This window comes from Phodopus roborovskii, unplaced genomic scaffold, assembly GCF_943737965.1.
Source record: "Phodopus roborovskii unplaced genomic scaffold, PHOROB, whole genome shotgun sequence".
NCBI classification, from domain to species: Eukaryota; Metazoa; Chordata; class Mammalia; order Rodentia; family Cricetidae; genus Phodopus; species Phodopus roborovskii.
Window position 1 is genome coordinate 20,798,363 of NW_026126514.1, and position 144,179 is coordinate 20,942,541.

The window sequence follows — 144,179 nt, forward strand, 5'->3', positions numbered from 1 at the left end:
CCAAGCATTTACAATTAATTCAAGCCTCTGTGTGGTTATTTGGGAGTGGCTATCGGAACTGGAAAACTCTGCCTCCAATAAGAGAACTGGGCAGGGGAAATGTTTACAGGGCTTGCCCAGTCATCCTAGAGAGTCTCTAATGCTATCCCTAAGGCTACTTGAGCCTGAGCGACATTTAATTTAGTCGAATGTGAGGTGTACACCAGAAACACGGTAGGAGCAGGAAGATTTGTGTAGTCTTGGAGTTCCAGTATTTCATCCTTCCTGATGATTTCTATGGAAATCTAGCTGGGCTCTTTATCCCTAACCCCTGCAGAGCTGGCATGGTGATCATCTCATACCTATGAAAGGCTCACATGAGGATCCACACTATTGTGTAGACAGGGTGACCCTATTCTCAGACATAATTGCTTGTGGATTGTGGAAAGTCAGAGTGAACAGCCAGGGATGCTTCAGGCTACAGCAGAAGCCATTTCCCAGGTTAATCTGGTTCTTCAACCTTGGAAGCATGGCTGGGAAAGTTACCTGTGAACTAACATTTGGGGAAGGGAACTCTCTACCTTTGGAGGTACAGAAGCCAGTGCTGTTATGTCCAGGGCCAGGGTCACTCTCTCTACAGGTCAGGACTACTGACTTGCCAGCATGGGGATATGGATTGTGTTACTTACACTGAATTTGGCCTAAACGTTAACCAGTTGATTGTGATTAGTCATTTTAAACCGTGAATAGAGAGGAGCACAGCTGTCACAGAAATCAGGAGATCTTGTGGGCTCAATGTTATACTCTCCATCCCAGCTAATGCGTCTGGCCCTCCTAATGAGACCAGGACATAGGCACTGGCCAGGAAGACAGGGACTCCAAAGCAGCAGTTCAAGAATGTCGTTACCAGCAGCCAGAGATGTCAGGAGAAAGCTGTGGTTCCTGCATCTTTGTTTCCTAAAGAGCCCCTCTGCCTGGCCTGTATGCAACTACATGCTTGAAACTGAGAGATGGCGCCTGGACAGCTGACTGGGCCAACTGGACTCGCAGCTCACTCCTCCTCAATCTCATCCAGGTTTCTGCCATAAGTCCTTTCAAAGTAGGCTCCAGGCTATCAGTTCAATGGTCCCCTAATTCCTGGATCCCCTTCCACTATACAGGAAGTACACACACACACACACACACACACACACACACACACACACACACACATTTAAGCTCCCACCTATGCATCTATGTATGGGGGAGGGGGAACCAAGATAAAACTCTGAAACTCAGCCTTCGTGCCCATGAATTACATTCTTGGAATTTGCAAGGTCAAACCCTGAAGAGCACTGGCTCTGGTAGCTACTGTGGTAGTGCTAAGTACAGAGTCCTAACTCCTTGGGAAAGGCACCGTCTCAAAGACCCCCCCAATAATCCTTACCACGGTCCTCCTGGGCCCTTTCCCTCCCAGGCACCACACATCACTGCTCCACTTTATTCCCAGTCCCTGTCTTCTCAGAAAGAGGAGGGCAGTGGGGAACCTGCATCTCCTCAGAGGCAGCGAGGCCACCGAAGGGCAGTGAGACAGGGCCACGTCCTACCCAAGTGGCTCTTAGAAAAGGCATTGGTCTGGAGAGGACCCTCCCTTGCCACGATGCCTTGGATCTTGTTCCAGCCCCAGTGGGATCTGGCACTCATTAGCCCACCCCCGAGACAACAGAGGAGATGCCCAGCACTTACAGCTTAGAGTCACCCGGGTTTGAGTCACAATTCATTTGTCCATCCCTCTGTCGCCTGAGATGAAGGCTAGTTACTAATTATTTCCCTGTCTATTTCAGTTCAGAGGGCATAGACTTTCCTTCCTGACCATTCACAGTCCATGCCTCCAGACAGTAACGGAGAAAAAAGGGATTCTCAGGCTAAAGCCTCCAGAAGCCGGGGACACAGAAAAGGCTCAAGATACCGGATACCATATACAGGTTGTTTGTTCCCTGGCCTCAGCCTGGTAACATAGGGCCAGGCAAAGCAATCGGACAGATACCACCACAAGGCTGGCACTCATAGTCTATCTACTCTAACATGGTCAGGTACTAACAGAGTCCTGACATTAAAATCTTCCAGACAACACCAGGACACAAAGGTGACAATTGCCATGACTGGCCTGGATATATGGCAAAGCATCAGAGTGCTTATCTAGCATGCATGAGACTCCAGGTATGATCTCCAGCGTGGCCAAGAAAAAGGAGGAAGAGCCTGGCAGGTTGGGAGTGGAGAAGAAAGAGACGAGAGAAGGGGGAGGGGCAGAGGGATTCGTCACCATTATGTAAATGAAAACGGTTAGAGAAGGCGTGTGAACAGTTGGATTTGAACCTATGAAGTATGCCTCTAAACCATCTTAATCGTTCCGGGGTACCCTGCTGTGTGGCTGCTTTACTCTAATTTGGCATTGGAATAGCGCACTTAGGCACTTAGGGCACGACAGCACCCGGTGCCCACGCTTCTGCCCGTTCCTTTCCAGGTCTGGGCAGCCACTGTCCGCACAGAGGCAGCAGTCAATCCTCCTCTATCCAGGGCTAAAGAAAAGCGAGCTACAGACTCCTTTGTTCCCGGAGTAAATTCTATTTCCTCTTCTATTGTCTCAGGCTTCGGAGTGATGTAACAAGACACCCAGCGTATCCTGCTTTTGAAAGGAAACTTCGATGGTGGTTGGCAAATTACCATTCACAGCTCTGACTGATGGAGTCACCGGAGAGGAGAGAGCCGCCGCACCTGGTGTCTGTAATTACAGGCTTTCACCGGAGGAAAGAAGGGATGAAACAGCCAAATACAGCTGAGCGCAGAGAAGGGGAGGGATTGCTCAGGGCTGGGCAGGAAGAGCCAGCAGCTGAGGATGCTGCTCCGCCCCGCCCCAACTCTGCACCCTCCTCTCCTTACTTGGGGCTTGTCTGTTTCCTTTTCTGTCTGCTTTCCCTCATCTCAGAACTCTTTGTCCGGCTTTTCACAGCAGCGCCAGGCGGGTCATAAGGATGAAATCAAAGCTCTTGAGGCATCCACGTCTTCATGGCAAGCAACCTGTGTTTTGCTTCAGAGGCGCCTTCTCTGATGTTATGTCTGAGAACTCGCCAGAACACTCAAGAATTCATTTCAGAGACAATGCTGAGGGGGCTTAACAAAAACAGGCCACGATGTTCACTGTTCCTTAAGCCAGGCCTTTAGTTACCCCCATTTAATTGTGATGCGGTATGAGAACATTTTGTACCTGGAAAGCAATCTAGAGTCTTGCACCGGAATTGTAGCTGGTTGGCCTCTCCTATTCCCCTCCCTTTCCCTTCCCTCCCCTTCCCCCCTTCCCCTTCCTCTTCTCTTCTTTTCTGTGCTGGATCAGAACCTAGGGCCTCATGCAAACTGTCTACCACTGAGCTACATTCTAACCCTGGGGTTTAACTTAGGAATTAAAAGACATCAGATGTATCCTTGTGAAATGGCAATTATACTTTGTATGTGTGTGTGTGGTGGTGGTGGGGGGGGTTCAGCTTAATATAAGTGATCATGACCTGAGGGAAGATTCCAGTTACCTTGCAATGACAGGTCCCACGATGGAAAAGATTACATGACCTTTTGTAGTTGCAGAACAAAACCATCAAAAAGTCAGATCAAGATATTAACCAATTACATTGGTGGGAGCTTCAGGGTTACAGAAAAGCTGAGTGTCTACCTTAGGTTTCAGATGTGACATTTTTAGCTGGAGCCCAGAGGGGGGTCTTCTATGGTCCTGGGCTTCCATATATCTTATCCAGAATAAGAATGTTAGTTAGGTCAAATACAAAAGTTGAGGTAAATGGCTATTAAAGGAATTAAATAGTTCAAGGTGATTTTGACTCACAATCTATACCATTTTGCCTCCCCAAACTCACAATGCATGCCAGAGGCAAGCAGCCTGCAAGATCTCTAAAAAAGTTCCGTATATATTAAAAAAGAAAGTGAGGATTCAGGTTGTATGAACAATCCTTCAAGGGCTAAATAGTTATGGCCTGTGTGTAGCTGGTGGCTGGGCAGCGCAGAGGCAGAGTGTTTATACCACAGCAGCAAAGCCTCTGGCACTGGGGTCCTAGTCCTAATGCTGATGACTCTTTGCTAGGCAGAATTTCCAAGACTAAGCTCGAAGACTGAACTTGCTGTCAGATAGCTGTCGCCCTCCCAGCAGCCCACTTAACACTTTTTAGGAACCATATAGCCAAAGATCCGTCTTCTGTTTCGCCTAAGTTCCGAAATAGGGGCTCCAAAAATTACCCTGGCATTGAGGGTGGGGCATCTGAGCCGCATGACACCCTTTGTCTTTGTTGGCATTCAGATACTGTTTCTATTCCTACTGGTTGCATAACAGCCACTTAAGAACTGCCTTTACTGGAAACCACTGACTCCTCACTTTTGCCCTCAGGTAACTAAAAGCAGGGAAGGTGCCATCTCTGTCTTTATTTGATGTGTGTGTCTTTACTTTGGGTCATGCCCCTGCTTAACTCCACATAGACATGCCAGTCACCCAAGGGGCATCTGGCAATACCTAATCTGCTTCACTTCCCATCAAGACTGAGGGACACAGAGTGCTGAGGCGTTTGCTGTCTTCTACAGCATCCTGGTCCAGACTCCAAAAAGGCAACAGTCATCGTCCTAAGCTTCATTTCCATCCCCTCAATCCATGAGGACACTGGGCTGGGGAGGTGGCTCCATTGGTAAAGTGCCTGTCACGCAAGCTTGAGGACCTGAGTTCAGATCCCCAGCACCCATGTGAAATAGCTTAGCGTAGTGGTCATGGATTCATCTGTAATGCTGGAGTAGAAGTCAGGGGAAGGGGGAGAACATGGTGAAGGAGGGCTTGCTACCAGCCAGTCAGCCACTGGTGAGCACCAGCTTTAAAAAGACAAGGTTGAGACCATCGAGATCAAGGAAAACAGCAGAGATACATACGTATGATGAGTGCCCTGTATACACCCATCCCTTCCTTTCTTCTCTTCCCTCCTTTCTAGGACCAGCAGCATGACGATGTATGTGTGTGCCCGAGAACACACACACACAGTATCACCTTGAAGGACCAGAAGTAAAGTAATGATCTGCCATACCTTGAGATCCCTGATTTCTGTCCCAACTCCCTCTTTGGGCTTAGCTTAGAATAGGCTCTGCCTGTTCTCCAAGACCCAGAAAACTTGAAGTTCTAGTCATAGGTCCTTAAATTCCAACACCACTACGCTTTTTTTCTACAGACCAAGCTTACCTCCTTTTGTGGGAAGAAAACATTCTCTCTCTTTTTCTCTCTCTCTTCTTTCATTTCTTACACTCTTCCTCTTCTCTAGAACTTAGGCAAGAATCAAAAAACAAACAAACAAACAAACAAAAAAAAAAACAAAAAAAACAAAAACCTCTTGAAAGAGCCCAGCAAATATTTTAGGCTTTGTAGATTAGTCAGCTCTGATTGTTCTAAGTGCAAAACAGTCACAGACACACAGAACCACATGGGCATGGCTGTGTTTCAATAAAACTTTATTTCATGAAACTTTACCCCTACTGGTTGAAGTTTGTTGGGGCCCCTCACTTATAAGAGAACTTGGCCTCTAAGGTTCTCTTTTTCTTTTGCTCTTAACTTTTTAAAGATTTATTTATATGTTGGGTAGTGGTGGCATATGCCTTTAATCCCAGCCCTCGGGAGGCAGAGGTAATCCGATCTCCAGGAGTTCAAAGCCAGCCTGGTTTACAGAGTAAGTTTCAGGACAGCCATAGCTACACAGAGGATCCTGGTTGGCTCTACTTGGGTACATTATCCTCTCAGTTAGTGGGAGGAAGCTGGAGGTGGGTTGCAGATGTTCCCACAGCAGCCAGCTGGCTGAGGGGGTAGGGCAGTAGGCTCAGACTTCACCCTGAAGGATCTTTATGCAGTATTTTTTCAGGGTGGCCCAGTCCACCCCGTCTTTATCCAAGGAGACAGTAGCAACCTTGTGTGCCTGTCTTGTATCATGTGTTTCTGTGTTGACTTGCAGCTGACAGTTTTGTGCTCTCAGGCAAACTGTGCAGCTGATTCGGATCTCTGAGAGGTTTTTCCTAGGGAAGCTTCCAGGAGTGTAGACAGGCTTGGGAGGGTCCCTGGAGCCCACCCTTGCTGGTCCCTAAACTGCTCCTGTCACACCAGCCTAATACTGCCAGCCTGGGGTTCCCTGGGGCTGAGGCTCTTATGTCCCTGGGACATGATTCCATTCACATTGAAGATGGGTATTAAGTCTTTTTACTCCTGCTCTTGTCAAGCAAAACAAGTGTGCCTGCTATCAAAGGCATGGAAAGTGCCCCTTCCCAGAACAGCAGTGTCTGCGTTCAGCGGTTCGGAAGAGACTCTGGGTCCCTCAAGCCTGCAAGGCAGCTCGGTCAAGGTCAATTCTGCCGATCTTTTTTCAGTGATAACCCCAAAAAGGATCAAGTTAACATCTGACCTTTAAAGAGTTTATCTCTGGGGAACCAAGCTAATTTTAAAATTAAACGGTTGCATTTTAAAAATATTTAGAGCAAAGCCTAAGGAAAGCACGAACACGCTGCTATGGCAGCAGAAATAGCTCCAGAAATTCCAGCCCGTGAGCCAGATCTGTTAGCACACGCCTGTGCTTTGAGTGGGGATTCTGGGATTAAATGAGGCAGAGTGGATTCCTGGCTCTGCCCCTTTCTACTGGGCAGACCATGGTCGAGTTTCTTCCTTCTCTAGACTCTGGACTCTTCTTTATAAATTAGGGATTCTAGTAATCATTTTGTTAGATGGCCGAGAAGACTACATGAAAGAAATAGCACTTGTTAAGCCCTGTCACTTAGGTTCGTTATGTGTGTGTGTGTTTCCCTTCCTTCAGTTTTGGGGATGAAATACAGGGTTTCGTACATGCTAGACACATTTTACCACTGAGTACAGCTGGTCCCTACTGTGGAGTTTTTCTTTCTTTCTTTGACAGGGTTTCGTGTATCCCAAGTTAGCTTTATACTCACTGTGTGGCACAAGGTGCCTTTGAACTTCTGATCCTCCCACCTCCACCTCCCTAGTGCTGAGATTGTAGATGTGCACAACCACACCTAATTTATGCACTGCTGGAGATCAAATCCCGTGGCTTCGAGCAAGCAAGGCAAGCAAGCACTTTGCCAGCTGCTACTGTGGAAGCCTCAAGATTTGCTTGACATTTACATAACAAAGTTTGCTGTTTTGCACCCCTCTCCCAACTCCCCTCCTCTTCTGCTAGAGCCTTTCTCCTCAAGCCTCCCTCTTACTGTGTGTGCCGCTTTGAATTAGAGTTTCCTCCCCAGGGGGTGGATGGGTGTTTACTGGAACAGAGGTAACTATTAGCCTCATGGGCCCCTCCCCCATTCCTGATAGGCCCCATTTTTTTGAGCCAGGGTTTCTCTGTAGAGCTCTGGTTGTCCTGGAACTCACTCTGTAGACCAGGCTGGCCTCGAACTCACAGAGATCTGCCTGCCTCTGCCTCCCAAGTGCTGGGATTAAAGGCTTGCACCGGCCACTACCCAGCAGATGGGCCCAGTCTTGTGCAGATGACCACAGTGCTTGAAGTTTATTGATGCAGCCCTTATGTCATGCTCTGTGGACAAGCGTCCACAGTTTAATTTTGCTTGTTTTGTGGTATCTATATACTCCATCATGTTGACAGTTAAATAGAATCTCTTGATGAAGAAGTTTTTTTCTCCCTATGTCTACAATCCAGAGACACTGTAATGGGAGGCAATAGATTTGTGTTTGGTGAGTGCGGCTCCCCACAGCAGACAGAAGATAAAATGTGGAAGGATTTATTACTTGCAACAGGCCAGAGTAGCTCCAGGACCAGGAAACATGCTTGTTTTATTTTTGAAGCACATATAAACACACACGTATGTTCCAGCATGAACATGATCACGTGTTTGAACAACCTGATGGTGCTGTCTTAGGAGGTCCACGGAGCCTCTGGGGAGTGGGGCCTCACTGAGTTTCTGGACATGGGTGGGCCTTGAAGAGCATGTCAGCCTCTTGTTCCAACTAGAGCTGTCAGCTTCTTGATCCTCCAAGATGTGAACAGGCAGAAAGCTCCAACTACCTTGGGCCGAGCCTTCTCACCACATGGACCCCCGCACTGATGGGCTGGTACCCCCTGAAGCTGGGCTGCAGAATGAATCCTGCCTTCTTTAGGTCACTTGTGTCTGGTATTCTGTAACAGCCACAAGAAAACTAAGGCATACAGTATTTACCCAGGAGCCCACTTCCGGAGTGGACACATTCCCAAGCATAGTTCAAGAAGGAAAAGTGGCAGATACATTTCTAGGCATGTTCCACTCAGGGTCCTAGAGCCCAATATCAAAGGTTAAGATGCCTAAAAGATCTGTCAGTGGCCTGGGAACCTTTACCAGTTCTTTGAAAATTTCTTCAACAAGTTTCTTAGCTGACACAGGAAAAACTGATTTCTCCTGCAGCCACCTGCCACTCTTCGTGGCTACCAAAGCCTCTAGGTTCTGAGACGGCTCAGCTTTGGACCAGGTGTTACTAGCATTGTTATATATTCAGCAGCGCCAGCATGCCAGCCCTCCCAGTTCAAGCCCATCTGCTCCAAGTTTGCATTATGACAACTCTGTTGCTGCTAAAACCGTCTCAAAAAGCGGTGACTTGAGAACAGGGATGACAGCAAGCCCTGGGGAGTTTCTACCTTTAGATTCTCCCCCAGTGACTTTGGTTCTCAGTCTTTCCTTCTTTGCAGTGTGGGCATGGAACTTAGGTACTCTCCCCAAGCTAGGCAAGTGCTAGGTTTCTAAGCCACCCCGTGCCTGGTGTTTGAGATAGTCGAACTTAGGCCTTTTGTACATTGGCAAATGGCACAAAGCCGTATGGAGGTGAGGTGGCCTGAAAATCCGATCATAGACTCTCTCTGAAACACAGTTGTGCTTGACTCCAAGCCCCACCTCCCCTCCTGCACCAGAGCTTTCAAATCGCACGGGACTTTCTCAGAACGGCCCCAGACTGCTGACTCAGAATCCGTATTTTATCACCCCACTCCCAGTGATGCTGATGCCATTAAAATTGGGGTGACCTACTAGGAAGTGCACATTGGAGTCACCTGGGTAGCCTGGCAATGTCCCTAACTGGGTAGGTGTTAGGATGTTTAACATCTCCCCAGGTGGCTGAAATGTCCATGCAGGCAGGGTGAGAGCTACAGTTTCCCCACTGCATCCCTGGTGGATGTGTATCCCAGGCTGATCGTGATCGGTTTATGTAGCTGAGGATGACCTTGAGCTTCTGGTGCTTCGCTTCCACTCTTTAAGCTCCCAGGTCTTGGTTTATGCAAAGCCGAGGGTCGAGCCTGGAGCCTCCAAAAGCTAGGCGAGCACTGCATTAACTGTGCTACACCTCCTTTTACAAAGAATTTTCTCAAGCGATAGTTGAGGGCTCATTGTTTGTTCAGTGACAGGTGGTCAATTTCTGGATGATGCTCCCCAATTCGAAGAGTCAGTTTTGAGTTTTCAAAAGAACTGTTATGAGTCTCTTCAGAACTCTGTCAAGCCCCCCCCCACTGTGATTGACAAGCCAGAACCAGACACTGTCCTCTAGTGTAACCCTCAACAGTGCTCAACATCTGCATAAAGGCTTTTTGTGTCCTTCTGAATGAAAGGTACTGTTTCAATAAAGTCAGGCCATTCGCACGGCTTTGATGGCCAGCAAGAGGTTTTCTCGTGCCTGTAATCTGAGGGTGAATGTGCCTGTTACATAAAGAAGGAACCCTCCTCTGGGCTGAGCCTTCCTAACTGGAGCAGTGCACGTGCTGTTATGCAACCAGACACTGTGATTAATAAGCTTTCTTGCATCTGTAGCTTGTGGATGACTAAACAGATAAACCTGTCCTATACGTTGAGACAGTCCAATGGAGTCAATAGACCCGGGTGATGTCATGAGCATAAAAATCACCTGAGCCTCACTTTAGGCACTAGTGACCCCCAAACTGGACCATCCCACTTACAAGAATTACCCCGACTACTTACTAAACATTCACAGAGGTCTAGCCTGGGTATCTGGGGCTTTGAAACCTAGACAAAGTCCTCCCAAACTTTAAAGCTGAATGTCTCAGCCAGGTGTGGTGGCTCATACATGCTACTCCCCTGCTTCGAAGGCTGAGGTAGAAGAACACCTTGGATTCAGGGCTAGCCTGATCTACCTACTGAGTTCCAGGAGACCAGCCGGTGTTATAGAATGAGACCTTTTCTCTAACCCCAAAAGGGTTAAAAAACAATAAAGAGGGTGGGGTTGTACAAGATTCTCTTGCATTTACCAAGTCAGGCCTGTATGGGTCTGGGAGCCTACATTGCCTAAGGTCTCGGAATTGTTGTGTATGCAGTCTCTTCACAGGTCATACTGAATGCCAAGGTCCTGGTAATATCAGTCATCAAGCTGCCTGAAGTAGGGGGAACACATTTAACTTTCCCAGTTAATGTGTGGATGAGCCCTGAAGGGAGAGAAACGGCACACATACTAATTAAAAACAAAACAAACCTTCAGTTGGCAAATTCAGTTTTAAACGGTGGAAGGAACCTGGTTTCAAGTATTTAGTTGTGTTCCTGCTCTGCTCTGCTCTATTCTGTTCTCTCTCTCTCTCTCTCTCTCTCTCTCTCTCTCTCTCTCTCTCTCTCTCTCTCTCTCTCTCTCTCTCTCCCCCCCCCTCTCCCCCTCTAGTGATCTGCCCTTCGCATTTGCCAGCAAGCACAAAGGCAGGAGGAAGCGATGCTTTAAATTCACATTATTTTAGCTGATGTATCTGGAGCACGGTGATAAATTAATCGTGACGGCCGGTCTGATTCACCATCGTATTGGAGCCCAATTTACACTTCACATTTGCAGAACTGAAATGCGATGCATTAAAATGGTGCACACATCACAGAAGCTACGGAGGGAAGAGGGGAGCTGCGCCTGTTCTTGAAAGCACCTGCCTGTGGGCCGGGGTGCAGCCCGGCACTGGGAGCACCCAGGAGGCTGAGAGAGAAAGGACGCTGCGGGAAGCCTGCTTGCAGCAGAGCGTCCTTTAAATCTGTCTTCTTGGCGTAACGACCGAGGCCGGCTTGTTCACAGAGGAGGGGGCGCGGGGTGGTGTTACTAAACATAACAGATGGCAGCTGTCTGCAGCTATATAGGGCGCGCTGACAAATCCTCCTGGACGGCGGCGCGGCGCGGGGCTGGGGCTGCCGGCGTGGGTGCCGCCTGCGGGGCTCAGGGCAGCGGTGGCTCGGGAGACTGCAGAGGCCAAATACGGAAGGGCGCGGCCTCTCCAAGGTCACCGCCTTACCACACCTGCTCCCCGACCCGGCCATGGGCTCCTGGGGACAGGTGATATCCCCAGACAAGTCGGTACCCACTATAGGAGGGCGTGGTTGGTTAAGTGCCCAACACACATCCACTCCCAGAGGACGCCTAACCTGGCCTGCATCCTGGTTCTGTGTGAAGTGGATTTCCCACCATTTCTGGGATTTTCCAAGCCCCAGATCAAGACTCCTTATCTGTCCGACCACTTGTTTTTCCATGATTCTGAGATTCTTTCAGATGGGGAAATCTTACAAAGTGTAACGGGTGTCACTTTTGGTGGTACACATTTTTAAATATTCCTATTGAAATTTACACAAGCAAATAATATTGGGCAGTCAAGTTTGACTTGGTAGGTGAGGCAATTTGAAAGATTTGAGTGGGATCTAACAATAAGCTGCTGTCATGTCAAGCTGCAAAGAGCATCGGAGACTTAAGGGCAGGCATCAAGGCTGCCACGCCACCGTTATCTACAAATGATGGGAGCTGCCTGCCCAACAGGAGAGAACAGACACTGTTAACATCTGTGTGCCCACAAAGGTTCCAGGGGTCTTGAATACACTCATCAATGAGCGCTCCCTGCTGACAGCATGAGTCTCCTGATCTCTTCGTCCTTGAAGGTCAGACACCTAGGGTCTTATTTTGTCCTTAGTCACTTTATGACTTTTCATGAATGGTGGGAAAGGCCCAGGGTTCTTTCATTCGTTCGTTCATTCATCCATCCATCCATCCATCCATCCATCCATCCATCCATCATTCGACCAAGATCAAGAGTGAGCAAAACAGGTAAGAATCCTTGGTCACATGAAGTTTCCAAAAGTCAAACTGAATTAATGGAATCTATGGGTGGGGTAGACTTGACAATAGGCTGGTGTTGCTTTCCAGCAAATAAAACACTTCCTTCTGAGTTACAGGGAATACTGACACCTCGATCTCTATCTATGTAAAGCAATGGTTGTGATTACTCGGTCAGTTTAAGGAAAAGGGCAGGGCATGTGGAGGAACACATATTGGTAGAAAATAAAAAGTTTTAACCCATTTCTGGTGAAGGAGGCTTCAACCACATGCGAACCTTTTTCCAGTACTGTGAGTCTATGGGTAGGGTAGGAGTTCCTCTATGAGTCACTGAGGACTGAGAACTTCCTGTCTCAATTCCCAGGAACCATGAGAGGGGTTGAAGAATGACTGGGACCACAGTCTATGCATCCTGCCATCTTGTAATATCCCTTCCCCTTCTAAGTTCTTCCCACCTTCTTACCATCTTCCACTCTCAATGAAGTATTGAAATCCTTTCCTTGCCTCTGCCACAGGATCTGAGACCTGTGCCCGGTGATTCTCATAGTATAAACATGTCTGGACATCATAGTTCTTGTTTGGGGCTTGACAGTAACCCATTGAGGTGCACTGGCTGTTTTTATCAGGTACTTGCTTTATTATTATTATTATTTGTTTTTTGAGATGGGGTTTCTCTGTAAATATAGAGCCTGTCCTGGAACTCACTCTGTAGACCAGGCTGGCCTCAAACTCACAGAGATCCACCTGCCTCTGCCTCCTGAGTGCTGGGATTAAAGTTGTGCACCACCATTGCCCAGCCTACCAGATACTTGCTAAAGAGTGTTGGGGAGAGATAGGCACAATGATTAACAGATGAAGTTGTCCTTTCCCAGTCACACTCTCATTTGTTTGTCTGCTTTTGAGACCAGGTCTTACTATGTGCCTGTGGCTGTACTGAAATTCACCATGTAGAGTTAAGGCTAGCCTTAAACTCAGAGAGATTTGCTTGCCTCTGCCTCCCAAGTACTGAGATTAAAGGCCTTTGATACAAACCATACTTCAGTCACCTCTGACATGAATTTGTAGACATCTACTTTAGGAACAAATCCTTGTTATCTATAAAGAATACTGACTTTCAAAACTCCTTTATATTATTGTTAAAGTTATGGTTACACTAACTCAGGATAACACCGGCGAACTTCAAATGTTTCATAATTATGTACTTTAAATGTATGCAAAATATAGTTTATCAAACTGATGTTGATATAAATAACAGGATACAAACAAGCTTTACATTTTTATTTATATATTTAATTATTTTTATTTTTTGAGACAGTGTCGCATGTGTCCCAGGCTGGCCTTGAACTGAGAGTGTAGCTGAGAATGGCCTTGAACTCCTGATCCTCCTGCCTTATCTCCCAAATTTTGGGACTCAAGCTTTGAAAAAGTGAATTATTGAAAAATGCCAAGTTAATGTAACAGCATTCAGACAGAGCAAAAATAACATAGGTGGTAAAGAATAAAGTGGGAGATGCCCATGGGATGCAGGTAGACCAGAAAAGGCAACTACTGGAAATCCTACAGAAAACTCATTCACAAAGCCCGACAAGTGTTTCACTAGCACTCATTAGCAGACAAATGAAACCAGGCGCATGGGTGAAAGACACACACACACACACACACACACACACACACACACACACACACCCCTACAAACCTTTCTAGGACTCAGGAAATCCTACAGTGCTATCTTAGCAACAGAACACCTTGTAAGTCACCAGACATCTCCATTTAATGCAACCATGGCTTTGACCCTCTGAATTCATGGGCTTGTCAGACACCCTCCAGTTATAACTTCTGTAGAATTACCCAGAATGGAAAGCTTGGTGTGAAACACTCCATACACATCATTAGGAAGCTTGTCTCTCCCCTGCAACAACCTTAACAGTCTATTCCAAGAAGTTTACTGAACAGAATGTCAAAAAAAAAATTTTTTTTTTTAATTATTTGATGTGGGATGTCTTTCTGTATGCTGTGAATGCTGTATGTTGCTTTTATTGTTTGGTGAATAGAGCTGAATTAGCCAAGCAGAACGTAGCTAGGTGGGAAATCCTAACAGAGATAGTGAGAGAGAGACAGCTTAGTCAGGGAGATGCCATGTAGCCACCGGGAAAGTGAGGTAACAAGCCACCAACTTCCTGGTAAAATATAAAATAATAGAATTTGTGAGAGCCTCCTAGTAATATGCCTGAGCCATTGGCCAAACAATTCTAATTAATATTAAGCCTTAGAGTGGTTATTTAGGAACTGGCAGGCAGGATGAGGAAGCTGCTGAGGAGACCAGCAGAAGAAAGACTGGGCGAGACAGAGAAATGTATCCAACTACAATTATTAGAGAGAGTATGTGTGTGTGTTCTTCTTACCATTGAGTTCATGTGGCGATCAGAACAACTTTGTGGAGGCATTGTACTTCTTCAACTTTTATATGGGTCCCAGGGATCCAATTCAGGCCGCCAGGATTGGTACAGCAAGCTGAGCCATACTTCTGACCGCAGACCTCCCAATTTTACAGTGGATTTATTCATATACTTTTGAAAAGGAAATGAAGTGATTATCTAGTGTTTCTTGGCAGGGTGTCCAAGCCTTTGGCAGACTGGGCAGTGTTGCTTGGTCCTGGCTGAGCAGCGCCAGGTTCCCCCTCCTCTAGTCTTGTTCACATCCCTCTTCCCTGGTGCTGTCTGGCCTCTGTAGTATACTCCCTCATTAAGGACCCACGACTATCTCGCCTAAGACCCACAGCAGGCTGACCCAGGAAGTACAAAGGCAGTGGTACTCACCTAAGACCCACAGCAGGCTGACCCAGGAAGTAGAAAGGCAGTGGTACTCACCTAAGACCCACAGCAGGCTGACCCAGGAAGTAAAAAGGCAGTGGTACTCACCTAAGACCCACAGCAGGCTGACCCAGGAAGTAGAAAGGTCGTGAGTACTCACCTAAGACCCACAGCAGGCTGACACTGTTTTCAGCATTAGAACTTTGGGTTTCTCCAGGTACACAGATGCTTGTTGACATTTCTAAAAGATGGGCATAACTAAAAGGCCAGCTTAGGTCTGCCCAGGTGTGGGGAGCAGAGGAAGCCCTGAGTGAATGTGTATCACTGATATGAGCATGGCCATATCATGGGCCCCAATGTCTCGGGCCCATGGGAATGGCAAAGCCTTCCCTAGGCTGGACTCAGAGGGATGGCAAAGCCTTCCCTTGGCCCAAGTATGAGTGCTGAACTGAACAATTGACCTTTGGCTGAGACCTATGTATAGAACATGTAGACCACAGCTTCCTCTTTCTGGACCTTGGACTGAGACTGCTCCTCTGCAGGGACCTCCCATGCTTCCTCCTTGTGCAGGACACAGTGAACATAGTAGGTTGCCTAGTAGGTGCCCTTCTCAGAGTGACCAAAACCCAGCTCTTCGGTCTTCCTGTGTCACCCCAGTCAGATTTCCAAGGAGCAAGCCACATGGGATGTGGCGCCCAATAGGCCTCCTGGGGGAGCAGAACACTTCCTCCGCCCGCATAGTCTCAGGGCTGTAGTCACCATGTCAAACAGTCCAGGGCCCCACTGTCTCTGGGGCCCAGGCTATCTTCTGGCCTCATTACTGTCGGCTTTGTTTCCTTCAGTGCCCTTCCCTTGTCAGCCCTGTTCACGCGGCCTTTGACGATCTGATATTCACACGCACACACTGCGGCTGTTAAATATACCCCTTCTGCAACAGGGTCTGTCAGGCACAGGGCTTTGGATGAGGGCCAATAGCTTGTTTCCCCAGCAGGGGGCAGCATAGCTCAATGGCATCGTGCGTGTCCACTGCCTCAGTGCCAGCCTTGAGGTCAAAGGATAGGCCTTTGTGTAACTTCAGCTGTTTGAAAATCATTCTAAGTCTATATTAGTAATACAGACTTAAAGAGATGTACGTGCATCGGTAAGAAAGGGCATCAAACGAGAAGGCATTTTAAAGTACTTAGCATCGAGCCCCGAGGTGGCTCAAGTGGACTGAGATCCTTGCTGCCAGGCCTGATGCTCTGAGTTTGATCTCTGGACCATATGGAGAAAGGACAGAACTGATTTCTGAAAGTTGTCCTCTGACTTTCATATATGTGCTGTGCTACAAGTGTCTTCCTCCTACAAAAAAAGGGAACGTTTTTTGTTTGTTTGTTTTGTTTTGTTTTCCCTCTTGCAGACAGGGTTTCTCTTTGTAACAGTCCTGGCTGTCCTAGAACTCACTCTGAAGAGTAGGCTGGCCTTGAATTCACAGAAATCCATCTTCCTCCGCCTCCAGAGTGCTGGGATTAACGACATGTGCCATGACCACCCAGCCTAGGGAATATCACTTTAAAGAATTTAACCTTTTGTAACCCTTTGATGAACACTGCCCATTGCTTTTATTGCTATTATTACTAGAAAGTAGGAAATGGTTGTTTGGTTACCATTAACAAGCTAGAACTTTCCCTCAGTATCTATACTTGCCTGTTTCAGACTTTCCCACTCACAGCTGAAGGCCACGGGGACATAGACCCAGGAGAGCAGGGAGAAGGGACAGAGGTTCTCAGCATCCTGGCATGACCTAGAAGCATCTGTGAAATCAATTATATTATATTCAGTTTCACATACTACCAACACATTGAATAGTTTAGACAGCTTTTAAATATGAAATGCTGTAACATAGTCTCCTTAGTTCTTAAACAAATATTTTAAATCATGTGACAATTAAAATGTTTAGTTTTGGCCCAAAAATATGTAAGAGAATTTTCTATGCCAACAAGATGCTCTGTGTTTCTCTCCCAGCACATACCCTCAACAAAACAGACCCTGTCCTACGGTGTCCATGGATGCACCATGCTTTCACACCTCAGCCTTTACCATGTAATTCCCACTGCCCTTTTTCAGGCCATTCACCCTGATTGAGTCCTTTTGGTTTTATTTGTGTGAGGTGTCAGGAATTGAACCCAGGGCCTTGAATGTGCTAGGCAAGTGCCATACTGCTGAGCCACAAGCTCAAGCCCTCTCTGAAGACATCCCATTCTTCCTTCAGGACTCCTGTCTTTCCTCTGAGGAAACTTCCGGGACCCACGTGAGAGCGTCTTCTCTAATAAACTCCCTAACTTTCCCTGTTATACTTTACAGCACTTCCTGGATTAGTGGGCTGCCCCTTTTGGAAGACTTAATCCCGTAAGGGTGGGAACTATATGAAAACAAAACAAATAAACACAAACAAATTTGCTGATATCTGCTGGAGTCCATTGCCTTTTGCTGAGTGGATGCAACAAGGAAGAGTAAGTGCAGCTTAATTCTACTGCATCAGAGAGAGAAGGAAGAAATAGCCACACATGCAGGCTATTTCCTGTTGCTCTAAGTCCTTTCTGATGAGTAGAACGGTGTCACACTGTGATACAGCACTGAGCTGCCTTGCACCCACCAATGTCATTAACAAAGCAACTGATTGATAAATTCTGTCTTTCTCCCAAACAGAGAGAATGCCAACTTCTAAGTCAAGTGTGATAATGCAGCCTCCGATTCCACTGCTAATCTTTGGGTGCTGCATTTAGGAAGGCCTTGGATTGCAACTTGACTTAAGAGAGTGAAGGCTCCGGTCTCCCCAGATGGAAAGTGGTTATAGCGTCACTGAGGAAGAAGTTGACAGCTTTATAAAAGTCAAGTGCAGAGCAAAGGATAATGGAGCAGATGTCCCCACCATCCCTAGGAAGAAGCGGCATGGCAGGAGCCAAGCTGCTCTGTCTCCACTCAAATCCATCACCTCCGAGGGTGCTGAGGGTGCATGGCGAGCCAGCATTTGACAGCACAGGTCACTTCCATGTGGAGCAGCTCTGTAGTTCAGAGTGGAGGTTTGATGTCCTAACTGAATTTCTCACTCACGTGTGACCTTCCTCTGTGTCTGGCTTGAGACCCTCACTCTGCTTTTCTTCTTCCCAATGTCCTTAGTCTGGTTCTCCAGCCTAACCTTGTCCTGCCCAGCTATTGGCCAGTCAGTCCCTTTATTAAACCATATATTCACCCAGTATGAAGGAATATTCCACAACAAACCTCCATTTTTTTTAATCTGTAAGATTGAGGTGAGGCCAGTAGCTCCTTCATTGAGTTGCCATAATTAGATGGATTAAAAGTTTTACGTGTGAAACACCCAGTATATTCCAGACGCACAGTATATTCTCAATAAACATTTGCTGTTGTAAATGAATGGCTGCTCACAAATCATAACTGGTTTTCTCAGAATGTGTGCTGGCTTTTTAAACTGGAGCAACAAACAGTAACAAAGCCATTCTCACAGTGCAGCCTGTTTCTGTCCTCAAATTGTCTAGCAGGTGTGTCCAGACTTTTGACATTGTGGCACAATGTGGCCATCTATAACATAGCTCCTATATTCTTGCTCAAGAGCTCTGCCATTCATTAAGAGACAATTACCTCCTGCTGCTTTGTGTAAGTTTAGGATTTTGTGCTGGGAGCATTCCTAATTATCTTAGGATGCATACTACGGCATCAATGGCTCTGTCAAGCTGCTCAGACACACATGACAGACACCATCCATGTTGGGAGTCCCACTCACGAGGATTTGCTAGCAGTTCCCATGATTTCCATTTCAAGAGAGAATTTATACAAGCTGGGACCCTGCACAGTGGTTGGAACTATCTCATAAGCAGTGGCATTTATCCTAAAATGGAAATATTTATAAACTACTTATTTGAAAGAAAGAAAGCCACGACAGTTGCTTATTTATTAACGTACACCTTAGAATCAGAATGTCTTACATAAATCACAACATTTTCAAATTCATTTTTCTTTGTGAGTGAAGTTGTGTACTCCATCCCCTTGCAGGCTTCCTGCCATGTACACTATTTCCTGATGGACCACAAATACTCTTACACATATTCTCTGAATAGCACTAAGGAAATGAAAACAAACAAAAGCCATACTCAGAAAAATTTAGTTCTTCAGGTTTAATGTGTGGTTAGATACATTAAACAGCTTTTATCTGATTTTGTTTTGCTTACAATTATCCAGAGAGGTACAGGATATGTTATGATTATTTATACAGGGGTTGTACCACAGCGAATAATTCAGTGCACTTTCTATGTTTAGTGACTTGTAAATTAAACGAAGGAAACTGTCATGTTAAGAACTGCCGGGTGGGAAACAGAGGAGTCACTTTAGTCGGGAAAGAAATGTAAACAGAGTATACACATACATATCTTTTCGCGTAGCCAGTTTTTAGCTTTGCCATTCTTGCGTCTACTCCACTGTTTTATGCTTTTATCTGTATTACTTTCCTTTTTCTTGTTGTCTTACAATGCCTTAGAGTTATTTATGTGGAGTTCAGAGGGCTGTGAGCTGCCATGTGGGTGCTGCGAAGTGAACCCAGGTCTTCGGCAAGAACAAGTATTCTTAATCACCAAGCCACCTCTCCAGCTCACATAAGTTCTTTTACTTGTATGTACATGTATTGTGTGTGCCGACTTGTCTGATTGCACACCACATGCTTACAGTGCTCACATGAGATCAGAGGAGGGCATCGCATCCCTCTGGACCTGGAGTTCCAGGTGTCTGAGCCAGTCAAAATGGGTGCTGGGAACAAATCCAGGTCTCAACTGCTGGGCCACCTCTGTGTCCGCCTTTTAGATATTCACACTCCCGCTGGGCATGGTGGCACACACCATAAACCCAGCACGAGGACAGCCTGGTCTACAGAGTGAGTTCCAGAACATCCAGAGCTTAGTGAGACCCTGCCTCAAAACAATAAAATAGAATAAAGGAAAAGAACGAGAAAGGACCAGTTTCTATTATAAGTATTAAAATCTATGAATCGTGAAACTAAAAATTAAGAAAAGATCATAGACTCTATATTTGGTAAATTAATAAAAATTTTAAAATAGGTTTTAACAGAGGTACCGGATGGATGTATAAAGCTACTCCACGAAGCCATAAGGTTAAATGAAAGTTAATGCTTTTCATTAAATGAAAACCCCAGTGCCAGGGGTGAGCTACCTCCCTATGAGTTGTTGGTAAGAGAGACATCCGATGCCCCTAAAACAATGTAGGCAATTGCTATCACAGCTGACTGCACCCCAGCACTAGATGGGAAAACTCGTGCCGAAGCCACCATGTGCTCTGGTTGCAGGACGCAGACAAATCAAGTAGGAACCCAGATGGAAGCCTCCTTCCTGCTCTGTCCCTTTCACAGTCCTGTGCTGTGTGGCTGGGGAAGAGCTATTATTCACAGTGGTACTCAACTGTGAACTCTGCCTGCTGTACCACTTCCCTGCTCTGGTGAGCCAGGCTCCCCAGTGTAGGAGTAGGGAGGGGTCGTGTTGATGGTACCTAACTGATGGGGTATGAGGCTCTCTACAGGAAAGAATGCCCCTCTGGTGCTGTGAATCTGACTATGGGGATCATAAACCCTAGTGGGGGAAACTATTGCTGCTGTTTTGCTAAATGGACATGATTCCCCTGTTCAAATGACTTCTGAATATCACAGATTAGGGCTGGTAACAGTTTGGGTCAGAAAATAAAACCAAAAAAAAAAAAAAAAATCTTTTTGCAGGTCAAAGGGCTGAGACCACGTTATTTATTGTTGAACGCTTGGTTGGCTTTAAGATGACTGTCCATATCATCTCTTCTAAGGCATAGGGATGGCATTGAAGAGGGGTAGAAAGAATATGAGAGCGGGGGCGGGGAAGGGGGTGCTGTGGAGAGTGCACCCTTGAACTCAGGTCAGGTCCAAACACATCCTGTCCTGGGCTGGGGAGAGGTTAGCAAGCCCCATGCCTCCCCCAGGATCAGAAGATAGGAAAGAGACAGCCAGTTCCTTCAGTGGTATAGCCACTGCTAAGGTGTGGTGCAAGTTACCAAGGCAACCTGTAGAAGGGAGAGACTATCTGGGTTCATGGTTCCAGGGAGATAAGAGTCTGTCACCATTTCCACAGAAAATATGGCAGCAGGAAGGCATGGTGGCTGAAGCAGAAAGCAGAGAAAGTGGAGAGATCACATCTCAAACCCCCACCCCACCTCACGTGATCACCTCCCTCTATTGAGGCCACACCTCCCAACAAACGGACGGAAGGATCGCCAATGGAGCTGGCGGCGACCAAGTTTTCGAAAGCTCAAGACTATGGGGGCACATTTCTCATTCTAACCACCATAGGCACCCACGCCCTCACCCCGAGCTCTGTAAATAAATCCTTTGGGTCACCAGAGGGCAGAGAAATAGGGAGGGAGAGGGCGGATTAGCTAGGAAGAGGGAAAGGATCAAAGGGAAGGGGAAAAAAAGGGTATATACGACCAAAATACATAAAACACTTTGAAAATATCATAGTGAAATCTGGTATTTCATGTAACTAATACGTACTAGTAAGAAACTTTTATCAAAACTATCAGTTTAATTTCATCCCACAACTTTTTTAAAAAAAGTATTTGTGTGTGTGTGTAATGCATATGTGTGTGTAAGTGTATATGTGTATGTGTGTGCATATGTATGCATGTGTATGTCAAGTGTATTTGTGCATGTGTGTGCATGCATATGTATGTGTGTATATGTAAGTGTATATGTATGTTATGTGTATGTGTGTTTTCTCCTTCCTCCTTTATGTAAGTTCTGTAAACTCGGGTCATAGGTTTGTGGAGAGTGTCTTTACCCATAAATTCTGAGATGTAGAATTTTGTTGACCTCACATATTTAAGTTTTTTCATTTTCATTATAATTTTTTGAGGTGAGTTTCTTTTATTGCGATTTTATAGTCTTCATAACAAGATCAGCTTAGAACTGGATCACTTGGCCCTTTCTTCTTGTCTCCTCCCAGTTCAAAAGGCTTGCACCTCTTAATGGCTCCACACACTCAAGCCTCAGCACAATCTTTGTAGTTTTAGCCTTTTTACGGAAAATAGGCTTAGTCTGCCCACCATAGTCACTCTGTTTCCTATCAAAATGCTGCCTTCCCTGGGCACACACAGAGTCCTTGTACTGCGTCATCATGTTGGAGGGAGCGATATCGGCACAGAAAGAGGCAAGGCCATCGACGGAAGTTTCTCATTATAATGTTTTATTTTCTACATTTACATGTTTCTTTTTGTCTTGCTTTTATTAATGCTCAATTGACAAAGTCAAATTAATACATTAATACATTTAAACTGATCTAGATTACTACATTTCCTCACATTTTAATACTATCTAGATAATTATTTTACTGCCCTTACACCCCCTAAACTACATCTGATTCTCTAGCGTTTCCAACACCTAGAATAAAATGGGCTGTCTGCATGCATGCAGTACCTCAACCGGCCTGAAGAGGGATTAGACCCCCCCTGGAGCTGGAGTTACAGGCGGCTGGGAGCTGCCCAATGTGGGTGTTGGGAACCAAATTCCAGTCTTCTGCCAGAGCAGCCAGTGCTCATAACTGCTGACCTGCCTCTCCAGCCCTGTGATTTACTAGTTTAAAAACATCACCATTAAAGCCGTACATTTATTTACAAGAAAAATGAAAGCACAGCTGCCTTTTGAAGCCAACGGAGGTGACTGCCACAACAGGCTCCACCGAACAGTAGCTTCAAAAGTGAGGGAGAAAAAAAAAAAAAAAAAACCACTTAAGATTTTATTGGAAAAGTAGACTTCCAGGCCAGTCAGAAGCCTCCTAATGTTAAGAATTTTTAGTTTTAGCAAGTTCCCCAGATAGAATGCCCTCACGCCGAAGCTTGTGAGACACTGCCATCCAATACTGGGCACTGTAATGGTATGGGGGAAAGCAACCTGGTGACAACTCAGGCTGCTGTCAAACTCAAAATCCCGGGGCAGGGCCTCCCAAGCAAGACAAAGCAGGAGCTACTGAAGTGAGTTCTGAGTTCAGACCTCATCTAGAGTCCAGGTAGGGTTTTCTGTTGAAAACCTACCCGTGGCACGTGTTATAAATTCATACAGTAAAACCTGGTGGGCTCTAGGGGATTCTGGACACAATCCCGGGGCTGTCGTGGCTTACCCTATTTTCTGTTCTTTTTAGATGGGGTGGGGCTTGGATCTAGGGGGTCTGTTTCATTATTGCCAACGGTGCCCCAACGGTACACTCCAGTCCCTGCCTTTCACAATTCCAACATGTCTCAACAAGGTGACATTGCGGACATAAAAGAGCTGGCAATAGGTAGCAGCAGGCTAGAGGCAGGCCTCACAGAAGGCTGTGTCTGGAGTCCTCCTGGAAGCAGAGGGTTCCAGGCAGTCTGCAGAAGGGAATCCCTGCTTCCTTACCTCCAGACCTTGAAAATGCGAGGTAAGGAAGGGAAGCGTGGCTGAGACTGAGGCTGCTTTGTCTGAGGATGCTTGGCAGAGTCAGCTAGTCACATTTCCCGTGTCAAGTGAGAGTGTGCTAGCTGTTGCCCAAGGAGAACGCCCTCGTCAGGCACACTTGTGCATCAGCTTCAATTGCTCTCAACAGTGCAGAAGCAGTCACATGACAAGGTCACGAGGAAGAAGCGGTGGTTGCTGGGAGCAAACAGGCACGTCGAATAGTATTTCTATTATAACCTTGCACCTGGCTGACTCCGTTGGGAAAGTTTGGCCAAATATCCTCTATTTTTTCTGGACCTGAGATGGTTTATCCCTTGAGCAGGATTACTTCTGAGATGATCAACTTTCCAAGCCATAATCACAGTCGAGATCGCCTTACTCGAGGCCCCACACCTGGAGTTCTAGCTTCCCTTGAGAATAGCCCTACGCCATGCATTAACAGTGCTGTTCCCCCAGACAGACTCCAGGCAAGAGAGCGGGGCTCCTCCAGCCTTTTTTTTTTTTTTTTTTTTTAAGCACTCAAACTTTCATTTCTGTCTTGCTTTGACGACTCCTCTTAGGAATCAAGAGGAAACACTCCTGGAAAATAGTGAGGAGACTTTACTGACTTCGATGACTGTGCATGCAACCCTACAGGCAGACAGATTTGGGAGTATGCTTACCTTTTTCCTATTGGACTTCCTCCTGCCTCAGCGCCCATACCTGCAGCATCAGGCCAAGAACGGAATTGCTTCTCAACGTTGATCTGAGGGTTAGGAAGTGTTAGGCACGTGGTAAGCACTCAGTTATTAGAAACCATGTTTACAAGTACATGTAGACTGAATGTAGGGGATGACGAGATGGCTCAGTGGGTAAAGCATTTGCCTGGCAAGTGTAGGAACATGAGTTCAAAGCCCCAGAATCTACATGGAGGCCAGAGGTGGAAGCACACATCTGTAATTGCTCCCTGGAGAATGGTGTAGCTGACATGAGAAGTCTGAGGAAGAAGGTGGGCAACAAGGGCCAACAATTGCGGTTGTCCTCTGAGCACCACACATGTGCCATGGCACCTAGCCTGCATCCACACATGTACATGCACACACCATGAACGCACATAGAATTCACAATAAACATTGTTTTGCTCTGCAGGTTTACCTCACTTTAAAGCTGATCTGTCTTGTATGGTACTGAAAACAAGACAGAGTTACCTTTGTGGGTTTAACTGGGGAAATCGGACACATCAGCTCTCTCTACCTGCACTCACTGACCTCGGAAGAACAAACAAATGGCTAATTTCAGTCATTGCCTTTTCTTTTCAAATCTTTGAAAAGAAGCGGGACTAATAATCCAGGCATTCAGCTTCGGACTTGTCAATCACCTTCTCTTCCTAATTAAATTTACCTGGAGTTCGTTTTAAAGAAAATAATTCGTTCGGTCCAAAGTGGTTGCATATTTATACTGTAATTAGTGAAGAACTCCACCAGTGAGGCCCTCCCCCTGAGACTCAGCAAAGCAAGGAAAATGCCACGGAAGCCTCGAGGTTTCAGAGCAATTAAGCCTGGCAGGGCAGGTGTGTGAAACACCTGTTTCTCTCCTGCCCCTGCCGGCCTATCCCGGCCACCCCTCATCAGGTGGCGAAAATAATTAACTTAACCTATTAGCAGAAAAGCCCAGGACTGCTAAGGGCAACAAGTCTGCTTTTCTGTTCTTCCTCAGATTAAGTGAGAAAAATAAAGAGTTCCTGGGTGGTCCACAAATAGGTGGCTGTGTGTGTGTGTGTGTGTGTGTGTGTGTGTGTGTGTGTGTGGAGGGGGGGTGACCTTGTCTCCTGCTAGGGAATGTGGTAGCTAGCTTAGTTTAGAATTCTGTTTGCCTTGTGATAGCAATTGCTCAGGGGAGTGAAAACCCCTATTTTAGAGATATTTATTTTCATAAACAAAGCATTTGGGAGGGATGTGACTTTACTGGACCTATCTTTTGTGAATGCTTGACAATTTACTTTAAATCTCAATAGTAAGGTCCCTTATAAGGGTATGGTGGGGAAAACTTTTAATGAAAATGATCTAGTTCATAGCTGGAAGTCGAGAAATTATTTTTAGAAACATTTCATGTGTCAGTTTGATGAATTTTAGCTTTTCTGTAGCACACTTGTTTCTCCAGGCCCCACTAACACCCCGGGCAGCAAAGGGCTTGAGAGGAGACAGTGTCTTCGTGATTACTGCGCCAACTCTTTCCAATAAGAGCACACATGTAGACATCTTCAAGCTGTTTAACTGGAACACTTGTTTTGAAAGATGTAAGGTTGGCAGAGGCTGGAGACTGCTGAAGTTAGGATATGTGTGTGCTTGTGGTGTGAGTGTGTTTGTGTGTGGGAGAGGGTGTATGTGAGTATGTGTGTATGTATATATGTGTGTGTGTATGTGGGGGTGCATGTTAAGTATGTGTATGTGTATATGTGTGTATGCACATGTGCATGGGGGGTGTGTGAGTGTCCATGTAGGACAGAGGTTCTGCTTTCTCTATTGGCCTCTACCTCATGTTTGAGACAGTCTCCCTGAGGTCGGATCTCACCCTCTGGACTACATTGCTTGCCTCTGCATTTGCTTGACCATACCACCAAGCCCAGTGTTGGGGTAACAGACATGCCACTGGTCCCAGCTTTTTCCTGGGTGCTGGGGACGGGAACTCAAGCCTTCATGTTTCTACAGCAGCTCATGGCCCAGACTCTGTTTTCCTTTATAAAGGTAATTTGAAGTCATTAGTTCAGTTAGACTCTGAACTTGAATGAAAGCTCTGCAACAATGTCCTCTGAATATAGCTTGCATGAGGCCAACTAGCTGACAACTGCATACCATCAATTCGACCTGTAAATCTGACCAATGGTTTCCTTACAGTGCCTGATGCTGTTAAAAGACATTCTTCCATTTGAGGCAGATTTCATAATACCTTCAGAGATATAAGCCCACTAAATTATGCATAGAGGTGGCCACACTGAGGGATCGAGAGCAGTTCTGAGGATACAGGAAGGCTCTGAGGGCATCAGCTTATAAACAAATGGTTAAATTGGGACTCCTCAATCTCTCTGTGTGTGTCTCTGTGTCTCTGTGTCTGTCTCTCTCCCCCCCCCCCCACACACACCCTCCACCTCAGGCTTGCTGATGCCAGGTCTAGAGCTAGGTCCATGACCTGGACCATAGGGTTTGTCTCCAGGAAACCATGGTCACAATCCAGGGCTGAGGGCTGAGGTCTTGCTCTGAAAACATTGAAGAGCGGCATTATATCTAAATGGCCAGCAGATGGCAGAGCAAACCTTGTTCCCAAATCTACTTGCAGGTTTTCAAGTTAACTTCAAAAGTAATTGGGAAAAATTCCAATCAGGCCAAATAAATTTAGCAGTCAATGCTCCATTACAACATCACTAATCATAGTACTTAATATAAACTCAACTCATTTCTGACTATACATTGCTGGCTTTTTTTTTTTCTCCCTTAGCAATCCAATACAGCTGTAAAGTTTTGGGGGTTTGTTTTTGTTTTCAGATTCCATTTCCTTCTTAGTGTGCTAGTTAATTGGAAAGAAATAGTGGCCTTTTCTGTGATTCATTTTGCATTAAGCAGGTCTGTCTCTGAGAGTTGGCTGTGGCGGAATAGGGCCGGGAACATCTATTAGAATGATATGGAGCTGGGTGATGGTAGCACACCTTTAATCCCAGGCAGAGGCAAGTGGATCTTTGTGAGTTTGAGGCCAGCCTGGTCAACAAGCAAGCAGCCTGAGCAGCCAGGGCTACACAGAGAAACCTTGTCTCAAAAAAAAAGAAAGAAAGAAAGAAAGAAAGGAAAAGAGGAAGAAGAGAAGAAAGAGAGGAAGAAAGGAAGGGGAGGAAGGGAGAGAGAGAAGAAGAAAGGAAGGAAAGAAGGAAGTGAGGGAGGAAGGAAGGGAGGGAGGAAGGAAGGAAAGAAGGAAGGAAGGGAGGAAGGAAGGAAGGAAAGAAGGAAGGAAGGAAGGGAAGAAGGAAGGGAGGAAGGGAGGAAGGAAAGGAGGAAGGGAGGGAGGGAGGAAGGAAAGAAGGGAGGAAGGAAGAAAGGAAGGAAGGAAGGGAAGAAGGAACACAGAGGATGAGGATTGTGAAGGGGGATTTCCCTGGCTCCTCCCAGCCTGGTGCTCTGGGGAGCTAACCTATAGGACCTGCTTTAGGGTCTGGCCACCAAGCAGCTGGGAAGGTAAACAGAGAAGGCCCCTTCTCAGAGCCCTCCACTATGCTGGCTTTTTTGTGGTACCTCGGTGGGATGGCTCTTAAACCTCAGTGTTCCCAAGTTCTTTTGTCTGGTGTTTTCTTCATCTGCTTTCACACTTTCTTTGAGTCATGGCAGGCACCACAGGTTATTAAAAGGGCTCCCTAGCCGAGCATTTGTAGAAATATTTATGAGTGCTATCGACATACATTCTCATTTCCATATGTACATGCATACATAGTTTTTGCATATACATCTGTGTAAGGGTCAAACCTTATCACAAAGAATTTTGTTGTATTATTCTACTCTATTATTTTAAAATTCTGCTATCTCAAATATATTGTAACTAAAGAAAGGACCTGGGTTTTAAGAGAAAGACCTAAATGTACTGTCTATTTCCTGTCACTTATGACTTAAGAACTAAGGATACTTTAAAATCTGAAATTATACTTTATGATATATACTTGCCATATGTTCATAGGTATTTGTGAATCCATTCATGAACTGAAAGCACATTAAAAGTGTGTGTTAAAATGTACTTATAGAAAAAAAAAGACTTGCAAGCTACAAGTTACAAATATTTTACAGCGTTACACGCATTTTAAACACATTTATCTCCCAAGGATTACTAAAAAAAAAGGTATTAATAATTGATGCTTCTAGAGTTATATAATATCTCTGGCAAATTGACCAACTAAGCTGACAAAGGTTAGTGAAATAAAATCAGCTATTTGCTTGTGTCTTTTCTCTGGTTCACCTGAGCCTTCAGGTAAACAATGGGGTATGGTTCCTTCCTAGGTGAAGCCAAATCTACCAGTAACCGAACAAGTATGGTAGTTCTAGAGGTCCTTTATAGGGCTGGAGAGCCGGCTCAGTAGTTAAGAGACTTCATGGCTCTTATAGAGGACTGGGGCTCAGTTCCCAGCCCTTACATAGTGGTTCATACTCACCCACAACTCCAATTCCAGAGTTCTAGTGTCTTCCTCCAGACTCTCTGAGCACCAGGCATCCATGCAAAACACTTCTACCATAAATATCAAATCTCTAAAAATTAGGAGTCATTTACCTTCCCTTGAATCTGTCAATTCCATTCTATAACCATGTAAATATTTTTTTGTGCCCATTTCCCCTATGGACAAGTGTGCACGCGCATACACACACACACACACACCACACAATCTGAATAGTTCTTCCCAGTGTTGTTGCTGGGGTCAAGGGTGTGTGTGTAGCTAGGCATAGACAACGGCTAGACCAAAATAAAACTTTCATTTTCTAAAACATGTATTTTCCCAATATTCTGTGATTCTTCATTGTCTGAGATGAGAAGTGGAAGTTTTTCTCTTGTTTCATCTACAAAGTCCAAGGCTCAGTGCCCGGCGCACACTGACAGGTCGGGCGCCTTTCCAGCCATGCTTTTGCTGTTCCTGTTGTGATCTCTGTCATGAACTTGGCATCATTTTCTGGTTCGAGTGACACCTGTGAAACACATTAAGTGCATCTCAGTGGTAGCCCTGGATCTTCCTTTCAATTCTGGGATGTGTGAGTCTGCCCAGAGAAAGGCAGCTGACTGGTAACAAAACGGGGAGAGGGAGATTTGTCTGTGAGTTATTCAGGGGGCAAATGCATTCCTAGTTGCTGATGCATTTCGGGGCACCCGGTGGGACCCTTTAAAAGGCCTGTTGCTCTTTTCCCACCACAGTACCACCTCAACCCTGTTTACCAGGGTGCCAGGCAGACAGGCAATTATGAAGAACTGTCTCCGCGAAAGGGTACGGCATTTCGTTTCACTGTCCTGCACTGGCGGAATTTAAAGGCCGCTAGAGAAGAGCTGGGAAATTAAAATAGGAAAGTAGAGATGTTGCTGGGTTAGTTTCCGAATACTTGCCAATAAAGTAACATTTTTGTCTGTGTTAGCTCAAAGTAGCCATGAGGAGAGGGAGTCAGCAAGATGCACATTCATCACTTTTGAAGTATTTTCTACATTTACATGTGAGATGCTAATTCCGATTTAAAATTTGATGACGCCACTTTAATACAGGAGCCAAAAGACAGTGATTACTGTGAAGAAAACCACTTATTCGGGGGACCTGTGCGCCTTCCCCATTATGCACCCCACTGCCTTGGAAGTGACTTGCTCTTTTGTTCAGGCAGAGACCAGAAAGACTGAGAAATGTGAAGCCCACCGTTTATTTAACCTCAGGCCCCGCTAACTGAGGCTAGGATGATTGGTGCACTCTTATCACAGAGCAATATCACACGGCAGAGGGAGGTTTTACAAATGACATGAATTCTAAGCTATGAAAAAATGAACTCCAACACAACCTTTAAAGGTTTGCATGCATTTACACCAATGTCCTTATGACACCAATGTCACCACACTGTTGAAGGCGCACCAGCAGGTGGGACATAGTTGGCTTTCCACGGCCAAGGGTTCTGCTGCTGCTAGCCAGGGATGGAGCACATCTGAAAATGTTACATCACTTATTTCCTCTTCCTTGTCATTATTTAATTCTCCTTTCTTCTTTCTTCTTTGAAAATCTTATAAAAGTGTATCCACACAATGAGATACTGGAATAATGTGAAAAAGTACAACCATAAAGAAAAATATTGAATAAAATAGTCATAAATTAATTTCTTTAAATATTAAAAGCCATTACTGAATAATCATAAGTTGCTATCAAAAGGAGCACATTTCTTAAATGTGTTGCTTCCATTGTAAGGATTTATTTTTATTTCATATTATTCTTTTCAAGATTTATTTATTATGTGTGCAGTTTTACAGATGGTGTGAGCCACCATATGGCTGCTGGCAATCGAACTCAAGACTTCTGGAACAACAGCCAGTGATCTTAACCTCTGAACTATGCCATCTCCCCTGTCCCTTATTTTATTATTTTGAGACAGGATCTCTTTGGCTGTCCTGGAACTCACTATGTAGACCAGGCTGGCCTCAAACTCACATGTATCTGCCTGCCTCTGCCTCTCAAGTGCTGGAATTAAAGGCCTGTGCCATTATTTTCTATATGTAACAACAACTTACACAGCACTACATTGTACTAGGTATTATAAGGAAGCTAGAGAGATGCATGAGCAATATGCAGATACTATGTACCCATGAGGGAGAAGAGCAAGGATCAATCTCCCACGTGGAGACTGAGTAACAAATGCGCCCATGTGACTTCTAATTTTGAGACAGGCTCCCATTCTGTAGCCCAGGCTAGCCTGGAACTCACTGTGTAGTTTAGGCTGTTCCACATGTATCACCATGTCCAGTTCTTATTTGACATTTTTGGGCTTTAGCATGAACTTATTTTAATGCTAAAACTTAGGTAGGATTAAGTTTGCTTTGAGTTTTTATAAACACAGGAAAGGAGACTATTTGGAAAGATAAGGGAAAGCATTTTTTTTTTTTTTTGAGAATTGCTAATTGATTTTAGTAATGCATTCATTGTAGAAGAAAAAGTGGGTGTTTGGAGGGACTAGTGGCCTGAAATTATACTTTCTTGTTTTGAAAAAGGTTAATTAGGAATTGAGCTCAAAGTTAATTTTTTTGAAGGTCAGCTGCTGTGCTATTGGGTCCTGTGACCCTGTCTCAAGCAATCACAGCACTAACGTGCAAGTTATGGCTTTCCTTTCACTAGATGACATAATCTCTTTAATTGGTGTAGGAAAGCCTGCCTGTGAAAGAGCCCTGGAAAACACCTAGAGACTGTAATTTTACTCTCCCCATTCACAGAGTAAAAAGAAACAAGCCTTACGAATGTAGTGGAGACTCATTACAACCCCTAAGTTGTCAACACAAGTCCTCATGTTTCAACCAAGAGTTTTAGGAACGATCAATTCTGCTTAGTTCTAACTTTGCCTGGTGAACTATTAACCTTTTTGGAAAAACTGGTGAATGCTTCATGTCAGAGTCTCTCGGTGAGAAAGCTAAGAGGGTAGATAATGGGGCTTAAGTGACTGAACATAATTGTGAGAAGGTAATATTTGCAAAATTATTGTATGTTCTCTGGAAGAGTCTCTTCTGCGCCTTACATTTCCACAGTGCTTTATGTAACTTTCATATCTCTCATATGTAACACTCAACATATCCCTGTGGATCATCGGAAGATTTAGCCTTTCCCCACCAGGTTTTTTGTTTTGTTTTGTTTTTAGCAAAAAATGTGAACTCAGTCATCTAATTTAAAATGGCAACTCACAATAGGGAATTGGCATCTCTTCATTTCCCAGAGCTTTTTCTTAGGAAGAGAAGACAGAAGTCATCAATAATTACCTGCTAATGTCATTGCAAACCGAGTCATCCCAGAGTAAGGCCTGTCAGTTTCCACATTCCCTTTAAGGCTAAATCCCCCTCCAAACTTCAACAAGTAATTCCACTGTCTGGGACTGCTGTCTGTCACTTGAAACACCATGACTTTCCCTTTTAAAAATGCAGTGTTCTCTCAGCCAGAAATTTCCCTTTCTCCAGGACAATCGCTAACCACATCTTCTTTGGGCAGGGACTGGGTTGCTGTCTTCTTTCTGCAGATATGTGTACCAACCACATCTCCCACCAAGCTGCCCATAACTCTAGCCAAGCGGTTCTCAACCTTCCTAATGCTGCCAACCTTTAATGCAGTTCCTCGAGATGTGGTGACCCCAACCATAGGATTATCTTCATTGCTACTTCATAACTGTAACGTTGCTACTGTTATGAATCGTGATGTAAATATCTGTTTCCCGATGGCCTTAGGCAATCCTTGTCAAAGGGTCATTCCACCTCCCCAAAGGGGCTGTGACCCATAGGTTCTAGGTGTTGTCTCATGCCAAACTCTATGCCAACCCCTTTGCTCCTGCTCCTGCTCTTCTGCTCCTCTTGGAAGGGTTGACGATAGACCACCCCTGCATCCTTGGCCTCTAGAACGGGACCTGGCAACACTGAGTGTTGAATACAGGCTCCCTTAGAAGAGAGCATTCACTTGTTTTTGAAAGTCACTTTATATGATAAAATCCTTGAAATCTAGAAACCCAAAAATATATATTAATGTCTCCTAATCTAAGCATGGATTCGGCATTACTTAAAAATTAATAAATCTAGTGATAGGGCTGTAAACAAACTGCTGCCAGCCTCCACGAAGACCCTGCCTGACCTCATCCTTTTGATGGGAAATCAACCGGGTGGCTTCGTGGCTTCCAGTTTGAGACCAGTTTACCTTCTCCTTGTCACTCTTGCTTCTTCTCGGCCAGGCGAAAATTTTAACGGGTGTTTAAAGCCACATATTTTTAAATGCTGACTGAGTTTTGCCCAGCAATGCACGATCTCCCCACGGAGGACACAATCAAGACATGGAAATTCCCTGCCGGTTCTGTCCAGTTGTTGTGCAAATCAATGTGCACGCATAGCCGGTCAGCATTCGCAATTGCAACTCTGAATAGAAGTTTTCCTGTTTACCTTCCTAGCACTTGTTTAAGTTCTAAGGAGAGAGACCTGGCTATTTTGTTACAGAATGGGTGTTTTCAATGTAAAGGGGGGAAAATCACAGTTTTGAGTTTTTACAATGTTTGCCCCTTTTCCCAGCAGGGATGTGTTTTGAGTGCCAGGAGACAAAAAGTGTGGCCTCAACAAGCAGAATTTTAAAAAAGAACATCATTTTCATTATGTAGTCAATCTCAATTACAAGCAAATGTTTTCTCTGTGGAGACTCTCCTCCTTTCAGGGCATTATGTGAGCCTCTTTTGTGGATTGAGAGAAAGGATCAGTGGTCAATAGGGAGCAGAGTGCTGTGTTCAGTGGATTTTTGTATCCCTCGGTCTCCTACATAATGCGTTTTGTCAGAAGAACAGCCCGCCATCCTGAGCAGATTTGCTGAATTAAAGAGCGCAGCGGGGATAGGAAACTTGTTGCTAGGTGACTGGCCGCCGCTGCTTGGCGGCTCTGGGCCGAAGGTGACTCCGCTTTTCTTCCACTACTTAATCTTGCCTTTTAATCTGCATCTACAATTAACTCTGTTAATGCCACACATCCATTTGTTTCTTCTTTACTGCACTTCAGGCAACCAATTTATTATTATTTAGTCTTTACACTCAAATAACAAAACTATTTTTTCTCCATTAGCATCACAGGAGGCGAAACATTCTGCCATGCAAAAGAGAGGTATAGTAGGATCAGTAGCTACTGCCTCACTTCCTGCAAGGATTCAGGGATTCTTTAGCTAATCTGGAAAAACAAAACAAAACAAAACAAAACAAAAACCCCCCAGCTCTTCGAGGAAACACTCCTGCCTGCTTTTCATTATCTCTGAAATTTGAGTGTTTTGGATTAATTGAAACATTCTCAGTGATTTTACATTCCTCTTGGTGGCATATATCAACATTTTTAAAATGCCCTTTTTTTTTTTTTAAAGAGGCTTATGCAATTGTTTAGCCTGAAACAAATGCATTGCTTACATTAAATTCTCTGTGATCATAGGCTATGGAGGCTGAACTTGGGTGCAGCTGAGTAAGGACTGTGCAAAAATGATTCTAGTAGCTTCCAGAAGGCCGCTTGGTTTCAGTTCAATGAGAGATCTTCCAGGTCAGGCCTGTGCTCACCTCCAGCACTACTGATTAGGTGACTCCATCCCTGGTTCCCTGACCCTCCCAGGCATCATTGTGTGTGCTAAGACATGGTTTAAGAACCCTTACTGACAGTTCTATATTCATACGGTCAGGATGGTGATTAAAACATTCAATGTGGAGGCAAATTCACAGTGCATGTGTTCAAATCCCACCCAAGCCACCTGTGTGTTGCTGGAGCTGAGGCCTTTACTCTCCCTTTGGCCTCTTCATCATTAAAACAGAGATAATGGTATCTGTCTCCCAGTGAGTTTATGCCTCACACAGGATTAAATGACCTAACATATGCAGAGCAGTTACAATTAGTGTTTATCAGCTGTTCCATTGATGACACAATGGCACACTCATCACTGCACATTAAAACAAAACTGTGTGCCCTCGGGGCTTCTGTCACTGTGTGGTCCCTTGTTCTCTATCCTGGAACTTCTTTAGTTTTGCAAATTCTGGTTACTTTACCAAAGATAGTTTAAAGACACTGGGAGGGGGGTGGGTTGAGAGTGTATATTCTGTGTGTTCGGTAGGGTTATATTAAAGTTTTGTTTTAAAAAGGTGCTCAATCTCATCCTTTTAAATTAAGGCAAAGCATTTATATGGGCTTTTATGCCAGGCATATTTGGAGAGCATTAGGCTATAATTAAACTAACTGGGGCTAGTTGGAGGTTGTGATGGCTTCACTTCAGCAGTGCATAAAAGCTCCGTGCGCACAGAGAATTAGGAAGCCGGAGCAAGGACCATTAGGATGTCATTTACTACATTTTCATTTGATCAATTTATATTCTTTAATGTGATGGCCTGGTTTGCATCCTTTATGCAGGTGTTAATTCTTTGCCTTTGACTCTTTAATACAAGTCTGTGAATATGCTGCGTGTCTGCTCATGTGTGGTGATGGAGGTAAAATCACATGGTTGGGGAAGTTGGCCCTGTCTATTGTTCCTGTCACTGCTGCACACAATGGGGTAGCTAGGAAGCATTCTAACATCGGTCCCAGATGAAGCTAAACTGTGTTAAGCATGAAGAGCAGCACAGTGAGGTTGGCTTTGATTTTATTTGAGGATATTGCTTTACTGTTGATCAGCAAAAAGCAAACACCACATCTAACAGTGCTTGAAGCAAATGGTTTAACCGAGGACTCACGTGTGACCTTACTTACTTGAAAGGTCTTCCTGGATAGTAAAGAATTCTTATGTGTAAGTGAGGCAATGGACACTCAGTGGCTCTTGCTGCCTGAGTGTGTGAGTCCAGGGCAGGAAGACTGCTCCCCTCAGATCCTGCTCCCTGCTGCCCAGTCCTAGTTCCAAAACCCCCAGTAACCATATATTACAGTAACAAGGTCACTGTGCTCAGGCTAAGAGGGCGGCTGAGGGGTCACCTTAACTGAACTTGTGGAATTCTATTACATTTGGACTTTTGCAAAGGAGTTTATCTCTAAATATCAATAACAAAATATTCAGAAGTGTCTTTCGTGGTTCCCAGATAAAGATCTCATGAGGCTGAAGTTCCATGAGCCCAGGGGTTAAACCTTCAGAGTCTACCTGTAGAAGTTAGCATGGTGTCTGGAAGTGCTTATACCAATCTGCTGAACAGTCAATTGGTAAATGAATTAATTATTCAACGTCTTTAAAAGGGGAAGCTGTCACCCATCTTAGTTTCCTAAAATCCATCCATTTCCAGTTGCTTTCATTTATTCTTTCACATATATTATGTATTTCTGACATATCCCATCCGCTAACTCCTCCCACTGCTGACTTTCCCCCAACAAACCCCTCTCCTACATTCATGTCCTGGGTGTATGTGTGTGAGCATGCATGTATGTTCCATTGCATTTAGGATGAAGGGTTATTTTCTTGGGCAAGGGTAATTTGAGAGCGGCTACATTCCAGGGTATTGGTGGGCCCAAACTTGAACAGGTCTTTAGGTAACTATGGATTCTGTAGTTCCTGGGTCAGAAGAGAACATTTCTCAACACCTCCCCCCCAACCCACTCTCACGCTCATTCTGCCTCCTCTTCTACAATGTTCCCATTTTCAGCAGTTTTTAAAAAGTGGTCAAAAGTGGGGGCCTGGAGAGATGGCTCAGTGGTTAAGAGCACTGGCTGCTCTTCCAGAGAACCCCAGGGTCAATCCCAGCACTCACAGGGAAGCTCACAACACCCATGGCAAAACACCAATGTACATGAAATAAAAATAAATTTAAAAGAAGAAGAAAAAAAAAGAGATAAAAGGATTAAAAATAAAAAAGAAGTCAAAGTATTTTTAAAAAAGTGATCAAAAGTTAATCTTAAATTTGAAGGGCTACTAGAAACTACACTTTTAACTTTCTTATATGTTACCAGTGCTTCTAGTGAGTTCGTAGTTTCCCAGGGGACCATGTAGACCGTGGTCATTGGCTTGTCATCATGGAGAGAGATCAGAGCTGCCATCTTTTCAGGTGGACTTCTCTGTATCTGCACCAGGATAGGCAACATTAAGGCAGGGAATGCTAGAGCCCTTGTATCTCCCTCTACTTGAGGAAAAGTAACTCAGAAGTTTTTTATCTTTTTCCTTTTTGAGACACAGTTTCTCTGTGTAGCCCCGGCCTTCTGAAACTTGCTCTATAGGCCAGATTGGCCTCAAATTCAGTGACCTGCCTCTGAGTGCTGGGGTTAAAGTCATGCGCCACCACTGCCTGGCTCAAAAGCTTTAAATATTTTTTAAAAAAATTTTGTTCTCTAATGTTTAGGTGAGTATAATAATTAAAAATAAAGAACTAAAACTTTAAGTTTAAGCTTGGAAGTCCAGCAATTATATTTCTTTTCTAGTCTAATGTATCTTTTTAAGGAAATGTAGCAGTTATATCTATGTTCGAAGAATCTCTACTAACTTAGTTTTGTCATTCTAATATAATTTGAGAAATTAGCATCAAATAAGGCTCGTTAATAAACACTAATAATTGATGGTTGATCATCTTTTACAGCAGGGAGAAAGTGTAATTTTCATTTATTCATAAAAACCTACCTTTTAGTTAGAAAGTACTGCTAATTGACATCCATCTGTATAATGAGAGCTAGGCACGAATAGTATTATATTTATATTCCTTTTGCATTTATTAAAAAACCAACAACATTAATTATTGATCATTTTCCCGTAATAATCCCTTTCAACTTTTTCAGAGATTAGTGGATCTTTATTTGGATAAAAGCTTCCGTTTTGCTAGATGCACAGACCCACAGCCAACATCAGACAGAGCTGCAGGAATCCTGCGGAAGATGGAATGGAAGGGTTGCAGGAGCCAGAGGGGCTAAGGACACCACACAAAAACCCACAGAATCAACTAACCTGGGTTCATAGGAGCTCAAAGAGACTGAACTGACAACCAGGGAGCCTGCAAGGGACTGAACTAGGCGCTCTGCATATATGCGGCAGTTGTGTGGCTTGGTCTTGTGGGACTCACAGTGGGAGCAGGGGCTGTCTCTGACTCCTTTGCCAGCTTCTGGGACCCTACTCCTCCTACTGGGTTGCCTTGCCCAGCCTTAATATTCTCACTGCAACTTGATATGCTTTTTTTTTGTTGACATCCATGGGCGGCCTGCCTTTTTCTGAATAGAAACAGAGGAAGGGTGGATTGGAGCGGGCATGGGGGGAGGATTGGGAGGAGAGGAGGAAGGAGAAACCAGTCAGATGTAAAAAATAATAATAATAAAATCATTTTAAAAAGCTTCTGTTTTGCTATTTTGGTCATATTTATGTCTGTTGCATACTATTACCTTTATTACTTTAAGTATAATTTTATGTACAATAGGTAAAGATTATTTAGATTCAAGAATGCAAATGAGAGGAAGGATATTTTACTATAATAGTCATGTGTGTAAAAAGGAAATATATCCTATAATCTTATCCATCTTGCTTTATGATAACATGAACATTAGTCACTAGGATCCCAGTAAAATGCAACATAATTCTGAACATATTTGGTTTATTACTGAACAAATTAGATGACACAAGTGCTATTCCAATTCAAAAGAATGTTGCCAGCCTTCAGCAGCCTTCTGGGATGACAGGGTTATTTGCTCTACTGCCTTAGCACGTAATGCCAACCTTAGTCAAGTCCAATTTCCTCTGCCAGGTTTCTGCATGTCCAGTACACTTGAGTGCAGGAACCCCTGGAGGTCAGAGCAGTGTTGATCCCGATCCCATGACGCTAGAGTTATAGGCTGTTATGAACGGCCCATCGTGGGTGCTGAGACCTGAACTGAGGCCTGCAGGAGCAGAGTGTGCCCTTAACCACTGAGCCATCTCTCTAACCCTCAAGGAAAGTCATTATTACTGTTCTCTGACACAAGGTCTCACTATGTAGTCCCAGCTGGCCAGGATCATTATGTAGCCCAGGCTGGCCTCGAACTCAGAGAGATCCACCACCTCCTGCTGTTTTCTGAGTACTGGGATTAAAGGTGTGCACCACCACCGTTGCCCACTACCCCCTCACCAACCCTGAAAGAAGCTATTTCTAAGAGACACAACTTTCTTTTTTCTTTCTTGTGTGTGTGTGTGTGAGAGAGAGAGAGAGAGAGAGAGAGAGAGAGAGAGAGAGATGCTGTTCCAGTAACTTTTCAGTATCACTTCTCTTGGAAATGTTTGTATGCTAATCATTAGGCTCTAATACCTGAAGCACACCTTATGACTGGTGTTTACTCTTCAGAGTCTGAGACACGCACTCTGGACAAAGCATAACGTTGATGATGTATCCCTGCATGGTAAAGTAGACTGTGGTCCTCAGCATCCAGACAACTCTCTAATTCTAATGGGGGAGTTAGTTTGGGAGAAGGGTGAGAGAGTAGGGTAGAAAAGGGTCTTGGGATACGGATAATTAAGGGTGTTTAAAAACATATGGGTATCTACTATTTTATAAACTCCCTAAAATATACATGTTAAAAAAATTAGTTGGAGTCACCCTATGTGGAGGAATAATGCACCTTCTAGAAGCAGTACTAGGTGTGAGATACTGCTGTGCAGCTGTTCATAGAGAGGGTCCCAGGGAACCTCCAGATAATACATGATATTGCTGTTGCTCTTGGTTGCCCACTAGACCCACTAGAACTTCATGGTAAGATGCTATTGCTGCACATACCACACTTTGGTCACAGGACACAGAGAAATCAAGCTGTCATTGGCCTGGAAGATTCTTCTCTGATGGCTAGCTCTTACAGTGCCAGAAGATGTTCTGCGGGCTGCTGTGGTAGAAAAGGTATCAGGTGTCTCACCTAGCTGTGAACCCTGAGAACTACAGCCTGGTAAGACAAGCCCAATGGAATATTATGAAGGTTATGGGTGTAACCCACGGCTTTCTTTCATTTTTAATTAAAGCTAATTTTTTTGAGATTATATCATTTTCTCTCTCCAAATCCTTCCATATAACTGTCCTTGCTCTTTTGCAAATTCTTGGCCTCTTTTTTCATTACTTGTTGTTACATACATGAATGTATATTTTTATTTACAGAATACATAAATACAACCTGCTCAGTCTATATGTTAGCTGTATGTCTCTGTTTTCAGAGTTGAGAATTTGGTATAGGGTAACCAATTGGTGTGCTCTTCCCACGGGGAAGGCTGTCTCTCCTGCTCTCAGCATCCCTGCCTCAGTTGCCTGTGGTTCTTTGTGTAGGGTTGAGGCCTTATACATTCACACAGTGCCCACCTCCCCCATGTTAACATGTCTATAGGCGTTACTATCCTCGTTCAGTTCATGTTTAGGCAGTAATGTTGGTAAGACATTATGTAGGAGACACAATCTTACAGCAAACTACCTGTCCCTCTGACTCTTGTCATCTCTCCTCCCCAATGGTCCCTACAGCTTTCTAATTGGGCTTAAGTGGCTATTCCGTAGGAGGGAAATGTCTGGTGCTATAAACCTGGCCAAATACCTGTGGCTATGGAGGCCGTAGGTCTATTACTGTTGACTCGCTAAAGGAAAGTGGTAGTTCATAATAGTTATCCTTATACCCATAGACTCGAGCAACTCTCACCTCTATGCAGCACATTTACAACTTGCCAAAGTACAGAGGAGAAGTACTCTGGAGGACTCATCCAGAAAATGGAGCATGTATGTCACACCCCTGGGCTGGTGGTCCTGGGCGCTATATGAAAGCAGAATGAGGAAACCATGAAGAACAAGGCAGTAAGCAGTACTCTGCATCCCACCCCCCATCAGCTCCTGCCTCCAGGTTCCTGCCCTGGCTTCCCTGGATGATGGGCAACAAGCTGTTAAAATGAAATAAGCCCTTTCCTCCCCAGGTTGATTTTGGGCATGGTGTTTTAGCACAGCAACAGAAAACCTACCTAAGACAGTATATACTCATGAAATTGTCAAAAGATAAAATAATAAAAAAAAAATAAATTTATTTTTTTCATAAGCTTTCTTCCCCAGAATTCCAGATGCAGTGGACTGCAGCGAGTCAAAGCAGTCTTGAAAAAGAACAATGCTAGAAGATTCACACTACCTGATTTCACAAACTGCTATAAAAGTAAAAGGCCACAAGATCCAAGAGGTAGGAAAACCCACCATCAGAGGAATGAATCCACAAAAGGTGATGCACTCACATAGGCGAGTATTATTTGGGCCCTAAATGGGAGGCGATCATGGCAAATGCTACAACTAGGAACCTCGAGGACATTAAGCTAAGTGAAATAACCTTTCTAGTCACAAAATGGCATTCCACTTACAAAGGAACTTAACATGGACAAAATTTACAGAGACAGAAAATGGAATTGCTACTGGCTAGAGGCTTGAGGAAGATGAAATGGAGAGTTGTTTAATGGGGATGCAGTTTCAGTTGTAGTAGAAAGAGAAGGTCACATAGAATTACAAAGGAATTACCTCAAATGGAAATATTCCTGGGAGATAACTTTCCAAGAAGCCCTGAATATATTCCTGAAGCATGGTTTTCTTTGTTTGTTCGTTTTTTCTGTGCACATACAGCAAGATATAACTTTTTTCCCTGTTTGTTGCTTCTTACTTACTTATTATTAATTAGACACATGAAGAGATTAACAGAACAGTAACGAAGTGGAGAATTATAACTATGTATTATAATATTGTGTGGCTGCTAGTCATCTCTCCCTAAGAAAATGAAGGGACAACGACCAAATGCTTAGGATGGATACGGTGGGCAAGGAAGGACTCGTTCTGGTGAGGCAGAACCGGGTGATGTGACATTCCAGCTGCTCAGAACAGGGCTCTGCCACTTAAAGCTTACTAGCTGTTTATGGAATTTACATTTAATATTTTCAGCAATGGTTGACTGCAGTAAACTGAAAAATGAAACTCATTGACAGAAGGGGACTAAAGAGTTAAACAGATGGTAAATCTGGCTTTGGGTACATTTTACCACAATAAAAATTATTGGAAAGAGTTAAAGTTTTCTTTAAGTAGTTATATTTTCTATTAAAAACATTCTTTTATGTAATATAATACAGAAATGTACTATGAATGCAACAACAGTAAAGTTTCATTTATATTTTAAAGTTAAACACAAAAATAAAAAGTAACTCAGTGACAGTGTTTGCCTAGTATGAGTGATTATATATAAATAAATAGATATAAACAGTACCATCATAGAGAGTGATTTATTGTTGCCACTTTTCATTTTGATCTTTGTATTTATGTCTTGACACAGTTGAATGTGAGTTATACACAAGCATGTATGGCTTTTAATTGTTTTAGATAATGGGGTGAGTGGTTCTATGAGAGCATTAAGCAAGCCTTACAAAAAGATGATGTTCTAGAAGGCACTGCTGAGCTGAGGACAATGTGGCTGTGAGTCAGAGGCTATTAGCACAAGGCTCATCCACCAGGAATACAGATTTGATTACATGTGACTCGTGTCAACTTTGGAGAAATCAGGAGCAAAATGTAAAGCGAGGCGACAGAGAGGTTTCTAAATGAGCCGTTGAGCCTCTGAGGCAGGGTCACATGGCGGCAATTGGAATCCAAAGGGAAAGCATCAACAGGCCAGCTTTACTGTCTCTCAGGTATATATCACTGTTCATTCATTCCTTCAAAAGGCCAGGGGGTTTACCGGGAGTGGTGGCACATGCCTGAAAGTCCTGCTTAGGAAGCAGAGGCACACGGATGACATAGTGAGACCGTTTAAAAATAATCAGAGTTGGGAGGACAGAAGACACATTATAAAAAACTGGGAACAGAGTGTTGCAACCAGGCTCAGTGGCCAGTGAGCCTAGGCTTCTTGGGCAGCAAGAGACCCTGTCTAAGAAAGAAGGAAGGAAAGGGGGTGGGGGACGGACCAAGCTGAGGAACAACACCCGAGGTTCTGAGGTTGTCCTCTGGCTTCCATATACACATGCACTCATGTTCACACACACACACACACATAACCACATCCCTAGCACCTGAAATTCTAATACCTCTTCAATGGAAATAAATAAATAAACAAATAAATAATAACCTTATATTTTCCACTCATCAAAAGGATTCACAGTCCTGACTGGGCATGGTAGTGGAGGCTTAGCTTATGGCAATGTAGAGCCTACATATCCCAAGCTACTCTGTCAATAGCGTTTATATCTCATTCCCTGAAGTATACAAGCAGAGCTTATTCCCAAGCTTTAAAGCCATATAATTCACACTGCTTAAAATCTAGGCGGGTACTGAAGAAAACATTCAGTTAAAAGGTGAATTGCCTTAATACCCATACGGAATCAAGTGCTCAACTGCAATCAAGGTCTCTGCATAGTTAGTGACCATGGGGTTTGGGAACGCTAAAGAATGTAAGAGTTTCAACTTCCTGCTTAAGTTTTAATGTCAAAGACAAATATTCTAGAGATAAAGAGTCCAGGAGAATGCAGAAGAAAGAGGCCATAGTGAACACTTGACTTTGCTACTAAGCACAGCTCCAAGCCACTTCAGTGAACTGGTTCCAGGCGAATTTGGCAGCCTCGTGCTTCATCCCAGACTCCAGGGATCTGAGCTACAGACCAATCCCAATACTGGCCAGCCTGGGCTGCCTCAGGTTCCAAGCCCATTCCTTTGGCTCAAGTATGCATGTCCTCCCCAGTCAGGCCAGTGCCCACAATCCCAGGCTGCAGGTCATCCAAGGCTGCTCCAACCTATTACCAAAAGACAAAAGGTAACAAGTGTGAGCAAAGGTGTGGAGAAAAGAGAACTTGTGTTCACGCTGGTGTGAAAGTATGGTGTATGAACATTATGGACAATAGTAAGAAAGTGCTTTGTAAAATTAAAAATAAACTGGGGGTGGTGATGGTGGTGATGGCATCTTTAATCCCACGCCTTTAATCCCAGCACTCGGGAGGCAGAGACAGGGGGATCTCTAAGTACCAGGCCAGCCTGGTCTACAGAGAGAGTTCCAGGACAGACTCCAAAGCTACAGAGAAACTCTGTCTCAAACAAACAGATAAAAAATAAAAAAATAAAAAAACTACACATTAAAAAGATCACATATATGAGTAAGGAAAATAAAATCAGTATTGAAAATATATCGGGAGAAACTTTGATTGCAACACTTCCAACAATAGACAAGACGTGAACTCTATGTGTTCAGTGATTTGAACGGATAAAGTGAGCAAGGCACACACACAGTGGGATGTTTAAAGGAAGAAAATCTTTTCTATTTGTGACAACTGGAGGACAATATACTAAGGAGAATGAACGAGGCACATAGAGGCAAAACACCTGGAGAAAATTCCACTTATTCATAGAAGGTTGAAAAAAAATCAAAGTCATAGTTGAATGGAATGGTGGTTGCCAAGGAGAAGTGGGAGAAACAGAGAGATGCTGGCTAAAGGGTACACAGCTCCAATTAGATGGGAGGAGGTGTAGCACGCATTCTAATAGCTCTTAATAATAAAAACCTGGAGTTAGGTACTGGGGGCGAAGAGAAAGCTGAAAGATTAGAATAGAAAGTGGCCAGCCACGAGAAAGTCCTTACCTGTACCAATGTTCTTACTCATACTGCATCTTCAGACTGTGTCTCTCTCTTGTCTCCTCCAGCCTTATATTCTTCTCTCCTCCTAGCCATATCCCTTCCTGTCTCCAGGCTGGCCTTGAACTCACAGAGATCCATCTGCCTCTGTCTCCCCAGTGCTAGGATTAAAGATGTGTGTCACCACTGCCTGGCCTCTGTGGCTAACTAGTGTGTCTAGCTTTGCACTCTGATCTTCAGGCAAGCTTTATTTGTTAGATCATAAACAAAATATCACCACAAAGAAGCATCTGTTTAGTATAACATGGTTAACTATGGTCAATAATCCTTTGCTACACACTGGAAATTGCTAACAAGACAGATCTTGCCAAACACCTGACCAGCAATTGTCAGAATCAGTTATGACACCGACACTGGGACTGTTAAGAAAATTAAAGACGCAATGATTAGTGTGCTAGGACTATCATTAAAATACAGACAACACACGAGATCGGATGGATCATTTCAGAGGAGAAATGGAAACCTTTGGAAAGACTCCCGGAGCGTGTTAAGAAGGCTAGAATACAGTAACAAAGAAGAAAACTGACAGGCTCAGCAGTGGGCTTTGCACGTCAGTTGGTATAATTTCTGTAGCTGTTAGTTGTTTTCAAGGTTATTGGCCTGTTATTCTGGTGGCTGACTTTATAATAGACTATCCTTTTCTATCCTTCTTTTAAAAATATCTATCTATCTATCTATCTATCTATCTATCTTGGATGGAGAATCCCATTTTGTAGCCCTGGCAGGCCTGGCACTCACTGTGTAGACCAGGCTAGCCTCAAACTCACAGAGATCCTCCCGCCTCAGCTTCTTGAGTGCTAGGATTAAAGGTGTGTGCTACCACACCCTAAGGACTTTCTTCTTAAGTGTGCCTGCTACACAAACACACTCTAGATTCTGGGCCGTAAAACAATCCTTAACAAATACAAAAAGAAAAAAGCCGTATAAGGTATTCTTTGGGTCATAACAAATTTAAACTTGAAACCAGTGACAGAAGGATCCCTGAAGAATCTCCCAATTATATGAAAATAAATAATTAGCATTTAAATAATTCATAGGTGGTCCCAAAGGAAATGTAAGCATACTTCAGCTATTATTTTTATTTATTTTATGTGTATGGGTGCTTTGCCTGCACATATGTGTCCATGAGTGTGCCTGGTGTCTGTGAGACCAGAAAAAGATGTCAGATCCCCTGGAACTGGAGTTACAGATGATGATGAACTGATACATGGGTGCTGGGAATTGAACCTAGATCTTCTGGAAGAGCAGGCAGTGCTCTTAGCTATTGAACCATCCACTCAGCCATCTAAGCTACTATAGACCTTAAACACTTTAATGTGAAAATAAATATCAAATAAAATTTGATAAAGTAGCACTTAAAATATATAGTGATATACAGATAGAGCTAAAGTAGTACCAAGAAGAAAATCTATAGCACAATATAGTAGAGAATACATCAACAATTATTCAGTTATTAGAATTAGAGAACGCTCACACACAATTAACTTCCTATAAGATTTTTAAGACAGGCAGATCTCTATGAGTTTCAGGAAAGGCTGGTGTACATAATGAGTTCTAGGTGAGCCAGGGCTGCCTAGTGAGACCCTCTATCTAAACAAAAATTATAAGAAACAAAGGCAAGAGAAAAAAATTAAAGCTAAAACAAAGAAAGAGAAGATAGGAAATGATGCATATAAATTTATGAAATTAAAAATAGAAAATAGATAAAACAAACTAAACCAGAATCTAAATTTTCATGGGGTAACAATAATAAACTTGTAAAGCCCTCAACATTAAAAAGAAATCAATGTCAGCTGGGCTTGGAAGGCAGAGGCAGGTGAATCTCTGAGAGTACAAGGCCAGCCTCATCCACATAGCAAGTTACTGGACAGCAGAACTATGCAGACAGCCCACATCACTCGAGAGGCAGAGGCAGGAGGATCTCTGTAAGATTTGAGGCCAGCCTGGTCTACCAAGCTAGTTCCAGGACAGCTTCCAAAGCCACAGAGAAACCCTGTCTCAAAAAAGCAAAGCAAAGCAAAACAAACAAACAAAAAGTCAATGTCACTAATGATAAAAGATTTTTTACAAAGGGGTGTGTGTGGGGAGGTTGAGGGATTGGATTGATAAAATAAAATAAAAAAAAAAAAAAAGAAAGAAAATTCTAAGTCATTCAAAATAAAAATTCTCAGCAAACTACATCTTGAAGTCTGTTTGTAACCCAGGCTGGCCTGAAGCGTGTGACCTTGCTGCTTTGGCTTTCAAGCTCTGCATGCATCACCAAATCTAGTCAAACAGCATGGAAAACATTTAAAGCGGGTAATACTAAGTGCTGTCAAGGCTGGAATGCCCACACAGTGCTGGCGGGAACACAAAACGATACGATCACTGTAGAGGACACCCCTGGGCACTTGGATGTGAAAGAAACACTCATTGCTTAGAAGGCTTATATGCCTGTAAATTCCACATACTGACATCTTAATCCCAGAGGTGATGGGAATGAGGGCTCTCATCAGATTAGTCCCTCTGAAGGAGACAGACCTTCTCTACCATGTGATGGTAAAACTAAAATGGATCATACATGACTAGAGGGCCAACAACCTCTACCACACACCAAATCTCCTCCAAAGCTATGAGAAACAAATATCTGTTTATAAGCTTCCTAACTAATGGTAAGCTTCTAGAAACAAGTATCTGTTCATATGTTGCCCAGTTGATGGTCAGTTTCTAGCACATATACACTATGCTATCAACAGAAATCCTAAACAAAAATATTTATAGGAGTTTTATTTATAATCATTGAGAGTTACAAAAGCCATTAAAGTAGCCCCTGATGTTGCAGGTGACCCTGCTGGGACATCCCTGGGGGGAGGGAGTGAGAAGACTCAGTACCAACAACTGGGTCACTGAGAGTCAGTGAGTAGCAGAGAGTGCTGCAGCCCCAGGTATTAAGGAAGTTAAGCCTGCCTTTATACCCCCTCCGGGGGTCCTATTGGCTCAGGCAGCTGACTTTCCTGCGCCAAGCAGTCTCTCTGCACAAAGCCAGGCTGGACTCAGGGAGGAAATGCCTGCCCCACATACTCACCTGGGCAGGGGCGATGCAGCTTGAGTAGGCTGGTGTGCAGTTTCTCCTACACCCTTCTCTCCTATCAACAGGCTGACAGATAAGCTATACTATAAACACATAGTGGACTAGATCTAAGAGTGAAAATGAACTACATATTACTATGCAAAGGTAAAGTGTAAATGCATTTTCCTATATGAAAGGAGCCAGACCCTGACAGATATGGATTCTATATTTTTATTATAGGACATTCTGGAAAAGACAAAACTAAACAGAAAACAGATCTGTGGCTTCCAGGCATCAGAAGGAGAAAGAGGAGTCAACTAAAATGGGACTAGGGTTGTTTGGGGTGATGGAACTATTTTGTGTGGTGCTGTGGGAGTGGATACAGGGTTCTTTGACAAAATCCATGAAACTATAGGCCACAAAAAACATTTACTGTACATAAAATTATAAAAACAGATGGCTCAGTGGGTAAGAGCGGTTGTTGCTCTTTCAGAGGATCAGGTTGGACTCCCAGTACTTCATGGCATCTCCATCTCACAACTGTCTGCAACTGCTGTTCCAGGGGATCCAATGGCATGGCCTCTCTGGGCTTCACAGGCACACATGTGGCACAAATACACACATGTAAGAAAAATATTAATAAGGATAAAATAAAAACAAATCTTAGAACATAGAACTGTAGAGATGGCTCATTTATTAAAGGCTAAGGCTCACTAACAGAAAAACAAAAATATATAAACTTAAAATCAAGCAGGAAATTGGGAAGACAAAGGTGGAATGTAGATGACCAAAATGAATCCATACATACGTAAGTCAATGACGTAATCATGCTTAAAATGTAATGGAGACAAGCAGCCAACTAAAGACAGTGGAAAACATTTATTTTGACAAGACTGAGGATCAGAAGATATTGTGACCTAGGCTGAAAACTGGGTCCCTCCCCAGAGATATACATAACCTATTTCCTGGAATCTGTGAATGTTACTGAAGATGGCAACATCATTAAGTTGAGAATCTTGAACTGGGGTGATATTCTGAATCATCAAACAGATCCTAAAGATACTGCATATATCCTTATAAAAGGGAAGCAAAAGCCAGGCAGTGGTGATTCATGCCTTTAATCCCAGCACATAGGAGGCAGAAGCAGATGGATCTCTGTGAGTTCCAGGCCAGCCTGGTCTACAGAGCAAGTTCCAGGACAGGCTCCAAAGCTACACGGAGAAACCTTGTCTCAAAACAACAACAACAACAACAACAACAACAAAACAAAGGAAAGCAAAGATTTCATATACAGAAAGGGCATGTGTAGGTAGAACAGAGAGAGATCTGGAGATGCCAGCTGTTTTAGGTAATTTTATTAACTGGATATGGTAACCAATGGCCAAATACCTATCTGTTTTTTTTTTTTTCTGTGAAGATTTTTTAAAAAATATATAATTAACTTTTTTTTTTTTTTTTAAAGAGAGGATCTCATTATGTAGCCTACCCAGCCAGGACTATATAAGCCAGGCTGGCCTTGAACTCAAAGAGAAAGCCAAAGAGATATCCTCACCTCTGCCTCTGTAGTGTCCAAAGTACTGGGACTAAAGAGTATGTGACACCACCGTTTAAGAGATCAGGTCCTATTATGTTACCCAGGCTCCTCCTAAACTTAAAGTGATCCTCTAGCCATAGCTTCTGAGACGTTGGAACTGCAAGTGTGATCCACCAAGCTAGTTTTGTGATGAATGTTGAAATCTAAATAGACTTTGCATAAAGTGAATTATCATCCACAATGTGAGTGGGCCTTATCCAATCAATTGACCTTAAAAGCAAAATCCAGGGTTGCCCAAAGGAGAGGGAATGTATCTTCAAAACCTCAACATAAAATACCCTGCTTGAGTTTCCTGCCTGTCCTGTGTAACAAGATAAATAAAAGACACAGAGACAGATATTGGGGTTCAGGCTTCAAGCTGAAGATCAGAAAAGCAAAGCAGCCGGGCACTAGCTCTCACTCTACCTCAGAGTGAAAGGTGATCTTGGCTCCACCAAACCTCAGACTACTGCCACTCCTCAGAGTAGCTGGAGAATCCTGAGACTTCAATGTCTTCCTATCCTTAAAGATAGATGTGGCTGGAGAATGAGTCCCTGATATTGACTACTGAAGACCCTGCTCCTATCGTTTATACCCCTCTAGTGCTGGGATTAAAGGTGTGTGACCTTAGGTGCTGAGATCATCTTTGTGTGAGCTCTTTCTCTTTAGGACTACATGGATCATGTGTAGATCTGGGTGGCCTTGGACTAACAGAGATCCATCTACCTCTTAATTCTGAGTCCTAGGATTAAAGGTGTGTACCACCACCTCCTAGCTCCTGGCTGCTGGTATTAAAGTTGTGTATAAAGGCCTGATCTCTATAGCTTGAAGCTGGCTTTGCTTTCTGAATCCTCAGGCAAGGTTTAAGTAATCATAAACAATATATCACCACAGTTTTAGACTCGACTTCAGTATCAAATTTTACCAGAACGTTTAGCCCGCCAGCTCACTCTGCGGATATTAGCCTTCCTTCTCTGAATCCTGACCTCTAATTCTTTAATGTAAATCTAGATGGATAGGTGGACGTATGCGTGCTACTGTTTCTGTCTCTTTGGAGTGATGCACCACAAGCCACATGTCAGCAGCTATCAGAAGATGAAGGCACACTCTCCTTCAAAGCCTCAAGAGAAAGTAGATCCTGCTGACATCTTGACTCCAGCCTACTAAAACCAACTTTGGTACCACAGAACTCAGAATGTTGTCCATTAAAAAAACTACTGGGCTAATTTACTACAGGAGCCACGGGAAAGTAATATGATCTAGTAGGCAAATCCATTAAAAACATTTTATACATCAAACTACATCACATATTAAGATTGAACAAGATAATATTTATACATGGTAGACAATGACATCCAGGTTTCTGGCTAGCATAAAAAGCAGTTACAAATAAAAGAAAATAATCAGGTTTCTCTTGCCACTGTAACAGCTAACTCAGAAGGAAGAGGTTATTGAGCTCATTTTGGAGGTTCCAAGATCAAGTTCAGACACACATGAGAATTGTTTCATTCCCTGGTGAGGGAGGCAGATGGGCACACTATGCAGGAGTACATATAGATGCAAATGGTCATATCTTGGTTTTTGTTTGTTTGTCTTGGTTTTTCAAGACAGGTTTTCTCTCTAGCTTTGGAGCCTGTCCTGGCACTCACTCTGGAGACCAGACTGGCCTCGAACTCACCTACATTCACCTGCTTCTGCTTCCTGAGTGCTGAGTGCCAGGCTGCAAATGGTCACATTTGATCAAAAGCATGGAGATAGGGTAGCAGGGTCCTACAATCCATTATGCCACAATGACTCAATAACGTCCCACTCATAAAACTTGCATCACCTTCTATAGTGGCTTCCTGGAGACCGAGCCTTCAGTATATTTACCCTCAGGATTTAACATGAGAACAGTGTTCAAACCACACCCAAAAAATGAACCATGTTGCTCAATTACTTGTATAAATGAATGTTTCATCTTTATCAGATAGACACTATCAAACATGTACACTGGTAGAGGTGTGTGTGTGTGTGTGTGTGTGTGTGTGTGTGTGTGTGTGTGTGTTCCTCCAGCAGTGACATCATAGAAGCTTCTGTATGCTTGGTACACATGTGCTTTGAGAATTTCTTTCTTCCTTCCTTCCTTTCTTTCTTTCTTTCTTTCTTTCTTTCTTTCTTTCTTTCTTTCTTTCTTTTCCTTTTTCTTTTTTCGCTTTATTGAGACAGGGTTTCTCTGTGGTTTTAGAGGCTGTCCTGAAACTAGCTCTTGCAGACCAGGCTGGTCTTGAACTCACAGAGATCCGCCTGCCTCTGCCTCCCGAGTGCTGAGATTAAAGGTGCACGCCACCACTGCCCAGCTGAGAATGGGAGTCTTGACTACTTTTGGAGTAGTACTCATAAAATCTTTCCTAGGCAGGAACAAGATTAGTCTAATGTTGTGGTTTGAAAGAAAATGGCCCCCAAAGGGAGTTGCACTATTAAGAGGTGTGGCCTTGCTGGAGTAGGTGTGGTTTTTTTTGGAGGAAGTGTTATTACTGTGTGGGTGGGTGGGCTTTAAGATCTCCTATGCCCAAGCTATGCTCAGTGAGACTGTCTACTTCCTGTTGCCTGAAATATGCAGCACTCTGCTCCAGTACCATGTCTCTGGGCATGCCAACATGCCCTACCATGATGATAATGGACTGAAACTCTAAGTGAATCATCCTAATTAAATCTTTTCCTTTATAAGGGTTGCCAAGGTCGTGGTGTTTCTTCACAGTAACAGAAACCCTAAGTAAGGCACATGATTCTATTAAAATAGTTTTTTCCTTAAACAAAATTAGATAGCTGGGCAGTGGTGATGCATACCTTTAATTGGGAGGCAGAGACAGGCAGATCTCTGAGTTTGAGGCCAGCCTGGTCTACAGAGTGATTTCCAGCCAGAGCTACACAGAGAAACCCTGTCTTGGGAAAAAAAAAAAAGCAGGAAAAGAAAAAAACTTAGATATGCAGTGATTACTTTCTTCCAAATGTATTAGTGGACTCTGGAATTTGCGCCCATGTCTCTGAAATTTTGCTGACTAAAAATGAGGACAGTTACTGGAAGAGGTGGCCTATATTCTCAGTATTTGGGGATTGGAAATAGGGTGGTCAGGAGTTCAAGATCATCCTTGGCTAAATACCAAATTCAAGGCCCAATCTCAAAAAAAAAAAAAAAAAAAAAAAAAAAAAAGAGAAAAAGAAAAAAAAAGGAAGTTTTAATTTGAAGACAACAGCAGATTTATCTCAAAAGGAATACTTCCCTTCCTGAAAGCTATAGCTTCCATAGGTATCTGCACATGCTCCTGCTGTGAATGGCCTGATACTTAAATGGAACACAACCTGCAAAAGGTAGTTCTTTTCTCCTTCTTACCTTATATCAAGATGGCATTTAGTCAAATGTATTTTTTTTTTAAAGGAAGGTAGTTTTCTAATTTTTGGTGTCAGTGGAATTAAAGCACAGGACAACCCAGACAATTGCAACTGCATTCTAAGTGGTTTATATCTAGGTTCTCTCAACACTGACTACGTGGCCAGTTTAACTCCCTTGGTTATTCCATTTTGTGAGTGTGTGTATCCAAATGTGAAGTAAGAGGTCAATTGGATATTGTTCCTCAGATGCCATTCACTTTGGTTTTTGTTGTTATTGTTTTGAGGCGGGATCGATTCCTTCCCTGTAACTTACCCATATGCTATGCTGGCTGGCTAACGAGCCTCAGGGATTCCCATCTCTGTCTACCTGGTGCTGGGATTACAAGCACTAGGGGTTTCATGTGGACTCTGAGGATCAAACTCAGTTCTTCATGCTTGCACAGCAAACACTGATGGGTATTGTCTTCAGCTCTGGGCACTTGCTTTCTGGTACTTAAAATACAAGCTCTTTATTGTCCTCAATTTCAAATCCGTCATGACCTACATGAGTTCTACCATATTTATTAAACTCAATTTCTTGTTTTTCTTTAGTTCAGTAAGACTATTTTCCTTCATACATAGTATTTTTTCTTTTACTGATTGTTTCCCCCTTATATAGATAACGTAGTCTGCTTTTCCAATTTAGTTCAATTTTATTAATATATATTTATTAAAAACCTGCTAAACATTAGCCATGAGAGTTGGCCAACAAAAAAGTTCAATGCCCAAATGCCATCAATTGGAACCTGGATAAGAACATTTGCTATGCAAGCATGGGGATTGATGTAAGCTCAAACTCCCAGTACCCATGTAAAAAGCTGGATGTGGATGCATGTACCTTAACTCTAACATTTCAGGGAGAAGACAAAGAGAATCCTGGGAGCTCCGTATCCATCCATCCAGGCTAGCCAAAACCAAGAGCTCCAGGTTCAGTGAAAGACCCTATCTCAAGACAATTCAGGAGGAGAGGAAGGCTTCTGTACATGCACGGGCATACACACTTGAACACTCACATCTATGTATCACATAATTATCCACTCAACACAACAAATAAGCAAACAAACAAATATATAAATAAACAAATAAATGCCATTAACTCAGAGCTGTAGGTACAGTTTAGTAGTAGAGCCTACTAGTAGTAGAGCCTACATGAGCAAGACTCTGAACCCAATCCCTGAAGAGTTAATGATGTAAAGGCCTCAGATGGACTGAGAAACTCCAGACAGAAAAGTTAACTTGACTGATAACATTGTGCAAGCTTCTAACAAGGAGATCCATATACCAAACCCTACTTCAAGACTGGAGGGGAATTGACCTACTGATGGAATCTTCCATCCTTTGTTCAGTTCTGTAAACCCCCAAATCCCTTGGTACTACATGCACACAGTTTCTACTCTTCTCCTTCAGCTGTTCTGATAAAAGGGCAATTCTGCTCCTGGGGATGCCTGTCTGCTTTCTATTACTTTCAAGTTGCCTCCATCAGCTATGATCTATAAGGAATCCCCAGTCCTCAATTAGTTAGCTAATTAACTAAAATGCTTGCATAGCAGCATCAACTTACTCTTGAAAATTTTATAATTTACATACCTTAGTCCTAATTAAAAGCCTACTTCTTCAATGAATAATTCCTTAGGCTTTCCAGTCCATACCTTAACTCTTTTCTATAACATCAGTACAGTCTATTAAAAAAAAAGATAACTATTTTATTGTAGTATTCTGTTTGTTCTTATGTTTTGTCTTTTCAATTATGCTACATGTTCTTGAATATAAAACTAAACTATATGTTCTCAAGATGACAGGTGTACTTAGATATTTTTAAAACACCATTTTATTTTGCTTTATGTATTGACTTAAAGTAAATTTATACCACTGTACTACATATTATTAAAATTAAAATAAACTATGAAATTTCCACTCAAGGCTAAGACAAGTTTTGAGTCTCTTAAAACATTCCAATTCCAACTTTTTTTCTTTCTGATTTAGTCAGTATCTTTATCATATGTCATATCATAAAAAAGTATCTGATACAAAAACAAAAATGGATTTTTAAAGTATATATGAATTATACAAATGAATTTCATTATGACATTTTCATCTGTGGATATAGTGTGCTTTGATCATAGTCAGTCACACACACACACACACACACACACACACCAATTATCCTGTCTTGAAAAACTCTTAACTTTGTTTCGTTTTGGTTTTTTTGAGCAGGGTTTCTTTGTGTAACAGTCCTGACAGTTCTGGAACTCACTTTGTAGAGCAGGCTGGCCTTGAACTCACTGAAATCCTGCCTCTGCCTCCTGAATGCTGGGATTAAAGGTATGTACCATCATGCCCAGTGAAAAACTCTGATTTCTAAAAGATATTTTTTCAAAAAAATGGATTTCCGTTTGTGACTATTTAATTTCATATTTAGTCAAAGAATGTTATATAACTATAAAACTCTACATTTTAAATTAGAATTCCTTTTCATCTTTTAACCAGTTACTAAAGGTTTAGAGTTTTTAAAAATATATAGTTTGTGTCTGGATAGATAGCACAGAGGTTAAGGGCATGGGCTGCTCTTACAGAGGATGTGGGTTCAATTTCCAGCACCCACATGATGGCTCACAATCATCTCCAGGCCCAGGGAAATTTGATACCTTCTTCTAACTTTTGAGGCACCAGACACAGTGCACATAGAGACACATATACCAGCAAACATTCACACAAGATAAATATTTTAAAATATACAGTCTAAAGTAGTCTTAAATTCTTTCATTAGTTGTATCAGCCTCCTGAAATCTTTGGAAAAGCTTAATTCAATAAACTGTGACATACGATAGATATTCTGAAGAAGCCAGACAAACCTTCACTCATATTTTATTGTGTATGTTGAGAAGGATAATTCCATGCACATACACCAAAATATAGTAAGAAACATTTTTTTTGCTCATATAACAGGGATTTTTTTTGGGGGGGGTGTCCAAAATCGAAACATTGAAAATGGCTTTAGAAAGCATTTGAGTTTTAAATAATGAACTTCTTGTTGGCAGCAAGGAGAAACCAAGTAGGTATTCTCTGAAGTTTGATCATATATATGGAAAAAGATTTAAAAATCTGTCAGCAATTACACATCAAAATACAGAGTAATACTCTTTATTACTTGATAATGCAATTTTAAAAGCACATAAAGATATTGAGCAATGTATATAATTTCATCAAACTTTATACATTTTAATTTAAGCTATACCTAATTGACAAATATGGAATATAAAAAAACATGAAATACAAATATGAAACAAAACATGTTAATATGAAATGTTCCTTGTTGAAGATGGAAAACAGATTTATTTTTATTCTTCAAAAAAGGTTTAACCAGAGACATAGCAATACAATTTTCAGATATTAGTCTTTCTTTCACTTTTCACTTTTTAAAAGACATAGTAACATAACAAAATTAGAATTTTTACTGTTGTTGCATTTAGAAGAAAATAACATAAACCTTTACTGTCATTGACATTAATTTTTTAAGATTACTATCAGAATTCCATTCTGTATCCTACAATAATGAAGCATATATAAAACCCAGTGATTTATTTAAGACTTTTAACTGCTAAATATTAATTTTTCAGTTATCATTAAAAGGTCTTCTGATCATTTGGAGGCATTCTTATTATTATCAAAATAACTAAAATACTACCAGACTAAAACATAAATCCCAGGGATAAATGGACAACATTATAAAAAAAAATTAATGAAAATGTACCAAAGTCTCTAAGATAGAAGGACTGTCTGATAGGGTTTATAAAGTCAAAATCAAAATAAATAATGATTAGTTAATGTTACAAACAAAAATAAAATATTCAGTACTTAAATAACTTCATGTAGTAACCAATTACTACTTTAATGGGCAAAAATATATCTTCAAGTATTCAGTGATAATACAGATTTTTTCTACATTATTATAGAGCATTAATTAGTTCAAAAATAATAATTCAAAAAAACATAAATTGTGTTTTATCTTGTGAGGATGAAAAATCTTTTGAGGAAGAGGAAGATACTGTATTGTGATCCTGTTCAAAAGAAAATGGAAAACTAAAGTCATCCTTTCCAGCTCCAAATGTGTGAGTTGAAGAGTCTGAGGGAAAGGAAAATGTGAAGGTATCTTCTTCTGGTTTCCCAAATAAGTTTCCTGAAGAATATAAATATTAAAATATTGTATTCATGTTATATAAAAGTTAACCTACTAGATTACAGAGTATTACATACAATTGATGAACAATGAATTTAGCAGATAGTTAAATGTATTCTTCATATACATAAGGCATTGCCTTTAGTATATGGAAAGGTACACTCTAACTTAAGCTCTACTTACAAATAATTTGAATTCAAGTGTGTAAATAACTTGTATACACAAAAAACTCATGAAGCTAGTCACCAAAACACCAAATAATCCAATTAAAAAGTGAGGTACAGAACTAAATTCTCAACAGAGGAAACTAAAATGGCTGAAAGACACTTAAGAAAGTGCTCAACATCCTTAGCCATCAAAGAAATACAAATAAAAACAACTCGAGATACCATCTTTCTCTTGTCATAATAGCTAAAATCAAAAACACCAATGACACAGAGGATGTATAGAAAGGGGAACACTCCTCCTTTGCAGGTGGGAGTGCAAACTTGTACAACTACTTTGGAAATCAGTATGGTAGTTCCTCAGGAAAAATGGGTATCAATCTACCTCAAGATCCAGCAATTCCACTCTTAGGCATATTTTCCCAAAGGACACACATTCATACAAGGACATCTTTTCAACTACGTTCATAGCAATATTATTTGTAATAGCCAGAACCTGGAAGCAACCTGGATACCCTCAACTGAAGAATGTATAAAGAAAATGTGGTAAATTTACACAAAAACAATGGAAATCTTGAAATTTGCAGGTAAATGGATAGAACTAGAAGAAACCATCCTGAGTGAGGTAACCCAGTCACAAAAAAAAAAAAAGGAACATGGTATGTCTTCACTCATATATGGATATTAGGCACAGAGCAAGGGATTACCAGCCTACAATCCACACTGCCAGAAAAGCTAGGAAACAAGGAGGACCCTAAGAGAGAGATATACATGGTCCCCTGGAGAAGGGGAGAGGGACAAGATCTCTTGAGCAAAGTGAGAGCATGGGGGAAGGGGAGAGGGAGTTAGGAAAAAGAGAAGGGGAGAAGAGGAGGTAGGAGAACACGAGGGAGCAGGAAGACTGAGTCAGGGAAGAACAGAGAACAAGAAAACAGATAACGTAATAGAGGGAGCCATTATAGGTGTAAAAAGAAATATGGACCTAGGGAAATGTCCAGAGATCTACAAGGATGACCCCAACTAAAACTCTAAGCAATAGTGGAGAGGCTACCTTAAATGTCCTTCCCCTATAATGAGATTGATGACTACCTTATATGCCATCCTAGAGCCTTCATCCAGTAGCTGATGGAAATCAGAAACAGACACCCACAGCTAAACACTGAGCCAAATTCCTGGAATCCAATTACAGAGAGGGAGGAGTGATGAGCAAAGGGGTCAAGACCAGGCTGGGGAAACCCACAGAAACTGCTGAACTTAACAAGGGGGAGCTCATGAACCCCAGACTGATAGCTGGGAAAACAGCATAGGACCGACCCAGGCTCCCTGAACTCTTGGGAAGTCTATGGAGCTTCTGGTAGTGGATCCCTAGTGTACGAATGCATTTCAGAGCCCATTTCACATAGAGGGATACTCTCTCAGCCTAGACACATGGGATGTGACAGACTTTGATGATCCCCCATGGAAGGCCTCACCTCCTTGAGGAACAGAAAGGGGATGGAATGGGGGGGGCATTAGTGAGGGTCAGGGGAGGATGGGAGGGAGAGCAAACTGGGATTGATATGTAAAACAAGATTGTTTCTAATTTAAATTTTAAAAAAGAGGGGGGGAAAAAGAACTTGCATACATAACAGGAAGTAGGAGAAGACATCTCAAAAAAAAAAAAAAAAAAAATAGCACACAGGCCCAGAAACAGGGATGCATAGGAAACAGTAGGGTAAGATAAATCCATTCAACTTAGCAGGATATGAGAAAAATAATAAAGAATTAAATAAGAGAATTAATGAAGACGAGTTTGCAAAGACTACTGAATGCCTCACTGTAGAATGTAGAATTAAATACATAACAGGAAACCATTAAGCATTTTCAAGTACAGATAAAACATAACTTAAACTGCTTTATGAGGTTACTTTGGAAAACATGTACAGAATCGTTGGAAAGGAGCCTCTAGAAGTAGTGATAACTAAAGATGAAAATATATTATCCAGCTATTATTTATTGAGTAATTACATAATATTTTATAGCAATATTCAAAACCTTTGACAAATCTGTGAAGAGTTTTCCACAGTTTTGAAAGAAAATTTATAAATCAACTTCATGTGTAGATTTGCTTTATTTCAATTTTCAATCATTATTCATTATTTAAAACTGAAAGCAAAAATACTTTTCAATATTTTAAAACTCAATTATTACTCAATAATTTAAAATCTCAGCAATACAAAGGCTTATTTGAAACAAGTGGCATAAAGCAACCAGTGTCCAATGTGCTGGTTAGTGGGATGAACTGATGAGCAGATATTTGTGCTGCTCACCCCCCTTTTTTATTTTACTCTTTGCTAACTTTATTTCATAACCATAAGGCTTAAACAGACAATATACAAACTCAGAAGGAAATAAAGCCTTGAATTTCTCTTTGCATAAATGAGTTTTATTTTTCTTTTTAAGAAATTCCTATGAAGTTTTCATAAAATTTCTAAGCATTCTATAAATAAAAGTCTATCACTGTATAAGGCAGTATTTTAGGTGCTCTGAGAAATCCAAAAGGTATATATATATATATGGCCCTTGTCTTCAAAGTTTCACAGGATGTTTTGTATCCATTCATAGATATTTAATGATAAACATTGCCTTAAAAAGAAGAGGTTCAGAAAAGTGAAGGAGAGATTTTGGGGGGAGGATGGAAGGTAGAGGGTGGAAATAAGAGGCATTATGGAAGAGAAGGCAGTCTTTAAAGATAAAGATGGAAGTTGAAGGTTGTAAGAAACAAGCAGGTAAAAATGTCTGGGTATATTTGAGATATGCTCTTCAGTCTGACCAAAGCATGGGTCATTTAAAAATTAAAACTTTAAAACTCTTTTAAAAGAGCTCCAATGTTACATTGCAGTTAAAATTTAGAAAAGTAGGAAGATGATATATAAATGGCAATCAATGAGAGCTTATGTATCTGACTATGGCAGATTGGTAGTCAACATTATGCACAGAAAATGTGAAGCTGTGATCTATAGGTAAACTGAGAAGTAAAGACCAATTAAGATTTTTACTGTTATATCCCATGTGAATGGTTATGAATCAGAAACACAATACTCTCAGAAAAATTTGAAAAAAAGTATTTCCAAAAAAAAAAAGAAGAAGAAGAAGAAGTATACAACTTGACGACTAGCTGTATTTAGTCACAACAACAGAGAAAAGCTAAAATTATCACTGATACTCTGAATCTTGACAAGCAGATACCATTAGGGATATTAGAAGAAGAATGGCTTTTATTTCCGATATATTGAGTTTTTAATGTCAAAAGATATCTTACTTATAAAGAGCTTATCGCTAGCCAGTCAGAAATAAGGGCCCAGAGTTTGAGAAAAAAGTTGTAGCAACCACCAGTTTCCATGAGAATTACTTTAATAATGCTAATTATTTAATACATGCTAATCATCTCCCTGAAAGCATTTATATAGTGTTTTCTCCATATAGCAATCCACATGAATCCTTCAAACAAACAAACAAAAACAACCTGCCAGATCATTTCAGTCATTTGCTCAAAACCCTCCAGTAGCTTCCTATTCCACTTAGAAGAAAATCAAAAGATTTTAATGATCAAAAGGTTGCATATGACTTGTTCCTTCTAACACTTCTGATTTATTTTTCTGCACTATTCTCCTTTCTCTCCATTTTAATCATACAATTTACCTGCTTTTCACTGAACATACCAAGCACGTTATCCTGTCAAGACCTTTTCGCTCTGCCTAGAATACTTTTTTCAGCAGCCACTACTACCTCCACCACCTTCACGTCTGTGTTCAAACGTCTTTCAATGATGTGTTTCTGAATGCCCCTGTGGTACAGCAACCATTTTCCTAAACCAGGAATTTCCTAGTCTTCTTATTCTGGTTTATTTTCCTTCCTAGTATCTGTGATCAATAATAAGGGTTAACTCAAGGCATGGCTGAGTCAGGCACACACAGAAGGACGACTTAAGAGTTTTACTTCTCATAATACTATATGCTTAGAAAATACAGGATCAGGGGCAATGTAGAATGTTGTACCAGCCAACAGTGCTGTCTAAAAATATACCTCATTTAGATAAGCTATGATTTAGCATACAAGTCTTCAGCCTTATGACTACAATGGGATAACTGTCTGATGAGAGAAAATCGTATAGCTTTTGTATGTCAAGGTAAACTGCATGCATGTGTCTTGTTCATGGCAACATGACATGTTCCATGTGGATGAGATAGCAAAAGGAATCTTATTACTTGAGTAGTTGGCGGCCTTTCAATGAGACAAATTGTATGTGCTGTTATCTCTTATTTTGCATCCTTCTACAAAGTAAGTATATTAAAAATTATAATATGAATCTGACTACCACTTCATACAAACTATTGCACTAATATAGAATACTTTGACATTTGTCTGTCTTCTGTTCTTCCCAATAGAACACAAGCCCTATAAGCATCTTGAATTCTTGTTTACTGTTCTTTCACCAAAGCCAAAAGCTGTCCCTTGTAACAAATGGAATATATATACATACAAATGTGACTTATCAAAGAATAAAAGAAGAAAGGCTACCCAATAAAAAAATATGTACCAGAAAGATAGATGATTTTGTTAAAAAAGATGAGAATAGTTAATATTAAATTATTAAAAGGGACTAAATATGATAACAAATGCAAGACATCCATGGTGTCTGATAATTCAGAAGTCAGAAATAAAGGAGGAAACAAGCATTGGCAAGTTGTGAAAGATGTTTAAGTGCTGAAAAAATGAAGAAGGAAGAAGAAAGGGCAGGAGGATGAGAAAGAAGAACAGAACAGTCACTGTTTTCTATGTGATGAGATTACAGCACTATCTCCTTAGTTAATTCTGTCTAGAAATAAGTAGTTTTAAATAAATAAACTGAGTGTTTTAAAAAATCAACTGGAGGTAAACCAAGCACCATGGAGGAGAAGTAACATGTCTTTATAGGTAGCAAATTTCAAATCACTTACCAACTTCTTGTGATGAAGGAGGATTTAGGTTTCCTGAAGAGTAATGTTCATTAAACTGGAAAATAATTTCCATTAACTATTACTTTTGAAATCAAAAGAACAGTATATGTTGCATTTATATTTGACACTAGAGTCTGTATTATAATAGATATGACAGTAACTTTCTATATAGCATAAGACTTTGGGCTCAGGATGTGGCATACATGAGGTTCTTGGTTCAATCTCTAGCACTGGATGGATAAATTGATCATTTAATTATATTAAATGGACTGGTCTGGAGGACATGACTCAGTGGTAGAGTGCTCATCTGCAGCATTCCTGAGGCCTAGGGTTGAATTCCTAGCACTGTAACAAATAAATAAATAAAGCTTAATAACTTGATTTATAGCAATATGTAAAATATTTACACTCAGAGAATTATCCCACTATTTTTCTGAACACTTTATGGTTAATATTTTTAAATATATATATTTGTGCTATATAACATTAGTAAGTGGTACTTTTGAAAATATGTGTATAAAGTCATTCAATATTCATAAACTCTATGGCAGCCACTGTCATTATTTGTATTTTACACTCTATGTGTCCATGTCCAAATATTGAATAGGATTCCATGTCTAATTTTAACTACTATATTTAATTATATATTCCTACTAAAGTTTGAGTTAATAGTGGCTTTAATTGCTAAATTAAACAGTTTATAGTGATTTACATCACTGGAAAGTAGGAACACTGGTGCAAATTCTTCAGGTCTTTTGTCTTTTAAAATTAATTAATGAAAGTAATGCCATGTACTTACATAACTGAAAACACTAATATAACACAATATTATTATGAATTAAATATGTAGTTTATTTTTACCCTGAAAATATGTAACATATTAGTTATAAAACCAAACACATTTTTCTTTGCCTTTAACTATAATTTAGATTATCTCTATCTTAAGGTTTTTGTTTCTATGTTATTTAATTTGATTTGGGTGCTGGAAATCAAGCTCAGGACCTCATGAATGGTAGGTAAGCACTCGACTATTATGTGAGCCATATCCCAGCCAGAGGTTTTCTCTCTTAAGATTTATTTTTATTGACATGTATTTCTGTGTGTATGTGTGCCATGTGTGTACAGATGCCCTTGGAGGCTGGCAGAGGCTGTTGGCCCCCTGGAACTGGAGTTTCAGATGATTATGAACAGCCTGACACAGATGCTAGAAACTGAACTCAGGTCCTCTGAAGGGCAGCAAGTGATCTTAACTGATGAATCATCTCTCTGGCCTCAAGATTTTCTTTTAATAAAGAAATATGAATCTGGGTTGTCTGAAGTTAAGAATGAAAAGGTAGTAGGGATTTTTTTTCTATATTATCAATATTTAGAACTTTTTTCCATGCTGGAGGTCTCAAGGGCACTAGTCAAGCACTATACCACTGAGTTATATCCATAGCATTTTTAAAAAGTTGCCTCTGTAATTATTCTGTCCCAAGAAAGTTTGGTACTAAAGAACTAAAACTGCCTAAAGCTCTGATGTACAATTTTTAGGAATAAATCACTTTACCTGATCTGATGAGATTTCTGAATCAGACACAGAAGAATCAAATAAATTTAGTCCAGGTGATCTAGAAGTATAACTCATAAGAAATGACAATCCAGGAGAATCCTTTTGTTTTTGTCCTCCAGGTATATTTCTAGTTCTGTTACAGAAAGATTTAAAAGTCACCAAAATGTTATAAATGTATTACTATACAATGGAGGCTGGGAATCATTATAAGCAATGCCATACAAGTAAGAATTTGTAAAGAAAGGTTGGAGGTGGGTTCTACAGTGACAGATTTATGGAGAAAGGATGGTTTGAGTAGGGAATATAAAAATCAATCAAAAGATATTAACTGGGAATTCTTACTGAGAAAAGTCAGCATTATTCTAGGTACTTACATAAATGCAATTTACTTCTCAAAACAATCCATCAAACCAAAAATTGTTATTATCACTTTCATTTTACAGCAAATCATTTTGAAGTTTACAAAGTTAAATGATTTACTTAAAAGAATATTAAGTACCAAAATTGAAATTTAGATGTGGGAATTCACACTCAAAATCCAAGCTCTCATCTCTGATGGTGTCCTCAAGGTCTTGAAAACTCATCACAAGGCATGTTTTAGGAAGTCAGACATGAAAGAGTTTTATATAAGAGAAGGTAAACTATAAATGATCTGGAATAACTAATTAAACAAGACAATATACAACATAGAGCCAGAATGGTCTGAGTTTAAAATCTCAACTTTAAGTCATGCAGTGGTGCCACATGCCTTTAACCCCAACACTCAGGAGGCAGACAGAGGCAGGTAGATATCTGAGTTCTAGGCCAGACTGATCTACAAAGAGAATTCCAGGACAGCCAGGGCTACACAGAAAAACCCTGTCTCTGAACAAAACAAAGTAAAAAACTTAACTTTAACACTGACTGGTTGAACTACCTACGGTTCTTTTTCCTCACCTATAAAATAAAAATAATAGCGTACCAATGATTCATAAAGTTGTTATTAAAAGAAATAATATTATAAAGTGCCCCAAATTTGCTTATACACAAGGCTCTATAAAGTGTTTTTGTTTGTTTTGATTGGTTGGTTGCTTTTACAAGACAGGGCCTCACTGTGTATCCTGGCTGTCCTTGAACTCACTCTATAAACCAGGCTGGCCTCCAACTCAGAGACCCACCTGCCTCTGCCTCCCAAGTGCTGGGATTACAGGTGTGCCACCACCACCAGGTTTATAAAGTGTTTTAAAAAAAAAAAAGGATGGAGGGCAGCTCTCTGGCTAGTATATACTTAGCATGAGTGAAGCCTCAGGTTCAATCCCAAGTACCCCCTAACCATATATATGGTTTTATATTATATACAAGTTTGACAATACTGCCACAGTAATCTCTATGATTATATATGAATCACATACCTTTACAAATCATAATGCTCTCACCCACAGAGTTTTAGCATATAATACAACATAATTTTAGGACTCGATGCTAAGTTCTATTCTGAATACATTTTACTTGAGTCAAATGCATGGCATTCGTACATAAAATTCTTACTAGCAATTTAAAATATATAAGTAGAACACAGATAAGAAATACCTGATGAAGCAAAATCTGATTGAAGTCTAAGAGGAACTTTGGGTTCAGCGTTAAGGAACAGACTGAACTGAGCCCAAAGACCAAGTGTAGCAATGCTTTCTTGCCTGCAAACCCTCTATCAGTGATTTCCAATGTTGTACATTTATATTAGGGACACTTAGTCTTAAAAAATAGGAATTCTTGCTTCAGACACTACACATATGGAAAACTGTTGAAACATTACTCAGTAGTAGTCTACAACTCAATCAGTAGTCTACTATATGTAACAATACTTCTTGAGCTTGACTTTTTAATTTTTCCACATTTTTTTATCCTTTGTAAAGTTTGAAACCTATATATTGTCACATTGGATACTCAGGATCTATATCATCTTCACTTGAACAACAAATCCCAAATAAACGAACTAAAAACATGGAGGAGAGTCTATGAAACAAGAATGGCAGAATGATAACAACTGTACAAATGGGTGCATGAGTACATGGTCTCTCCCTTGTTTTCATGACTGAAATACTAAAATTTTTTCAAGTTCTAACTAAGTAGATATTTTACTACTCCTATAAATTACTTCTATAACTCAATGTATAAATAATTCAAGTAGAATTATTAATAAAAATCCTACATTTCAAAGAAGGGGCTTTTAGGGAACTGTAGTTTCTCCACAGATTCAGGTGTCTTCATAGCTTCCAGAGATCTTAAAAATAAAGGAGTTTCAGGAGTGTTTGGAAAATTCTCAGTTCTTTCTTCTTCTTCAGCACTGTTATTTTCTCCTGACTTTCCAAAGTGTTCTATGAACATGGCCTGCAGATGGAAAGCAACAGAACACTTTTCACAATGACTGTTACTACTTAATGTTACTACTTAATATAATGCAAAAGGTAGAATGTACCACATTAACCTGTTATCACTTCATAGACAAGGAAACATATATACGGTGACACATACTTAAACAGAAAACCAGTTATTTTGTTAGAAAATTCTTCTCTTCTCCCCAGCTTTATCTTTCGTATCTTTACATGAAAAAAGTAAATGATAAGCAAAATGTATTGAAATTGAAGAAAAATACTGAGAAGTGGTTTTTCTTTTAAAATTTCTACATTATACTCTGCTAACTCCTTGAAAAGGAAATCTAGTTTTTAGCAATTTTGTTTTTTGCTTTGTGCTATAATCTGAGTCTGAGATAAAAACTTAATCCCAGCCTAGCATTACTGGGAGGTAGTGAGGAGTCTAGGAGGAAGGGTCTAGTTCTTTAGATCATGGTGGGTGGTATGCTTGGAAGGGAACTGTGGGTCTCTTCTTTAAAAGACTCCATTTTTCACTTCCGCCATGATTATGTGCACTACTATTGGTCAAAAGCAATGAGATCAACTAACAATGAACTCTCAGAGTACAAACTGTAATAAATCTCTCTTCGTAAGTTATCACAGGTAACTGTGCTTTAAGGCAATATTAACAGTTTCCCACTTTGCTTTTGTATGTTTTGCCATTATAATTTTATATAACATTAAAGATTGAGAACCTGGATACTAACTTTTCCTTTATCTCATTTTTGTACACACACACACACACACACACACACACACACCACAGAGAAAGAGAGAGAGAGAGAGAGAGAGAGATTGAGAGATATTTATCATATATGGTTATACCAAATCCTATTACAGATTTGGGTCTGTATGAAAAATTATAATGTGCTCATTACTTGTATTTCCTCACAGTAGAATACTGCTTCATTATTTCTCATTTTAACCCTTGGTACCTTAGTCTGCATCTGTCTCATTAAAGCTTTCCACTATACTATATTATCAAGATACTTTCCTGACAACCACTGGTCTTGAATTGACATAACAAATCATTCAATCATGCCAAACAAAATTATTTTCTTCAACCATGAGTTGGTTTCAATCTCAATATGTATCATTACCTATGAATATGTATCATTACCTATGAGTAACAAGTTTTTGGTAATGGCTCATATTAATTTTTTGGATCTTTTTGATCTAGAAAATAAAATTTCCAGCTTCCTAGAACCTGACTTCTAAGCTCACAACATTTTACATAATTACTCTTCATTATAATAAGTCTAAATTTTAAATGGGCACAGAATATTTTTAAATTAGGATGCCTTGCTTAGAAGATGAAGACATAACCTTTGGCTTACCTGTGAAGTACATTTTGATTCTCTTAGTTGTCTTAGTGTCTCTTTATTTCCACATTCAGCATCTATTTGTTATACAAGAATAAACTACTTATGCAATTTCATTATGAAATTAAATAGTTTACTTTAGCTGTATGAAACATTTTGTAAATATCTGCTATTTACAAAAGTGGCAAGTTCATATGGTTTTGCTCAATACATACATATAAAAGCATAAAATATAACAGCCAACAGTTTAACAGAATTATCAGAGGACATCCATGTAACCATCACCCACTCCAAATGGTCCTATTTTCCCATGTCCTCTTCCTCAAAGGTATCCCTATTCTGACTTCAGTGATAATTTCCTAGTATGTTTTATCACCTTCATCTTCCTTTTCTGCTTTAAAATGTCATGCTAAATTATACATATATCTAATGTCTCTCTGGCATATCCTTGTGTAATTCCTCCACATCTCTGAGTGTAGACATAGTTTTCTTATCACTGGCATAAAAATTCCGTATTTCGATGCATTCTATAACAAATGAATATTGGAACCGATATAATGGCATTCTTTTACATATAGTTCATAGTTCTATTTCTCTATGTATATATCTAAGGTGTAATTATGAGACAAAGAGTATATGTATCTCCCAATATCAGTTGTCAAATTTTTCCAAAATGGCTGTACCAATTTTGGCTGAGATAACTAGCCATTGTAAAAATCATGAAATCTCAAAAAAAAAAAAATAGCTCTAATTTAGGTGGTTTCAATGTACAGTGATCTATTAATTACAGTTCATATCACTGGTTTATGAGAGTCCCTGCTGCTCAACATTCTCATGAATATTAAAACTCATAGGCCTTTTAGATTTGCTAGTCAGGTAGATGTGTAACAGTATCTCACTGTAGCTTTACAGTTCCATTATTGCTTAAGCACCATTTCATATTCACCTACTAGAAAAGTTTCTTTTCATAGTATCAATTCACATTTCTATTTTCCAAGTTTTAATTTTTCTGTCTTTGCATGTGCGTCTGTGTAGACACATGTATGTGAATGTGCACGCACATGTGGAAATCAGAAGACAGGGCTGACTCTCAATCACTGCCTTTAATCTTGAGACAGGGTTTCTTGTTTGTAGCTGGTCTACAAATTTCCAGGGACTATCCTGCCCACCTTCCATCTCACCATAGCACTACTGAAATTACATACTACATGCTACTGCGTCTAGCTTTATGTGAGTTCTAGGGATCTGAACTGAGGTCCTCACACTTCTATACCAAGTGTTTTACCTATTAAGCCACCCCAAGCCTCTATTCTGACATATTATAATTGAGTTGTCTGCTTTTATCTGCTTGATTTGTAAAAGTTCTTTACACTTTGTGGAATTACTCTTTGGGCAGTTTTATGCATTACAAATCCAACACCTCCTTCTGGCCTCTGTGGACAACTGAACTCATGTGCATATCCCCACATTCTGACACACACATATACATAATTAAAAATCAATCAAAGGTAAATAAATCTTTAAGGATTTCAGAATCTATTTTCTGAAAACTTTGTACCTTTTTAAATCACAACTATTACTTTTTACCACATATTAATTTCCTCAAATTATATATTTAGGGATTTGTGAAAGTCTTTGTTTTTTCTAAAATAATTACAATATTTTATAATTACAATAATTATTCTTGAGTATGAAGCCTCATTATACCAGTTTAACACAGGTAGGACGATGCCAATTATATGTATTTCCCAACATCTCTATATCAAAGGTGCATTGTTTTTAAGAGATTAGCTATTCCTTCTCATCTAATACAATCAGCTTAGCTTATGAAGGGGATTATACACAGCTGTAGCAGATCACAAGCACAGGAAGGCATAATGTTTTTCTCCCCTTAGGAGAAAGCAAAGAGAGTATTCAGTTGTATAGGATACGTATGTTGTTTTAGCTGAACCATATAAGTGAGAAAAACATGCTGATAGAATGTGACTATTTTTAAAAAATGTCTACAAATATTTATAGGAATTTATTTTTACTTATAGGTATATATGTCAGTGAATATAGGCCATGTGTGTACCAGCCTAAGGAAGCCAGTAGAGAGAATAGATGCCCTGGAACTGGCATTACAAGTGGTTCTAAGTTGTCACTGTGGGTACCAGGAACTGAGTTAAATCCTCTGGAAGAACTGATGTACTCTTAACCACTGAGCTGTCTCTCCACCCCAAATTTACTCCTATATAAGCATAATATAGAGAATGTACTCATTAATAATTTACCAAAATATACATGTACATGGCATACAATATAAAACATATATTCATGTGTTATGCTTTTGTAACTACATATCTATATCTATATATATACACACACCCATATATAGATATTTGGAAAACATCTGTATGCTATAGTTCCAACAGTTAAGTTGATCTTGGGGAAATAAACTCATACATATATCCTATGACCTTTCTATGATGTTCAGCTAGAGAAAATGGTCAAAGCAGTAAAAATTAATGTAAAATAATATAGAAGGCATTATTTATAGTAGCAAAAAAAAAAAAAACTGGAAATGAGAAGATATTCAACGTGACAAAATAGCTGAAATCTGCTATACCCATTCAGTGGAACACTATGCAGTCATTACAAATAAAATTAATGATAACCTCATATCATTTTTAATGTAATGATTGTATATTATTGAGAAGGAATTGGGATATAAATTACATATATTGCATAATTCAAATTTTGGGGGCTAGAGAACAAAATGTGCCCATGTATTGGAAAAAAGGAGTATGAGTCTACACATCAGAATGTATTATGTCAGTGTAAGGAGAACAGTTTTCCTGCTGGCTTGGACTCACTGCGGCAGCAGCCCCAAATAACACACTGAGACTCTGTATTTGATATAATGCCGTTGGCCAGGTACTAGTTTCTTATCGGCTAGCTCTGTCTTAATTATTAACCCATTTCTATTAATCTAAGTACTTCCATGTGGTATCATCTTACCAGAGAGAGGGGGCTGGTGGTTCTGCTCTCTCTAATCTCTCCATGTTGACTCCTCCCTACTACTTCCTCTTTCCTCCTTGTCTCCTAGTCCCACCTATCTTGCTTTCCTATTGGCCAACAGTGCTTTATTCATTAACCAGTATGAGAAACATATTTACAGAATGACATCTCCCATCATGTCAGTTATGTCTGGTTAATGATATTTTGTTTCTTTTATATTTTTCTGTTTTCCAAATTTTCTACAAGGTAATGTATTCATTTTATTTTCTGATAAAAAAAAGTACTCTTAAATCACATATATATCCATTAACCAGAGATGAAAACATTCAGATTTTATTTAGTATAAAAATAATAAAATTTGTTCTTTAGAAAAAACATAAACAATAAATACCTGTATGCCCTTTTTCAATCCATTGATTGTAATTTGATTGATTCCATCTAAAATGCAACAAATATAATTTTTATTATTTCAGAGTCAATATTTACAAGTTATCTGAGAGAGGATGTTTCTTTTCTTTGGGGGAAGCAGTGCTAGGAACTGAATGCAAACAAATACACTAGTGCTAAACCATATCCCAACCTTTGGGCATTTTCTTATTTTAAAAATTACCTGAATTGCATAAAGCCTTGTGAATTGTTAACACCTGTAACATGTGAACTTTTTGAGCAACTATCCATAGCAGAGTCATTAAATATCTGAAAGAAAGAAATTAGGCATTAGCTTTCCTATATAAAATAATAATCATGTATCATAGCTATGCTGGAGTCTCTAATTACATTAGCATTTAATTCTCATCATCAATACCATTATCAATATATACAACTACACACATTAACTGAAATAACTACATAGGAAACATAAAGGCAAATATACTGGTAAACCAAAAGGTTTAGGATTCTTAAATAATCTGGTGTTTTTGATAAGTATGGTTAACTTTGTGGTATTCCTACATTTAAGGTAAAGTTTAAAAATTCTATCTTATCCATAGTCACTAATCAAATATTAGGTATTATTATTTACTGACTACCTCATTTCTACATCCTTTTAAAAACATATATATGATAGAAATATTCTGGGATCAATGGTGACAGTTGTACAACCTATATGCTAAAAACCATTGAACTTACACCTTTAAATTGTAAATTTTATGAATGTGAATTATGCCTCAGAGAAATACATTTTACTTTTTAAGTACAAAGTGAGTGAAGTTTTTGATGGTTGGCAGGCAATCCTTGGAGAATCCTCTTAAGGTCCTTTAAAAATCTCAGTTGGGCATAGCAGCACAGGCCTTTAATCTTGGGAGGCAGAGGCAGATGGATCTCTTGATCCACCAGTCCTACAGAGTGAGTTCCACAACAGCCAGGGCTAAGTGGAAAAACCGCATCTCAAAACAATCAAACAAACAAAAAGTCTCTCTTGGGAGAGACAGGAATAGCTCAGCAGATAAAGGTACTGTTTGTTTGCCAAGCCTGATGACTTGAAGCTGATATCGGGAATCGACATGGTAAGTGGCAGACCTGACTCCTGAAACTCATCCTCTCATCTTCGCATGTGCCAAGGCACATGAAAACACACACACACACACACACACACACACACACACACACACACACACACACAGAGAGAGAGAGAGAGAGAGAGAGAGAGAGAGAGAGAGAGACAGACACACACACACACACACAGAAAGATGGCTCCATGGTTAAGACTGACCTGGGTTGGATTCCCAGCACCCCCTTGGTGGCTTACATACCCACATGGCAGATCATACAGTCTGTAATTCCAGTTCCGAGTGGTTGGACATTAAAATGTTTTACTAATGTGTAAATGCAATGAATTATTAAAGCATTAGATAAGAATCTGGGATTCTTATCTAGGCTGATGGATGTTTATTCGGGGAGAAATCACTTACACCAGAAACAGATGACTGCCGCAGGTTCCCATCCCAAGGATGCCTCCGGATGCTCCCTGTCTCCAACCAGGAAGTGAGAGAGCGAGCTGGGATCTGGGACCCTAGACCTAAGTCCCCACCTGTCTCCACACCCCAATGTACACGGTCAGTGCAACAGGCGCGGGTGGGGTGGATATCTCACTACAAAGTATATTAATAGATTTTTCTAATTTTCAAAGACCATTGCATTTCCCAGAGGTGATCATGATTTTATTTTTCTATTAATATTATACTAACAAATTTGAGATTTTTACAGCTATGATCATTCTTCAAACTAATTGTATAAATTATTTTCTGCGTCTTTAATATCAAACAGGTCTTCGGTGATAATTCTCCAAATAGTCTCAATTTTCTGTATTTTAGAATTGTTCAAGAAATTTAACCCAGTTGTCGGACAATTCTGCTATCAGAAAACATGTAAGAATATATGGAGATACTTTTGTCATTAACTTAGAAGTAGGGTGTTACTGGTCTCTACACACAACGAATAATTTATCCAGTCAAAAATTTCAGTATCAGCTGAGCATGATGGTGTAAGCCCTCAGTTCTAGCACTTAGGAGGTGAAGGCAGGTGGATCTCTTGAGTTTGAGGCCAGCCTGTTCTACAGAGTGAGTTCCAGGACATCCAGAGCTACACAGGGAAACCCTGTCTCAAAAACAAACACGTAAATGAATCAACCTTGATGCAATACTGAAAGCTTTCTTGAGTTCTGAGAAACTCTAGGTGTACATGCTGAGAGGAAGAAGGAGGATAACAACAGCTCTAAGAGATTGCATTAGTTTGTCTGGAAGACTATATACTTGTGCTTTTCTTTTATTTACATTTTAGCCTGTTTATAACTTAAATTGTCTTATAGAAATATCTATCTTACCCAAAATTTAGTGGTAAAAAGTATTAAATACTTTCTCTAGTATGTTTAAAAAATGTCTTCCATATTTAGGATGATCTTCTATTTATCCAGAAGACAAACACATTGTCTCCCTTGTTTTGGGGGGAGAAGGGCTATTTAAATTGCTGGCATTTTATTGATATTTAAAGTACATTAACTTTTGATCAGATTCATCAATCCAACATTTTATTATTGTTTGTTTGTTTGTTGTTGTTTTGAGACAGGGTTTCTCTGTATTGCTTTGGACCCTGTCCTGAAACTCGAACTCACAGAGATCCACTTGCCTCTGAGTTCCGAGTGCTGGGATTAAAGTCATTCGACACCAATGCTCAGCATCAATCCAACATTTTTATCACTAGCTTTTGCTTTTCTGTTTACTAATCTCTATTGCATGAATTCTGTTCTCTTGAATTTTTAAGTAGAAATACTTGATATTTAAATTTTTTTCAGTTTATAATGTTTTTAAATATACATATTTTCTGAGAACCAGTTTGTTTCGTGTTTTATATTATTTTGTTAAATCTTATAAATTCTATTTTGATTTCTTCTGTAACCCCCCAAATAATTTGGAAATATGTGTAAATTTCTTTTCCTTTGGCAGCTAATTTTCCCAGAAAAGGGCTCTTTTTTTTTTTTTTTCCTTTCTCTAGCTAGCCTAGAACTTGCTATGTAGATCAGACTGGTTTCAAAACTCACAGAGATCTATTCACCTCTGTTTTGTAAGTGTTGCAATTAAAGGTATGTACCACTGTAGTGAAATTGGCTCTTTTTGTTTGACTTCTATTTTTCATTATGATAAGGCAGCAATTATTTAGAATTAGTTAAGGTAGGTGTGTGTGTGTGGGGGGGTCATGCAAGCCTACTATAATCCCAGTACTTATGAGGCAAAGGCAAATTGAATTTGAGGCCAGTCTACACTATGTTAAGACCCTCTCTGTCTCTGTCCAGGGGCTAGGGAAATGGCTTTTGGTAAGTGTACTTGCTGTGCATATGAGAACCTGAGTTTGAATTCTCAGTAATCACATAAAAGTTGGGTGTGGGAGGCTGGGACAATCAGGTCAAAGGAGCTCAATGGCCAGCCAGCTATCTAAAATATCACGCTTCACATTCAGTGAGAGACCTTTTCTCAGTGGAATAAAGCAGAGTGATAAACACCTCATTGTTGTAGTTCATAAGGTAGGAACATTATTTGATTTTCTCCCTTTGCATCTTAAATAGCATCTTTGAATACCAAAAGAACTAGACTTCCATGTTAGATCCACCTCAATTCTTCCAAATCCTGTACTAGAAATGTATGGTATCTTCAGCAATAGGGTCTTGAACCTTTAAGCTCTGGGAGTCAACCAAAAGCAATAGCAACCAAGCTATATTGTTACATGGGTCACATTTTTGTCTCTTTATATATTAATTGTCTCTGGGCCTGTTTGTACATGCCTTTAATCCTAGCACTCAGAATGCAGAGGTAGTCAGATTGTTGTGAGTTCAAGGCCAACCTGGCCTATAAAGAGAGGTCTAGGAAAGCAAAGGCTGTTACACAGAGAAACCCTGTGTCAAAAAACCAAGAAAAAAAAAAAGTTAATTGTCTCTTTTAGTTTGTCAGTGACAGAAATCCCTATGAAATAGTGCTGTAGGAACAGCCTATAAAATCAGTACTTTAGTGAAGGATTTAGCAGATATTTCTCAAAAGTTCTGGTCTACTAACTACCAGACTTGGTATGTTAAAAAATATTTTAAATGATATTTAGTCACAAGGTGGAAGTTTATATTGAATGTCATATTGAAACTCTTAAATGTTTTAGACCATGAGGTAATAGTACTGGCTAATTTAATATGTACATATATATATATGTATATATATATATATTCACACGTATACCTTGTATCCTATCTACATTTATTATATTATTCAATGCAAACATTTATGCTATTAAAAACAGAAATACATACCTGTGAATCATTTTCTTTTTGTTTCAAATCACTACTAGCAAACTTTGACTGACTGACAGAATTTTCTTCTTTTTTATCTAGATTAAATATGTTACATCAAATTAATTCTGAAGACAAAACCAAACATAATCTCAAACCCACTACCTCATATATGCTAAGCTAACACTATGCCACTGAGCTACTCACCCAGCTCTAGACTTCATCTCTCCAACATTTGATCACATTTTATACTTTGGAAAATCAAGTTTATAAGAGTATTTAACTTAAAATATGAAATTATTTTAAACCTTTTAATTTACTACTATATACTAGTTATTAAAATAATCATGAATGTAAAAATGACAAAATAGTCAAGTGACAAAACTACTCTCTTAAAATTGATTACTAAAGAAGACAGAGTAGTGATAGTAATAAAATAATTAAAATGGTATAGTCAAATACAATGTGATTCATTTGCAGACCCTTGAATTAAATCAGATTTAAACATTTCAATGGCCAGCACTATATTTTAACAGCTATCCCTTTACTGTAGCGCTATCCTTTTCTGACATTTGTGCTACAAGACTGTAACACTTTTAAAAGCATTACACAATGATTTCCTTCTCAAAAAAGGAAGAGTTAAAATGGTACTTTCCCATGACTACAGGTCTTCAATATTGTTTGTCATTTCTTACACCAAGTGATAAGTAAAAATTACCTTTTTATTTCCTCTCTGTCAAAAAAAGTGAGGCTTCTAAATGATAAACAAATGCTGTACCTGTAACTCTTGGTTCTGAAGAATGCATCTTTATTAGTCTTCCAAATTTCTGAGACGCACAAGGTGGTAACAACTGGCTACTTTGAGAGGATCTGTTCAATACGGGCTCATCTTTTTCAAAACTTCTGAAGAGAAGAGTTTACATTCACTATTAGCTACATAAAAATTAAAATTTAAACCCAAAAGGGATATTTAGATACTATATAGTTAAAATTTTTCATTTTTGTGGATTATGATACTGGGCTTTCAGAGCATTTAACAGATTTTATCACAGTATTAAATTACTTGGTAGTAAGTAGTGCCAGTACCATTTTAATTAAGTCAAATGCTCTTTTCTGTGTACCACACTCTTTCCTTTTAAACATAACCATTTTTAAAAAAGATTAAAACCATTTTATACACTTTCATTATAACTAACGTGTTTTAGATCTCAGAGTACTTCAAATATTAAAAAGATTTATTTAGAAATAAATCAACTATCATAAATACAGAAATTATTAAAGCAACATTATAGTCATAAATGTGTCTTTTAACCTTTTTAGTGTAAGGATAACGTCAATGAATTTTACTAAATCAAATGAGTATAAACACTATGAAAAATACATAATTCTCCCTTTGTGGACAGAAGATATATTCTATGGCCCTCAGCCCTCAGTGGCTGCCTAAGCTACAGCTAGTACCAAAGCTTACATATATTACACTTTTTCCTATACACAGAAACATACACATACTTAATATCTTTTCCATCTTAACTAAGCATTTGTTACACACTGTAGCTATAATTTCTGCATTAAGGTATGAGAGTAAAAGTAGGATTTATTTCTTCTTCAGAGTTTTACAAATAAATTCAACATCACAAATCTTAGCAATCAAATTATGTTGTTGTTTTCTTTTCTTAGGTTGAAACTTAGGAAAATTTTATCATAAAATTAATGGCAAATTGTTATGAGGAGAATGTAGGAGTGAAGGCATCAATGTAACAGTTCCAAAGAAGTAGGATCAGGGAAATTAATTCAGGAGGGAAGTATGTTGGCAATAAATTAGGATACAGATAACAGAGTCTAAGGAGTAAAGTTTAAGAAAGAAAAAAAAGGTTATATGCAGAAACCAATAAGAAGAAAATTGATTGGAAACAGCAACAGTAATAGTTATTTTCCTCCCCTACACTAACAGATAAAAGCATTATGTTTTTAATGCCTCACTGATGCCTTGTATTATCTCCACAAGTATCAATGAAAATATACAATGCTGCAGATTCAAAAGAATGTGGACTCCCATCTTCATTCTCTGAAGTAAAGGAGGAACTAATCAAGCAGGTGACTAGTCAAGTGGGGGGGGGAGGGTAAATTCATTGCTTCTCTATTATTTAACTCTTGCAGTCCTACCACAGAAATGAATAAACTTTTTGTATACTAATAGGTTACAGGACAGGTGAACTCAGGAGGCAGAGGCAAGCAGATAGATCTCTGTGTTCAAGGGCAGCCTAATCTACAAAGCAAGTTCCAGGACAGCCTGGGCTGTCACATAAAGAAACAACAACAAAAAGAACAGATGAGTTGGTCTTACCCTATTTCTTGCTTTATGATATCTTTGGTCTTCCTCAACAACAAGCAGTTTTGGATATTAGTCCATAACATTTAGAGAAATAATATTTTCATAAAATTGTATCAGATACAGACTCAAAATTTTAGCTGCAGAATATCTGTTCACATTAAATTGAGATTTAAAATTTAACTATACCTTTCTTTAAATTCTTTTCTCTTCTCTGTATTTTTTTCTTCTAGAGCTTCTGAATAACTCTTACTTTCAAAAAATCTTGTAATCTGCTAAAAGAAAAATGAGAAAATCAAAATAATTAGCTTCATGATGGCTCATACTTACAATCCTTAGCTCTTGAAGACTATGTTAGAAACATGGCCTGGAATTCAGAGATAGAACTTAGTGGACAAAGTGTCTGATCTAAAAGCTTAAGTTCAGGTCCCCAGTACCCACATATAATCTAGGTATAAGGGTGTGAGCCTGTTATCCCAGCACTGAGGAGGTGAAGACAAACAGATCTCTCAAGCTCAGTGGCCAGTCAGGCAAACCAAATGGATGAACATTGGTTTCAAGTGAAGAGGAATTGAGGAAGATAACCCAATGTTGACCTCTGGCTTCTATGTACATGTACACACACACGCACACACACGCACACACACACACACACACACACACACACACACACGAGAGGAAGAGGGAAGGAGGGAGACAGAGAGAGAGAGATCTTTCAAAGCAGTCAGACACACACACACACACACACTTTTCTTAACTAATATGATTTTTTTCTAGAAACTTCAATTTGTATTTTTGGTAGTATTTAGTGAAAACTGCTGTGTCATGGCTGGAGAGATAGCTAATAGTTAAGAGCACCTGATACTCTTGTGGTGACCCAGGTTCAGTTCCCAGCACTTATATGATGGCTCACAACCACCCATCAACTCCAGTTCTAGGGAATCCGATGCCTCTTTTCACCTCCACAGGCACCAAGCAAGCAAGCATGTAGTACACATACATGTAGGGAAAAAAAAAACCCACTCATAAAAATAAATAAATCTAAATTAAACCCAAGACCTCAAGGGATAACACTAAAATATATTTCAGAAAATTCTAAAAACTAAACTATTTTTATCTTAGTTCTCTAAATATTATAATCTATAAGTTTTTGCTGATCCCAAAACTGTTTTGCTCCCTCTTTCAAAGACTTTAAATTCTGGCTGAAGGTACACCCAGGAAAGCAGTTGTCCAACAAGCACAGGTGCCTACGTTTGACAATTCACTGAACAAAATAAATCAATTCTTATGACTAAGTTACATCCTGTTCTTTCTTCATATTCTTTCCTCATACCTCAAAGAAGTCCAAACTATTCCCCTAAATTAAGAGTTAAATATGAGCCGGGCATTGGTGGCGCATGACTTTAATCCCAGCACTTGGGAGGCAGAGGCAGGTGGATCTCTGTGAGTTCCAGGCCAACCTGGTCTACAGAGCTAGTTCCAGGACAGGCTCCAAAGCAATACAGAGAAACCCTGTCTCGAAAAACTAAAAGACTTAAAAGAGTTAAATATGTTCAGAACCTGAAATACATTTTGGCTTCACTAAGACAAATAAATTGGCCTCTCTCCATATTTAAGTTGTCTTTAAAAACAGCTTTTCTAAGTCTGTAGGCTAACATTATCATCTTATTTACACATTAACAATATATTAAAACATAATATATATATATACCTTGTTTAAAGAATTAATTTCTATTTCTATAACATCTGCTTCTTTCTCCAATTCAAATGATCTCTTGGTAAAATTGTTGGCACATTTGAGAATGTCTTGTGTTCTATATCTCAAATTTACTCTTCTTATGTTAAGGAACAGGTATGAAATAAATTTTACATTTATATATAATTAATATATGTTATTTACTATATAACAAATAATACACTATTATTTATTTTCAAAAAAGTAATACTGATAATTGGTATCTGAAAAGATAGGTAATGTTACTATAAATAGTTTACCTATAGTATATTAATGAATGTAATCTATTGAGAATACTTGTTGGTATTTTTTTCTTTCGATAAAATATTTTTGCAAGGTAGAACTCTGATTTTATTATATGCAAGTACACAGTGTCATTTGGTATAACTAATAAAACATAATAAATTCAAGAACAAATTTAACTTGTTTCTATCATTTATTTATTCCAAACACAACATGAAATATCCACTAAATTTCCATTTCCTTTATCTATAATGTTCATCAATGTATACTGTATAACTGATAAAAGCTTCCATCTGGGCTTCCTGATTGAAATAATTTATATATTATTTTCAGCTATTAATAGACATCTTGTGAGGTTATAAAATAATATAATTTCTTAAGTTGCAATTCAGGAGAACTAAAAACTGAGTAGAAAAATAAACCATGAATAAAACTCTAAGGGAACTTTTTTTAGTCCTTTCCTATCTTGCCTTATAACATGTATGATTTGTATGCTACAACCAAAATTTCAAGTGAATGTTCTACTAAATGTTATTGCCAAAAGTGTCTATTTAAAATTTTACATATAAATACTTAAATCCTAACCTTTAATTCTTTCTTCCTCCATCTGCTTCGCTTTGTCATTCAAACTGTATGTAATCCCCAATCATATCCAACCCCTTAAACTCTGGTTGAATCCTAAATTACCTACCACCCTCTGACCCTTCACACTGAGAATTTAATGCACAGCAAATGAAAAAAAAAACCTAAAAAAGAAAAGTCTAAAACAAAAACACAGAGAAAGCAAGTAGTAGAGGCATTAAAATGATGGTTTTGGTATGGGAACAAAACAGAATGTATGGATAAAGAAGACAGCTTGAACGGTGGACTTATAATCCAATAAGAAAGCATATAAAGAATTCTACAGGTTGAAATAAGATTAAGTTTTAAGTTTATTATTAGGGAAGATCTCTCTTATAAACAGCTGAGACTTAAGCCATTTAAGAATTAAGTAACTATCTACTATAATAGTATTTATTAGATTTATTTATGTGTCTACTTCCCATGCTAAACTCCAAGTTCTTTCCAAGGGAGTTCAATACATTTCAAAATGAGTAACTATGGATCACTTTCTTACTACCTTCTTCAAGAGTCTTAAAGAGTAATAATCAATTCATCTGAACTTTTTAAAAAATTGAGAAAGATAAAATTCTTTGTTTGGTTGCCACTTTAAAGCCAGATGCATATGCCATTTTATTTTCTCTTAAGCTACTTGCTTTTGATCACATAGACATATATAGAAACTAAACCCAGAAAGACTTTTAAAGTGATCTTTAAGATCTGAGTTAAGCCAAAAACAAATCTATGAGATTCTCAACAGGAAAACATATTAACAATTAAAAACAGAAATTATACTTATCTAAAAAATTATATGTGAAATCTGTTGTGGATACATGTGTAATGTCCATTTAGTAAGTGATGGGAATGGAGCAGGCACTGGAAAACAAATTGTAGTTGAGAATGATTATATTCTTTTAATTGTAAAAATGCTGTAACTAAAGCAGTATATAGTAAATATGTTAATACCTAGAAGTTCCATAAGAATAGTTTCATTCTGTTTTAATTGTTCAGTACATGCCAACACTCTGTTTTGAATTTCTTCGTGTTCTTTTTTCTTCTCATAATATTTACATGAAAAACGTGTTTCTGAGTATTTTAGTTGGTATTGTTTCAAAACGTCTTCATACTGACATATATAACCATGATACCTTTTTCTGTTAAAATGAAAAGAAATTATGTAGACATCTATAAACCTAGCAAATATCACTTATTAGAGTATATTCCATTAAGCATAAATGGAAATTATTTACTCATCTTAACTTCCTTGAATAGTTTCAAGTCTTTCAAACTCTCTTTAATGGTTCCACCATAACTCTTTTTTTATTACCCGAGGTATTCATTTCACTCCTTAATCCTCTTTAATTTATCATCCATTCCCACTGTTTTAGTGACATTCTTTGAGAATTTCATGCAATGTATTTTGATTATATTCACCCTGAATTCCTCACAGATCCACCCCCACCTTCCCACCACCCCCAATGTTGAGTCTTCTTTTTGTTAATTATTAACCCATCAACTCCAGTTTGTACTGTTGATATATTTCTGGGTGCAGGGCCATCCACTGGAGCATGGTCAACCTACCAGAAGATACCTGCTTAAAGAAAACTGACTCTTTATACTAAAGAAGCCATCAATTATCCATAACTTCTCAGTTGTGGGTAAGGCTCATGAACTCTGTTCCACTCCAAGCTAGGATGTTGACTGTCTTGATAGTGTGCCGGCAACCACAGCTGGTGTTCATAACTGGCAGTCCTGTCATGTCTAGAAGACACTTACTATTACTAAACTCTGTCCTCTTTAACGAGATATGGAAGTTGAGCCCTAAATAAGCTTTGTAAAACTCTGTATTTGCTAATTAATCACTTATCACTTGGAGCAACTTGGGAAAATAGTATAAGGGAACAGAGAAATACCTTTAAGCAAGCTAGCATACCATATGAGATTAGCATACATCCACCTTGTTCGAAATATATTTATGGCCTAACATACTTCTAACATACTCCATATAGTAATTCCAGCAGACCACATCTTAAGTAATGATATAATAAGAGTCATTATTATCTCACCTATTAGTAGCAATATTAGTTTTCATAAATGCCTTAGGCAGGAATAGGAGATTGGAACTAAGCAACTAGTAGAGTGAGCCTAGAGGATTTAAAGTTTGAAGTAAGGGTGGGCTATGTAGCAAGTTGAAGGCTAGTTGAGGATACATAGTGAAACCATGTCTGGAAAGTGGGTGGAGAAGGAAGTCAAAATGGCTGGTCCATAAGTTTACCTCTTTTTAAAAAATGTCTGATAGTGAGTCACCAATTCAAATTATCTATATGGATGGTTCAGAAAACAACTACTTTAGTATTTCTGTTTAGCTTGAAAGGTATCTAGAATAAACACTATTTTTAAAAGATACCTATTGGATTGATTTGCTTTAGCTTTTCACTGAAACATCTCTCATAAAAATTACACACACACACACACACACATATAATAAATGGGGGCTAGAGCAACTTCTCAGCAGTTACATTTAAATGATATACGCACACATGTATGTACACATCACACATAATTATCCATTTCTTCTTTTTGAAGACCCAGAAGTCATTCCTTTGATGCTTCAGTAAAACTAACTCATCTTATGCAACAGAACTGCTTTTTAAATGAATAGTCTGAGTTCCAGTGCCTTGACTATTAGGAATTCCAAATCCAATCTGCACCTATATGCAATATGAAAGACCACCTGTGTGGATTTCTAACTCATCAAAGGTTTCCTACATTATCCTTACTCCCTGGAAGCCTTGATTTGAAAAGCCACTTATCATTATATAAACCACTATAAATTCTTTGAGGAATGAAGCAGAGTCTCTAAAGAACAGTCTAACAGTTTCCTTTTCCTTTTCCATTTTTTGCCTTCAGATGGTATACTCTAGTTTCTTCCTTGTCTTAGTTACTTTTCTGTTGTTGTAAAGAGACAACATAACCAAGTTAACTATTAGGAGAGTTTATAGGAGGATGACAGTTCCAGAGGGTTAGAGTCCATGATCATCAAACCAAGCTCTGGAGCATAGCATAGCACTCGCACATCTCATCCACAAGCACAAGGCACACAGAGAGCCAGCTGATTAGGAATAGCATGGGCTTTTGAAACATCAAAGCCCACCCCTAGTGACATAACTCCGCCAACAAGGCTACAGCTCCCAATTCTTCCCAAACAGTCTACCAAGTATTCAAACATATGAGCCTCTGGGGCCATTCTCACTCAGACCATCATGCTCTTGGTTCTGCTCCATATATTTCCTTGATACATCCTATAAATTTTCATGATTTCTCATGACAATAACTCCAAATCTGTAACTTTCATCTCTACTTCTTTGAAGGTTCATCTTAGAAAACAAAGGATTACAGGTTTTCTTATATGTAGAACCTAGATTTAAATCTACATATGTGTTTTTATTTATAGGTGTGTGGGTGTCTAACAAAACTAAAAAGGGGAGGACCAGGTGATAGAAAAGGAAGAGGTGGGAAAGGGGAGGTGGGAAGCAGGAGGGGGGCTAACTAAAGGACCAGTAGATACTAGCTGGAGGTGGGGAGGGAGTGTAGGGGAGAGTAATGAGGGAAGGAAGCAAATGAGAGCAAGGTATGACACACATGTATAAACATGCCATGATGAATACCACTATTTTGTATGCTAATCTAATTTTTTTCAAAATTTTTAGGTGTTTTTAAATGAAAGTATTTAAATACATTTAAAATGAAAGTATTGCTTTCATCCAATTATATTACTATAATTTCCACCTTTACAAAAAAGTCAATATCCTCAAATTTTCATGAGCTAGCTGCTGAGAAATAGTTTATATCTGAGGCAATATCTGAACATACACAAAATTAAATGGAGATTTATAGTAAATAGGCTTACAATAGTACACAGCATTCATTTACTTAAATCTCTCTCATAATACAAACTTGCTACATTTTTAAATTACCATTCTTACACAGCATGCCCTGATAATACTAATTTATGGAACTGATACACTTAATATCTATATATACATATATACTGTACTTGTCTTTTTCACTGTTTTCTTGGTAAACAGTAAGTTGGTCTTGCATATAATCTTCATGTTTATGAAGAACATCACATGTTGACTTCCAGCTATGGAAAAAATTATAGTTATGATTACCATCTCAAAGTGATAAATGAATACAGTGGAATGGATATAGGACAAAAAAGAATGCTGGAGAGATGGTTCAGTGAGTGGTTAAGAGCACTGACTGCTCTTCTTGAGGATCTAGGTTCAATTCCTAGAACCCACGTGACAGCTCTCAACTGTCTATATTTCCTGTTCCTATTCAGGGTCCCAGGGGACACAACATCCATGGCAAAACCCAATGCACATAAAATACAAGTAAATAAATAAAAAAAGAATGTAATTATTTAAAGAAACAATGAATCTCTTTCTAGCAAAAATAAGTTCCCATTAAAAAACATGATAATATTCTACCACCACCACTATCAGCATGCATGTACTCATATACCCAAATATTAATATTCATTAAATTTTACTTAAAACTTGTTCTCATTGCTAGACAAGTACAGGTTAGACTGTGTACTGCTGGAGATATTTCTATTGCATATTCTACTAATGTTCTTGTATTAATACCCCAACATTAGTCATCCTTCCTCCTCAGTTTTGTGATTTTAGCAAAGAAATTCTTCAGTAACAAGTTTTCTGGTTTGGGGGGCTTTTTTGTTTGTTTGTACACTTGTTTATTTTTGTTTTTTCAACACAAGATTTCTCTGTGTAGCTCTGATTGTCCTGGAACTAGCTTTGAAAACCATGCTGGTCACGAACTCACAGATCTGCCTCCCTCAAGTGCTGGGATTAAAGGCATGCACCACCACCACTGGCTCAGTAATTAATATTTAAAGAGCCAGGAAAAGGTCTAAAGAGAAGCTTTTTTTTTTTCCCTTTGACTCTTGGGTTGCTATGCCCTTTTAAGATTAAAGGAACTAGGTCAAAGTGAATTATAAAATCAAACAGTATGAATAAAATAAGTGTCTAACTTATACTTTCCATTTTATTGCACAACTTGAAAAATATTTCCAAAAATGAAAAAAATCTAAAATTACTGTATACCATGGTACCTCTGTTCTAAATGTTATGTGAATATTTTCTGTTTTCTAATATTTTTCAAATTCAAAAATTAAGCATAACCATTCTGTAAATACAGAAAAGTATATATAGAAAAATAACTATTGGCACTTTTTCCCTTTTATTTATTTATTTTTTAATATTTTCCAAGTCAGAGTTTTTTTGTGTAACAGCCCAGGCTCTCCTGGAACTTGCTCTGCAGATCAGGCTGGCCCCAACTCAGAGGATCTACCTGCCTCTGCCTCCCAAGTGCTGGAACTAAAGGCATATATCACCACTATCCACATTCTTAATATTAAGTAACTAGTATTATTACGTTATCTCCAGATTTTACTACTATCATATTTTAACAATATTGAGATCATAACCATTTGCTAAGCAGAACTTTTACTTATACATTTGTCTAGATTTCTGATCAATTCTTAGAAAATATTCTTCAGAATATATTTAGAAGTTCAAAGATTACAATACATATATTTCATGCATTTAAAAATTCTCATGTTGATCACTCAGGATATATCCACTACAAATCTTTTGATAGACAACCTCTAAATTTTCCTAATTTTGGAAATACAGGTGTACAATTAATAATTTGGTTCATACTATAAATGATGTTTTATTATCTGCTGTGTTCATTTGTAATGTACTGTTAACTTCTTTCATGTCAAGCATACATGTCATAATTTCACTGACTATTGAATGTTCAGTAATAAAACCTAAATTAATAAAACCCCTAATGTTGGATATTAAGAGTTGTTTTTTTACAGTGTTTTCCTACAGTTAAAATGTTAAACAAGAAACTGAATTCAATTGCAACCAAGTAACATATGAATGAATAAATGCAAAGATATATTTCTTAAAAGCTTTTATCCTGAAATTATTTAGGTTAATTTTTTAAAAATGTGTATGGGTGTTTTGCTTTCATATTGGTCTGTGCACCAAATGCATTCAGTGCCCAGGAGGCCAAAGAGGGCATTGGAACCCTGGGACTGGAGTTACTGCCAGGTATGAGCCACCATGTGGTTTCTTGGGACTGACCCCTGAGCCTCTGCAAGAGCTGTGAGTGCTCTTCACTGCTGGACCATCTCTTCAGTCCATAGGTTAAATTCTTAGAGAAATCTAAGGCCTTGGAAAGTCAAAGATCAATAGCAATTTTACATACCAAGCGTACACTCAAAATCATTTGTTTATTTGTAGACAGGATCTTATAAATCTCAACCTGACCTGGAACTCCATATAGCTAAGGACAATCTTGAATTTCTGGTTTTTCTGCATCTATCTCCCAAATGCTAGCACGCAAGCATATGCCAACACTCTCGGTTTACAAAATTCTGTTTAGACTAAGTAGATCTGAATTAGTGAGATTATAACCCTTATTTCTGCTTTTCTGTGGAATCTTCTGTAAATCCCTCTGCCTTTGTACATAACTAGGCAATCTGACTTGACTGTTTTGCTAATATGGGAAACTTGGGAGGTTTGGTTTAGTAGGAAGGAAGAATGCAAAAGGCCTTGGGTTCAATTGGTGGGGAGAAATGAGCAAGAGGAAGAAGACAAGGGAGGGAAGGGGGACAGACAGAGGGAACACTGTTACTTTAAAATAGGATATTTGTTTGTGTAATCACAAAAAGGGCCTTGCACATGTTAGGCAAGTGCTCTACCATTGAGCTACATTCCCAACACAACATTTTCTGCTAAAAGCTCTAAAACCTTGAGTAAAAATATCAAACGATAATAAATGGAAGATAATTTTTGTCAAATACTTACTTACTACAGCAGTCTTTGATTTCTTTACTATGTTTATAGTAATAAGCAATTTCCTCATCTGTTTTGTTTATGGTTTCACATATCTTAGAAACACTTGCTTTGTTTTCTTTAATACTTTCAAGGCATTCTGAAATGGAAATGTTTGCTTTATTTACATAGAAATCATAAATTCAAAATAAACAAGCATACCAGAAAAACAAAGTATATGGCTAGGAGGAGAATCAGAAAATGGAAAGGAAACAAGACCTGAGACAGACAGGAATCCATACTGAAAATCAAGAGAACCAAAGCCAGACCTATTCCTAGATCCAGAAGCTAAGGACATAAGACTCAAGAAAAACAAATGCCCCTGTCCCCCAACATCTTTTACAAAGAGGGCTAGATTAGATAGCATTTAAAACTAATCCATCTTGTGATGCTATAAATTCATGTAAACACTTATTCATTAATGATACTACCAAAGACTTTTGTTTTTGACAAATGTGAAATTTCATCTACTGCACACCAATTATTAAATACACCTACACACTTATTACTTGTGATCAAATAAATGCTAAAAAAAGATACAATTTCTTTTTTAAAAAACTGGGATACTTTTTAAAATTTTATGTTATGAGTATTTTGTCTGACTGTATACACATGTACTTATGTGTGTGCCTAGTGTTCACTGAAGACTGGAAGAGGTCATCAAGATCCCCTGAAACTAAAATTATAGGCATTTGTGACTCACATGTGAGTGCTGGGAACTGAACCTGGGTCTTTTACAAGAGCAACAAGTGCTTTTCACTACTGTCTCCAGCTGCGAAATAATTTTCAATTTTCTTTTTGGTTGCAGAAAAGGTAATAAAATTCTTTATAAAATACTAAAAGTTTAAAGTTATGCTTTCTTTTTGCTTTTTCACTTATTATTTTATTTTTTATTACATGCCAATTCCAGTTTACCCCGCCCTCCCCAACAGCTGTGTTTTACAACTAAAATTAGAACTAAACCATTTTAAGAATTTAAAACATTGCATTTATTTAATTTACCCTGATATTTTACTTATTATTTTTCAGCATCATTCTTCCTGAAAGTATGCCACTTACCAACCTCTGGTTTTTGGTTATTTCTAGAGAAAAAAAAATCAAGTATTTGAAATGATTTTGTCATTTGAAGGGGGAAAATGCTATATATAAGGGATTATTACTGAAAAATGCCTCACAAAATGATTTGAATGCAAACATTTATCATTGAAATACTAGGTAAATTATAACTATTACCCCTAGATAAAACAGCTCATTATTACTCAAAAGAAAGATCTCACTCACACAAACAACTATAGGTTGCCCTAAGCACTATAATTATGCATTATGTTATATAAAATAAAAACCTAAAATATTTATTTCATACAAAGGTACTTACTATTAATTCTTTGAATCATATCTTCTTTAGTGCTTTTGTCTTGCTCATACTGGAAAACTGAAATAAACATTTCTTTTGTGATTTTATTTCATGATTAAATGTCAAATGTTAATACAAATTGCCATTTATTTCTTTATTTTCATTTTATACGTACCAAATTCTAACAAAAGCCTGTCCAAACTGACAAACAGGTTGTCATTCATCTTGGATCCTGGGTAAAATAAATAATAAAACTTTCAGAAACCATACATAAAACAGCATTCTGTAGACCAGGCTGGCATTGAATTCACTGAGATATGCCTGCCTCTGCCTCCCATGTGCTGGGATTTAAGGCATGTGCCATCACCACCTGGCAAATATAACATTCTTAAAAGAAAACTATAGGTGGCTTAAGACAAGAGGAGGACCGTTCCCACCTGAGTGGCCATTCCTTCCACCCAGAGCCAGGATGTCATCCCAGCCCAGGCTGCTGCCAAGGGCCATGGCTGGATCTGTGCTCCAGCCTCAACTGGGGTCTGTGTTTATATCTGTGGCCAGTGGCACCTCAGGAGGCCTTAGGAACCACAGGAGATGAAATCAGAGGGCTATGATGAGCAGGCCTGCCTTTCACTGCCCTGGGAAAGCTGACCTTACTTCTCGTTGGCCACTACAAGAGAGCTGGGCCCTGCAATCAGGAGAAAAAGCCCCCACCCCTCACCACAATCGATAATGAAACTTTACTGACTTTACTGAGGGCATGCTGGTAGGGAGGCCGACTCTACTCCTGCACCTGAGGTTGGTGACCCCAGAGGCTCCATCTGATTTGCCAGGCCCACAACTGTGCCTAGAGTTGACCCGCCCTAGCATCTACCTCATCTAGGACCTGCTGGAGCTGCTGAAAGGACTGGTCCTGAGGAATGAGAGCCATAAGAGGATACCCCAGAGGATTTCTGGTGAGGACCCAGTGAGGATGGTGTACCAAAAACCAGAGGCAGTGAACCAGACCAGTGACTCGCTGCAATGAACATTTCCCAGTCAAGCTGATTAAACAATACTATAAGACACACCAAAGCCTCCAAGGTCATGAGGATGGATGAAGAAATGGTAACGGCAGCAGAGATGGAGAAGCAGAGATTGTTTTCTGTTCCTTATGTGGTTTTGCTTGCTTACTTGGTTTTGTTTTCTTGGGGGGGGGGGGCGCAGCAGGGAGGAGGCTATGGCGGGACCGGGATGTGAACAGAATTAGGGTGCATGATGTGAAATCCCCAAAGATTCAATAAGGAAGATTTTTTTAAAAAATAGAATAATCAACCAAAACTTTAAAAATAAATTTGGGGGAAAAAAAAATTAAATCCCAGTCCCTGCTTCCAGAGGCCGGGTAAGCAACTGAGTGGGCACTTGGAAGGTGCTGCAAGACGGAAAGTTCTGGAAAGTTTCCTTCATGGCTGTTTACACTGGGTATTGCAAGAAGTCTTTGGATGACTAGAGCTCACAGATATACAGAAAACTTGACATATATTCTAAAACTTCTGAGGTACGATTTGACATGTGTGAACTCGCCACCATGACTTTTTCTTAAGGTTTTCCCCAGCTCTCAGTCCTAGACCCGGCCCAGCCTGGGTTCGCATCCCCAGCTCCCGCATTTGTGGCGGGAATTCGCTCACTGATGCCAACACCTCCAGTGCAGGCCGCGGTCCCTCAGCACCAGGCCCGAGAGAGCAAGGAGCGTGGGAGCCAGCGTGGGAGCGCGCCCTGTGTGAGCATGGCCGCCCGCCCCGCACCCGCGCCACCCGGCCCCGCACCCGCGCCACCCGGCCCCGCACCCGTGCCCGCCGCCCCACAGCGGCTCCTCCCCGCACCAGACCACCTAACCTGCCCCTACGGACCCCGAACGTCCACTCTCGCGCTTCCTGGGGTCCCCAACTTGCGGCTCTGCGGACGCGTCTTACCCCTTCGGTGCTGGCCTTGGGAGACCCCACGGACCACGCGGTCAGCTGCAAATCTCGCGAGACCGTGCGGGACAGGAAGCGCCGAGGTGCTGCGGTCGCCCCTGACTGAGGTGGAGGCGTCAAAACTGGCCAGATGGGTGCCGGGCCCCGAAGGCGGCGCCAGAAAGAGCCCGTGGCTTTCTCGTGACTAGCGGTGTCCTTTAAACACTGCCCAGCCCATCGGCGAGGAAAACGAGCCGGAAATCTGCAGGAAAGTGGACAAGGACAGCCGTCTTCAGCATTCAGCTTGAATTCAAAACTTCTCAGAACTTCCTGGACAGCAAAATTTAAGGCGGTTTCATTTGCTCTCCAAAAACAAAACAAAACAAAACCTCTCTGCATATAGGGTAAAGGGCGAAGGAAAGAACACTCTAACTGAATGCCAGACCAGGGGCAAAGGGAAAAACACCCTGACCCTGACTTGACCTCAACACCAGGGCGGAGAAACAGTCCCGCCAACCCCCAGCTGACTTCAAGATGGGGCCACTTCAGCCCCAAGAAACCCCGCCTTCTGCTCGGTCCCCTGCTGCTTGTAACCCAGGTGGAGGCAGCGCCTTGGGTGTCTTCCAATAAATCTCTTGTGTGAGGATTGTTGCATGGTGTGACTTTGTGGTATCCCTTGGGTCACGACTGCCAGGATGCCTTTCCATCCGCTCTTTCCATCCTGTAACACCTACACTGGGGAAACCTTACCCATGCGAGCAGAGCTGGAGCACTTCTGTTGGGGAAGCCTTTCCCCTCAAAGCTGTACATACCAAATAATTTATGTTTTAGAATTTGTGTATCTGAAGTGAACATACCTCTAAATTGCCTCTATTTTTATCTTATTATTTTACTTTATTTTTTATACAGTTCCCTGCTGTCCTAGAACTCACTCTGTAGACCAGGCTGGCCTCAAACTCACAAAGATCCACCTTCTTTGTCTCCTGAGTGGTTAAAGGTGAGCATCACCACCTATTTTTATTTTTTAATCTGTTAGTGATGGGGGCTGAACCTAGGAACTCATGTTTGTTAACTGTGCCTTCTACCACTGAGCTATACCACTTCTTGAGTCTATGTTTCTAGTGAAAGTGGTCTTATCATCCTAAATGATCTCAGCAATTGGTGTTTTAATAAATTATTCAAGTGAAAAAACAGACTTTTAGCATTTTTCTTAAATGTCTCAAATCACACACACACACACATTCAATTTTGTTATCACATGTCATATTACTGGTATTAGTGATCGTAAGTCATCAAAGCTAATTAACTTTTTATATTGAAAATTTTATTGGGGGGAGGTAAGAAAATAAGGTAAAGAGACATAGAGACAGGGGACAGAAGAGAAGAGGCAGACAGGAAAAGTCCTGTCTGCCTAAGGGAAACATCAAGAAAGAGTCAAAGCTAATAACTTTTGATGATATAAGATTTTAGCTAATTCTTTTGTGTGTGTGTAAGAGAGAGACAGAGACAGAGAGAACCTTTTATTTTTCCAGGTTAATCCAAATAAAAGTTCTATATATTTACAGAGTATAGTGTATAAACTTGAATGCATTAGTGTATTCTCTTTCTATTGCTAACACAATATTACAGACTAATAAACTTGCCTTAAAAGGTGTATATTTTGGCTCAGACTTCTTGAGGCACAAGTCTGAGGAGCCACATCTAGTGGTGGCCTTCTTGGCAATAACATCCCAAAGCAATGCAAGGCATCACACCACAAGATATCATCAACCATTATGCCTATCAATCAACCATGTATATTCTGGTCCCTCGCCTTCTTTTTATATATCTATCAGAATTCAATTATGAAGTTCCATTTTAGTGACTATATCTAATTTGATCCCCCAAATCCCCACTTCTAAACACGAGAGCCAGGTTAAATGTCTACTGCCTTAATATCTCAAAATGGGAATTAAATTTCAACACATGAAGCCTTGAGGGAAACACAATCCCTATACAAGCCATAGCAATTATAAAATGAAGTCAAATTAATTCGTGGAGCATATTACCACTTCCATACAACTAATATATTGTGGATGGTGTGGTCATTTAAGATCTACTCTCTTACCAATATCAAGTTCAAAAGGCAGTACTATTGGCTCTAGTCACCATAATGTATACTGGTTTTCCAGAATTTATTCATCCTACCTAGCTGAAATTATGTGCCCTTTGATTAAAACTTCCATGCTTCTATCTTCCACCTCTCCTAATCCTCAGCCCTCCTAATCTAAACTGCCCTCTGTTTCTACAACTCTTTAAAATGTTGTTGAGATTATAATTTTATGTTTTCCATTCTCCCTCCAAGCCCTCCATATATCCCTCCCTCCTTACTCTCTTTCAGATTCATGTCTCCTATTCATTGTTATTGCATGAGTGCGTGCGTGCGTGCGCGTGCGTGCGTGCGTGTGTGTGTGTGTGTGTGTGTGTGTGTGTGTGTGTATTTGTATGTATGTTTTCAGGGCTGACCTTTTGATATTGGATAACCAACTATTGTGCTCTTTGCTGGAAAGACTATTTCTCTCACTCTTAGCGTTCCTTAGTTATAGTTTTTTAGGTAGTGCTCCCCACCACCACCCTGGGTCTACTTTGACATGTCTCTTGGTGCCATCTTTGTTTGACTCATATTTGGGCAGTCGTTATTTAAGAGACAAAGTCTCACAGCAAACTCCCTGATCCTCTGACTCTTATGTCTTTTCCTCCCCGTCTTCCACATGTGTGGGAGTGTTTTGTAGATGTATCCACTGGGGCTGAGATTTTGATTGGCTATGATTTCCTTTAGTGGTCTCTGTTGAAAAAAAAAAGTTCCCTTGATGTAGAATAAGATGGTACTTATCTCTTGATGTCTTGATTATTTGTGGATTATGCTGGCTTAGTAAAGTAGCGGTTGTAGGTTTCCCTCCAATATCAGTGACTTCACTGTCACTGGGCAGTTAGCTAGGCGTCCAGTACCAGTTTTTCTAAACATTACTTATTTATTTATTTTTTGTGTATGATTGCTCTATCTGCACATACAACTGCATGCCAGAAGAGGGTATCAAATCCCATTACAGAAGGCTATGAGACACCACATGGTTGCTGGGAATTGAACTCAGGACCTCTGGAAGAGCAGCCAGTGCTTTTAATGGCTGAACTTTATCTCCAGTCTCGAGTGTTGAGTGGGACTTGAGTCCAGTTAGAGAGCTACTGGTTATTGTCAAGGATTGTGCACCTCTACAACACTTTTACAGTTACATGTCAGGCTGTTCGTGGCTGTGGTTCATGGGTGCCATGGCTGGGTAAGACTGTTGGTTGCTTCCCTCCTTTGGAAGCTTTCATGGGACTTTCTGGTACCATAAAAGCTAGTCCTTAGGGAGAAGTTGTTCAGGTTAGTTGCAGCTCAAGGGTCTCTGGGCCCTATTTCTGATGTACACAGTGTCTTCTGCAATAGGGACTTCTTTGCCACCTCTGGAGGGGCAACCAAGGGCAGTGGCAATAGACTATATGTTTTGGGAATCTCTTGGATAGCCCAGCCCACAACTCAAAAGGGGGCTTCTTATGTATATTTGGGCATTTTTTAGGCTCTTGGAGGGACCATTGTCAGTCCAGATGAGGAAGGTTCCTTAAAACTATATACACAGAGTCAAGTGGAGGTGTGCATACCTTTGATCCCAGCACTTAGGAGGCAGATCTCTGAGATTGAGAGCAGCTTGGTCTACAGGGAGGGTTCCAGGACAGGCAGAGCTACAGGGAGAAACCCTGTCTCAAGGAAAAAAAAAAAAAACAAAAAACAAAACCAAAACAATGAAAACCCTATGAGTGTGTAGCTATATACAGAATCACATGTATTATAGGTTTGGGGGGGGTTGTTCTTGTTAGTTGAGTAGCTAATAATATGCTTCCTTATGGCTTTTTCACACTCCCGTATTGTTTTTTTTTTTTTTTTGTTTTTTATCTTTTTTAATGTACTTATTTTTTCTCATTTTACATATCGATCCCAGTTCCCTCTCCCTTTCTCTTTCCCTCCCTCCCATGCCCCCCCACCACCCTCCCATCTCATTCCCACACACACACTCCACAGGGAAGGTGTTGCCTTCCAAGAGGGGTCAACAAAATCTCTCAAGTCATTTGGAGTAGGGACTAGGACTTCTCTCCTGTCTCTAGGTTAAGGAAGTATCCCTCCATGGAGAATGTGCTCCCAAAGTCCTTTTGTGCACCAGGGATACATCCTGGTTCCACTGTCCAAGGTCCCTTAGACTGCTTAGTCCTTCTAACTGAGACCCATGTTCAGAGGGTCTGAGTCAGTCCCATGCTGGCTTCCCAGCTATCAGTCTGGGGGCCCATTAGCTCCTCCTTGTTCAGGTCAGCTGTCTCTGTGGGTTGCTGTAGCCTGGTCTTGCCCTCCCTCTCTGCATCTGGATTCCAGTTCTGCTCAGTGTTTAGCTGTGGCTCAGACTCCCGTATTGTTTGTTGTCTTACTCCCCTCCCTGCTTATTCTGTATGTACCTCCCTCTGCTCTCTTTAGAGAGCCCTTCTTTCTCCATTTCCCCAGTCAGATCACACGACCCTAGCCAGGCAATGGCTCACTTCCCTGCTTTCTGCAGTTATTTCAAGCCATGTACTCACATCTGAAGATTCGGATCTAGGAGCCCCCCAAAGACAGACAACGTATGCCATTTGTCTTTCTGGGTCTGAGTTACCTCATTCAACTATCTTTTCCAGTTCCATCCATCTGCCTGAAAAGTTCATGATTTCATTTCTCTTTTCAGCTGAACAGTATTCCATAGTGTGTGTGGTGTACACAGTGTACCCTATTGTCATTATTCATTCATTGGTTGAAGAACATTTAGGTTGTTTCCATTCCCTAGCTACTGTGAAGAGAGCAGCAGTGAACGTGGCTGGGTCAGTGTCTGTGGCCTTAGAGCACATGCCAAGGAGTGGAACATCTGTGTGATATGGCAGATTTATTTTTAGCTTTTTAAAAAATTCCCTACACTGATTTCCATAGATGTTGTAGCAGTTTGCTGTTACATGAGTTTGCTGTCCAGTTCCGCAGCTGCCTCAGCCCCAAATGAACACACAGAGACTTATGTTAATTATAATACTGTTGGTCGATGACTAGGGTATCTTATTGACTAGCTCTATTTGCTGGGCATAGAACTGGAAGTCTTGTAGCCTTAGCCTCTGGAACACTGGGCTGTGGGTGTGTGCAATATGCCAGGCTCCTCTTTTTCAACTTTTTTTTTCTTTTTCTTTTCTTTTTTGGCAACAGGTGTGAGGCAATATCTCAGGAATTTGATTGTGTTTACTTGGTGACACTGTACACTTCTTCATGTTCCCATTGTGATGTGTATGTCTTTTCAAAAAAGTCTACCTAGGCCCTTTGCTCATGAAAAAAATCAAATTATTTGTTTCCTTCTTACTGAGTTCTTCCTTCCTATTTTAGAAAATTAACCTGGTTTTATTTGTATTATACTTGCTGTATTATGTTTATTAACTATGCCCTCCTTGGAAGGTTTATGAAAATAACTATGAAAGGTGGAGGCACTGAATTTTGTTGGTAACATGTTGCTATAGCTGCCAAGAAAATGTAATAAGAGTTGACTCACTTCAACTCACTACTAGACTTTCTAAAGAAATTTTGTAGAAATCTAGAAACATCGCCTTAATAAAAACAATTTTATTATGCAATGTAATAAAATCAATTTATTTGCATTTAAATATTCACAATTGTGCATATCTTAGTTACTGTCACATACACATATGTAAGGAGTCGTTCTTTCCAAACTACTTCCTGCTGATAGGGGGTGCTGTCATTGGAGATCCTAAGAAGATGCAGAAATCCTGGCTGTAGTCTGCAAGGCTCCTTTCTCCAGCCGTTTTGAATGTTGGATCACCTGCGACTCTGTTTCAGGGGGTCTGGCTTGCTCAAACCACATTAGTCTAGAAGGAATCCATGGCTTTTCATTTTCTGTGGAAACAAAAATAGAAATCCTTTCCCCCAGTAACTTGTCCTTAGACTTAAATTTTGGAGTCAAAGCATTTTTAAAATATATAAATCGAATTAATCCAGCAGCATTTCCTTTAACAGTTGTTGTTTCCTCAACAGCCAAATGATACAAAGACAATATAACACCGTACAGTATGCAGATTTTCTCCATCCTGGCTTTTTTATTACTGTGTTTCTTTTCTTTTTTTATTTTTTGAGACAGGGTTTCTCTGTGTAACTTTTATCCGTCCTGGAAATCCGTCCTGGAATTCATTCTGTATACCAGGTTTACTTTTAAATCACAAGAGATCTGTTTGCCTCTGTCTCCCGAGTGCTGGGATTAAAGGCGTGTGCCACCACACCCAGCTGTTCTCTGTCTTTTTATTATTTTTTTAAACTATTTTCTCTTTTTCTTTCCCAAGCCTACATATATTTTAGAACACACTGTAAACCTTTAGTGGTTTTTCTTAATGTGAATCTGTCTTTACTGTAAATCTTTATCTTTTTGTAGCCACAAGTCTTTTATCTGGTAAACAACAACATTGCTAAAATGAAAGTCAGTTGTTTCTGCCACGGTTTATCAAAGATGGCGGCGGGTACCTTTACCTCCAGCAATGAGAGCTGTGCTCACCACCTTGCTGCCGGCTTGGAGATGTGGTCACTGCCATTGCCATCTCTCATACAAAGCAGTGCTTTTTTAAAGCCGTGCGGTTTTTTGCCGCTTATGCTGAGTCAGGAATCTTCCCTTAAAGGAGCCACACAAATACCTGCTTGTCTCTCGCAAAGTAGAGTCCAACCGAGAAAAATGCTGCTACCAAGAAACCTTGCTTGTTTCTGTTCTTTTGTTTGTAAAACCCTTTCTTAAGCTTTTGTTAAGTTTTAAGTGGAAGTTCTTATTAGCCACGTGGGCGCCATTTGTATGGAGTAAGGTTTTTCCTCCCGCCGCTGGTCTTGTCCCTCTGCTGCACCTGCCCCAATTAATACACCAAGACTCTGTATTTAATATAATGCTATTGGCCACTTACTTGTTTCTTATCGGCTAGCTCTGCCTTAAGTATTAACCCATTTCTGTTAATCTAATATTTCCATGTGCTTTCATCTTACCGGGGAATGGGGCCTGCGTCTGGTCTCCCCAGCCTCTCCATGTTGACTCCTCTTTACTACTTCCTCTTTCCTCCTTATCTCCTAGTCCCATCTATCTTGCTTTCCTATTGGTCAACAGTGCTTTATTCATTAACCAGTATGAGAAACATATTTACAGAATAACATCTCCCATCAGACATACACAAATGCTCCCAAGTTTTACAAATGCCACCATCACCTGTCCCATTTATGAGTAATTTTTAAAAAGTATTTAAAATTATCCAGTAGATAGAGCATCTTCCTTGTCAGAGCATCTTCCAAAGGGAAATTTGGAGCTGGTGGTGGTGGTGCACAACTTTAATACCAGCAGTCAGGAGGCCAGCCTGGCCTACAGAGTGAGTTCCAGCCAAGGCTACACAGAGAAACCCTGGAGAGAGAAAGAGAGAGAGACAGAGACAGAGAAAGACACAGAGAGACAGAGAAAGATGCTTCTCACTTGCCCACGTGACCTCTTACAGGGAAGAAGAGAAGGTGTTGAGCTCTTTGGTGGTGTGAAGCAGCATGTGATAGGTTCCCAGCTTTCCAAGGACGCAGCATGCATTGTAATAAATCTATTCTGGACACTAGCCTGGGAACAAGGCTACCTGAATCTGTCAAATGCTGCATTTACCAGTCTGGTAGTTAATATCCTGCTGATGAATTTGCTACATTATTACCAAGCAAATGGAGTCTCTCTGTGTGTTGTCTGATTCTGGGAGGAGGAGACAGTCCTTAGGGCATAAGCCTATCATGGCCCTTGAGGCTCCATTCATAAGTTTCTGGTTGGAGGACAAGTACCACTCTGCTCAATGCTGGGTTTTTCTCTCTGGGTTAGGCTTAACTCCTGCAGACCTTCTCCCCAACAGAGTCTCTCTCCATGCTAGCCCACATGAAATCAGGAAAGGAGTAAAATCAGCTACTCTTTCCTTGGCCTTTTCAACCCGTTGTGCTAAAACGGACTTTTCACCTTATCCTTAGCAACCCTGAAGGTAGTTTTCTACACAAATCGCTGTTCAAATTGATTTCTAGAGACTTACTCCACAGCCAATTTGCTTAACCTCCCAGCCTACACATTTTTAAACAGTTCTCAAACTCACATTGTCTTCCTCCTATTTCTCAAGTGACTCCAATCTACCTTCCAATTCCATACACTTTGTTCTTACTGAACACTAAAATGACATTCTATCATTGTCTTAGTTCAGGTTTCTAGTGCTGTGATAAAAACACCATGACCAAAAGTAGTTTGAGGGAAAGAATGGCTTATTTACCTTATATATCTGAATCACAGTCAATTGAGGGAAGCCAAGGCAGGAACTGAAGCAGGTCAGGAACCTGGAGGCAGGAGCTGATGCAGAGGCCATGGAGAAGCGCTGCTTGCTGGCTTGCTCCTCATGGCTTGCTCAACCTGCTGTCTTATGGAACCCAGGACCACTGGCACAGGGATGATACCACCCACAGTGGGCTGGGCCCTCCTCATCAATCACAAATTAAGAAAATGCCCTAAAGGCTTATCTGCATCCTGAACTTATGGAGATATTTTCTCACCTGAGTTTTCTCCTCTCAGTACCTGTAGTTTGTGTCAAGCTGACATAAAAGCATCCAGCCCAGTCACTGAATCCACTAAACATGCTTTAGTCCTCATGTGACCTGACCTCTCCACAGCATTTTTGCACATGCTCAGTTTCTTCTTCTTCTTCCCAAATGACTATGGTAGGAAGTCTCCAAACATAAGAAGTAGCATTAATGAACAGTCATACAGAGTAGCCATTTTCCCATGTTACCTATCTTCTGGGTTTCACACCTATATATGGAGTTGCAACAAGGCAAGCTGTCTTATTTTCCTTTTCCTGTTCTAGCATAACAACACACACACACACACACACACACACACACACACACACACCAGTTTCCTTTTGTTTCCGTAATAACAAAACTTTTACCATGGTCTATAGGGTCCATTATAGAACTCTGTCCCTCAACATCTTCACATTGTATTAACTCCATCTGTCCTTCTGCAATGTATCTATCCATATTACAAATTTTTCGGTCCTTAACATACTCTTTTCCACCATAAATTCAGTTTCCAGATAGGTCCTCGGCTTAAAAATCTCCATCTTTCTTCAATGAATAATCTATATACCCTCTAACTCTCACCTAGAGTATTACAGCCTTAGCAATGCCCATTATAAACTCTTACTTCATGCCCTTATCCTTTAGCACGGTTTCTCCATTATCTGTACAACTGTTATATAATTTCCTGTCTTCCTCTGCACTCTATCCTTTCTGCCATACAATTCTCTAATTTTACTTCTCTTATTTTGTCCACCCCTCTTATTTTGCACCCAACAGAGGGTGAACACTATAATGGATTGGAAGACGCTCTTTCTCTTTGATCTGCCCTATTCTTTCCATTCCATCCAAGAACACACTGAAATTTTGATTTTGACTTTTTGTGTGATTGCTGTCTGCATGTATGCCTGCACTCCAAAAGGGGGCATCAGATCCCACTACAGATGGTTGTGAGCCACCACATGCTAATTTAGAATTGAACTCAGGACCTCTGGAAGAGCAACCATCACTCTTAACCATTGAGCCATCTCTCACCCCAATACTGATTTTTCTTATACCTGTTCCATCATATTATTTATTAGGTTAAAAATAAATGAACTAGACACATCTATAATCTCAGCACTCAGGAGGTAAAGGCAGAAGAAACAGGGTTCAAGGTCATAAGCTACACGAGGCTCTGCCTCCAAAAATATAGCTATATAATTAATTATGCTTGCATTTTCCTCTGGTTTAGATTGGAATGCCTCTTCCCTATCTTAAAAAGTTTTGAAATTTGGACCCAGTAGAAACAGAGCCACACATGCTCTTTCCTTTCCAGCCGCCACCTCAGACCCTGCAGCCTCTGCCCTGCTGATGCCTAAGGAGAACTAGACTGCCATCTATGGCAGACTGTTTTTTAAGAAAGGAGTGATGGTTGCCCAGAAAGATGTCAATATGTCCAAACATCATAAGCTAGCAGACAAGAATGTGCCTAGCCTTCACATAATGAAGGCCATGAGGTCTCTGAAGACTCAAGGCGATGGGAAGGAGCAGTGTGCCTGGAGACATTTCTGTTGATACCTTACAAACGAGGGCACCCAGTATCTTGGAGATGACCTCCGCCTACCTCTGGAGACAACGTCTGCACCCTGACCTGTAGTCATCCTGAAACTGGCAGGTCGTGCCCAAAAGTCCAGAGAGTGACTGGCTTGCAAGATTCACAAGAAGGGAGGCAGACAGAGACACCCCAGAAGGAGCGCTGTGCCCTCTGGTGCTGACAAGTAAGCTGAGGCTGGGGCTGACTCAGCAACTGAATTTCAGTTTAGAGGAGGCTTTGGTCCTGAATGTGGTCAGCCACCTCGGTGAAGTTGGAGATTGTGCTACATTGAATAAACTTCAAAGAAAAACGGGGGAGGGGGAGTTTCCCAATTTGATCTCAACTTTGTTTCCTAACAAAATCTCTCTACTTTAATCAAACCAGCTTCCTCAGTGATCCACGAAGACATTTTGACTATTCATGCTTCCATAGCTTTTCATCTATGCTCTTCCTATCAACTGGAGAAAAATGTATCCATTCTTCAGTTCCCAGATCCTATCTCCCTAGAAGCTCCAAGGCACCATCATAGCCCTTTTCTCTGAAGCCCACTGCTTTCTAGAGCAGTGTATATAGTTAAATGAAGAGACTGAAAAGATAAAAACCTCACCACTTAACAATGGGGACAATGCTGATGGTAAACACATAATTGAGATACTGATGGAGGAAATTAAGTCGATGATCTTAATGACCTTCAGTTCTAAGTCAGCTGGCAGCTTGAAGTCTCAGCAGGGAACAAAATGGTCATCAAATAATTCAAATTAAAATGAGGATCCTGCTAGACCTGTCACTGGGTAAAGGTGTTTGCCACCAAGCCTGACAATCTGAGTTCAGTCCCCAGGAACCCACCTGGTCAAAGAAGAGAACAATCCCTCTGGGTTGTCCTCTGCTGCCACCATCAACACACATGCACAAATAATATAATGATTAAAAATTAAAAAATGAATTAATAAAGAAACTACTTAGGGCCAGAGAGATCGCTCAGCAGTTAAGAGCACTGGCTGCTCTTGCAGAGAACCTGGGTTTGATTCCCAGAACCCACATGGTGACTCAGCTGTCTGTAACTCCAGTTCCAGGGAATCCAACACTCTCACACAGATACGCATGCAAACAAAACATCATTACACATAAAATAAAAATAAATAAATCTTTTTTTTTTTAAAGAAGACTACTTAAACGTCTACAGACAGAGATAAAGTGTGTGGTATGTTACAGTTGAAAGTGAATGTTGAGAAATCCAGATACTACCAATGAATGTCTGCCCTATACTCTAAAGGTTGGTTGCACGGCATCACCAAGACCACAAAGGCCAGATACCATAGCAGACCAGCAAAGAGCCAAAGAGCATCAAATACATCCAAGCCTTTGACTACCTACCACAAAATCATGTCTGTCTCATGTAAAGATTCCAGTTTAGAGAATCAGAGGGTTTTCTTTTTAATTGCATTTAACAAACAAACAAGAACAATTTACCAAAAACCAAAAACAAATCTTTAAGGCATCTTTAGTTGAGAAGTTTAAAGATGTCCCCCTCCCACCCCACTGCTCCTGGTATGTTTCAGGGAAGAGGCTTAAGAGGAAGATGAGAACCTTATAGAAAATAAAGGTTCAGCCAGGTGATGGTGGCACAGGCCTTTAATCCCAGCACTCAGGAAGTAGAGGCAGAGGCAGATGGATCTCTGTGAGTTCAAGGCCAGCCTGGTCTATAGAGTGAGTTCCAGGACAGCCAGAGCTGTAACACAGAGAAATGCTGTCTTGAAGAAAAAAAAAAAAAAAGGTTCATGACATTCAAGTCACCCTCAGGCTGAAGGGACCAGACCCTCACTCAGCCCCCAGCTTTGGCAGCCATGACAGGATGCAGGAAAGACCCAGTAAGATGTAGGTCCCTGACTCAGCAACATGTACTGAGCTCCTGACCTTGCCCAACCTTGCCCTCCATATGGTGAGGATCCAATCAGAAGTTAGCTGTCCGCTCTGAATGTGCTTTCTGGTAATAGTGGAATGCAGCTGCAGCTGACCAATCAACTCAGGACAGGTTGCCCAAGCCCAGAAGTGTACCAGTCCTGAAATGGTTGCAGACCCCAAACATTCACCTTGCTCTACCCCAATATATTCCCTACCTCACTGCTGCTTGAGGGTCCCTTTCTGGTCCTGCCTGCTTCACCCACTGTGTTGAATGGGGGGGGGCAGGGACACAAGTTAACTCATAAAATTAAGGACTCTGCTTTTGCACCGAATTGGGTCTCAGTGATTTTGGGGTTCAGAATTTGGGCACAACAAGGTAACAGAGCAGCTCATTCTTAACAAGAAATAAATCAGGACTCAATATGGTGGCACATGTCTTTAATCTCAGTATGCAGGAGGCAAGGGCAAGTGAATTTAAGGCCAGCCTCATCTGGGAATTCCAGGCTAGCCAGAGCTATCCAGTGAGACTCTGTCACAGAGAGAGAAAAAAGTGGGGGAGGTAAGGGGCAGAAAGGAAGAAAATCAAACCTTTGAGCTGCAGGACCTGACCTTAGGGATAGACATGTGAATTGGCCTGGTTACTTAAAGCAATCTATCCTTGGGGCCAGATTTTCTTAAATGATAATGTAGAGAACAGTAGAAGAAAAATGTCTTTTTAGTTTGGTGAACTCAAAATCATCGTAAGCCGGGAGCTGCTAGTTTTTATCTTTCAGGTTAGATAGAAAAAAAAAAAAAACTTGCCCAATGAAGGTTGGAGAGATGGCTTAGTGGTACACCTTTCCCCTGTATCAGCTGTTTTGGTTCCATAATTCATTAGGTTTCATTTTTGTCTGATGTAGCATAGGCATGCGTCTAAAGAGTGCTACTAATGCAAGCAAGTACAGATGGTGAACTTTTGTTCTATTACATTACTTGAATCAATTTCCCAAGCAAAATCAACTAAAATTCCCTATTTATTTTTCATGTGTTGATTACAAATATGCCATGTTTTAGTTGCACTGTGTGTGTGTGGGGGGGGATTTCAACATTCATGTTTGCACATGTGGAGACCAAGGGTTAATGTTTGATGTCTTCCTCTAGTGCTTTTCACTTTGACTTTTGAGACAGAACCTCTCACTGAACATGGAACTCATCGGCTGGTTAGACTGGCTGGCCAGCAACCTCCCAGAGATCTCCTGTCTCCAACCCCCAGCCCTGGGATTGCAGTCACATGTCACCGTACCCTGTTTTGTTTTTTTTTTTTTTATGTAGGTACTAGGGATCAAAATTCAGGCCCTGATGCTTGTGCAGAGGCACTTATCCATTGAACCATCACCTTGACCCTCAGCTTTTCTTTTATCTATAATTTATTATATATTTTTTATTTTCCCTGGAGTTTCCAATTGCATTTCTTTCTCCGTCTATATAGAAGAACCTATGCTTGTCACCATATTGTCAAAACCCTTTGGTTTTTACTTATTGTTGGTTCAGCAAACATAGTTTCTAGGTGCAGAGTAAGCAAAAACATTTCATCTTGAAACACCTATACATTTCCATGATAATCACTTAACTTCATGAATGGCTATTTCTCAAGCAGCATGTTTGGTTCATTTACAAGATTAGGAATGGCTAGTTATCACAGCCTTACTCCAAACAACTCTTTAAGCTCTAATATCAGTTTCTATTATCTTTCTTCCCAACTATCAATATCCACCAACTCGAGGGAACTCAACAAAAAAGATTTCTCATTCATTATTAGCAATTCTAAATGTTAATTACTGACTACATTATGATACAATAATACCTTTAAGGTTTATAAAGTTCTATAGTACCTAAAACCTTAATCATCATCATCATCATGGTTTGCTTTCTATTGCTGTGATAAAGGTCATGACCCATAGCAACACAGGGAAGAAAGGGTTTTTCATCTCACAGCTTATACTCCATCACTAAGGGAGCAGGAACTCAAGGCAGGAACCTGAAGGCAAAACTAAAGCAAAGGATGGAGGATGTGGAGGAATGCAGGTTACTAGTTGCTCCTGTAGCCCCTTCAGCCAGCTTTCTTTTTCAACCCAGGACCACCTGCTAGGGGTAGCACTTCCCCCAGCAGGCCACAGCTGTCCACATGAATCCTTACTCAAGAAAATGCCCCCACAGACTTACCACATGAATCCTTAATCAAGAAAATGCCCCTATAGATTTGCCTTACAGATCATTCTTATGGACACATTTCCTCAATTGAAGATTACTCTTGTATCAAGTTGATACAAAAACAACAAAAGTCCTACAGTCTTAAATATATTCAATACGTTAAAAGTCCAAGTTCTTTTAAAAATCTAGTATCTCTTCATTGTGAGCTCCCTTAAGACTTAAAATAGGTTACATATTTTCTAATTCCAAGAGGAGAGAATCGGTGAAAGCCTACAGCTAAATCAAGTTGAAACCAACATCCAGCAATATAAGCAAATCCTGTAGGTCAATGTCTAGCATCTGTGATTCATTCACAATCTCCTGGGCTCTGGAGGGATTGGGCTGTTCTGCTTCTCCAGCTCTGACATCCGTAGTACACACACATACTCGTGCTGTAGTCTCTGACTGATTCCACTCCACACCTGCCAATGTCCCTGTGGTCATCTGTAGTCCTGGAATCTCCAACATCTTGGGGTCTGCACTGCAACTGTAGCTGCATCTTTACTAGTGGCCTTTCCTTCCTGGCTTCTCACGGTGCCAAAGCTTCAGCTGCTTTCCATGATCCCTCTAATCCTGTATCTTCATAACCCAAAAGCAGTTCCACATGGAAGACTCTTATACAGTACCAAGTTCAGCTACCAGCTTAAGATACAGACTTTGTCTCCTCTGGAACACACCTTCTCTGCTATATTCCCAAGTAAACACTTCCTGGGAGATTTCACCTCAATGACGACGACCTCCTATTAACCAACCTATTTTTCAGCCTCAGCTAACCAGTGTTGATGGTCCCAGTAAACGTTTCCCTTCTACAGATTCTTTAACCAAAATGTCACATAAATGATGCCGACAGTCTTTGCTTCCCCCCGAAACTTCCCAAGCCAGGCTTCTACCACCTGCATTGCTCTCAACCATGCTTATCTCCCAAATTCCCACAGAACAGCCTGCTGCGATCTGAGCCATGGCCACACGCATCTCGAGGAGGAAACTGCTTATTTCATCTCACAGCTTGCAGTTCACCATAAAAAGAAACCAGGGCAGAAACGCAAGCAGAAACCTGGAGGCAGGAGCTGAAGCCCAAGCCATGGAGGTGTGCTGCTTACTGGCTTGCTCTTCACAGCTTACTCAGCCTGTTTTCTTATACAACTCAGCACCACCTTCCTAGGAGTGGCCCTGGCCACAATGATCTAGACCTGCACTCACCAGTCATTAGTCAAGAAAATCTCCCACAGACTTGCCTACAAGCCAATCTGATGGAGACATCCTCTTAATCCAGGTTTCCTCCTCTACAATGGCCCCAACTTGTGCCAAGTTAACACAAAGCTAACCAGGCCAATCCCAAACCATGATGCATTTCAGTTATCATCTCTGCTTTTCCCACATAATGAAACTACAACCATTTACTGATGAGCATAAAAGAATGCCTGGATGTGAAGATGGCCCAGAGGTGAAGATGGCCCAGATATGAAGATGGCCCAGAGCTGAAGATGACCCAGAGGTGAAGATGGCCAGAGGTGAAGATGGCCCAGAGGTGAAGGGCACTTGCTGCTCTTGCAGAGGACCTGGGGTTTGTTCCCAGCACCCACGTCAGGTGGCTCACAACCATTTACAACTCTGGTTCCAGAGGCTTTCTCAACTCTTTCCAGCCTCTGTAGGAACCTGCACATGTGCTACATATACAGACAAGCAGTCATACACATATATGTGCCAGGAAAAATAAAAGGGAAAAGGATTCAATCATTTGAGCCATGCCCAGGGGCATTGTTTTAACTCATATCCACAATTTTGAGACATGCATTTTTTTGACATCTGGTTATTTTCCATATGGTGAGATCTTAATAGGAGAGTTTTTATTTGAAAAATAGTCTTCACCCCTCTAATAAGAGGGGAAAGGAAAGACTGAGTAACATAACAGAATTACAGTTGATGGGGGATTTCACCAAACCCAAAGCAGCAGCTCACTGCTATATATTAAGTGACATAAGTTTTATTGAAGAGCTAACTCAAAATTCTGTCCTAAGCTTCTTCTGACTCCTTGGTGACATATTAATAGAGATCAACTGCTTATTGTCATTTAAAAAGGGGTAAGAGTTCTATTTCAATTGTCTGAAATAAAATACAAATAGGCTGCAGATTTCTTCTTATATTTGTGCATTGGTGTTAAATATTCCACATTTAAATAGAAAATGCAAAAAGTGGTGGCATCTTCTCTCATTTATTTAATCTCATGACATAAATCTAACACTTCAATTATTTTTCTTATCTATTATTGTCCTAAGGAAAATTGACAGTTTCAAATAAAATGAAGAAATTAATGAAAATTCATCTTTGATTGAGTTCTTCCCAATCTTGGTATGGAATAACTTGAAATAAAGTAAATAATTTATTTCAAAAAATAATAAAACAAAAAATGGTTTCTATCTTTCCATCATCAAAAACATTTGAGACTGGCATGTAAGTCAGGTAACCATGTGTGTATGCTGGAGGGAAGAAGATTTCAAAGATAAATTTACTTCCTAATCCCCAGAATCTGTGAATCTGACTTTATGTAGTAAGACAAGTGATTAAGTTAAAGATCTTATGAGGAGAAACACCCTAGATTACCCAGATGGTCCCTAATACAATCTACTGGATCCTTATAAAATATGGACAGAGTGTGTACACACACACACACAGAGACGGGGGGGGGGGGGCTAGGATGTGAAGATCATAGCCCAGAATAAAGAGAAGCAGTTACACAGGAAGAAATACCAGCAGTCTAGAATAGAGAAGAGACATTCTTCCCTAGAGTCTCTAGAAAGAGCATGACTCTGCCAACTCTTCCATCAAATGTGCGGACCCTGGACCTGTGACAGAATACATTTCTGATTTGTGTCACCACCCCGATTTGAGGCTCATTGTTACACCAGCCACAGGAACCAAGCTTAGTGAAGATCTAGGAAATTCATGAAAGCTATTTTGAATAGTTTAGATTAGTTTATTGCAACAATAAGAAATAGGAAAGCTTCCCTCAGAAAAACCTATTGTTTTGGACATTTCCAGGGACTGAAAAGATGGCTCAGTAGTTAAGAGCATTTGTCGCATTGGACTTCTATTCATTTCCCAGTACTCACACAGTAGCTAAAAACTATCCATAACTCCAAATCCAGGGCACCCAACACCCTCTTCTGAAACTCTGTAGGAGCCAGGCATGTATGTGGCAGACATACTTACATGTAGGTAAAGTACTCATATGCATAAAATAAAGTAAATCCTTAAAAAAAAAAAATCAAAGACCGTTTCTAGTGACCCAAAAGACAACACCAAAGGGTAGCAAAATCAAGAACAAAGTGGAAAGTGAGACATCATATGGACAATACATAAGGCCCAGTTGCTGGATTAAGTCAATGACTGTTCACAAAAGGGGAACTAATTCTTGTTGAAATGCATTATGTCAGGCATTGTGCAAAGGATAGCAATTCATATCTCATTTAATCCTTGTAATTACCACCTAAGGATTACTGCATTTGTTGGATGAGAAAATAGGGACCCCAAAACATGTGGTTAGCACAATGACATCAACTTAAAATATCTAACATCCCCCTGCACCTACTACTTCATGGCATCTGTAAATTTTAGTGTAAGAGGCCATCATTCTCCTGAGACATTATTATAGTGACTCTATCCCTCGTCTTTGAGACTTACTCCTTCATCCCATCTTCTTTCAGCAGGGAACATTTTTTTCTTTGTCTACCTTACAGTTTGAGTTTAGTCTACTCAGTAATGGCACCTAGGGGACAGATGGAAGGAGTCACGGATCAGACTGAGTAGAAAAAAGAGAAAGCAGAGCATTATTAAGAATAATTAGCACTCTTCAAGAAACAAGGTGACAGACAAGTACAAAAGAAATTGATATTGGTTTGAAAACTAAAGAAGCAAAAGATACAGAAGAAAATTTACTAAAGAATAAACATAAATATGAAAATTTCTGAAATGCAATTCAGCCCCAGTGTTAATAACTGTTTTAATAAATTTTCTTAATTTTTCCAAAACAGAAAAGAGTAGGGTTTAAAATTTTGCAGTCTGAAGGACCCATAGGAGGAAAGCTGCTGTTAAAGAAATACATGCACATTTCTCCATCCTTTATTTATTTATTTATTTATTTATTTATTGCAATTCTGTTCCCCCTGTCTGCCTATATAATTCCCTGCCAGAGCTTTGCAGCTGGTCCTACTGGGGCTTAAGCAGCCTCCTCTCTGGGTTTCCATTTAAAAATCTTTATTTCAATAGGTGGGCCTGAAGCATCTGCACTTCCAAAATTACCACACAACTGATCCAAAATGATTGAAACAAAATTGGTTTCAAAAATTGCCCCTAGGCTGAAAAGATGATGAAGGCTAACATTTCAGACCTAAAGAAACATTTATCACAATTCTGAGGTCTGTAATCGACTTCTGTAGATGTAATAGAAAATGTTGACAGCTTGTTAATTATCGAAGTGCTTGTGAACATCACTGCTATTCTTTTGAAAGACCTGACAAAAGAGTTCAGAGTTTTTTCACCTAAATCCAGCCTTAGAGCACCTCAAGTCCAATCCCCTCTCCCCTGAGGCTGCATTCAGTTAGCTTTTCCTGTAAGTGCAGTGTGCTGACTCAGGGAAGACTTTTCAACAGTGGCAGACTCCAAAGAAGACAATGCAGTCCAAAAGCCACATTTTGATTCAGGGACTCTGGGGTTTGCAAGGGTTATATCCAAGACTGTTTAAATCTCCCTGAGCCCTTTGAACTAGAGGGTTCCAAATGCTGAAGTCATAGCTGCATGAAACAGTACAGACCTTTACATGTAAAGGGTCAGTAAATACCTGTGTGTGGTTCGGACATTCTGCCCCAACTCTGCTAGAATTAAACCATCTCCCCTGCATGGAGAAAGCAAGGTGTGCAATGGGTAGTAATTTGAATATGTTGTATTACTCTGTCTGCCACTAATTAGATACATAATGTGGGTAATCTTTAGTCTCTGTAAAATGAAGAAAGACTGATGACTATTGATGTCTGTCCTAACAATTGTCCATAACTCCATAACTCTACCATGTTAAAAAATAAAAATCTCCATCCTATTCTGAGGGTTTTGGCTTATCAATATAACTACTGGTACTAGCTACAGTAAATTTTAAGGGAAAAAAATAGGTCCTAATAACTGATTGTATTCATGTGGTCTACAAACAAATTTAATTTAAAAGTTTACTGATTCCAAGCCTGGAGAGATGTCTCAGGGGTTAAGAGCACTTGTTACTTCTGCAGAGGACCCCAGTTCAGTTTCTGGTACCTATATGATGGCTGATAACTATTCATAACTTCAGTTCTGGGTGTTTCAGCATTCTCTTCTGACATCTCCAGGCACCAGACACACACTTGGTGTACAGACATACACATAGGCAAAACTCTCATACACATAAATGAAATAAATAAATCTTTTTAAAAAAAATGGTACTGATTCATTAGCAAACAATTCGCCTCTGGGGCAAGCAGAATTCTAGCAAGCCTTCATACCTTCCTTGTTTATGTTGAAGTCCTTTGATACTAGAATTCTTAGCAGCAATGCTATTGGTGTTTATTGTCAAGAGTTGCTCTGTCCAAATTTGAAATCTCAGTCACTAAATATCAATTTTGACAATCAAAAATGTCCTTGGATATTGCCAAATGTCTCCTGCAAGTAGGGGAAGGGAATGGTAAAATTGCCCCGGGGCTGAAAATCGCTACTTTGGAGCTGAGGTGTCATATAAATAAATATATGTAATATTTATATTTTTATATTCATTTTATTTATATTGTTATATTTATATATAGTATGTAATGCAATTTTTAAAAGGTGTTTTCTGCTAACCAAGGAGATCAACTCAGAGAAGTTAAGGTATTTATTATTGGTGTGTGTGTGTGTGTGTGTGTGTGTGTGTGTGTGAGACTATCATAGCACATATTCACAGATCAGAGGACAACTTGTGGAAACTTTCACCATGTGGGATTTGGGAATCTAACTCAGGTTGTCAGGCTTAGTGGCAAAAACCTTTATCCAATGAGCCACTTCAATTTCCTATTATGAGTATTTTAGAAAGATTCTTTTATCTTGGTTTTGAAAATGGTGAGGAAAAGAAAGAAATGATGTTAATGATAATGGGGGAAATGTTAAATATAGTGTTAAAATATACCAGGAGGAGCAAATAATGTTTCAGTAGATAACTATGGATTAGTAATTTAGTCAATTAATGTTTTATTACTGATAATAATGTGTTTATAAGTCATAGGCCAGTCACATAGCTAAGCATTAATCCTTCAGCTCCACTGATGCATAGCCCTACATAAGCAATCAGATTGTGTGATTAGCCCTGTACACTTGGAGGCCTGCCTTACAGATTCAAGAGAGAGACATGTGCATCTAATACCATAGTTTATATTGGGGAGCAATAGCTTGAAATTTACTATTCTGCTTAGATTCAAATTCTCACACAAACATCTTGAATCCACCACAAATGAGAACTTAAGAGGCTGTTGGATGGGCAGCACAATTTTTAAAAGACTACTACTCACTACTTTAAAAATAGCACATTTATACATAAGCTTTTTCTCTACTTAAAGACATTAGCAGTTTTGCATTTCCACTGCCATTTAAACAACAGCTGGTGAATAATAACGATATAATAGCAAATGTCCATCTCTTAAAATTAGATAGACAACTTAATTGTAATATTATTACTCTTGCATCGAGTCAAGTTTACAATGCTAGGACAGCCACCAACCACTTCTAAGATAGCATTTGTTTGTTCTCAGGAGTAGGCAATAACAGGATCTCTCTGCTCTTTGTTAAAGGTGCATCTTAGAAATGCCAAAATGTGTGGGAAATAAAAGCAGCAACTTACCTTGGGAGCTGTTGTTTCTGTTTTAGGACAGTGTGTATTTTAAAATATGATCTAGAATACATTCCACAGTTTGAAGATCTGGACCACCAAAGACATCAACAAAAATGCACCTCTATGTGGACAGTCTCCTCAGGAAATCAGAATTAAGTTAAGGAATAAATGAAAGTTATGAAATTTTCCTACTGCCATTTAAAAGACTACAAAATACCTTTTGACACTTTATAGGATATTTTTTAAAATTTTGCTATGAATGAGATATTTTAAGTAATTACGTTAAAATAAAAATTTGAGTCAGAGGTATGAAAGCTTAAAAAACAAAGCAAGCAAGCAAGCAAACAAACAAGCAAAAACCCCAACAGCTTTTGTTGTCAACATCAGGCTTTGAAAGAAAAAGGGAAGACAGAAATCTCTAAAAGTCCAAAAGGCCACACAAAAGACTGGGTCCTCATTGTCTTCCAGCCTGTGGCTCCCACGTGCAGCATGGCGCCTTTATTAAGGAATTCAGATAGATTCAATTACTACATTCTTAAAGCCCCTGACTATTCAAAATGTGGTGAGCTGGGGGCGGGGGGACCATTATTTTTTCAGGCATTGCAGTTAGGAACAGTTAGGAGCAGGCAATGAAAAGCGAAGATTGGAACTAAGTTTTAAAAAAAAAAGTGTATTGACTTCTAAGCTCCGCGCTCCTGCATCAGCGTGAGCTACTGTGAACATCTAGCACGCCAATCTGCCTTTCTACCTTAGAAGGGGGGGAGGAAAAAAAAAAACGGTAAGTGCAGAGCCTTGGCAAGCCTTCTGTACACAGAAGTGTGCTACTATCTTAATCTGAACAGTTATCTGCCCGGGAGCTATAACTCTACATATTTTTCTCCACATTCCGCTCCCAAACTAAAACCGACAGCAGAATCGACATCTCTGGGTTCTTGGCCAGAACTGAGCGCTGGCACATCTCCCTGTGAAGCGTGGGGTGGAAAGAACCCCAACAGACTCGAGGCCATAGGAGTGCTGAAAAGATAAAATTAGATAATGAAGTGGGGAGTGGGGGGCGTCACTAGAGGATTGTCATAACGCCCCACGTTGGTTTGTTTTTTGTTTTAACGCCTTTCTTTTCTTAAAATTAAGAAAAACCAACCCAAAGGTACTAATTTCTGCCTAGCAAACATGGGCTATGAGCGCTTACCGGATGGGAAAGGGCTGTGTTTTGCACAACTGAGATATTTCTAAGAAGCCCACGAGGTGTGCCCACCCCACTCCCCCCCCCCCGCCGCCTTTGTTTTGATTGGGACTTGGCCCACTCATCTCTTCCAGATTTTCTCCAGGTGAACAATAGCGGTTCCAAAGGGGCCATTTATTTCTTTTGAGTTAATAAAATTAAGTCCCCAGCCGAAGATCTAATCTCCCACTCTAGAGCTCAACCTCCAACCTCTGGGTAACCAGGCACCCGCTAAATTCTCACTGTACCTTCTGGGAATCTTCCCACCACTAGCCCAGACTCTGAGCCCCAACTTCCCGCTGGGACCCCAAACACGCAAAGGCAAATGTATCACTTTATCTCATATTTATGGAGCTGTTGTTCAAGAAGTGGACTATGGAATAAATATTAGCATTCCCAGATGGGGTGTCTTGGCTCAGAAAACTAAAACCAATCGCTGACAAAGGTTAATGGCAAAAGAGCAGTCTCGTTGGCTCGCAACTTGCGGCTTTTACAGTTTGTACCCTGCCAAAGAGAGCTGGGGGACACGCGGTGGCCTGCACTGGACCCGGAAGTGGCTGTAGGTCCAGATAGAACCTCAGCCTAGTTTCCAAGAATACAGGATAGAGGTAAAGACATTCTGCCGCCTTGCAAAAAAGAGAAAAGGCGGTGCAGAAACTCTGGGGCACGCTCCCCCTTCGCTATCCAGAGGTGAAACTACTGTTTTTCCATAGTCCTGCTTCATGTCTGCTTTGTCCTCGGGGTCCTTGAGGAAGGTTTTTTTGCGCTGCGGATTTTCCTCCTCAAGGGTTCTAGGACCCCTGTGTGCGACGTTTCTCACTAAAATTTGTCCCTGAGGCAGAGATTTGCGCTCTGTCACTACCCGCATCACCCTCTTTATTTTGCCCCTACCCTGTCGCACTTAAAGAAAATGAGCTCTTCGGATAGGAAGCTTCACTGTTGAGGCGGCTGGCAATCTCTCAGAAATGATGCAAATGGTTGCTAGGCCTTTCCGGTCCCTTCCCTTCACCGCCCCCCCAGCACTCCCCCCCCCCAGTGAACTGTGAGGATCTGTGAAAATAATATCAGGGTTTTCCGTCAGAACGAGCTTTACCCTGCACTCAGGCGTGCTATGATCTGACCCGACACATCCAACCATCTGCGCTATCTATCTGCCTTCTGATGTACTCGGTCGGAACACGCCGCACACAAAGTGTGCTTGATACTAAAGAAAAAGCAGCCAGGCCCAGCTCAGGTCGGGGGAGGGGTGGGGGTGAACTTTGTCCTCTGATTTCTTGGGACACCTTCCCCCCAGTATTTCCTTTCTACCAAATAAGCCTCATCTAAGGCCCATATAAGATCTTGGTTTCCTTGACGGAAGCCGCAGAAATCGGTATGATGTGGATGTCAATTGGGAATCAATAAATGTTGCCAATTCAATCTATTGGCCAGAAAGCAGGGTGCCAAAAAGGCCCATCCTCTCTGCGGGAGGGGTCAGTGCCCCGCGGTTCTGACAAGTCTACCTTGCCACCTTCACACACACCCGGTGCAGTAGAACACCGCCCCCTCTATTTTGCTGTCACGGAACTGCTTCTGATCTGAAAAGCTAAGATTTCTGCCTCCATCCCAGGAGCTGTGCAGAGGCAAAATCAGCCTGCCATGAGAGAACGAAATATCTACGTTTTAAAAAGATCTCTGAAGAAGGCTTTTAAGATGCTGTCCTGACCTACAGATGACTTCTCACTCTGGATGTGGCTGCTGCACATTCGTTCAAGTCCACTGAACTGGAGAGGAGAACTATGAATACAGCTTTATTTGGGTCAGAAGCCCCCACAGCCCGCCTTCCTTGGTGTTAGACTCCGTGGTTAGCACCCTAGTGATCAAGTGTGCGTCCTTGCTACAGCCGTTCAAAAATAGTTTCAGGAAACCTTTGAAGGGAGTGGAGTTATAGTCCAAAATGACCTCTTCTACAAATCTCTGGTCCTGTTCCTTCTGTTCCAGGCTTGCTTCCCGCGCAGCTGCTTTTGCAGCTGGAAAGGGGTAAGCAGGAGACAGACAGGAATTGCTGCCTGGAAAAAATGAAGATACACTTCCCTCCCTGTCTCTTTGGTGCGCGATCTCCCCGCGTAGTTAGTCGCTTCGCTACGATTTCTTTTTCCCAGTCCTCTTTGTCCTCTGAAGTCCTTTCGACCCAGGCGTTGAGTCGCCCCCAAATTGAATTCCTGTAGCATCCTGCCTCTCTGGTGGGAAAACAAGAGGGAGGAGCTGGGGAGGAGGAGCCGGCAGGGTGAGACGTTGATTTTTCGCGTGTGTTCCAGCCACTCCTACCTCTTTTTCCATCCTCAGGGTTCTGTAAAACCTTGAGCAGTCTCCGGGCAAACGGCGGGCGCTGTCGAGTCTGGGGAGGTGCTGAAATGGCTGGGGCGCGCTAGTGGCTGCCTTGATTGGCAGAGCTGTCCGGTGAGTGACAGGGGGGTCTCCATGGCGCCCACGTCTCCAATCCGCCCACCCCAGTAGCGGAGCGGGCTAGCTGACTAGCGTGCCCAAGCGGAGCAAGCGCAGCCGAACCCAACCCACAGCTCTTTCCAAGCGGGAAGGCTCCCCCCGACTCTGTAGCCCCCAGCCGCACCCGGCTCAGCCTGCGGGCTTCTGCTGCGTGTCCTGCTGGAGGCGTCCGCGCAGCCTCGATGTTCCAGCTGCCCATCTTGAATTTCAGCCCCCAGCAAGTGGCCGGGGTATGCGAAACCCTGGAGGAAAGCGGCGATGTGGAGCGCCTGGGTCGCTTCCTGTGGTCGCTGCCCGTGGCCCCGGCGGCCTGTGAGGCCCTCAACAAGAATGAGTCGGTGCTGCGCGCGAGAGCCATCGTGGCCTTCCACGGCGGCAACTACCGCGAGCTCTACCATATCCTGGAAAATCATAAGTTTACTAAGGAATCGCATGCCAAGCTACAGGCACTTTGGCTTGAAGCGCATTACCAGGAAGCAGAGAAGCTGCGTGGGCGGCCTCTGGGGCCGGTAGACAAGTACCGGGTAAGGAAGAAGTTCCCGCTGCCGAGGACCATTTGGGATGGTGAACAGAAGACGCACTGCTTTAAAGAGCGCACGCGGCACCTGCTTCGAGAGTGGTACCTTCAGGACCCATATCCCAACCCCAGCAAAAAGCGCGAGCTCGCCCAGGCAACTGGACTGACCCCCACGCAGGTGGGCAACTGGTTCAAAAACCGCCGACAAAGAGACCGGGCGGCGGCAGCCAAAAACAGGTCAGTAGTACTCAGAGGCCTCCAGGCTTGGTGCACACCCGGATGGGGCAGGAAGCGGCTCTTGGGGCGGCGCCCTTACCTGGTGCCTGGATTCAGTGGGAGTTGGGAGTGCCCTCTGTCTTGAGTTTATGAGGTGACTATGTTCCGGAATGAAGTGCAGGTTCCTGGTTCCCCACCATCTTTCTGGTTCGTGGGGCTTTGGGGGTCACTGCAGCAGCTGCCTGGGTCACCAAACCAAGGTGTCGCCTTGGGGGCGGGAGGGCGAGAAAGCTTAAAAACCCAGAATCAATTAGAAATCCAGAGGCCCAAAGCTATTTTTTTTTTTTTTTTTTTTTTTTTGCTAGCGTGGACCTAGGCTCTTATCAAGTGAATCCTATCTAGTTAAGTTTTATATTTATAGGCCGGCTGATACTCTGAAAAGGTTTCGGTTTTTGAGGGTCTCAGATTCTAAGAAGCGGAAGGGGAAAGTCGTGTTTCCCCATCTCAAATCGACCAACCTCGTCTCAAACCGAACAAGCTAGTTGACCCGGCCCATGCTTTTCATTCCAGGCCCAAACTCTCTGAGCAACCTCCAGGCAGCATTTTATTTTTTCTTTTCTTTTCTTTTTTTCTTTGTTTTTTAGCTGGAACAGACCAGATTCCAGGGTACCACCTCAGGCATGAGCCCTGGACAGATGTACTTATCTGTCCCGCTTTGCTCTTTCTGACAATCCCCCAGTAAATCTTCCAACGGAGGGTGACAACTGAGAAAAAAAAAGGGAGGCTAAGAGGGAATTCGTGGTGAGCCGGCATGAGGGAGAGGGAGGCAACTGGAGGGCTCTACAGTGGGGCGGCTCTGTACCCGCCCAAATTCTGTAGCCTCGCCTTCCCCACCTAGTCAGAGTCTGAATGAGAGTAGCTTTGGCATGGAACGGGGCAGAGGCGGGTCAGAGAAAAGGGGGACCTCGTAGCACCTTGGTTTCTTGCTGTGACCATGTCCCTTCCTTCCCCTATAGACTCCAGCAGCAGGTTCTGTCGCAGGGCTCCGGGCGGGTGCTACGTTCGGAGGGCGAGGGCACGCCAGAGGTGTTGGGCGTTGCCTCCAGTCCGGCAGCTAGTCTGTCCAGCAAGGCGGCCACTTCGGCCATCTCTATCACGTCCAGCGACAGCGAATGCGACATCTGAACTGCCCACTCATCACGCTTAGAAACGGAATCCAGTGCAAAAATGAGGTACACAAAAGGAGAGAGAATGAGACTAGCGCTGGCAGAAGCCCGCTGGCCAGGGACCCGCGGGCCTCAGTGACTCTGTCTGCCGCACTGCCAGCCGCACTGCCAGCCGGCTCTAGTTTCCATCGCGACTCGGGGCCCGCGGTGAGGCCTAACCCAACGCCACTTCGCTTTGCTTTTTCTGAAAGATCTGGCTGCAGAGACCTCTTTGGGACGGAACTGCACGCTGAGCGTCTGTCCCCCAATCTCCTGTGGGTATTTCATGTCAAAAGGACGCTGTTATATATGTATAACTTTTGCTTTGAAGTTTTTTTTAAAAAACAAAACAACACATATATATGCTGTTTATTTACTTATTTAAAAGACTTCCACAATAGGTTTCTCTGTAGCTTGGGGAACTTGCTGTTCTAAATGAGCAAGCTCATCGCATTCTGTGTGGAGAAGCCAAATAATAAAACAACTTGGTGGGTAACCTTTCTTAATTAAGGGAGCACCTATCTCAGATTTTTAAAAAGTCAATTTTACTCCCTATTCTAGGTATGAAGGATGAAATCTTATCCAAATAGTCTCACCAACTTCTCTATAACCTTTGATATCTCTCGGTATATATTTTTACATTTCCACTAAGAGATCACTAACGTCCAGCCACGTTGTGTGTGTGTGTATGTATGTATGTATGTATGTATGTATGTATATACATAAACACATACACATTACCACAATAAACCTAGGATTTGGAACACAAGCATGCTGTCTATGGCAGTGTCTTATATTCACCACAAAGGCAATCAAGGTTTGTCCTAATCATTCTTATGAAGTGTTAACAATTTTCAAGAGCAATTTGGGAAGACAAATTCTAGACTCAGTTAATGAATCCTATTTTACAAAATGCAAAGACAAGACAACTTTATAACAATAAAATATGTGTTTCCATTTCTTTTGAGGTCCCCTCCCATTCAAAATTGGTGGCCACCTATGATCATACACGGTAAGCATATAGTACATGTAGAATTGAGCTTTTATTAACAAAAAATAGGAGATGTCAGTAACTAGATCACTTTCTGCCTCAGAAGAGGGTTTTAGACAAGTACATAATTATCAACAAGAGAAATACTAAGACGGGAGATAGTATGCAATTAGGCTATATATTGACCATAAAGCAAAGGTTACAGAGAAATGACCGGCATTTCCTAAATCAATGCTCCACATTCAATATACAACAATTCATCAAGAACGTCATTGTCTTGAGAGTAGCTTCACTTAAAATGTAAAATATACTTAGCATGCACACAAAACCCACATGCGCTCTCACAAAATCTACCACCTTTTTGCTAAGAAAGTAAATGACATCCAGGTTATTTAAGATTTTTTTTTTCCCTAGTGAAATGGATTTCATATTACAAAATTTGACATTTACCTTTAAATCACTTGAGCAGGACTTCTCACTCAGTTGGGGACCTTTTAATTCACTTCTCTGTTCTTAGAAGGTGCTCTTTGGTTCATTTCTGAAGGCAAAACATGCTAAAGTACCAAACACGTGAAAACTGAAGTTGAGAAAGGCAATAAGTGATGATCAAAGCGTAAGTGGAAGCCCAGGACACCAGTAAGGGCTGATTTTTGTTTGTTTCTATAATTCAACTGCTTTGGGCTTTGTAAAATGTGCAATGTTCCTAATCCAGAAAATTCTTGAAAATGGAAACTCATAGCAAAAGAGCACTGGATGGATGGGTTTAGGGTCCTTTTGTGATCAAATAGGCAGCTCCCAAATCAAAAAAAAAAAAAAAAAAAATGTCCTTGTGTGGCCCATGAAAAATTTTCATGGCAAAGCTCTCTCATTTGATTTCTGAAGCCTCAGGTACTTCTTTGGATGCCAAAGGGCAGTCTGGAACTCCAAAGACAAAAAAAGAAAAAAGAAAAAAAACAGAAAAAAAAGAAAAAGAAAAGAAAGAGTATCACTCTCTAGGTCATGTGAGTGACAAGTGATAGAGACTTAAAATTGTCTCCTTAATTTTGTAGCCTTGGAGCCTTGATCATCGTTGGTGTTATGGCTCTAATCCTGGCATTCATGAGGCAGAGGCTGGCAGATTTCTGTAGGCTTGAGGTCAGCCTGGTCTTCATAGTGAGCTCCAGGCCAGGTATGGCTACACACTGAGACTGTTTCAAAAGCAACAACAAATAGCACCCTAGGTTCTCTTGCCTCAGCCTAGTCTAGAGTCAGTCCAGCAAGACTGCATTTTAATTCACGGCTCTCAGTCTTACAACCCAGTTACACCTCATTTGGGCTATGGGGTGATCCAGAATCAGCACAAATTTCATTTTTTTATTTTTATGGTCTCAGGTGTGTATGTGGGGAAGGAGGAAATGCTGTAAAAGGATTTGAGCTTCTAAAATTACCAACCAACAAATGATGCCTGAAAACATCCAGTCTGTGCACTCCGGAAAATAATGTAACACTCGGAGGAACTAAGCTTTCTCTGTACAGAATAATTTTTAATGATACTTGCAGAAAACTAAAAGGCCTAACAGTGAAGAACCCCCTCCCCCCAGTCTGGTTTTTGGTAAAGGTTTTTTAAAAAGATATACTATTTACAAGCTGACCAAGAATTACATTTAAAGTAACGATGTGGGGATTTATTCATCTAATTTCACGTCAGAGTCTTAGGGTGGTAACATTGTCTGAAGAATGTTTTTGTATATTTACCTGAAATCTGGTGACACTTAATTGATTTATAATTAATCAGTTCTTCAAATGACTCCAGGTTGGAGATTAGTCCAGATCCTCACACAGAGACTTATTTAATCACCCGAATCCGCCCATAAACGTGCATTGTAAGGATTTTCTTTAATTTTTTTTTTTTAAATCTATTTCATGCTGGCCTAGAAAGCGTTAAATTCCAGGCAGCAGAAAGGCTCCCTCTGTAAAGGTTCTGAATTGGGGGAACTGTCCACACATCCAGCACGTTTCCATTCTTCAATTCTCCCGTCACAATTTCCGCAAAAGCAATTAGTCCAGCCCGGAGGAGAGAAGCCTTTCCACATTTCAACAGACCTGACCAAAGCCAGGATTTTACCTCACTCTCAAGTCAGCCCGCCTTGGCTTCCCCAACCACCCAAGTTCCACCCAAAAAGCTCCCTAAGGGCCTCTGCACTCCTCATCTCCCCAATAACCACCTAGTCGGCGGCCACCCCAGCGCTCCCCCACACTCCACACACCAGTTTGTTTATAAAAATCCGGAGGGAATATGGGAGGGAGCCCAGGCTGGGGGTGGGGGAGGCCTTGCTCTTTGTTTACATTAAACAAATGACAGGCAAAGAGCTCCTGCAAAGTCTCCCCTGACCTCGTTCTCTCTCTCCAATTTTCACAAAAAGGAAGAAAATATTGTATCCGAAGAGCGGGTGAATGGGGCGGGCGGAGGGGAGCCGCAGCTTCTGGCTCTATTCAGCCGGGACCCCGGCGCGGCCGATTTCCGCTCCCATTGTGAGGCGGGCGGCGGGGACCGGGGGTCCGCGGGGCGGCCCGCGGGGCTGTCAGGCGGCTCAGCGTAATCAGGGCTAATGACAGCGGCCCGGGCCCCGCGGGACAAAGCGCGGGGCCGCGGGGCTTTGTCGGCCTGAATGGCTAATGGGTTTGCCCGCGGGCTGCGAGGGGGCGGCGGCGAGGGGAGCCCGGGTCATTGTCCGCGCGCTGGCCCGGGCGCGTCCCCCGGAGCTCGGCGCGCGGCCGTGAAGCCCCCCGCGGGCCTGGCGGGCCTCTGCGGGCCGAGGACGCCTGGGTTCCCGCGACGGGGCGGCCCGGTCCTTCCTTCGGGCTCGGCCTGCCAGTCTGTGCCGAGACTCCACTCCGCGCACCCACCTTTTGCGCACGGCGCCCCGGGGAACTCTCCCGGATGGAGGCCTCGAACCACTGCTGCCAAGCTCGGCGAATCAGGGACAGAAGCCTCCCCAAACTTGGGGACCGGGTTAAACAAAACCCAGGTGAGGGCAGAGGGTTCGAAGGCCCACCGCGGCCCGCGCAAGCTCGCGCCCTCCCAAGTGCCCTGGACTGCGCTGCGACCCCGGGGCGCAGACGAGGGGTCTTCCTGCAAATCTGAGCCAGCCTCTCCAAAGGCTGGGGACAGGGAGGCCTGAGCTGAGCTGCTCCGGCCTCTGGCCTCACCAAGCTGGAGCCATAGTGTGGGACTGAGGGAGCTGGATTTGCAGACTCTGGGGCTGGGAAAGGGTGCAGGGAGAGAGAGAGAGGGTTCAGTCATCCAAGTGCAGGATAAACCAACGTTAGCTCTGGCCGACCTCAGGACACACGCACGAACACCCTTCTTTAGGAAACTGCTACATCCTCAGGCTCAATGCCGTCTTGCATTTTATCTCCAGACGTTTTAGGCGTCCTCTATCTTGAGACAACCAACTGGTTTCGTTTTCCTTTCCCTTCCATCTCCCAACCCAAAGGGTTGGGAGCAAGTAGTTGAGAGACCCCTTACACTGGTTAGGAGGTTTGTCTGCCTGGATGCTACCCTATACCTGGACTGCTAATCAGTCAACCAGGCTCGCACCACCTCCTCTAAATCTTTCGAGCCAGTTGGAGCTTTAATATTTTTAAGCATTCATTTCATTTATTTGTGTAATTCCTTTCCCCTTTCAGAGGAGAATGGAAGTCCCCTATGGGCAAGAGTTAGGTTCCAAAACTTCATAGCTTATACTTTCTAAACCTGCCAAGAAATTTTCTGATATTTTCTAATATAATAGGATAATAGGATCCGCTATCTACTGTGCTTTGAATGCTGTGTCCCTTCACATTGAGACTTAATTCCCAGTGCAACTGTATTGATGTGTAGTATCTTCAGGAAGTGCTGAAGTAAATGGGTGCTCCCAGCCTTTGTTAAAGAGCTCAGGTGAGAGCTCTCTCCTGTGGTGCCTGAGATCAGACTCAGCTCTCAGCTTCTGCTCCAGAGCCCTGACTGTCTGCCTGGTGCCACGCTATGATGGACTGGAACCCTCTGGAACTCTTCAGTGGGAACTTGGGGAAAATCTGAATTCAAAAGACAAGACAACTATCTTTGCTTGTGGGAGAGGACTCGTGATTGTGAAACCTGTGTATATTTTCCCGGATTTTTTTTTTCTACTGTTGTCAGGCTAAGCCTGAGGACTGAGTCTCTAAGGACAACAGCTTGGTCTGGAGCTACCCAAAGATGAAGGCCAGTACAGCACATGTCCTCTACCATGCACACTGTGCCTTTAGCCACCTGGCAAAGATGGAGATAGGCTGGCAAGTAGCTTGCCACTTTTCACCAGAAGCTCTGGTAACACTTGTGGGAATGTGGTCTGGGCCAGCTCTTGAACTGGTTGGCCTATGGCTACCCCATTATTTATTATTTGTTGTGACATTCTACCCGGAACAGATTTCTCTTTGGCCTCTCGGCAGGGCTACCATTTTGTTCAAACGATGAAAAGAATCACTTCATCAAGACACTTTACTGCCATCTGTTGTGCAGTTGTAATAAATACACAGATTTTTATAAAAAGAAAACAACAACAAAAGAGCCTTGAAAGGACCTCTCCCACCATAGGTAGATACCAGTAAGATATTATTTTCCAGGCAGCCGGCACCAGACACAAAATCTGCTTGGCCTTGATCTTGGATACCCGAGCCTCCAACACCATGTAAAATCAAGTTCTACTGTGGGTTGACTTCCTAGGCTAAGGAGGGCGTTACTCTCTCTTTTCTGCCTCCACCCACCTCTTTTATCCTCCCACTCCAGTCTTGATCCACACATTTTAAACAGGGATGGACACTCACAAATAGACTCACAGCCTCAGCATCCAATGTCAAGACAGAGATTGATACCCCACTCCCATGCTTAACCTAATTTAAGACAGAAAACAATAGAAGTTGGTTGAAATCTGAGACCACAAAGGCCTTAGGAAAATCCACCCCATAACTAACTCATCTCAACTTTAAATTTTAATGAGCAGAAGCCAGTGAACCGCAAAATTTTAAATTCTGATAAAAAATATATAAGGCTGTCTCCTGGAAAACAATTTTAGCCTGGCTCTGTTAACTTGCAGCTCTGTTAAACTGGAATACTTGCTTTTTCTCAATGTATGGATTAGGCTAGAGTTTCTTTCATTCTTTTTCTTTAAGATTTGTTTATCTACTTTATGTATATGACTGTCTGCATGTATGCATGTGTACCACTTGTATGCATGGTGTTGACAGAGGTTAGAAGAGGGCATCGGGTCCCCTGGAACTGGAGTTACAGATGGTTTTGAACCCCCCATGTAGATGTGGGAATGTGTCCTCTACAAGAGCAGCTCATACTCTTAGCCACTGAACCATTCTTCTAGCCTCTACCTAGACTTGAATTTTCTAATGATGAGATCAGACACCTAAGGTCATGTGATACACATTAATTTGGTGCATGAACAGTCTGAGTAGTGATAAACTAGTTTATTTTGCATGTCAGACCTTTTCAGATACGCAAGATACTTACTTGTCTAAATTAAGCACCATTTAAAGCTATACTGGCTTTCAACAGATCTGTGATGATTTATATTTTTTAAATTAAGACCTATGCATGTATACTAAAACATTTCCTTTCAAAATTATTTTTGCAGGTAATTGTGACTATTAGGGAGATATAAGTTGAAAATGCACCAACTAAAGGAAGGAAATTATATTTAAGCAGTCTGTAGCTGTAGCTTGGGACATGATAAGGCAGATTCAACAAACCTATTCAGACATTCCCAATCATTATGAAGCTGGGAAAGTCACTCAACTCTCAGAGGTTTTGTTTTTACTTCCATAAAGTAGGGCTAGCAACATTCAGGGACACTGTGAATGATGTCTGTGAAATATCCCTCATGGCCCTCACATAACAGACTTTGAGTGAATGAATCTTAGCTTCACTTTTTCTGGTTAAGTCTTTTAAAAAAATGAAATCATGTATAATTTACCTTCTAAATTTTTGTTTATTTTTACTGTGTGTATATGTATGTATGATGACGTATAATGTTTATATGTGTCTGTGTGGAGCACATATACCACAGTACATATGTCAGCAGCAACTTTGTGAAGTCAGTTCTGTCTTTCTACCTTTGTGTGGGTTTAGGGAATCGAATTCGGGGCACGGGGTTTGCATGATAAATGCCTTTAAACACTGATCCACCTCAAATGCTCTAAGTCTCATTTTTAAAATGGAATTGGGGCCAGCAAGATGGCAGTGATTTAAAGCTTTTGCCAAACCTGAAGACCAGGTTTCCACACTCAGGATGCAAGATCCAGAGGCTACATGATGGAAGGGCAGAACCAACTCCTGCAAGTTGTCCTCTGAACCCCCATACACAACCTCGCGACACGCCCACCAACAAAATAAATAAATAAAGATATATTAAAAAAAAAAATAAGATTTACTTTTGTTTTGACAAAGCCTTGCTATTCAAGGCTGACTTAGAAATTATGATGTCCTGTGTGGGTCTTCCTAGCATTTGGATTACAGACATGTTACCACCAACTGATTTTGAAATAGTCATCATCTACATAGTTGAAATGTTGCTGACTTTTGTGTGTACTGTAAGTATGATGGAGAATACGCACAGGGTGTAGCTGGAGGTCCCCCCCCATACCCCTGCTGGTTCCCAAATAACCACTCTAGGTCTTAACATTAATTATGGTTGTTTGACCAATGGCTCAGGCATATTACCGACTAGCCCTCACAATTAAATTAACCCATTTTTACTAATCTGTGTATCACCATGTGGTCATGGCTTACTGGTAATGTTCTGATATCTTACCCCTTAGGTGGCTACATGGCATCACTCTGACTCTGCCTCCTTTCTCTCCATATCTTTGTTTGAATTTCCATTCTGGCTCTATTCTGCTTGGTCATTGGTCAAATCAGCTTTATTTATCAACTAATAAAGGCAATATATATTTGAAGCATACAGAAGGACATCCTACACCAACGGAGCCTCATGTAAATTTAGCACCTACTCTGCTTTTGAGCCATACCCCAGGTAAGCTGACAGTACCCTCAGCATCAAAAGCTCCTGTTTTCGACCCCAAGAAGAAGAACCCATCAGTAGTGGCAACGGATGCATCTGTGCTCATACCTGACGCCGCTTATCATTTACACAGAGTGCTTCAAAGAAGTGGTAGAGTGTTTGATCAGTGTGCCCAAAGCCCCGAGTTCAGTCCCCAGCAACACACACACACACACACACACACACACACACACACGCACGCACGCACGCACGCACGCACACACGCACACATATGCCCACACAGAGACACACACGTGTGTGCGCACACACATACATGCACACACACACACACAGAGAGATCATACTAAATCATGAATACAAAGTTGAAGAAAAGAAATCACAATTTAAAAGGGAATGCACATTAAGAATCCACTCTTCAGAATAACCAGAAATTGAAAAGAGCCCAAATGCTTATCAGCTGATGAGCTAGCTAAATAAAATGTAGTAAAGCCATACAATGCAACAGTATACATCCATAAAAGGGATGAGATAGGAGCTAGGGAGATGGTTCAGTGCTTAAGAGCACTTGATGCTCCTAAAGAGGATCAGAGTTGAGTTCCCAGCACCCGCACAGGGCAGGTCGCGACACCAGTACCTACCATTCCATTCCAGGGCATTTGGCACTCTTCTGGCCTCCATGGGCTCCTTCAGTCAAGCACGCATACACAGACACATACATAAAAATAAAAGTTAAAGCCAAGTGGTGGCACACGCCTTTAATCCCAGCACTGGGGAGGCAGAAGTGGGCAAATCTCTTGAGTTCTAGACCAGCCTAGTCTATAGAGTTCCAGGGCAACCAAGTCTACACACAGAAACAAACAGAAAAATAACAAAAACCAAAAAGAAACTGTGATGTATGCTACAACATGCATAAGCCCTCAAAATATGATAGACACGATAGACTATATGTTACATTTGCATGAGAAAAAGAACAGAAGATGCAAAAAAAAATCATAAGAATTACAAGGTTTTTGGTCTAGCAAATAAACTACAAAATCCAGACCAAAAAAAAACAAAAAAAAAAAAAAAACAAAATTGTTTTACTAACTGCCCTCCACACCTCTAGGATAATTCTATTCCACTTTTTCTTTCTGCTCCCTGATAACTTCTTTATTTGACAACAAACAGAAGGGTAACCTTTTTTAGATTGATTTTTAAGGTGAATTGATTTAAATGCATTTTGTTGGCAGTTTAGAAATATTTTTGTCATCTTAGTTTATTGTTGTTAGGTTCGTATATTATTTTTTAGATTGAAAGTTGAAATGACATTTCTTTCATATTTAAGAAGTAGGATTTTGTGATGCCTTACATTTCCTTGAACTGTAACTCATCTGAAATAATCCTTGCAGGGACAATAGTCATTAGTAAGTTTGTGACCAAGGACCTTACATGTACCTTTCATGACATAAGTCAGTACATTGGGTGTTGGGGACATTGCTGTGAGGCATTCTGCACTGTCACAGCTAGCAACTTTATCCAGAATGACTACAAACCATAAAAATGCATGCCACTGCACCAAATTGTCTCCTTCCTTCGGGGACCACGGTTATCCCAGGATCACCAAGCGAAAGAGGAAGTAGAAGAGTGGAAAGAGACTATAGTCTACTGTAGTAAATCCTGTTAGTTTTTACAAATTTTCAAAAACTGCATGATCACGTGAACATGCTACCAGGAATTGCTTGTGAGGCCTTGGAAGAGGCTGGTGAGGGATTTTAAAACCTAAGTATTTACTAAGATTATTCTGCCTCTGAATAAACACGGAATGATGAAAACAGGCTCTCTGACTCTAAGTCCATTATCCCTTTCTATTACCGGAGACAATGTAGTTCCCAAGAAACTTTTAACAGGGTTTTACTGAAAACCTGTCTTGAAAAATAACTCAAAGGCTGGAGTAGCATATGCCTTGTAATCTCACCACTGGGGGCCTGGTGGAGGCAGGGAGTATTAGGAGTTCAAGGCCACCCTGGGCTATATAGTGAGACTGTCAAAGAAACCACCACTGCCACCACAGCAAAAAAAGACTCACTGGTGAAAGGAGGGAGAGTTCAAGTTGTTCATGGAAAGCTAGAGCTGGATAGAAGTATCCTCCATCTTGCCTCCGAAGATTCTACCTCAGACTGTCAAAGGCCATACGTTCTTCATCTTCCCTGTAACAGTCTATTCTCAGTAGCCATAGGAAAACAAAGCAGAAAAACCAATTCACACCAGCATACAAATAACTGCTAAAAGCTTAATGAATTACCTACAGATGGGGCTCTGGCATAGTCCTTACTAACTGCCTGAAGATAATCCTTTAATTCAATACCCCCAATCACTAATGATAGCAATTCAGACATCACTAGAAGGCTAGTAGGAAATTATTTTTGTTGGAAGAGAGCCAAGCATCCTTCAAACCTTTGCAATAAAGTAAATAGATAAAGGATTGATTTTTTTTTTAAATTCAGATATAGTAAAGGACATGGCAGCATATACCTGTAATCATAGCACCTGGCAGCTGGGGGCAGGCAGACCAGAACTGTCAAGGTCTTAGACTCCTGTAGTCTAGCCTCTGCTTACAGGTAGCTCTCATGAGCCTCTCTTCCCTCAACACAGGACCAGCATCAGGTTGAGGGGAACAAGGTGCCTGAGATGCAACTGATTCTCACTCCCTGCAAGTGCAGGCTTGGCATCTGAGAATGAGCAAGTCTTTAAACCTTAGTTCATGGATGCCTCATTCTAGTCAAAACTTTCTTCTGCAACCGGCTGCCTTGATGGCTTTGCTCTTGGTGCAGGCATGGATGTTCTTTACACCCATACTGGCATTTGTGTCACATCCCTTCCCACCCCCTTCTGGCAGCAGCGCCCTTGGGAAGCCGCCCTTCACCATTCCAGTGTATTTCTAGAAGTGTTGCCCAGTACAGAATCCAGCCTCCCCATGCATATAGAATGTAAACGCCAAACTGGGGCAGCCCGTCCCTGAAATGTCTGAATTGACACCAGAGAGGCTGTTTTCTGTGCTCTTGGATTGACAGCAAAAACTTGTGATGATGCTGCAGTCCTTATCATAGATCACAGGAAGAAGCTTCACAAGGGAGAGGCCTGCAACCTGTAACCCTGCAGAGGCTGCGGCGGGAGCATGGCAAGTTCAAAGCCCTCTAGGCTACAGAAGGAGAAGCAAAGGGTGAAGCAAAACCCCAAAACTACTAAGGCTAATGAAGTCACCCTATGCGCTGATGCTGAAGCCGGGACAGCTCTGCCTCCTGCGTTTCACCATAGGGGCTGACACTATCTCCTTTTATTTAATTGTTTAAACTACTTGGAAGTCTTGTCACTTGAGAACAAGCAAGATTCACAATGTTTGCAGTCTTCCATGAATTGGGTGTAGATTCTTTCCCACAGCAAGAAGGTCAATAGATTTTTGCAGAATAAATGAACTATGACCATAATAACTGGAGGGTCACCAAACCATTATGTTTCTTTTCAAGAAATTTTGTTGTGAATGACCTAAACTTTAAAACATTTGGTTAAAAAAAATGTATTTTATCCAAGACAAAAGTGAAGTGTTCCACTGATCGCCAACAAAACAAGTGAAAGTTAAAAAATGTCAGATTTTTTTTTTTTTTTAAAGTTCAGGAAATAAGACTTTTTATTTACTTGATCTAAACAGATAAATGTTAAAATGACAAGCAAGAAACAATGGTTACAAGCTTACAGAAACAACTGAGAGGGAAAAAAAGACATTCTGGAATTAGAGAAATTTTCAATGTATAACTTTAATATTTGATAATTATTTAACCTATGAATCAATGCCTCTTCAAAAGTTAACTTATGGCTTGGGCGGGTAGATCAGTGGTGGTGTGCTATTTTTGCATTGTCCTCCCAGTGTGGTTGAAGCCTTGCTTTGACCATCCTGGCTTCTGATGTTAGCTAGCTGTTATGAGGCCCAAGCTCTGCTGCCAGGAAAAGAGAAGGGCTACAAGAGATTGAAGAGAATTTGAGGGGTTCTAGGCTGGTAGGACATACTTTATTCTCTCCAGACCAAAGCTGTTACATAGACAGCAGATGGCAGGCACCCATGCACATAGTTTATGTACCATAGTGCACACAGACCACCAACAGGTGGGCACTGGCATACACACAGATGAGAACATAGGCCACATGAAGGTGGGTCCACAGACCGACAGCAAGATACTCACAGGCAGACTGAAGGCCTCTGACCTCAAGGCCGTATTTATACAGAATCACACAAAAGTAGCACTCTGCCCAAAAATAAGTATGTAACAGATTACATCGCTTTTCCTCTTGGAGTCTCTCAAACATCTGATAACAGTCATTTTGTGCTGACTTATAGACTCCTAGATGTCCAGTGTCAGACATAGCTAATGCATACTGGATGTTCATGTCAGCGCCATATTGTCTAATAAACTGGCCCATATGGACCTCTGTTTACAATAGCTAATGACCTTGACCATCTTTGTTGTCACTCACTGGCTGCGGCTGCCTCAGACCTTGCAGATATCTCAAGTCCTGTCCACTGTATGGAGCCCTCTTTTTTTACACAGCTTACCCCTCCCCCACAAACACACACACACACAATAGTAGTTTCATTTGTTCTTAGTTAATTCCTTATCCAAGGAATGGTTTAGGGTCTCTTTCTTGAAGTAAGTGGGAACCTCTTCTTAGAAGCCATCCTTTTGTACAAGTTAGTCTATTACATTTAGCAGAATCAGAAGCAAGAATATGTAAAATGCAATGGCATCTAGCATATTTCTTCAGGGGCACTGAGGTGGGGGAACAGACAGCCCGCTGTCACTGGTCCAAAGCTCATCCTTCATACGAAGTCTGCTTGGTTACCTCATACTCAACTACAAGCCCTCCTATTCTTTCTCCATGCTCCATACTCTGCTATTTTATCCCTCGGTCTTCCCTTTAACCCCAACCCTGCTAGAGCAACTTGCAGTTCCCACTACTGCCCCTTACTACTTACAAAGACCTACTCCTGCACCAACATGCGGAGCTAAAAGGAAGCAAGCCCATGATTCTGAACGTCGAAGGCAGGCACAGGTGAGGCCCATTAGCTCATGATAGTTTGTACGTCCTTCCCTGACCAAAATCAGAGAAGAGCCCTAAATAGTAGAGGATGTCACACCCAAACATCGGCCAGCCAGGGCAGAGAAAACTCGGGCTTCAGAGCAAAGTCAGTAAAAGAAACCAGGAAGACTCCAGCATCTTGGTGCTTCTGGGCAAGAGTGATAGGGTTCCCATCAAATAAACATGCGCTTATGCATTTGTTAAGTCAAACTGCAAAAACAAGGAAAAGTAATTTTGAGTCATTTCAATTCACCTTAATGTAAAACATTAAATTGACTTCCCCTCACTCTCTCCACTCACACTTAAAAAAAATGACAGAAGAACACGGAAAGGGCACCCTGCCCCAGGCACCAGATTGATTTACCGAGTCACTGTGAGTCACCACAGGAATGCTATGTTAATTTGTATCTCCTTGTTAATGTAGTATCCTTGACATTTTTATCCTTGACATCCTTCAAAATGCGCTTCCTCACAATTGCTTATCTCAGCCACGACAGATGCTGTCTCTTGGTTTCTTATCAAATTCTACGACCTCTGAAGCTTTCAGCAGAGTAGGACTGGTCTAAAAGACAGGTGGACTTAGCACCTACACCAAGAAAATAAATGATCCATAACTACTTTGTATCTCGGGTAAAGTATGGAGGTAAAGGCCATTACTGACTCTCATTCCGTAGTCAGGCTCTGAGAGCAGTCGATGCCCTCTCCATTGTGAAGCAAGCCACAAAGACTTAGAAGGAAAATTAACTCTACAGTGAGAGAAGGGATGGATAAGGACCAGAACTTAAAGCTACGACAGAAGCTATAAATATGGAACTAGGAAAGAAACGGTTCCCCTTTGAATTTAAAGTCCTCCTCATTGTTAGGTGATCTCCTCACTCTGTAAATCTTAATGTAGAAAATTCTGAAAGTTGAAAACAAATCTGTTATGTTTCTGATTATTTGTATTATACTGTGGGCTCTCTCTGGGGCTGGAGAGATAGCTCAGAGGTCAAGAGCACTGGCTGCTTTTCCATAGGTCTTGAGTTCAATTCCCAGGACCACATGGTACCCTCTTTTGGCATGTAGACATATATGCTATCAGAATAATGCGTACATAATATATCTTTTTAAAAAATTCTCTGATCCCAAACCTTATATTTTACCTCTGGGCACTTACACAAACCTTTGCTGAAAGTTCACATGTCTCTAGCATGGTTGAAAACCCACAAGTTTAGCCATTGTTGAAAATCCCATGTCTAGCCTAGCCAGGAGTGTCATCCAGAATACTCAGTCCCTGGAGCTAGGCGCTCACAATCTCAGTACTCCATTCCAGGCCTACCAGATTGGAACTATCAACTCACATTACCAGGCTTGCACAGCAAGCCCCTTCACTCACTGAGCCATCTCACCAGCCCCTCCACTAAGTCGCTATGCTGACCACCACCTGGGGGGATCTGAAGAACTACAGATCAGATGAGCAAATCCCTACCTATGTTTTACAGCAATCTGTTTATCCCACCGCCCTTGGGCTCCCCTCCCCAGGCCCCAGGGGATACATGTTTCTTCCCTGAATTCTAACGTTTCAGAGTATTTCAGGTCTTATTTCCGAACACGTACTTAGCAGAGAGAACAATAGATTTGCCTTATTTGTGAGGATCCTGAGGACACTTAATGGAAACCCCATGCATTAATTCTACTAGAAGAGCCAATAATGACAGGAGATCTAAACGGTTAGGATGCTTTCAAAAACACTGAGTGTACCATGACCATTTTAAAAGATTGCGTCAGTTGTGATCATTTGGCAAAACTGAAACAGGCGGTGGGCGGGAGTATTCCCAGAGCAAATGCAACCGTCACCTTTATCCCTTGAAACCTAGAGACAACGGATGTGTCTCTAGTAAAAATAGAACATAATCTAAGGTAATTTTTGCTTTTATCTTGATATCATAGTGGCACTCTCTTGACTTTGTTTAAAAGTAACCACTTCTTGGGCCAGGGAGAAGGCTTAGTGGATGGAAGGAAGCACTTGCCACAGTGCCTGATAGATAACCCGAGCTTGCTCCGGATGCCTAGGATCCACAAGGTGAAAGCAAGGGATTCCTGTACCTTCACGCTCTTGCCCCTCTCCCCCCCCAAAGGAATGGGTGGATGAGAGCGTAATTTTAAAGTAACCACTTCTCACTGACACTGATGTTAGGCTGTTAGAGGGAGCAATACCTCTCACACCTAAGGTAAGGTCAGGAAAGGCACTGTTGGGAGCTGTACCTCCCAATCAGTGATGCTGTTGTGTCAGCATCACTGGCCTGGACCACCCTGGGCTAAAATCTCATACCTGTGCCTCTGTGTTCTTGTCTTTTGTCTTCCTTTTTTCTCCTAATTATAACTGCTTAGGTGGGAAGCGATCCTCCTAGCTTGCATATCACCGCTTTCTGGGCATACATCAACTTGATAGTAATACAATCGTAACCACACATCATGAATTCACAAGAAAGAATAATAGCAAGCCTATAAACATGCTCCTTAATACACCAACTAGAGCCACTTAAAACTACAGCTGAAGACAGCACTGGGGATATGCCATGATGACAGAACATCCTTTTGAAAACTGGAAGAAATCCCAACAACATGTGCATAAGTAGGAGCTTTGCAGGCAGATATTAGCCAGGCTGGTCACTGACCTCAACTGCCTTGTATGTCTACAGCGCGTTTGCTGTCTGGTGAAGTAGCTGGTAGCAGCTGCAGCAAATTCCAGACTGACATACAATAAGAAGTTTGCTGAGGTGTGCTTAAAGTTTAGAACAGTTTTTATAGACTTTTTACCACAAAGGAATTAAATAGCTCCTAATACTGTTTCTATTGGTACTAAGATTCAGGCTCAGACATAGGCAATTGCCTTGTGTGTGTAAGGTTCTGTATCAGATGCCCAACAGCAACAGTAACAACCACTTTTCTAGAATAAACATTCAAATAGTTTTTTGTTCTATTTGGTAACATGAGATGTATTTGCAAATCAATGCTACCTGTTTCTAACATTTTTTAAAAGTGGCCTATAGAAAAATTTTAATTTCCTGCCTGATTTGCACTGTATCTCCACTGGACTGAACAGTTAGACACAGCTCAGTGGTTAGGGCACAGGCTGGAGTCAGATGGTCGTGCATCTTGTAGACACCACAGCCAGCTGCTGACTTAGATAACACTGCCCAGTGATCTCAAACCATCTGTTCCTCCTGGATGACTTGAATGGATCCCGATAGTCGTGGTGGTTCCTGTTTGGGGTTAGACATAAAATATGCCCAAAGGGAAGCATAGTGAAGACTTTATACCCAGGTGGATCACAGAGCTGCTAATCTCATCAATGAGTTTAGCTAACAACTAGACCATTATCAGTTGAGCACTTTTTATTTTTTTATTTTAGATATGTGAGAGTTTTGTCTGAATGTATGTATGTGTGCCACATACATGCAGTACCTGAAGAGGCCAGAGCAGTACATCAGAGTCATTGGAACCGGAGCTAAGTTACAGAAGGTTCTAAGTCACCAAGTGGATGCCAGGGAACGAAGGCGTTTCTTCACAGCAATAGAACAGTATACATTCATTGTTCTTGATGACTATAGTTTTTTTTCTCAGACTTTGAACGTCTATATCAAAGGTCTGTGCTGTTAATCTCTCTTCACTCACAATTCTTTCATTCTCCTCACCTTGCAGTTTTGTAAAATGTTGAAATTCCCAAAGCAAACATCCTTAGAAATCTAAAATCCCCCAAAATTTGAGGCTGGGAAGATGGCTCAGTTAAGAAAGAGGAATGTGTCACACAGAAACCAGAACACAGTGGCTTGAGCCTATAATCTCAGCACTGAGAGGTGGAGTCAAGAGGGTTTGGGGGCTTGCTGGCCATGAGAGATTGTCTCAAAACATAAGGCAGGAACCAGTTTCTGAAAATGCCTCTGCCCTGCACACACATACGGACACATGCATACACACACAGCACAAATAGGAAAGCCTCCCCAAACTACAATCTCAAAAAACGATACTCATGAATATTGAAATTCTGAAAGCCCAAATCTGGAAAATTGTAATTCTCATTGGAAAAAAAAAAGAGTGAGATATATAAGAAGAGTAGAAAGCTGAATTCTGGGGATGGAATTGGTGCATTTCAATTGTGCACAGGGCCGTCGGTACCAATGACTCGATCGTGCACTGTTTATACCCTTCACACACAGCACCATTCTTGTGTTCACAGAACTCCCATGAGATTCAGGAGTAGCTTGATGGAAGAGGGCTTAAGTAACATTTGTACGGTTCTGGGTTTGTTTCTAAACCCACCAGAGTTTGATTTTATTATGCCTGTAGCCTGAAGAGGTTGTTCAGTCTCCTGGAACCGGAGTTATGGATAGTCATGAGCCACTTGGTGGGTGCCAGGAACCAAACCTGGGTCATCTACATGAGCAGCAAGTGTTCTTAACCACTGAGCCATCTCTCCAGGCCCTAAATATTATTTTTCTACATTTATTTATTTTGTGAGCAACAAGCAACTCTCTCTTTTTATGATGTGGGTCCTGGGGAATAAATCTCAGCTTGTCAGGCTTGGTACCAAGTGCCTTTACCTGCCAACCCTACATTAAAATATTTAAAAACCACTCTTGATCAGAGAATAAGGAAAACTCTGATGAGTTCAGCAAGTGACTTCTCAATTCAACACACTTGACACAACGTTTGTATAAAAGTCCCTCTGCTGTTATAAAACACAATAGTGATCTTCCTGCTTAGGAATTTGACTATCAAAGAAGGTAACACTTGTTTCTGTTGTTTTCTTTTGGCTGCTACATGGTGTTTGCAAAAATATTTCTACTCTTTCATCAACTATGTACAATCTAATGCCTCTGTCAGGCCCCAAATTCTGTATCTTATCTGCTCATTTACATATTAATGACAGGAAAAAATGCAGCACTGTTTAATGCGTGTTTAAAGACCTGGTAGAAATTACAAACACAGATGAACTTTTGCTGGACCCCTGAACCATCGACACGTTTGAAACTAGGTGTGACCAACATTCCAAAAAGTAAATTTCAAGATGTTACCAACAGATTGTTTCCTATTTGGACTAATGCCTTTCTCAGAAAGCATTCAGATGAGTGACTTGTCCATGTACCATCATTAAAGTTGATCTCACAGGATCTAGACTAATCGAGGAAACAAGCCCCTGGGCATACCTGGGAGGGATTTTCTAGTTTGAATTGAGTTAAGATGGGAAGATCTACCCTAAATATGGACAGCACCATTCTAGGGGCTGGGGTCTCTCTCAGTCAGTGTAAGATGAAGAAAATGAGCTGGTGTTCTCTCTCTGCTTGCTGACTGAATGCAGTGTGACCAGCTACACCAAGCTCCTGTCACCATCGCTCTCCTATCACAATATACTGTACCTTTGGCTGTGAGTCTCTGACCTCATCATGATGGAAACCTTATAATACAGTTAAAGATGAGGAAGCTGACTTGTTCTTACAGACCTATGGACCATTTCCATGCAACCATTCTTATTCTGGTCCTGCAGCACATACATTATAAAATTTATTTATTTGTTTGGAGGCAAGGCTTCTCTGTGTAGCTCTCACAGAGATCCACCTGCCTCTTCCTCCAAAGTGCTGGGATAAAAGGTATGTGGTGCAGCACACTTCTTCATGTCAAATTTTCTAATTTTGCTTTTGTTTTGTTTCCAGCATTTTCACCATTACTTAAAATTGTTAGCGGTAGCCAAGGCAGACTTAGCTGATAAAAGTTCTTGCCTCATAAATTGGAAGACACGAGTTTGTTATGAAATACTAGTTGACGATGTGTTACATTTGCTTATGCTGTGAAGCATTTGTTTAATGATGCAAAGATGTGCTAGGCTACATTTTGTTTGTTTGTTTTTATTTTTTTTTTCAAGACAGGGTTATTCTGTATTGTTTTGGAACCTGTCCTGGAACTCAATCTGTAGACCAGGTTGGCCTCGAACTCATAGAGATCTGCCTGCCTCTGCCTCCCCTGTGCTGGGATTAAAGGCGTGTGCCACCAACGCCTGGCTTGTGCTGCATTCTTTCATGTTACTTTTGTTTAATCCTGTGAAGCTTTGTTACTTTGCCTGTGTAAAACACCTGATTGGTCTAAGAAAGAGCTGAGCAGCCAATAGCAAGGCAGGAGAAAGGATAGGTGGGGCTGGCAGGCGAGAGGATAAATGGGAAGAGAAAGTTAGGAAGAAAGGAGCTAAGGAGGAGAGGAGGGCATCAGGAGCCAGCCAGCCACTGACTAAGAAGGAAAGAAAAGATATACAGAAACAGAGAAAAGCAAAGATGCAGAGGCAAAGGGTGGATGGGATAATTTAAGTTAAGAAAAGCTGGCTAGAAATAAGCCAAGCTAAGGCCAGGCATTTATAAGAAAGAATAAGCCTCCATGTATTTATTTGGGAGCTGGATGGAGGGCCCCAAAGAGTAAGAGTCAAAAGAGAAAAACAAACAAACAAACAAAAAATCATGAGTCCAATGCCCCAGAACCCACAAAATGGTGGGAGAGAACTGAATCAACAAAACTGACTGCTGATTCCCACATGCTTTGTGTGCCTACACACACACACACACACACACACACACACACACACACACACACACGTACTATAAAAATTTGAGTGTTGGCAGTATTTTATTGTGCTATTCTTTGTATTACATGCTTGTTCTGTTTTCAGAACTGAAGGTACACATTGTTAAAGACTTTTAGAAAGTTCTCTCTTCCTGTATTTCTTGAAGATTTGACTCCATGCAAGATCATAACACTGACTCTGAAATTCCTATACATGCCTACAAAACTGCTTAAACTTCCTTAACAAAAGAGCAGGCATCTTTCACATGGTTGAATTTGTGAGAGATAAGATTTCAGAAGTTCAGTACTGGAGAGACAATGGCTCAGCAGTTAAGAACTCTGGTTGCTTTCCCAGAGAACCTGTATTAGGTTCCCAGCACCCACATAACAGCTCACAACCATCTGAACCTCTAGTTCTAGGGGATCTAATGCCCTCTTCTGGCCTCTTCTGGAACCTAGCATTCATGAGGTGCACAAACAAAATGTAAACAAAACACTTATCAAACACATAAATAAAAGGTATTTTAATATATGAAGCTCTCAGCTCTTTGAATAAGGTATACATGGTGAGGACCCATTACAGTTATTGACTGATCTCATAAAAAGACAGTCTTCTATTATGGTCCCTGAGATGCAGTTATAAACCAGGGTTTACACAACTCCCTACCCTGGTGACATCTTAGACATCTTGATCTTTAGCAGTACATTTTATCTGTGCAACTATGCAACTATTGTAAGTCTATCTGAGTGGTAACTTATGGGAAAATGTTATTCAACTATGTAACTATTGTAAATCTATCTGAGTGGTAAAGTATGGAAAAATGTTATTCTTGCCATTTTATTGTGTAAAGTAGCCAGCAGCATTTTCTATCATGTTTTTAATGTTTCTCAAGTTAATCTCTTTTTTAAAATGTTTTTTTAAAAATCTTTTTTTTTTCAGAACTGTATTTAAAGGTTTTAATCCTTTGGCCATGTCAACATTTGGGAATCTGGGGTTATCTTTCAGGATTATGGCCCAAACTGCTCCCAGGCTTCCTGTGTACCCATAGAACAGAGATCACAAGGCTAGGGGATGGCCCAGCCTGTAAGGGCTCTTGTTGTCAAGGCTGATGATCTGAGTTGGATTTCTAGAGTCCACATAGTGAAAGGAGAGAGCCAACCCTTGCAAGTTTTCCTCTAACCCCCGCACATGTGATACGGTACCAGCGACCCTTAGACACCACCCACAGAAGTGTAAAATTAAAAAAATTTAAACAGAGCATGTGGGGTCAGAGTTGGTCATTCTTGAGTCACACCCCACCCCGCTGTCTCACACGTTAGTGACTGTCTCCAGGGTGTCTCTGCATGGACTGATGTCACGGCTGTGCCAGGCTTCTTCTCTTGTTAACCCCGTTGCAGGAGCCTAAAGGGGACTTGATGCTGCCTCTCAATCCGAAGTCCCTTCATTGTATCAAACTTCCTTCAACATGCGTGCATCTGGGAAGGCCATCTGATGCTTTCCTCCTCGGCTGTTGCTCCACCCTCTCATAATAGAGAGACTGATGCCCATCTCCTCTGCATATGAGGATCGCTAAGAGTATTTTAAACCGTAGACAGTGCAGGGGTAGAGCTCGGTGGAGGGACATCTGTACATCCTGTACAGGGCCCTGGGCTTCATCTTCATTAACCACAGAAGTTAAATAAATAGTAAATGAAACTGGAGGGAGCCGAGGGACTCTTCTGTTCAGGATACGCTATAATCATTCATTGGTGCAAGGCTGTTCCTCGTTTTATGTTTTTAGACCTTTTTGAATTTTTACCTCCCTCTCTGCCAAAAGGTAACCATCCCAATGTGCTTGTCTTGATGTGTATCCTTTATTCACATGTGTGTTTTCTTATTTTCATTTTCTTTTCTTTTTTCCCCTTTTTTTTGGGGGGGGAGATATCTTCTTCAGTAACAGTTACTCCAGATATATTTGGTTGGTTCTTTTTGTTTTTACTTTTTAAAATTATTAGACTTTAATAATTCTTTGGATATTCCTGATACAAGTCTTTTATTAGGTATTTACTTTGTGAATATTTTCCTCCAGTCTGGAGTTTCTTTTTTAAAATGTTATCTTAGTAGAGTTTTTCACTGTGCAGAAGTTTTTTATTTTAATACAGTCTATTTTTTTTCATTTTTGAATTAATTCATTTTTTTAACCTTCTGATCCCAGTTCCCCCTCCCTCCTTTCCTCCCACTCCTTCCTCTTCCTGCTTCCTCTCATCTGCTCCACAGAGAGGGTAAGGCCTCCCCTAGAAAGTCTACTAAGTCTGTCCCATCATCTCCTTGAGGCAGGACCAAGGCACCTCTCCACCCCACACCCCTGTGTCTATGCTGGGCAGGGTATCTCTCTCCATATAGCATGAGCTCCACTAAGTCAGTCTGTGCATTAGTGTTAGGTCTTGGACCCACTGCCAGTGGCCTCATATATTGTCCCAGTCACACCATTGTCACCTATATTAAGGGAGTCTAGTTCAGACTTATGCAGGTTCCCCACTTGTCAGAGCTGAGTCAATAATCTCTCACTAGCTCAGGTCAGTTGATTCTGTGGGTTTCCCCCATCATGATCTTGACTCCTTTGTTCATATTATCACTCCTCCCTCAGTTCAATTGTACTCCAGGAGCTTGGGTCATTGGTTAGTTGTGGATTTCTGCATGTGCTTCCATCTGTTTCTGGGAGAGGGTTCTAGCTTCTCTGGAGTTGTGAATTGTAGACTGATGTCCACTTATGAGTGAGTACATACTATATTTGTCTTTCTGGTTTGGGGATGGTTTTTTTTCCAGTTCTTTCTATTTGTTTGTGAATTTTAGGATGGCATTGTTTTTTAGCGCTGAGTAGTATTCCATTACACAATATACCACATTTTCTTTATCCATTCTTCAGTTGTGGGACATCTAGGCTATTTCCAAGGCCTGGCTATTATAAATAATGTTGCTGTGAACATAATTGAGCAAATGTCCTTGTGGTATGAATGTGCCTAATAGAATCTAATTTATAATTTTTTCATGCATATATTTTTGGTGTTCTGTCTAAAAGTAATTACCAAACTCCTAAATTTCCTCTTATGTTATCTTCTACACATATTATAGTTTTGCGTCTTAAATTTAGACTGACAGCATATTTGAGATAATTTGTTATAAGAAGTATAAGGTTTGTTCAGGTTTATCATTTTGTCAGTTGATGTGTGTTACTCTAGCATCACTTACTAAAAAGACTAGCCTTTCCTTTTTAAAAAAATCTTAAAAATTTATGTGCAGCCGGGCAGTGGCACATGCCTTTAACACAGGCACTCTGTGAGTTTGAGGCCAGCCTGGTCTACAAAGCAGGTTCCAGGACAGCCAGGGCTGTTACACATAGAAACCCAGTCTTGGAAACAAACAAACAAAAAAATAAAATAAAATAAAATAAACAAACAAGTGTGTGTGTGTGTGTGTGTGTATTTGGATGGGTGGGTGGGTGGGTGGGAGGCAGTGGTAATGTGGTCAGTGTGGCCAGCTTTGAATCCCCAAGAGCTCGAGTTACTGGTGTTCTCAGAAAGCTCTCTTAAGTCATGGGGCCATCTCTCCAGTACCATCCTTTCCCTTTGGGATTACTTCCCCCCCCCCCTTTTTTTTTTATCAAACTCGACTGACTGAACTTACGTGGACCTATTCCTGCCTTGTGTTTTCTACACCCGCTCACATTTCTAACAGTTTGAGGGTGAACACAGAAAACCGTACTTACAGAGCAAGAGCGCCATCTCTCCAGCCCTCTTTCTGGCTTCAATTGAACAGCTTATAACTGTGTTTTCTGTCATGTTTTAGCATGTCAATCATACCTCTTTTTAGGAGTATTTAGTAGTTGTTCCAAAGTTATAACTGCATTTACAACAAATCTAGTTCACTTTCAAGGAACACTATAACACTATACTTGAACAAATTGCTGCCTGTTAGATTCATTAACAATAAGAAAAACGGTTTTGCTTCATGTTGGTTTTTTTTGGGGGGGGTTGTTCTTTTGTTTGCTGTTGTTTTGTTTTTTGTGTAACAGTCCTGGCTGTCTAGGAACTCACTCTGTCACTGAGATCCTGCCTCTGCCTGTCATGTGCCACCTCCAAAGGGAAGCTGCAAACATCTATGAGCTGCCATATGGGTGTTGGGAATTGAGCCCATGTTAAGAACAGCTAGTTCTCTCAGCCGAGGAGCCATCTTTCCAACTTGACCTCACATTGTTCTGTTGCTATTATTATCTTTTTCCCTCTAAGGACCTCCTTTCTTTACATAGGCCTGGATTTCTGACCTGCACCATTTCCTTCGCTCTACAGAACAGCGTGTAAAAGAAGGTCTACTGGTAACAGTTATTTCTTACCTGTTCATCAGAGAAAATTTTCATCTCTCAACTTTGTGGAATATAGAAATCTAAATTGATGAGATTTTTTTTTAGCCTTTTAAACATCTGACTCTCATTGTCCTGACTCGTTCTCTGAGTAGAAATCCTGAGGGCAGAGTGGAGGGATGCTCTTCTCTCTGGGTCCTCTCTGCTTTTGATTTTCTTCAGTTTTATTATCATCTTCTTAGGGGATAATTTTCTTGGCGTCTCTGAACTTACTGTGTCTGTGGTTTGGTAGCTGACATCAACTCTGCAAAACTCTCAGCTATTGTCACCGTAAATATTTCTTTTGTTCCTTTGCAATCAGACTTTCCTTTGGGTCATCAGCCCACAAATAACAACACGGAGACTGATGATTAATTATGAAAGCTCGGCCTTAGCTCAGGCTTGTCCCACCAGCTCTTATAACTTAACCCAAATTTTTATTAAACTATGTTCTGCCAACCGTGGTGTTCTCTCTCTTCCATCTTGCACCTGCTGTTTCCTCTCCATGTCTTCTGGCTTCTCCCGCACACCTAGATTCCTCCTGCTCTTCCTTTCTCTCCTTGGAAACCCTGCATATGCCTCCTGCCCAACTATTGGCCATCCAGCTTTTTATTACACTAATCATAGCAATGCATTTCACACAGTGTACAAATAACCCACAACATTCCTTTCTCCCCTCTGGTACTCCCATGACCTGTATGTTATGTGTTTTGTAATTTACTTTCAGTTATTGGGTATTTCGTTCCATCTTTTTATTTTCTTTCTGCTTAGCATATCGGGTTTGGAAGAGTCTATTGGGGTTTGTTCAGCTCACTTTCTTTTAAAGGAAATGTGTCCCTGTGCTTAAACATATGGTTACTAAATAGTTCATGCTAAGTATATGCACTGGCTTGGAGGGAAGTGAGGTTGGAAGCAGGAAGATCATTTAGGCAATAGTAGTAGTTTAGTCAAAAAAAAAAAAAATGGAAATCTGAATGAGGGTGGTGGCATTAGAGATAGGCAACAGGTATGCATGTGATTCATATGTGTACATGAAGGTAAAACATTCATAGATATGAGAGAAAATAAAAAATGTAAGAAGGGAAGGACACAAACCAAGGAGAAGCATCAGTGAGGGAAGAGAATGAACAGCAAGGGGACAGGGCGGTCTGCAGCATACCACCACACAGCCAACTAGACAGGGCATTTCCAAACGGAGGGGCTGTCTGGGCTACCTTTACAGGTGACACAAACTAAATTGAGAAACTAACTTTCTCAGCTGTCTTTAAAATGCATCCTCAGAAATAGAGATTCAAACCCAGCTCTCTGGGCTGTAAGAATTCCACGCTGTGGGTATCGGTCTCCTCATTTGCAATACACTGAGGAAGTGGGAATGGACTAGGTAACCTCCGAGTCTACAGTTAGACTTGTAGTGAAGAGAGAGTGGGATCAGAGGTGGTTAACCCTTGGTGCAGTCTTCAGATCTTTATTTCTTCACTTCTAATAGTGGGACAGAGCAAACCTGCAATCAAATTTTGATGAACTGAATGCAGGCACACTTTGCAAATGCCAAAACAAGTTCACGGGATTCCATTAACTATCCATTAATGCAGAGAGCACCAGAGGCACATCTGAAATCCGTTAGTCATCATTACCTGCCCAAAACTCTCTTGGAAAGTGCCGTTGCTTTCCATCCACTCAGCCCCACTGGTTTATTCTTGGCCTGCCTGGCACTGTTAGCATTATCGTGATATACAAACATGATGAGTTTGGTTTGAAAATGGGATTACTCACATTCGTGGTTTCCGAGTGTTTGTGTGTATCTGTAATTTGAATAGTAAAGCCTTCCTACATTAGGCCTGCATTTTTCAAATCAGAAAAGAACATATGGGTTCAGTGTTATTGAGAATTATAACTCTACCAGTAGATTTTCAGAAAATATACTTCTTGCTGGAACAGCCAGGGTAAAAGCCAGACAGAGGTGGATAGCCTTTTGCTGGTGTGGTTGTTTAAATGATTTGGTCATCATACTCTCGAGCATTTGAACACTTGGTGTAGCGATTATCTAAATTGTTCTGTTATTAATAAAAATTTGGGAGTCAGACATTGGGCTTAAACCTGCAAAATCCACGGAGTGACAGAAAAATGATCAGCTGATCTCTACCCATTATTATTATTGCTAGTTACTATTATTTAGCTTTTAGGTGGTTTTATTTACTTATTTGTTTATCTGTTTATTTTTGAGACAGGGGTCTCACAATGAAGCCTAAGGCTGACTCGGTATATATCCCAGGCTGGTTTCGAACTTGCATCATCTTCCTGCCTCAAGCCTCCCAAGTACTAATATTATAGGTGTGAGCAACATGAACAACCTTTTAAGAAAGCAATTTTTGAGAGGGAGATTTGTGTTAATCAATGCCTAAATCAAAACAGAAAGCTCTCAAATAGGTAACCGATGTTATAGCCCAAGAAACTAGAAGATGAGCTAAGCCTGACTTTTATAGGAGGAAGAAAATAAAGATTATCACAGAGATAAGCAAAACAGAATAGGGGGAAAAACAGAAATTGAGCAACAAAACTTTGTATCCGTTTTTTTGGAAAGACAAAAATCAATAAACCTTCAGGTAGACTAAGAACAAAAAAGGAGAAAAAGTACAAAAAAAAATCAAAAGAAAAAGACACATTATAACAGGCACTCTCAGTGATACAAAAAGCCAGAGGAAAGGACAGAGAACAATCATTTGCTAACAAACTGTTTCACATCAGAAATGGATGAATTCTCAGACACATTCGGCACACTAAGCCTGAAGCGTGAAGAAGAAAACCCACACCGAGCAATCATGGAGGCTGAGTCGGCAATGGAAGGTGTCCCAACAAAGAAAGCCCTGGGACCTGACGCTTTGCCACCAGTGGTTAGGTACTTCACCCTTCCCAAACTGTCCCACACACTGAAGACTCACCAAAAGGGGCACTGTCATCTCACGTGCTAGCTATGCATGTGATGAGGACATTGGTGGCACCCAGTGCAATGTGCTACCAAACAGGAGCTCAGCAACAAAAATAAGCTTAAAAGCATGTGTTTCAATTTTGAAATATATGCAGATGATGAATTGACTCCAGAGTTTCTAGGTAGATACTAGTTTCTAGGTGATTTAGATCATTCTAAATGATGAAAACAAGGACAAATTGTTTGACGTCGAAACTTTGGAACCTTAATGGGTTTTGTTTCTAATTTGCCCATAAATCATAGCAGTGAAATTCTGCTCCACATAGGCCTGAGTCTGGGAGCTCTGAGAGCCGAAGGATTAGTTTGTTTTTCAACTCCCTTTGGGTTTCAGCTTACCAATATTTTCATTAAACATTTAATTACTCGGCTGTTAAGTTACTCTTTCTGCATTTAATGCTCAATTCAAAGGCCGACAAGTGAAGGGATTTGATGTAATTCTCATAGTTAAATATCGAGG

General features: G+C 41.0%; 2 protein-coding genes and 1 pseudogene across 2 annotated transcripts; 2 read left to right on the forward strand and 1 right to left on the reverse strand.

The window, feature by feature from the left end:
* Positions 1-56,139: 56,139 nt before the first annotated feature.
* Positions 56,140-88,014, reverse strand: CUNH14orf39 (chromosome unknown C14orf39 homolog). The gene is made up of 17 exons (XM_051196084.1): positions 87,963-88,014; positions 87,809-87,865; positions 86,407-86,533; positions 83,553-83,642; positions 80,462-80,649; positions 80,329-80,371; positions 78,629-78,749; positions 77,107-77,189; positions 75,367-75,491; positions 74,610-74,686; positions 70,434-70,519; positions 70,215-70,261; positions 66,839-66,900; positions 65,300-65,478; positions 63,109-63,244; positions 61,560-61,614; positions 56,140-56,416 (listed from the first exon to the last, which is right to left on the reverse strand). Exons 1-17 carry the CDS (start codon positions 88,009-88,011, stop codon positions 56,220-56,222), a joined length of 1,722 nt encoding a protein of 573 aa, XP_051052041.1. The 5' UTR covers positions 88,012-88,014; the 3' UTR covers positions 56,140-56,219.
* A 989-nt stretch (positions 88,015-89,003) lies between these two features.
* On the forward strand, positions 89,004-100,258 carry LOC127230757 (40S ribosomal protein S10-like; annotated as a pseudogene).
* Positions 100,259-114,868: 14,610 nt separating this feature from the next.
* Positions 114,869-116,682, forward strand: Six6 (SIX homeobox 6). Its single transcript, XM_051196085.1, has 2 exons — positions 114,869-115,460; positions 116,456-116,682. Exons 1-2 carry the CDS (start codon positions 114,889-114,891, stop codon positions 116,622-116,624), a joined length of 741 nt encoding a protein of 246 aa, XP_051052042.1. The 5' UTR covers positions 114,869-114,888; the 3' UTR covers positions 116,625-116,682.
* The last annotated feature ends 27,497 nt before the right edge of the window (positions 116,683-144,179 follow it).

Bases quoted from the DNA above. Each gene is read 5' to 3' on its own strand.
- CUNH14orf39 (XM_051196084.1), bottom strand. From the start codon at position 88,011: ATGAATGACAACCTGTTTGTCAGTTTGGACAGGCTTTTGTTAGAATTT. The intron at 77,190-78,628 runs GTATATATATAT...TTCTTTTAGCAG, and splicing joins AAATTAATTCTTTAAACAAG to ATTACAAGATTTTTTGAAAG. The intron at 63,245-65,299 runs GTAGGATTTTTA...TTTCTGTAACAG, and splicing joins AAAAGCCCCTTCTTTGAAAT to AACTAGAAATATACCTGGAG.
- Six6 (XM_051196085.1), top strand. From the start codon at position 114,889: ATGTTCCAGCTGCCCATCTTGAATTTCAGCCCCCAGCAAGTGGCCGGG. The intron at 115,461-116,455 runs GTCAGTAGTACT...CTTCCCCTATAG, and splicing joins GCGGCGGCAGCCAAAAACAG to ACTCCAGCAGCAGGTTCTGT.